General features: G+C 39.0%; 4 protein-coding genes across 6 annotated transcripts; 3 read left to right on the forward strand and 1 right to left on the reverse strand.

Annotated features, from left to right (window-relative positions):
- Nucleotides 1-4593: 4593 nt before the first annotated feature.
- Nucleotides 4594-25887, forward strand: LOC140321587 (interferon-induced GTP-binding protein Mx-like). Its single transcript, XM_072398319.1, has 16 exons — nt 4594-4644; nt 7632-7720; nt 8718-8778; nt 9472-9515; nt 11631-11826; nt 12581-12718; nt 14227-14381; nt 16501-16639; nt 17257-17455; nt 18182-18260; nt 18676-18798; nt 20371-20512; nt 21448-21606; nt 22379-22455; nt 23244-23561; nt 24530-25887. Exons 2-16 carry the CDS (start codon nt 7646-7648, stop codon nt 24758-24760), a joined length of 2136 nt encoding a protein of 711 aa, XP_072254420.1. The 5' UTR covers nt 4594-4644; nt 7632-7645; the 3' UTR covers nt 24761-25887.
- A 2396-nt stretch (nt 25888-28283) lies between these two features.
- Nucleotides 28284-42668, forward strand: COQ2 (coenzyme Q2, polyprenyltransferase). 2 transcript variants are annotated; one of them, XM_072398320.1, is made up of 9 exons: nt 28325-28418; nt 29029-29120; nt 31416-31763; nt 32733-32899; nt 34521-34642; nt 35683-35768; nt 38364-38497; nt 38899-39087; nt 39713-42668. In XM_072398320.1, the coding sequence occupies exons 1-9, from the start codon at nt 28411-28413 to the stop codon at nt 39860-39862; spliced, it is 1296 nt and encodes a 431-aa protein (XP_072254421.1). In that variant the 5' UTR covers nt 28325-28410; the 3' UTR covers nt 39863-42668. The 2 variants fall into 2 exon arrangements, with proteins under 2 accessions (XP_072254422.1, XP_072254421.1); XM_072398321.1 differs by lacking the exon at nt 29029-29120 and having other exon boundaries at nt 28284-28418.
- Nucleotides 42669-47049: 4381 nt separating this feature from the next.
- LOC140337306 (interferon-induced GTP-binding protein Mx2-like) lies at nt 47050-67318 on the forward strand. Its single transcript, XM_072421027.1, has 15 exons — nt 47050-47077; nt 49839-50008; nt 50345-50397; nt 51371-51566; nt 52561-52698; nt 53910-54064; nt 54973-55111; nt 56473-56671; nt 58412-58490; nt 59213-59335; nt 61057-61198; nt 62375-62427; nt 63820-63942; nt 64983-65216; nt 66032-67318. The coding sequence occupies exons 2-15, from the start codon at nt 49939-49941 to the stop codon at nt 66260-66262; spliced, it is 1935 nt and encodes a 644-aa protein (XP_072277128.1). The 5' UTR covers nt 47050-47077; nt 49839-49938; the 3' UTR covers nt 66263-67318.
- A 3188-nt stretch (nt 67319-70506) lies between these two features.
- Nucleotides 70507-111193, reverse strand: TMPRSS2 (transmembrane serine protease 2). 2 transcript variants are annotated; one of them, XM_072398323.1, is made up of 14 exons: nt 110895-111193; nt 90556-90626; nt 88978-89209; nt 85340-85423; nt 82145-82255; nt 81454-81583; nt 80630-80740; nt 79843-79886; nt 78634-78802; nt 77885-78051; nt 76456-76551; nt 75553-75695; nt 74996-75148; nt 70507-73842 (listed from the first exon to the last, which is right to left on the reverse strand). In XM_072398323.1, the coding sequence occupies exons 2-14, from the start codon at nt 90565-90567 to the stop codon at nt 73831-73833; spliced, it is 1464 nt and encodes a 487-aa protein (XP_072254424.1). In that variant the 5' UTR covers nt 90568-90626; nt 110895-111193; the 3' UTR covers nt 70507-73830. The 2 variants fall into 2 exon arrangements, with proteins under 2 accessions (XP_072254424.1, XP_072254423.1); XM_072398322.1 differs by lacking the exon at nt 110895-111193 and adding an exon at nt 107046-107195.
- Nucleotides 111194-128560: the final 17367 nt, after the last annotated feature.

Consider the following 128560-nt stretch of genomic DNA (forward strand, 5'->3'; position numbering starts at 1 on the left):
AATATCTTTAAATTTTTAATTCTTCAATGCAATTCAACTACAAGTGCACTTTGTCACTTGGTATGGAGGCAGGTATAAAGCCACCATACCAAGTGACAAAGTGCACTTGTAGTGGAATTGCCTTTTGGTATGTATATCTTTAAAGTATTTAGGATTTAAAAATGTTAAGATATAAAAATTTAGATACAGTTATATGTATTAATGACTTTTCTGTATTGTATTGTAGTGCTGATACATTGCTTTGCTTGTACTAATTTCATCCCTGAGGAAGCAGACGCAGTCTGTGTAACGTGTCGGATGATCCCTACATATGTAACGTGTACAATATATTCAGCCTATGTATGTTACAATGTTATCTAACTTCCCCTGAATTGGTTTATAGGAAGAGGCATGTATAAACTCCTTTTAAAATATTGTAAACAAAATTTATAAATTTAATAGTATGTAACTGCCCTGAAAGTCCCATATTTTTATATTTCTGAATACCATATTATAAATCCATGGCCTGACTCACACATTAATAGGAAAAACAACACCAGACTTGTCATATGTGTCATAAGTAAATAAGAATGCCCTAGGGAGGTTGAAATTATTAAGACCAAATCTATAACTCCCTTTTCTAAATACACATTTGTTGTACTTTTTTGACAAAATTTAATACATATATAGCGGGATGAAATATATAGCAGGATGAAATCTTCCCTGTCCCCAGCCTCTGACTTTAAAGTTAAAGAGAAGAAGAATAATTGGACAGTTCTTTACTTTACTGAACTACTAGACATGTGTGACAATGGCTGAGTTCCAATACTACTGGCCATGCACAAGTTTATATCCCAATCTAAATCTAGGACCAGTGTTTCCAGACCTTTCTAACAAGGAGTAAACCTTGAAATAACTTTCAGGTCTTTAGGGAATCCCTGCTATAATTACTATTCCCCCATAAACAGTACCCTTCAATGGGTTGCGGGCCTTCCAGGGCAGCAAACATGTGTGCCCTCCCCTATCCATAAAAGGTTCTGGAAAATGGATTGACTAAAACAGAGGGAGCAAAAAAGCAGCCTCCTTCCCTTTTGACAACAAAACAGAACCTCGCCTGTCCTGGGAGAAAGTGCATCATCCACACTATGTAACCCCTGCGGTATGTGAATATTAAGTAAGTGAAACCCTATTTCGAACCCGGAAGCCTCATTTTTAAGGAGGCCCCAGGCAGTAGCCGCATAACCCTGGGGAATGAATACAGGGGTGCATAGTACCCCATACTATTTCCATAAAAAAAATTAAAAAACCTAGAAAAAAAGACACAATACCATAGAGTAGAATCTTAATTGCTCTATTAACTAATACATTCCTGCAGGATCCAGCCATGTGTATAGGACTGCAGCCCACAATGGATGATCCATCCATCCAGCGCCAGCATCGCCTGCTCTCTGCACTCCACTGTGTTCACTCCCATCTTTTCTTTCGGGCAGCTGTCCTTGTCTGCCCTTTTGAGAGATTGGCTAAACAAATAAAAAAGATAATGTACCCGTCACACTGTTTTTCTGGTTTTTCCTGTCCAAAAACAAATAAACTAAAAATGCTGCAAGTACATTTGCAAACACTTGAAAATTTCTCCAATATGTTTTCTATGGACAGTGGGTGCCTGAGAATGGTAAAAATTTCTTTTTTTACCACTAATGTGAATTTAGCCTAACCTGGAGAAGCAGCAGAGAATACAAAAGTCCACATGAACAGCAGTCATCAGGGTTGTAGTTCTAAAGCTACGTATACACTTCCAATTATTATCGTTGGAAAACGAACGACGAACGATCCTGCACGATATCTACGAACGATCGTATAGCACCGATCCTGCACATAGAGATAACGACACGATCGTTCGTAGATATTGTACACACAATAGATACGATCGTTTGAGCGATAGAGGAACTATGTGCACGACAGGAAAGTGAAAGAACGTTCGTTCATTACGCATGCTCTGAACATGGACGATCAACGAACGACCGTACACACGAACGATGTTCAACGATCGTCGTCCAATCCGATCCGCCGGTCCGGTTGTTCGTTTCCAACGAGTTTCCTCGTTCGTCGGCGTCGTTGGTTACTTTTTTACGAACGATTTTTTGCCCAATCGATCGTTCGTCGTTCGATTGGAATGATAAAAATTGCAAGTGTGTACGCACCTTAAGACGATCATTGTTTAAACCATCATTGTTTAAACCTAAATTCAGAGAGAACATGGAAGTCTCTCAGGGCAAATGGCCTTAATGGATTGGTTGCATTATGTCAGCATAGGTTTGGGAGCCGCTCCACGTTGTAGAAGAATTTGGTTTCATTTCCACAGGTTTAATGTAGATTCTGCAGTGCTCAGTGGGTGTTCTCTTTTTGTTTGGTTTCTGTTTCAATTCCCCGGATAAATTCTCAAAATCTACATGAATTGGGCAAGAGGATGCTGACATATGACCAGGGTTCCAAGTGATTGTGTCTGCTGTTTAAATAGCAATGATAAATGTTTAAAGCAGTGATTCTAGGTTTAGGGTTCCACCAAAGGTTGCTGGGGGTTCCTTGAGCAATGAGCAATTTGTGCGCTTCAGGTCAGTTCAATTGACACCAAAAATAATTTCGGCTATTTTTCCCTGTAAGTTGTGGATATAGTAATTATAGCCATGTTAAAGCCATGGTTTCATGAAAGACCTGAGAATTATTTCAAGGGTTCCCCTATGGTAAAGGCTGAGAAACACTGGTTTAATGCCTGATACAGATATCTGAGTATTGTCACTATGAAATGATCTTTCAGCGATAGATGAATAAACGAACACACGGCGTTATTCTGTTCAATGTAGAGGGAATTGGGGAGAGCGAGTGAATGGCACCCTGTTGTGTTCTCATCCATAGAATGAAAATGAAGAGCGGTCCAGACTGATGTGGTAATGAAGGAGTTAGATTAAATCTACAAATATATTGCATGGAACATCTGGATCGGTGGTAATCAATTTGATCATTTATATGGGCCTCAAGTACAGCCCCCCAAATCTATCAGAACATTGCACAAATAGCAGCAAATTTAGTTTATTTAGATTGTAAGCTCTTTGGGACAGGGCCCTTCCCTCCTCCTGTGTCACTGTCTGTATCTGTCTGTCAGTTGCTACCCCTATCTAATGTACACCGCTGAGCAATATGTTGGGGCTATTTAAATAATGTTTATCATTTATATTAATAATAATAATAATTTGTATTGGGTACATTCAAAATATTAGGGGCTGTAACGCACCTCAAAGTTTTTTTTTCAATGTATACTGAAAAGAAAGCTGTGGTTGTCATTGATGTCAGTGACTGAAACGCATCAACATTGAAGTCTTTGGACAAAATAATATCCCCCAGCACTGGCATTAATGAAGACAATAATAATGACAGTAGACACAAAAATGACCCCCAGAATTGGTGATTGTAATAATACCCCCCAGAAATGATAACAGTATCTGCAGTAAAACCAGTTACATTAGTGTCAGTGACCAAAATATTGATCCACAGAATTGGTGTCAGTTGATAAACCAATAACTCCCAGGATAACAAAGAGTGAACACAATAATATCCCCCAGAAAAGAGGTCACCAACTGGTGGTCTGAGAAAAAAATTTTGGGGGTCCTCTGCTGTAGTCGGCGCACCCCCAAGCAGGGTCAGGAGGAGGATCCCGCTCGGGGGATGCACCGGTCAGAGCTATGGAACACGTCCCAAGACAAGTCCCAGGCTTAGGAAAATGGGGGCGCTGTGACCCTGGACATACCCCGCCCACTCGCCCATCGCAGGCTCAGATCTGTGATGGGGGAGTGGGTGGGGCTAATCATGATGACCGCACTATTGGGGAGGTTTCTCCCCCTTTGATTGACACCCGGCTTCCGGTCAGGAGCCAGTTATTTTAATGCTCCGCGGAACCAAAAAGTTGGCGACTGCAATAATATTGTCCACTTTTGGTGTCAGTATCTGCAATATTAACCCCCAGCAGGCATGTCGGTGATTACTATAAAACCTCTCAGCATAGAAAACTTGCATACAATCAAATGATCAAAAACAGTGGAATGCTAACATTACCAGACACCTACATAGTAAAGAATTGAAAAAAAAAAAAAAAAAAAAAAAGCCACAATGACCCTGATTTATTAAAGCTCTCCAAGGCTGGACAGAATACACTTTCATTGTGAAACTGGGTTTATGCAGCAAACCTGGAATAGATTTCCTAAAAGTAATTTGCTATTTGTTAAGAAATGTTTTCAATCATGGACCACATACTTTCCAGGTTTTCTGGATCACCCAGCTTCACTGGGTATCTGCAGCCTTGGAGAGTTTTATGAATCTAAAAACACTTGTGGCAGTGAAGGGGTTACCCAGAATATGTAAATACCATTGGCAGTGAAGGGGTAATTTAGAACCCACAGGTAATTGTGGCATTAAAGGGTTACAGGAAACATCCAGATGTTTATGCTAGTTAGGGGTTACAAAGAACCTTCAGGGCAGTGAATCCGTGATTTCAGTTTCGTTTCTTAGAAGGAAAATAGAAAAGTAGGAGGAGGAGGAAGAATAAGCAGTTTATAGGAAGAACAAATTAGAAACAAATCATTCTGCCCTAGGATTTGGGGACTTTTTTCACTGGTGAGTACCAGACCCACAGTACTTGTATTATTAATGCCTAACACTGTTCCCTCTGACTTTATTACAGCAAGAAGTAGGGTTTAGGTCAGTGCAAAGAGCAATGACAGCTTGAAAGTGCAGTAATCTCTTCTAACCAATCACCTTTCCCCCTCCAGCAGCTCAGAATATTTACTACAATAAAACTTATTTCTGATTGGCTGATAAAGGTTACTGCACCTGACATAGAATTCCATAAGGTAAATGTTATATTTTCTTTGTGATAGATTGAAACTTAGTCAATGTAGTCAATGAGTTTGAGAAATAACCTTATCTACTTTTCTGCTGATAAATGATAAGGAAGTAATAGGAAGCAAAGAAACCCAGGAGGAATTTTACCCTTTCTAGTTTTTAAAAAAAAGTCTTGTGGGTGTTCTGTATTCAGCTGATATGACCTCAGTATTTGTATAGCTCGACCTTCTTTTTATTGTTTTCATACACTTTAACACTGCTGGTTTGCTTTTTGCTGTCTTATTGAGGACATTTGTTTTCACTCCTTTAGTCTTAGGGATGCGACCGGATGTTGTGGTAATTTTCTGCACAACTGTTACAACTTTTGGATTTCCCATCACAAATATCTGGGTGACCCTGACCACCCAACTATCAGAGAATGTCTAACTTTGCCATTTTAGTTTTTTTCATTAGTTTTTTGTTTGTTTTTTACTTGTTCAATAGATAGGTAGTAATGAGAAATGTTTTGAGCAAGACAAAGACACAACTGGGCATTTGCTCAAGCAATTCAAGTCCGGCTACCCCTTACCAAATACAATCATGACATGGATTGCATGACATTGTAACCTTTAGTAACAAGTAATACATAAAACATCATAAAGATTTAAAGTAGTGGTGGATGTTAGTTCTTTAATGCCTTCTCCCTTATGTTACATACAGAAGATAATATTCTTACACAATATTACCCCCCAGCATGTGTATCAGCAACTGCAATAATATTCTCCACTATTGGTGTCAGTATCTGCAATAATAACCTCCAGCGGGCATGTCGGTGACAACCATAGTAATAATAGCATAAAATACTTGCATAGAATAAAAAACAGTGGAATGTTAACAATACCTGACTCCTACACAGTAAAGGATTGCTTTCAAATGCTTTCAGACAGTCGTTGCAAGTAAGGAGCTGCAATGGTCCTGACTCATTAAAACTCTCCAAGGCTGGAGAAGATACCCTTTCAACAGTGAAGCTGGGTGATTCCGCAAACCTGGAATGGATCTCCATCTACTACATGTCCACTTGACCCAATCCCCTCTGATCTACTCCGTGCCCATTCCTCCACCCTTGCCTGGACCAGATTCTTTCCAGGTTTTCTGGATCATCCAGATTCACTAGGTATGTTCTGCAGCCTTGGAGAGCTTTAATCAGGCCCAACGAATCTAAAGACATTTGCTGCAGTGAAGGGGTTACCCAGAATATTACCCAGAACGGGGATATTTAGAACCTACAGATACTTGCGGCAATGAACGTTCTCAATTTTTCAGAGATTAAGGAGCCAGGGGAGAAGGAAGAGTTACACTCTTGAGGTCCAATGGGAGAGGAAGGGAGTGTTTCAGGAGAATGGCATTAACAGGATCAAAGATCCGGGCTGGGTATCAGCAATGAAGCTGGCAAATTAACCTACCAATGTTAAAGAGTGAACCTATTAATTAGTTTGTTTATAGCTAGGTGTCTGTAAAGTTTGGAATCCACAACCCCATCGTGGTCTTTGGCTTTTGGTGGATGAACCATATACTGACATTATTATTATTATTATTATTATTAATATTATTTGGAAAAAGGATTTTTATAGTGCCAACAAATTATGCAGTGCTGTACATTAAATAGGGGTTGCAAATGACAGACAGATATAGACAGTGACAAAAGAGCAGGAGAGGACCGTGCCCCGAAGAGCTTACAATCTAGTAGGTGGAGAAATTAACACACAATAGGAGGGGAGATATGAAGTGGTGGGAAGTAGTGACAGTTTCAAAAGATAGAAGACGGGTAGGTGAGGGTGAAGCGTTGAGTTTTGAGTGTTCTTTTAAATGAGCAGAAAGTAGGAGCAAGCCGAATAGGATGAGGAAGACCATTCCAGAGAATTGGAGCAGCTCTAGAAAAGTCTTGGAGCCATGCGTGTGATGAGGTTATGAGTGAGGAAGCCATTAGTAGTCATTGAAGAAGCGGAGAGAGCGGCTGGGGGAGATTTTTTTTAACCAGGTCAGAAATGTAAGTGGGACAGGAACTGTGGAGGGATTTGAAGGCAAAGCACAGGAGATGAATTTGATTCTAAGGTGAAATGGAAGCCAAAGAAGAGGAGCGGTGGGAAGGATGGAGGAGTCTGGCTGCAGCATTCATATTAGATTGTTGATACTTCTACTTTATTTTTATGTTGAACTATATGTATACACTAATTGTAAATGATTTTTTGAATACACGGTTTGCCAAAAAAACACCCTGCTGTTCTCTTACTTCATAAATATGTTCATTCTTAAGCCGCATACACACGTCCAATAATAGTCGTTGGAAAGGATCTTTCATCCTCTAGCCTTTTGGCAAGAGGATGTTGTCCAGTTAAATGTAGGCTCTTACAGAGTTTGCAATAAAAAAAAAAAAAAAACATTATTGATGTATAACTCAATACAGAGCTGGAATAAATCAGAGTTCAACCCAGAAATCGTTTTGAGCCGAGTGGGAAGAAGCTGTAGGAGGGCAGCAGCCCCTGTATTGTGACCCAACAGTGTTCTCCCCAGGCTCTTTTTGCCGGGTGCACCACCCAGCATTTTTCAGTAACCACCTAGCTGTTTTTGGGTAGTTACTGGAAAGTGCTGGGCAAAAAAGGTCTGGGGAGAACACTGTAGGTAGAGGGCTTCAGTTAGAGGTAAAAAGGAAATACCTATATAAGTTTCACCAGCATTCTAAAATGTAACTGGTAGAATAACTTTGTGATCTTTGGAAGCAGGTGATCTGTCAACCATGAGTGCTCAGGGACGTCGCATCAAAGGGGCACGTCGACGTCCCAGTCGGCCTTCGCAGAGGATCCTCCAGCTGGTATGACTATATGAATAAAAGTCAATCTTTGCCTAAATCTTCTCTACAGTAAAAACGTTACATTATTTACTTACTGCACTTCAGACTGAGGAGCTAGGTGTTTTTTTTGTTAGGTGACAATCTGAATCTAAGAGTCAACCAAACCTAATCCAAAATTTACACCTTTTACACCAAAATGTGTTAATCAACTTTTACACATTCGTACATTGTCTAACTAAATCCAGTTGGAAAATTGGATGACTTTTGGGTAAAAGTTTGGTGAATCATGAAAACATTTAGAAATAGGCCATATGCTTGCAAACAAAACCATGGGTCTGGTCAGCCTTTCATTCCAGATTTTCTATAATGCTGTAAATTAGGAATTTGCAATAATCATGTTAACAAAAATTAAAAATGATAAAAATGATTTGTTGCCAAAATGTTTTCTAACCTGATAAAGGTAAAATCCTTGCCATCCTATATTTTTGTCACTATTTTGGGGATCTTTCCCCTAACTTCCCCAAATAAAAAGGAATCACCACACAAAACAGGTGTCTCTTTTGGAGTGTTCCCCTTTACCTCTTGCTCTTGTGACAACTCTACAATTTTGAACTTTAACAGGGTTTAGTTACAAATATTTCCATCTTTTACTCAAAATGCACACATTTTCGACAATAGATTCATTTTTTTTTTTAAAATTAACCATGAGGGAAAGTTGATTCAAACATTTTACAATGGAATCCCCCAAGTAAAAAAAATGTGTACAGTTTGGGTAAAAGTTGGGTAAATCTTGGCTGATAGACCCCCGTGTCTCAGTGACTGTGGCAACAAGACAAACATATATAATGCCTTAAAATGTCCCTGTTACCACCAGGCCACTTATAAATAAAACCCAGCCTGTACTCCTAAACTTCTTGAATTCTTTAACTTCTCCGTACTAGTTCCTGCTCTGTAACTAGCAATACAATGTTTCTGGTCTTATTCATACATTTTTTTTTTGTTTTATTTCTCCATTAAGCCTTCAGGCTCCACAATGCCACCGTGCGGATTTCACCTTGACCCGTCAATTTTTCCCAAAGGTAAAGAGACTAATTAGCAAGTATGTGTAACTAGTCCAGATCACTCACTTTACAGCTCCTATGAGGCCAAAAGCAGAGAAGCCAGCACTGTAATAATAATACGTCAGTTTACACCAAAATCTATGTGGCCATCAGATACTCCCCAGATAAAGAATCCAGAGCAATGGGCCTGATTTATTAAAGCTCTCCAAGGCTGGAGAGGATACACTTTCATCAGTAAAGCTGGGTGATTTAGAAAACCTGGGATAAATCTAGTCTAGGATTCAAAACATTTGCTAGCAAATGGCAAATTAATTTGAAGAAGTCAACTCCAGGATTTTTGGATCACCCAGCTTCACTGAGAAAAGTGTTTCCTCACCAGCCTTGGAGGGCTTTATTAAATCATGCCCAGTGTTTCTAGACCAGGGTTCATTGAGTATTTAGCAGTTTGTGCCTCCCTGGTCAGTTAGGTGACACCAATGACATTCTTCCCAATGGTCACCAATGTGAGAGGCATTCTTCCCACTGATATACTGTGAGCTGTGAATATAGTAATTAAAGGGGTTACCTGGAGACCTCAAAGTGTTTTCATGGCTTCCCCCATGTTACAAATGTTAAGAAGGACAGAGCTAGAGTTTTAATATTTATAAACATGAATGGCTAGTTTTTCATTTTGCATTCAGAAACACATCTATCTTCCAATTTTCATTTCAGATTTCCTCTTTGGAGTAGCATTACCACTGAATCAGGCCCCAATGGTAAGTAAGCATATAGCATACACAAGGGGGGACTGAGAAATTTCTGGCTTTGCCTAAGACTGATGCACTTGGTACAGCGTAGTTGCAGCTTTTCTAGACCCTTTAAATAAAAGTCCTTTGGTTGGGCCACAAACCAGCTCTCTTTCAAATTCTTCAATTCCAAGAACAGATAATAGACTGAAGGGGCCAAGTCAGGTGAGTTGGGGGGATGTTGGACCAATTGGAAACCCAGGGTGTTCAATTAGGCAGCCACAATGTTGGACATGTGCGCGGGTGCATTGTCCTGCAAAAAAAGGATCCCTTTGGTCAACTTTCCACGGCGTTTCGTCTTAATTGCCTCCTTTAGCTGGTCCAGGAGGTTAGCATAATACTGTCTGGGGATACTAGATCCCTGAGGTAGGTAGTCCACCAACAGAATACCATCTTTGTCCCAGAAAATGGACGCCATGAGTTTTATGGCCGAATTCTGGGTCCCTAACTTCTTAGGCTGCAGGGGCCATTCCTTTGACTGTTCCTTGGTTTCAGGATTGTAGATGTGGAGCCAGGTTTCATTTTCACCCACTAACCTAGCCAAAAAGTCCTGTGCAACTCGTTCTTCTTCTGATCTCTGTTCAAACATTTCGGCACCCACATCTCTGAAAGCTTGCACATGTCCGGGATAGTGGTGATAACAAACCCAACACACTCCGGTGAGATGTCAAGTATCTGGGCTATCTTTTTTGCGGATATTCGCCGGTCCTCAATAATCAGCTCATGAACAGCATCTCAGGTTGCTGGGTCAGTTGAGGTTGGGGGGCACCCACTGCGGGGCTCATCTTCAATGGTGAAATGCTCAATCTTGAAACAAAATATCCAGGTTTTGACAGTGCTGTAGGAAGGACACTTTTCCCCCAGTGTTTGTGACATCTCAGTGTGAATGTCTTTTGCTGACTTTCCCTGGAGAAACAAAAACTTAATGTCGGCCCGTAACTCCAACGGCATGAAACTTGCTTGTGCCTCTGCCATCACAGCTTCTCCCTAAAAGAAAAAACAGTTTTAGGAATCGCAAAGACCTGATATTTGCAGTTACATACTAAGATATTAGGCTGTCATATGCCCCCACACTCATTTTTCTATTCTATCTGGAAGGGAGCAAAGCTGGGAACTTCTCAGCACCCCCTCTTATGTAAGCATTTTCTAATTAACTCAAACTAAGTGTAAAAGTTTACATGAGAACGCAATGCAATTCACTGGTGTGAATAAGTATAAGTCAAGATTCTTTTTCTGATGGCAGTTTCCAGTTAATACTTGAGTATAAGTATAATCACTCCAGTAAGTAAAAAAAAAAAAGTAACTAAACTTAATTGCCAAAATTCTTACCTGAATACATGGCTTTCCTTCTGGACTGTAGAATGAGTTTTTGTTGGTGTCCACATTGCTTCCTGGTGATTTGGACAATTCTTGCATAAGGGGGTTATCAGTCTTCACCCCCAGAAGAGACACCATACAGGGTCATGTCCGTAATGATGGACTCCAATGGGCTAGAAATAGTTGTAGGGAGTCAATTATTTATATTGTATATGGGTGGTAGGTATGGTATGGAATCACAATTGGGCTTTAATTCAAAAGATGGATTTTAATAAATAAATAAAAATGTCTGTAAAGGTTTTCTTTATGATAGTTTAGCTAAGTGTTTCTCAACCAGAGTTCCATGAAGGTTGTTGATGATTCCTTGAGCAATTAGCAGTCTGTGCCTCTCTGGTCAGTTTAGCTGACACCAATGATCTTTTTGGCTATCTGAAAGGAGGGCATTCTTTCAAATGGCCATAAATGTAAGACATATTCTTCCTATTGACCACCATCCTAATGTACATTAGGATGGTGGTCAATAGGAAGAATATCTCTTACATTGTGATCTGTGGATGTAATAAATATAGCAGGGATTCCTTGAAGACCTGAAAGTTATTACAGAAGAAGTTTAAGAATTAGAATTAATTTAGGAATTTATTGAAGAAGAAAAACTGGTTTATCTGGTAGTAGTGGCTTGCTCAGTTACAGAAAAATTCTAGGTGAATGATAACTTTTACTAGTTTATATGAAAATCTTTATAATATTCTTGATTTTCTTCTCTGCAAGGTCCAACCAGATAATGTTTTGGATCAACAGTATGAAAATCAGATCCGCCCCTGTATTGATCTCATTGACTCGCTGCGAGAGCTGGGTGTGGAGAAGGACTTGGGACTAGCAGCCATTGCTGTCATCGGTGATCAGAGTTCTGGAAAAAGTTCTGTACTGGAGTCTTTATCTGGGGTGTGTCTCCCAAGAGGCACTGGTAAGGAAATCCTGTATATTGATTATAGAAATGTATATATAGTTTTCATCCAAAAAGTGAATACTCCATAAAGATGGAGAAAAACTTCATGCTAATCACATTGTTGTATTCACATTTTCATCTACACTGGTAAAAAATTAGGTAGCATCCAAAAAGAAATGCCATTTCGAGATGGGTAATGGGTTATGCATGGGGATTGCCAAAAATCCAATCCACCAACACTGATCTCTGTTAGTCACTAAGGATGGCTAAGGATGGCTAATGTATGAAAAGTAGGAATTCTTGGAGTCATATCAGGAGACCAGTTAAACTTTTCTTCTGAAATACCGGAGTACAGGTAGACCATGGGTTACATATGAGATAGGGACTGTAGATATGTTCTTAAGTTGAATTTGTATGTAGGTCGGACCAGGTCCATTATTTAAATAAATGCAATTAGGACAGATGTTTGTCTCAACATATTATTAGGCAGTGTGGTGTCAGTACTATATACTGTATACTCACTGTGGGCTAATCACAAACAAAGCTGTGCTTTGATTTAAAAAAAAGCAAGTCATGAAAACCACCCTCTTCCAAGACTCCGTCCTGCATACGAGGGAGCAGGGAAGCCCATTCGTATCCCGGAGTCATCCATATGTTGGATATCCTTAACCCCGGGACTACCTTTAACTGTTTACAGGGGGAACTACAGAGTTCACTTTATGACCTACTGGCAGTTATATGTTACTAAATAACTCCACAATTTTCTCCACAGGTATGATTACACGTTGTCCCTTGGAGCTCAAGTTAAAAAAGTCCCCAAAGGGTTCAGCATGGTGTGGAAAAATAAGCTATCAATTAAAAAACATAGAACTTTCCAATCCTGCTCAAGTGGAGAATGAAGTCAAGAGAGGTGAGCAACTTATACAGCTGTAGAGCAGAAGCAATACAGGTAAATGGTAACTCCTCACATACAATTAGGGGTTGATCCAAAAATCATTTTTCAGAAATGTATAAGCTGTCAAATATTTGTAAAATTTTAACAACAAAAAAGTTGTCATTGATTTCATATGTTAGACAAATAGACATTGAAACTATCAATGTAATTCAAGATATTTTACAACAAAAATGTTCATGCAATGTACATGTAATTATAACAGTAACAAGTTCCATGAGTTCAGCAGAAGCATAGGACGTTATCAGTTTCCAAGATTTCTGGCCGGATCAACGGTAATGTTTTGCGCCCATCAAACAGGGATAACAAGACATATTCAGTGACATACTTAACGGGCCAAAATGTACCAAATATGTGTGTTCCCTTTGTATGCATGGGATTACCTATGGCATGGAGTCTAAGTGACACCTGGCCTTTACCAGAACACCCTGCAAGGCAAGGTAAGCTGGTAACTCTAGTGGTCACCAGGCTAATTTGCTGCAGGGTCATCACCAGGTCTCCCCATCAGGGACGAGCAGGATCAGATGGTTTTGGCGAAGAGACAGCCAGCTAGCGAGTACAGGACAAGCTGGGTCTCAGTAGAAAGTGTAGAGGCAGACAGAATGGGGTCCATGATAGTGGCTGGTAGTAATCAAGGTCTAGATGGTCCAGGGTTAGGTTGCAGGTGATAATTAGGGTCAGGATTATCCAAAGTTGGGGAAGGCAGAAAAAAAGCGACAGAGTTGGAGTAGTAGGACAGGACCAGGGCATGCTCTCTAATCCTCTCCAGGTAAGCACAATGTGCAGGGGATGCAGAGGTCAACAGAGTTCACAAAGCTAAAGAGATGCTGAGGATTCTGAAATCCTCCAAACAGAGGAGCACGCTAAAAAAAAATAGTCTCCTTCATCTTTTATGCAGCACACTTTTGTGAGCAAAGGTTGAAAGACAACAAAACCTTTGTAAATGCTCATCGCAGCAGATTTCTTTCAGACACCTAAATGCTAAGGCTAACATTCTGTGTTTTTGAGGTCTAAAAACATCTATTCAGGGAGCTACTATAGCTATTGGAGGTTGTGTAGCAGTTTGCATGCTTTTACACGGCCAGAAACACCATGTAATCTCCAACAGATGAACTGAGCAGTGAAGGAATACTACAAAGGTACCGGAGTACGGGGAGGGACCTGCCATCCTGAGCAAAGTTACAGATTCTCTTTAAAAGATGTATGAGTTGCAAAACAGAGATATACATCAACAGTGAGCAGACATGTCTTCACATAACTGAAATGTACAGTAAATAATCCATGGGAAAGCAATAGTTATTAGTAGAAAATGGAAATTTAGTTGGCAGCTAGACACCTCGTATTTGTATATTAATTACACAGTACATTTTCGAGGGCCAGATCCATCCATTTTCTTATATAAGTTTAAATAACTGCAACTGAAGGTCTCTATTTTGATATAATTTTTTATTTCTTTTGGTTTGTAGCCCAGAAATGCATAGCTGGGTCAGGGAATGGTGTCAGTGATCAACTGATTAGCCTTGAAGTTGTGTCCCCAAATGTTCCAGATCTGACACTGATTGATCTGCCGGGACTTACCCGTGTTGCTTTGCCTAACCAGCCACCAAATATCGGGAATCAGGTTTGTCTTATGACTTCTTAAATGAATGGCCAGATATGTGTAGGAACTGTTGACGTAAACACAGCTTACAGCAGGAAAAGCCATAGCACAACTCATCTGTAAAACGTTGTTGAACATGATGATTACAGGCAGGAATACAATAAAGCCGGTTACATGTTGATACATTTTAGGCTAGAAAAAAAACCCACTGAACTCTCATCTCTTTCTGATTTAAAGTAGTCAGACTGGCTATAAAGTATTACGTGTAATAGTACACAAAATGATCAAAGTAACCAAATTTTCAGTTGTTTCAAAAATTTGTAAGCCGTGATAAATATTAGATAATAAAGTATCCAAAATCAAAATGAGAAATGCACATTTCTAGTAGTTACTGATATCCTGTACACTGAAAGTGATAAACAAGAGGTGAAATCACTTTGCTGTCTCCGCAGTATCCATGTCCCCAGTAAGATATGAACGCTACCACAAGGCACCAAAACATGCCATGCAAGAGTATCCATACCACCATAGTGATTTATTTTTAACCACACATGATAGTCCTAGTATCCATACCGCCATCTAAATTCTACCACACATGATTGTGTTAAGTATCCATACTACCTATGAGATCTGCCCTCCACCATACATGAATGTCCCAGAATCCAACGCCCTTGTGAAATCTGAACTTTACAACACACACAGGATAGTCTCAAGTATCCATACCACCAATGGGATTTGCACTCCACCACCAAAATAAATCTGAACTCTAAACTGATACTGAACTGATACTACACACATGACGGTCCTGAGTATCCCTAATAATAGGAAGATCTACCCTCTACCAAACATGACTGTTCTGAGAATCCATACCACTGGGGAGAGCTCTACTTTATCACATGCCCAGTCCCGTGTATCCATACCACTAATGGAATCTGCACTCCACCATACATGGTGGTCTTAGGAATCCTTGTCCCTAGTGAAATCTGAAATCTTTACCACCAGTGTGATCTGCACTTCACACACCTGATGGTCCCAAGAATAAGTACAACTAGTAAAATCTCCACTCCACTATACATGATGGTCTGAAAGATAAATATCACCAATGGGATCTCAATTATACATGATGGTCTGAGGTATTCCTACCACCAATGGGATCTGCACTCTTCACCACACATGATCATACCAATAATCCATGTCCCTAATAAGATTTGAACTCTACCACACACAATGGTTCTGAATATCCATAATAACAGGGAGGGATATCTATACTTCATCACATGCACAATCCCATGTATCCATACCACCAATGGGATCTGCACTCCACCATAAATGGTGATCCATGTCCCTAGTGAGATTTGAACCACACACACACACACACACACACACACACACAAACACACACACAATGTAGCCCTAGTGTATACCACCAGTGAGATCTGCACTTTACCACACACTTGATGGTCTCACAAATCTATACAACTAGTAAAATCTGCACTTAACCACACGTTGGTCCTATCAGTGAGATCAGCACTCCACCATATATATCAGTGATCCCCAACCTTTTGGAATTTGCGGACCATTAAATGCACAGACTCCGGACCGCGCATGCGTAGGAAACCGTGTGTCACTTAAATGGTAGAAAACTTCCGCCAGAGTGATGTCATGATGCCAGAATCCACCCACTCTCCCATAGCATGTCTGAGCCTGCGATGGAAGAGTAGTGTCCAGAGACACAACCCTCCAATCGCCCTGAGCCTGTAATACGTATCAGAGACATGGTCTGTGGCTCTGGCAAGTGCACCCCTGCTGGGGGGTGCACCGGCCAGAGGAGCGCACTACTTGTCAGACCACCGTAACTCACTAGTGGGTTGGGGACCCCTGATATATATAACAGTCCATAAACATGACATAAAAGAGATGGGACAACCAGACTGGCTAAAAGTGTTCCAATGTAAATTCTGCTCAGGTTTAGCAGAAAAATGATTGTTCAAAATTAAAAGTAGGACTAGAGAACAAACTAATTTAGAGGGAGACAATAAAATGATCTGTTTTGTAGTAAAGATGGCATGAACTCAAGACTTTAACTTCCAAACAAACATGTTTGGTTATGTTAACCTAAAAAATTGTTGCTTTTATGCAGATTAGGCAGATGATTATCAAGTACATTACCAAGCAGGAAACCATTAATCTGGTAGTGGTCCCCAGTAATGTGGACATTGCAACCACTGAAGCTCTGGAACTAGCAAAACAAGTGGACCCCAAAGGAAAACGAACACTAGGTATGTAGATAGCTATGCAATTTTTTCAGTTTAATTAGATTCAAAAAATTCTTCCAGACAATAGAATTGTACATACTGTATCTAAACTTAGTATAAAGGTTAGCTGTGCACAAAGGCTTACCCTGCTTAATAGTATAGATCTTCCTCTTGCATTTCGGTCATTCAAGAACTACAGAGGTGCTAAAGTAGTAATTAGTCTGTGATCAGTCAATGACAGGTACGACAATGGGGGTAATCTGCTGAGCTGGGTAAGTACAACTAGCTGAAGGCTCAGACTGGTTACTTGGAAATCTAATCCAATCCAACTTCATAATACTTATTTCTGCTGGATAGTACAACTCCTGTTGTACTTTTTGCCTGCTTCAGATATGAGATGTGTAGGTCCAATATGCATTTATGCCCCCTGGCCACTTGGCTATACAAAGCGATCTCTACGTGACCAAGGTGCCAACAGCCATAGAGCTCCTATTTGAAGTAGGAATTGTACTGTTCAACAGAAATAAAGAGAACTGGCTGCCGTACAGTGGCTATTTACCAGAAAAGTTAGACTCAGCTTTGCACAGGTAGACCAAATTAGGTTGGTAAGATAATATATCCTTTTGCATCTCCCTACACAGCTATTCTGACTAAGCCAGACCTGGTTGACAAAGGATCAGAGAAGGAGGTTGTTAGTGTGGTGAAAAACTTGGCCTACCCACTTAAGAAAGGCTATATGATTGTGAAGTGTCGTGGGCAAAGTGAAATCCAGAACAATCTTTCCTTGGAAGATGCCATAAATAATGAAAAGACTTTCTTTGAAAACCACGAACATTTCAGGTAGTGTTGTTAACATCCTAGCTGTCCATGGTTTGACTTGCCCTTATTTTTGATACTTTAAAAAAACAGTGTTTAATAAACTTAAACTAAACTTGTGATGCTCACCTACACCTATAGCGTCGCATGGAGCCACCATTTCCCCTCTTTTGGTCTTCCTGGAGATGGTCTTTGGGCATCTTAATTAGCCGGGCCAGGATGATGTAACTACTATGTAGGCGCATGGGAGTTCATTCCCAGAAAATACAAGGGAAGCCAGGATTGCTGGGTTTGCCTAGTATCCAACGCTGAGCTGCATATATGCAAAAATTGAAAACTGCACACCAATCCAGCAGATAAGATCAGGTATTGCAAAAGGGACATCGCCTCTCCCTTCCTGCAATACCCACTTGCCTGAATTGCTAATGTTCAAAGTGTGACTTTTACCAATTTTAAAGAACACTCTTAAAGTGTGTGTATAGATATCTATTTTTCCTGTGACCACTGGGAACTGAAAGTGAGGGGAAAATCAAGCATTTTGAGTTGTCATTGATATTTGTGGACGTTTCTAGTAACCACTGTCTTATTATGGAATTTCCCTTGCTTTCTAACAATTTCCTTTTTGTCTTGGACAATAAGTGAAGGAAATCAGTACAATGAGAAAACCAGACTACCTGAACTCTATGTAAAAAATAGTTTTGCTTTGAATTTAATGTACTTTTTAGTATTGGAATTCTTTTTCCCATATAGAGTTCTTTTACAAGATGATTGTGCTACAGTCCCTACACTGGCGAAAAAACTGACCAAGGAACTGGTGAAACATATTCACGTAAGTCATCTGTTTGCAATAATACATATTATGGGATGATGTACAGCCTAAGGTGCTCCTGAAATATATTTTTCCCTGCACAGAAAATCCTTTAGAATGAGATAATCTGTTCAGGGCACATTTATTTTGTGGCCCAATCAGTCCTGTGCAAATCTGCAATACTCATGTCAGTGGAGTGCATTTGCCTCCTGGACTAATAACAGGTTGGGCTGGTAGCCCTGAACAGACATACTTCACAGAATAAAAAAGCAGTTATACTCCATACCCCATTTCCAGTGCTGTCTCCTGCAGACTTACCTGCTTCTCAGTACAACTTAGGGGTTGAATGGTGCCCACCATTGGAGCTTTGCATGTGAGAATGCTGGGAGGAAGGTGCCGTATTATTTTGCTTTAGTTTTTTTTCTTTTTTCTGCAGAAAACATTGCCCACACTAGAGGAAAAGATTAAAACAAACTTAAAAGATGCAGAAGACAAGTTAAACCTGATTGGCACAAGTATCCCTGACACTAAAACAGAGAAACTTACATTTTTAATAGAGGTAAGAGACAAAACATCAAGTAAGTCATATAAAATGTGTTACTGCAAAGCATTTAGATATAGCAAAAAAAAAAGAGTATGTATTTGCCGATACCAAGATTTTTGAATCTATAGGTCTAATAATAAATAAATAATCTTTATTTCACATACAAATAAATACATGGACATAATGCCTAAAGAAACACTGCAGAGTGCTTGTTTTACATGCAACCCCTACTATATATATATATATATATATAATCAGACATATATATATTATATATAATCCCGTCTGAGCAACAATTTGTGTAATTGATGTTATCTTTCTTTTGATTGGTCAGTGGAAGGATAATGGTGAATACCCAAGGGATAAGGTTGGTGGGGTTGCCAAGCCTTAGGATTAAACACTAAAGAAAGAAAAGAAGAGAAGAGAGGAAACGGCTTTTTTGTGGCAACACTTCAATAAAACGTGCTTTACTAATTGATGGACTCCTAAGTTATACATGGTCCACCTGTGCTCAAAACATAGTGATACAGATATATTGCAACACCAATGTACAACACCAATCATGAAAACACCAACAAACTGGCAAGGAAGCAAGTAGGTGAAACGCGCCAGGCTATTGAGACAAAAAGCAAAAAGTTTCTATGATCCCAATGTGACATTGTAAAGTTGCAATGTATCTGTATCACTTTTTTTGAGCACAAGTGGACCATGTATAACTTAGGAGTCCATCATTCAGTAAAGCACGTTTGATTAAAGTGTTGCCACAAGAAAGCTGTTTCCTCTCTTCTTTTCTTTCTTGATTGGTCAGTGTCAAGCAGGAGAGTTTGGACCTCTCTTGATGCCTTTTCTAGACAACTAGTTTGCCTCTTCAGGAAAAAATGATGAAAACTATTCATATAGAATGTTAACCTCCAACAAAGGGCCAACATTCACATATATACCTCATTTACTTCACTAAGTAAATTATCCCTTGAAGCATGATATTTCATTCTGCACATTGAACAGCCTAAATCCTTTGGTATCACTGGGTTTTGGACTTTGATCATACAGCATTTGTCAAAAAAAAAAAAACCTTGACAAGTAAACAGGGGTCTCTATTTATAAAACAGAGAATCAGACATTTCCTCAATCATTCCACCATGAAAATCTTCCATGTCTGTGTATTTCAATAACAGTAATTGATTCCCACCAGGGAATGTATGAGGGAATGTCAGATTCCCTATTTTATTGATGGAGCTCAAGGTGTACTTCATATGCCCTGTTCTTCCTGGTGCTGCTGCACAAAACAAAAACTTGAAGCTGATTTCTGGAACACAGTTTAGAAGCATGAAGTCAGAAAATACAAAGTAACAACATTATTGTTGTATTGTATTATCTCTGTTTCATTTATATGCAAATTGAGCATCATTACAAAAATAAATAAAATTGACAAAAAAGGTTGGGGTTAGCCTTATCACAGAGTGAAGTTCTCCTTGAAAATTATTAGCACCATTACTACCATTACTGTGCCTCTCATGGATCATAAAATGTATGGAGACGATGAACTAATGTTTGTATGATGTGGGTTTTTCTTGTTGTCCCCAACAGAAAATTAGGCAGTTTAGTAAAGAAATCGTCCAAGCTACCCAAGCTGAAGAGGAGGTCACCAAAGGAAATCTAAAACTTTTTAGGGAAATCCGTAATTGCTTTAACCAGTGGGAGCTTACACTGAGCAGCTTGGTTCACCATTGTAAGTAATGCTGAAAATAATCACATTCATTTACACATTTTCTGCAGCAGAATGATGGGCAGTAAAATAGGGTATCCAATTTAAAAAAAAAAACATGTTCTACAAAGCAATAGGTAAAATTTATTGTCTCCCTGCTCAAATGTTCATTGACTTTAGGTTAGGTTTAGGTTTTTTTTTGGGTTGTCGTACTGGAGTGCAGGTAAAGCCAGTATGAAGCACTTCAGACCTGCACATGGAATGGTCGGATGGCGGTCATTGGATGCTTCCCTAACTAAAACTACTCCTTTGCTTACCCCAAGAATACGAAACACCTGCTTGTTTTGGTTGGCCTATATCCATAAGGAGTATTGTAGTAATGTAGTGGTGGAAGATGCAGATATTCAACACTTCCAGAAGTGTCAAACACAACCAGAAGAGATAAATATTCACACTTTGTGTTCTTGTTGGAAAGTTTAGTGTTCCCATTGGCGGTTGCCATAAGAATCCAGTAAACCCTATATATCTGTCAGCTTTATACTGCCCCCCTTTTACTTTGTACCAACTTTTTTTTGCCCACCCCCTTAGTATGTCCCATTTTTTCATGGTCTTGGTATTATGCCCCAACTGTTCAGTACCCCTGTAATCTGACCCAACTTTTCAGTAACTACCCAAAAACAGCCAGGTGATTAATCCAAAGTGCCAGGCAGTGCACCCGGATAAAAAGGAGCCGGGGAGAATACTGTAAGGGAGATGTTCTTTAAAATTTCCTTATATCACATGAATAAGCTCTAATTAAAAAATAAAAGGGCATTGTCAATGGGCATGGCATGAAGATTGCCTACAGAGAGTTGGCAACCAAAAATGTATTTATTGTTATGATATACTATACATAGAAGTCAACAATCTGACATCAGCCTTGTTCTGGAAAATTCTCTAATTGTTCCTTACTATTTCAGTCCCAGATGAAATAAAGAAGGACATTGACCTCTATCAGAATCAGTACCGAGGACGGGAGATGACCGGGTTTATCAGCTTCAGAACATTTCGAAATATTGCAAGGAAGCAAATACAGATGTATGAAGATCCAGCAATTGTGAAGCTAAAAAAAATAACGGGTGAGTATAAAATCACACCAATGATCGCAGACCATAACTTTGGGAGTAAGTTTAGTGGAGACTAATCTTGGAAAGTTACCCCTTTAAGACTTTTTATTTCGCCAACTCCAGAGAAATTAGAGGTTCTTCCTTCCCAAGGGATAGTCACCTTTAGTAACAGACCTCAAATGCAAACCCCAGTAATAAATGCTGAGTGGTGACCCCCAGTACAAACTTCAGTGAAAACCCCCAGTGACATTCCTCAGTACAGACTTCCAAACAGACCTCTGTACATACCCAAATGACAGACCTCAGTACAAATTCCAAGTGCAGACCCCCAGGCATACTGCAGTAACTACCCCCAGGCAGACCTCAGTGGAAACCCCCACGGACAAGACGCAGTGCATACCCCACTGACAGGCCCTAGTGCATATCCTAACTGCCTGGCTGCAGTGCATACCTACACAGACAAGCCTCGGTGCTGACCTCCCCAGTGTTTTCCACAGGATATCTCAGTGTCTGAGTTGTCTTGGAAATGTTAAGAAGTCTGCAGTGTTAGCTCCAAGAACCAATGCTACAAGGTGACTACGAGTAGTTGGTAAGTATTCTAGTCCATGAACAATAATTGCCATTTTGTGTAGCCTTGTTGAATAATAAGGGTTTTGACTCCGGGGATAAAATGCAGGTGATTGACCTGGAGTTGGCACCTGTGGCCCAAGTTTATATATTACTGCATAGAGCTGCTTACAAGGAATGCCTACAAACTCTAATTTTTGTATTTTACTTTTTCTAGAGATGGTCCAATCATCCTTTAGTAACATTGCTCTAAAGTGCTTTTTGCAATTTCCCAACCTCTGCAGAACTGCCAAGGTAGGTTCCACGTCTCAACTTTTCATTGAACTGCTATAGTTAAAACCCAGTTCTAGCTAAGTATGTAAACCCTAAAATGGGTCATGATGCCCAATGCACATTTTTCCTAAATCAGATCAAATTTATTTCAAAATGTCTTATTAGGAGATTTCACTAATACCAGCTACAGTTACAGGTTGAAAATGCTAAGCTGGAGCTTTATAATTGTTTTGTAATGTCAGCTCCCCAAGCAAGACTGGAGATGATGGAGCCATGTTTCTCAACCTTTATAACATGGGGGAACGCTTGAAATAATTTTCAGCTTTAATTACTATTGCCACAGCTCGCACTATATTAGTGTAGTGATCAGTAGGAAGAATACCTCCCACATTGTTGGCCAGTGGAAAGAATATCACAAATAGTCAAAAAGATCATTAATGTCAGTGTCAACTGACCTGAGGGGAGAATAATGGTATTCGCAATGGACTTCCATTATTAGATTGTTAGGTTCCAGAAAATTCATAATTACAATTCTTGTTGATGAATTTGTATACATGAAGTTGGGAATCTCTTGCCTGCAGAATGGTAGGCTCAGGGGTTCCTAGAATACTAGATTTCCAAATACTAGAAGGTTTTCCATAATCAGGCAGCAACACAAATTCAAGCATCAGGAAAATTACGAAGAGTCCAGTGTACCTAGCTTGTATCGTCTCTATATATTTCCATATTGGTTTTTCAAATTTGACTGCAGCCTGTCTAGAATATGGTAAAAGTTTTATAGGTTAATCATATTTTCTTGCTTTTTCAAGGGTAAAATTGACAATCTCTGTAGACTGCAGCAAAAAGAGGCTGAAAAACAAATCCAGACTCAGTTCAAATTAGAGAAAATTATCTATTGTCAGGATACTTTTTATGGTGCATCCCTGAAGGAGGCTCGAACAAAAGCCACAGAGAAAAGTTTGTCAGTAAAGCCGGCCCCCATTTATTCATTCAAATTTCCAAATACATTTCTATGTGAAAGGAAAAGTGAACTTGATGCATGGAAGCAACTGATACCTGTAGCACAGCCCAGCCAGGTCCAGTTATCAATTGATGAAATGTCCTTCCATATCCAGGCATATTTCAAGGTAAGTTTGTTTGGCATGGTAAAGGGACTTTTAAAACAACTTATATTTGGGCTTATGGAAAATTGTGCCTTAAATGATTACAATTCTGCAATTTTGCCTATGAAAAATTTACATTAGGTACATTAAAGGACAGATAGATATCCACCAGCTTTCCATTGCACTGCATTTCTGCACAGATCATGGCCTGTTGCATTTAAAAATAGTTGGGCCATGGTATGTATCCAGGGGAAGGAGTATTTATTGAATAGAAAAACCTCTGTCATTGGAAGAGAGAAGAGCACGTAGGGCAAATTTAAACCCTACATGGGGCTAATTGAAACCCTTCATAGCTTAGTCTGCACAACTATAACCAATTGAGACTGGATATTCATATTCTAACATGGAATAGTAAAAAAAACTGAATTGTTGTTCATCATCTAGAACAAGGTGCCACCGATTTTAAGCCTGCTAGGGTATCAAAAGACAGCTATAGAATAAAAAAAGCTATTAAAAAAGCTATACTTATATTATTCACATTCAAACCAGAGATTCCTTCTGCATTCTTCAGTCCACTTCTCCTATGCACAGGCTATGACTGAACAGGCTTTGTTTTATGGTCCCCAAAAGCAGAGAGGGGCAACTGTTTAATCAGGAACTGGTAAAAAGGTGCTCATATTGGCTGCCATATGGTACCTTGAAAGAAAGCGCCTATGTCATTTGTAAGACTTTTTACCTAATTGTGTTTATTTTTTCTCACTCTACCCATTGTAGGCCTTGTTTCACCCATTTTGTCCAATATCAGTTCTGTAAGTTGAACTAAAGTTAAAGTTTAAATAAAGTTCACCCTAAAGTTGTCGTCCAAGACAGGTAGTGTGGTAGGCCAGGATCAATGGGTCTTGCATTGTGATTAGTGGGTTTAGATATATGAGGGCTGTACCTTGCCTAAAAATACCAATTTGACATCCATGCTCCAATTTTTTTCCCCTCAGACTGCAACATCCCGTCTGGCGAATCAAATCCCCCTTATTATTCAGCACTATGTCCTATTCGAGGTCGCTGACCAGCTTCAGGCTCAAATGATGCAGCTGATCCAGGATAAGGAGAACTTAGATGTGCTTCTACAGGAGAATGAAGATATAAGAAAACAGAGGAAGAACTTGAAGGACAGCATCAACCGTCTTAATGCTGCCCAACAGCGGATAGCTGCATTCCCCAAGTAAACTTGCTGCATTATAGGGTATAGGGGTCCTTGTGTGACCACACAAACCTCTGTAACTATCATAAATGACTGATAACACCAGAATACGGAGCACTGAAAAAGAAAATAAGCAAGTTATGTCGTACAAACATTCTCAATTTACCACTAGGTTCTACAAAGCATCAATATAGACCTGAAGGTTGGAGCTTAGGAAAACCACATCCTGCGTCTCAAAATGATCAATCCAAAAGCTTGGTTATTGATACCTTAGGTGTCAGCAGGGTCATGTGCCAATGCTGCCACTTATCATTGTCTTGTTATAATATATTCCTGAAATATTTATTCCTACACTGTTTCAATGTTCAATGTTTTCTACTCTTACTGGATTTTATTAAATGTGTTCGGTAACTTGAGCTTGAGCTCCAATACAGCACTGTAAACTATGCAAATCACTAGAAGTGCTCAGAACCACGGAGCCTTTTGGGTTTTGGATTCAGGTATATGTCAAGCCTAAGCCAATTATTTTTTTAGAGTCAGGGAGGATTAAAGAAATAGAGTTCCATCTGAATTTTAATGCTGTTCAGTTTGAGAGATTTACACTAACTTCTTGTCCAGTTCATACCAGACAGGAAGTCATGGAAAATCCCCAACACAGACAGGGGTTTTAGCATTTCTCTACTCTTTGTATTCTTTTTCACTTCCTGTCCATTTCAACAAAACGGGAAGTAAAGGTACCGTATTTTTCGGCGTATAAGACGCACTTTTTCTTCCCCAAAACTGCAATGCAGTTGGCACTCTGTGCCAATTTATCAGAAGGGGTTGAATTGGCACAGGGTGATCAGAAGGGGATAAATTGGCACAGAGTGATCAGAAGGGGATAAATTGGCACAGGGTGATCAGAAGGGGATAAATTGGCACAGGGTGATCAGAAGGGGATAAATTGGCACAGGGTGATCAGAAGGGGATACATTGGCACAGAGTGATCAGAAGGGGATAAATTGACACAGAGTGATCAGAAGGGGATAAATTGGCACAGGGTGATCAGAAGGGGAATTTAAATTGGCACAGGGTGATCAGAAGGGGAATAATCTTTCAGAATCTTTTTTTCTAGATTTTCCTCCTTTAAAATTGGGTGCGTCTTATATGCCGGAGCGTCTTATACGCGGAAAAATACGGTACTATCCTTTAATAGTGTCCCGTATAACATAAAACAGTCAGGGGATTTAATTCTTTCCTATTTAGACATACACTTCAAAATGTATGCAAGTTTTGGATAAAGTGATGAGCAGTTAAATCTCTTTGCATTTTTTTTTTCACTGGGGAGATTTACCCTCCTAATGTATCCCAGTGCTAATAATTAGAAAGCTACTTTTTAGAGAAGTCACCAGAACAATAGATGAGGGAAAATCATTTAATTGGGGATGCCAAATGATACTTTGACAGACTTTTATCATGGGATTTCCATTTACTTTGGAAATATTTCTTCTCATTTCATATTGCCTTTCTGGGAGAGAAAGGAAATCAGGGATTCCCTATTCCTTTCTGTAATAATTACCTGCCTGATCGAGCATTTTTAAGTGAAACTTTAGTTCAAGAACATTACTCTGCTAGACTTAGTTCTTTCTAACAATGCAGAGCTTATACCAAATGTGCATATAGAAGAGAATCTTGGTAGCAGTATAAAATGACTTCATTTAAAGTAAGATAAGATAAAAACATTTAATTTTAAGAGAGCAAATTTTCCATTGTTAGGGGTGGCTCTCTGTGACTACACAAGCACCCAAAAATATATTCCAATGGGTAATAAGTTTAGGAGGCTAAAATTAAAATGTGGCTTACAGCTGATGTTAAAAAAAGCCATAAGGAACAAGACACGGACATTTCAAAATATAAAAATGAAGGATCACCTTTATTGTTTGAAAACTATAAAGAATATAATAAAACATGTAACTCTCTATCTATAAATCTATAAAGAAAGTCTCTGGGTTGGTATCTGGGGATAAAGAAAAGGATTTACTAAACACTTTTTTAGCTCAGTGTACACAAAGAAAAATGGCTCAAATCCAATGAGCTCAAATCCAAATTCATAATAGCAATGTCACTGCCTTAAATGAGTCACAATTGCTCAAAATTGATATGATTGGGAAACAGCTAGACAAAATTAGGGTTGACAAAGCACCAGTGCCTGATGGATTACATCCACGTGCCCTTAAAGAGCTGAGCTTGGTTATTTCAAAGCCAATTGTTTCTAATTTTAGAGACTCTTTAATGACTGGCATAGTACCAATGAACTGGCATAAAGCCAATGTGGTTCCTATCTTCAAAAAGGGAGCAAAGTCATTGCCAGGTAACTACAGACTGGTTAGTTTAACGTCCATAGCTGGAACGGTCCAAGGGAGTTTGATAAAGAACCACATAGAGGAGTTTCTGCTAGAAAATAATAATATAAGTGAAAGTCAGCATGGCTTTAAGAAAGACTGAAGTTGTCAAACAAGTTTACCCCCTTTTTTGAGAAAGTAAGTAAACAGGTAGACAGTGGAATATCATTGTATTCTATTGCAGGTCCTGTGCTCATGTGTTGGGCTTTTAATTGATTATACCAGCTGTGCAGCTTGAAAATGAATTAAAAAAAGAAGGTTGGTGTGAGGGAAAGGAGTGGAATGGATATTGTATACACTCTTCCTGGAGTTGAACACATAGACACAAATAGTGGCAATTGTGGTCAGGCAACATGGCTCAAACTTCATTTAATTAAAAAAAAAAAAAGCAAAAGTATTTAGTTAAATTTAAAGGGGTCATTTCTCCACAGGATGAAACTTTTATATAATGTCATTTATTTTTTATTAAATGGTTTAAAAAAACATTTTTTAGCGAAGACCCCTCCCACCATGGAAACTAAAGTTGAAATCCCACATATCACACATACCCAGGAGACTGCAGACTGCTCCTTGTGCGCATGCTTGAGATTGAGCATGTGTCATAAGGGATTTTACCGTAATGTAAAAAAATATATATGACGCACCAAATGATCTTGTGCCTGAGCAGTGTCAGATCAGATGATATGAGCAGAAGCCAGAAAAAGAAGAATGAGGAGGCCAGTGACTGCTGTTTATGTGGTGCCGGAAAGAAGGCAACCAGGAGGACGTTGGACCCAGTGGACTTAGTATGGGGAATGTATGAGGGCTTTTTTTACAGTGAAGGTGTTTTTATTAAAAAAAGATTATGAAAGTTACACTTTATTAGCTCTGTTGATCTGAGTGAAATATGTATTTTTAATAATAATCATATGTTTTAAATATAAATATTAAATAAATACAAAATATAATCATAAATAGATGAAATCACCATGGAAACGTCCCTTTGATTTTATTTATATTTTACTGTCACTACACTACAAGCGTTGAGGTTCCCATAACGAGGCTTGGTTTTGAGGCGATCATGTATTCTTGAGAACGATCCCAGAACGAGGCTATGTTGTGAGGAGGTCACGAAATATATCGCAATGTCCCAGAATGAAGCTGAATTTAAGGTCATGTGATCTGTGGAAAGGTACCCAGAACGAGGCTTGGCTCTCGGAAGCCGGAAGTGTGCATAGTAAAAGAGGGCACTAGAAGAGGACTGGTTGCTTATAATGCTATTGGAAATGTGTTTTCCTTGATTCATATTCTGAGGATGCTCAGGTACAGATATTGTCATCTATTACAGTAGCTCTATTGCTAAAAGTGCCTGCATTGCATACATTTTATCAAAAATAATTTGTCAAATAGCATTAGGCTCCCAACCTTTAACACCCAGGGTGCAAATATCAAAGTGCACCCCATATATTTTTCAATGTCAAATTTAAACAGAGGTGGGATGGCCAATTAAATGAAATAAAAAATGCAAAAATAATTAGGATTCACTAAAGAAAAAAACATATTTGTTGTATGACAATGATCCATTCATTTTCTCTGATTAATATTCACTGTAAATACCTTATGTCCTTTCAAAAGAACTGCCTAATTAATGTGGCTACAATTCATTCTCCATTCACTATGTCTACATTTGTAGCCACCCCATTGTGCTGTACAGAGCTGAGACTACAAATGTCACCACCCCCATCCATTATACACCATGCAAGGAATCATGGGACTTGTAGGCATGAGCTTATAGGCAGGAAGCTGACATTGCAGCCATTGTGCTGCCCTCTAGTGTTTAGCTATAAATAGTGAACATCCTAGCAGCTTTTTTTGTAAAGTAAAGACACATTTTGAAAATATATTTAAACATTTTTTTATATACCCTGTTTAGGATAAGAAAGCATGGACAGCTTTACTCTGACGTCAGACCACACATCAAGCCCAGCGAGTCCCACGCTGTCTTTGGCTTCTCTCCTCTTTTTGGTAGCTGTTGTTCCATCTAACGTGCCATCGTCTTTCCTTCGAGTTCTTCAAGCTTTTGAGTTTATGATATGACATACAGGGTTTCCTATAAAGTCCAGTAAAACAAAAGTCTTCAATCTTCTATGGTTTAGGATTTAGGATTGTGATACCCTGAAAGTTTCCAATATATATATATATATATATATATATATATATGCATTCCGTATACTATACGGGGTGGTAAGGATGGAAAGAAAAGGGGAACCCTTTAATATTTAAAGTGGACTGCTTTTCTTTTACATAATTTTAAAATTGTGGCATTGGATCTACTTTTGGGTGCCTTCTCCATTGTATTGCAAACACAATGCCTTGCCTAAAGTGCCAATATTAACCTCCCTGGGGGTATTCCAGAGTGTGTCTCAGGGTAAATTTTCAGTACCAAAAGTGGTAACCCCAAGCCACACTTGGAGTGGAATGCCAGGGAATTTTAAAGTCGTATCTGGTTCCAATGTTCCAGCGGTGCCTGCGGCGGCGTCCAGCGATGCCTGGCATCTGCGTCCCTGGCATGTGAATTTTGAGGATGTGAGGCCAGGGGAAGCAAATGCTGGCTGGCCATTTCTAAACCCTATAATTTTTCTGAATTGATCTCAAGCTGGTTGTTAAAGTAAGGCATCTTAAAAATATACAAGAACTGAAAAAGGTTTGTATACAGCAATAAATCAAAATTCCTGCTAACCTAGTTTTTTTTCAACCAGGGTTCCTCGAGAGGTTGCTCGGGGTTCTTTGAGCAATGAGCAATTTGTAAATTTCAGGTCAGATTAGGTGATAACCTTTTTGGCTATCTGCAATGGTGAATTATGTTATCAAGTAGAGGGATAGACAGGCTTTTATAGGCAGATTTTTTTTTTAAAAGTAAATCATTTTTTTTAAAGTTACACAGTATATTCCTATACCATACATAGATCAACTAGCTAATGATTTACAAACAATCAAAGTCTGTGATTACATACACTTATTTTCACATTTCAAGTAAAAATATCAACTTCAGTTTTTTTAAAAGGTCTCAAGTTGTCAACGCGTTTCACCCTTAGGCTTCTTCAGGAGAGGATTGAGATTGAAGTTTAACTTGAATAATAAATATTTATATAGTCACAGTGATACAGAGTTGATAAAAACTGCGAGACTTCCACGCCAAATGATCCCAATGAGGGAAAAAGGGGAGATTATGTATGGTAATATAATGTTATCAGCAACACAAAGCAGAAAGTGTAGATAAAATTGGATAAAGGATTTGAAATAGCTGGACTTGAAATTATTCTTAACTGAAATATGGTATCATTAAGTCATTGAGATCGTATTTGGGTGAACACATATTTAGCTCCAGGTATATTTTAGGGTGTTAGAGGAGTGAGGGAATAGGTTTGCACTGCACAGTATCACTGTCAGCCCAAGTGCTGATTACTGATTTACAGGATTACCATACCATATGGGGGTCTGGATCAGTTTCAGGTGAAGGTAGACAACAGACGAGGTGTCGGCAGCAAGCCGCAAGAGGGTGACACTCTTCCCAATGGCCAGCAATGTAAGAGGAATTCTTCCACTACTATAGTAGTAGGGGTTCCCTTAGACCTAAAAGTTATTTAAGGGGTTGAAAAGTTTGAGAAACACTTTGCTAACCCCGGAATAAACAGGCAACACAGTGGCTCCATAGCTAGCATGCTTTTCTTGTGGCCTAGTTTTATTTCCTGACCAGGGGAGTATCTGCGTGGGGTTTGTATCTTCTACCTGTGAGTTTCCTCCAGGCTAAATAAAAAATAAACAAGATAAAAAAAAATCCTAATTACAATGAAAAATTAAATACATAATTCATTAAGCACATAAACAATTTATGAGCCTGAAACCTCCTTTTCTTTACTACCTAATTTTTCATTGTATGTAATTTTGCTAGAGGTGGCTCTAATACTACAGTAATAAGAGCGAGAAAAGGAGTCATCTTACCCCAATAAAAATCCGCATTAGCAGAGACAGAACATATGTTGATTGACCTAACTTTATTTTTTCTCCAAGCAAAATTGCAATTTTAAACCAATTCTCCATAAAAAGTATAGCAATGGAAAATACTTTACATGCTGCTTGTTAATGGATGGGTCAGATTACAGTTTATTAAAAGCCATTCATGCAGAAACCCAGGGAAATTCATGTGAGTTCACCAAACCTTTTCTTTCCTTTTATTCACAATTGTAAGATTATCTCTGACCTTGAATTTTTTTTTATAACAATATGACGATGAAAAAACTCTGCTTTGTTAATTTTTAGGTAGGACATTGGAGATGACTACCTTACCTGTGACAATACTTCGAAGATGGATGGCCTTTCATAAATCAGTGTACAGACCCTGCACCTATAATGTGTACAGCACTTGGCCTGCCTGCTTTCTGTCAAACCAAACCAATCACAAAAAGACCTTACTGGATCACAGATGGCCTCACCCACACCACACATACCCCCCTCTCCTAAATAGCTGGTATCCTTCCAGGTCTCAGAGCTCAAATACAGACAAACATGCTGCAACAAGACGTCACTTTTCTGCTGCGGCTCTGGTCAAGTCAATGCCAGCGAATGTCCAGCCTTACCTGCGACTTATGAGACTGGATAAACCTATAGGTAACTTGCTGTAAACATTGTATTAATGTGTAATAAGTGGAAGTTGTACTGAGTTACCCTGTGTTCTCCCCAGCCCCCTTTAGCTGGGTGCACCATCTGGCATTTTTCAGTAGCTACCCCACTGTTTTTGGTGGTTACTGAAAAGTTGGGTCGCAATACAGGGGCTGCCATCTGCTTACAATTTCTTCCCAGCTTAAACAATTTCTGGGTTGACCACTGGTTACCTATGCATTACCATATCTTCTCTCTCCCTCATAAAATGCTGGTTGCCTGGCTGTTCTTTTAATTCAACTGCTTTAACAGTGGTTTAGAATTTGTTTGCAGGAGCTGTCCTGAAATCATTGGCTGCATGTTTGTTGCTGCATATACCTTTAAGGAAGAAACAGATATACTACTCATTATTTTTTATTGTGTATTTAGCTAAGGCATCGGATATATTTTTCTGTGGAAATGTGACAAACTTAATTCATGTTAAAGCCAAGCTGATCTTTCAGTTTGAATCAGCTAAATATTTTCTATGTGCATAAAAAGGCCTGCTCAGCCTTACTGTTGGTTTTCTTAGGAAGCAGCTACAGCTTGAATGAAAAGTCTGTCCCCTGTCAACATGCTGCCAAGGATGACCCTTGTTCTGTGTGTAGAAGCAGTTCTTTCACTGCGGAGGTCCTCCAAGCCTTCTGATTAGAAAGCCAAGCCTCTTTAATCAGCAGGACGTGAGTATTTTGCTGATTGAAAGTTCCATCATTCATTCAACAGGTGGATTACATTAAAAATTCTCACCACTGCTTCCACGCATTGAGCAAGAGTATAGCCAGCAAAATGATAATTAAGGAATTATTTTTAGGGATAGTGTTGAGGATGCCATGAAACATCAGATAAGTGCCTGCCTGCTGCAAATCAAGTCTGCTACAATATATATCACACAGGTCAATGTCCAATTCTAACTTGTCTAAATCTTTTATTATTTTGCAGGAACATGGTTGCTGTACCTGCCCTGCACCTGGAGCATTGCCCTAGCAGCAGAACCAGGAAGCCTGCCTGACCTCTCTATGCTGGCCTTGTTTGGCACAGGAGCGATATTGATGCGAGGTGCTGGGTGCACTATTAACGACATGTGGGACAAAGATTTTGACAGAAAGGTATACCATAAATAAACATAATGTTTCTTTGATTGAAATGTCCCTAACAAAAGTATACCAGAGTGATAGAAATGAGAAATAAAATGAAAAAAGAAAAGGTCTTTGTTGGGAGTTATTTTAGGTACCAGTTCCCCCACAACTGATATTTCAGATAGTTAAACTGTTTGACCGTCTTCTGTATCACTCAGGAACTCTTTTGTTGGGATTTCGGTGTTTCATTCTAACGCTACCAGTTGTATTTGTTATGTACGATTGCGGAGGATGTAATAGGAGGAGCTGGGAACGCACAAAGCTGAGCGGGAACACTCGGGATTCCTAGGAGGACAGGGGCAGTGTTTTCACAGGTGGTCATTCTTGCTCAACAGGTGATTGTTGGGGGACATTATTATTATTATTATCATTACAATGTATTTATAACTCAGCGCTGTACAAAGTCCATAGACAAGTCACTAGCTGTCTCTCAAAGGGGCTCACAATCTAATGTCCAGAGAACTTATCTCTGAGCCACTGTGCTGCCCCCATCCCCAAATATAAGTTTCCCTCTAGCTCATGGTCAATGTGTTTTTTTTTTTTTTCCCATATCTTTATTAGTTTTTTACAACAATAGTAAAATGAAGAATCACAGAATTACACGTTAAGCTACAGTTTCATAAAGTTAAAAAAAAAAAAAAACAAATAAAGCTCATGGAATGTTGAAACACTACCAGTAATTCACAATGTTGCTGAGCATAGCCGTCTTGGTATACAGAGGGGAAATACATTAAAGCATATATAATGGTGGGGGACCAGATCTGTGTGGAATTTCATATTAGTATACCCAATGTCACTTATAAAAGCACATTTAAGGGCCCCAGAGTAGCATTTACATTCAAATGTATTTTTGAATAAAGACATCAGATCTACCAATTGATGAAAACATGTTTTAATTCACTCCCTTTTCCTGATTTATTGACAGCCCTGCTACTCTTACTGCTCCAACCTGCTGCACAATATATGTGGCACTGTCATGTCCCAAAGGGCCAGGAAAAACAGAGATATTCTAACATGTATGGTACATTTTTGTATAATTGATGGAAAATTATATAGTAAACAAATGGTGGCTCAGTGGTTGGCACTCTGGCCCTTGCAGCGCTAGGTTCCAGTTTCAATCTTGTCCAGGACACTATTTGGTGTTTGCAGGTTCTCCCCGTGTTTGCATGAGTTTCCTCCGGGCACTCCGGTTTCCTCCCACATTCCAAAAAACATGCAGTTGGGTTAATTGGCTTCCCCTGAAATTGACCTTTGACTGTATTAATGACATATCACTATGGTAGGGACATTAAATTGTGAGCTCCTCTGAGGGACAGATAGTGACATGAAAATGGACTTTGTACAGTGGCGCATGATTTGTCGGCGCTATATAAATACTGTGTAATAATAATAATAATAATAATATTCTCTATAGGAAGGGATCACAGATATTTTTTTAAGCATGGGAATACAGACTTACCACTCTTCATAAAACTAAAGACACAAGTTTGACCAAACATACAATTTGTCTCCAGCTCTAAGATATTTCATCAGAAGAGCTTTATCCTTGGTTATAATGGCCTCCTAATAAGAATTCTTTTTTTTTTTCAAGGTGGAGAGAACGGCAAGTCGACCCATTGCTGCAGGTGACATCTCCCAGTTCCAGTCCTTGGTTTTTCTTGGGGGTCAGCTTAGTTTGGCTTTGTGTGTACTTTTGTGCCTAAACTATTATAGGTAAGTGTTTTTTGCTTTAAATTGTTTTTTTTTTGGAATGAGAGCTGCACATACTAAATGTTCAACTGTACTGCCTGTCAGAATTACTGGTAAACATTACAAGCATTGCTGACCAAGCTGGTGATGAAAGTAGGCAGGGTACCTAAGTAAATAACTTTGAATGAGCTGGGATAATGGAAGTATGTGTGGATGTTAAAAGAAAATAAAAAATGCACAATAGAATATAAAATATAATCGCCCTCTACTGGTCGGTGCAATAAATATCACATGGTATATGCTTGGAACATGGGCTCTGGTATACCAGTTTTGGGAATTCTGATCTCCAGTTACAATAAAACAACCCTGTGTTTAGAGAAAAGTGGCATGTTTGTTTTGTTACTTTTTTGGGGATCCAGTATTTTAAACATTTACTGTAGGAGTCAATGAAGAAACTGGAATTTGTTATAGCAAAGCATTGGGGCATGCATGTAGTTTACACTTTTTGTTGAAGCCTAAGTTTATTATGTCTTTTCTTCCATGGAATCTCTCTTGCTTCACTATGCTGTTGACATATTAAAAAAAAAAACCTCTCTGCAGCTTCTAAATCACATTGTATGTAGCTCACAGTGTTTAGTGAGATTGCAGTTAGCAATTTCCAGACGGGAGATACATTTGTACAACAGGGTGGGATGGAAGGGAAAGCTGTGAACCCCCTTAAAATTAAATGTATACGTTCAAGGGTATCACAACAAAACCTGCACAAAGTCTCAGGGTTCCTCTGAAAGACAGTTGGGTTGTGCTGTGGTCACCACCTAATGGGCACCCAGTTCTAACATCTGGCCACCCAGGGGCTCCTACAGTGGTTTGTCTGTTAAACACTTGAAAGTCACTTAAGTTAATGGTTTTGTTAGCAATGCTTTTGTCTTGCTCTGGAACTAAAGGGGTGTAGGTACCAGAAACATATAATTTGTCTGCACTTATTCCTTCTTTTTTACAAGTGCTTTATAAACAACCTTTTAAACCCTTAATCATCATTTTTTTTTCTTTTGTCTTGTTTTTAGCATTGCTTTAGGAGCTGCATCCCTGTCCCTGGTGGTTACGTATCCGCTAATGAAGAGGATCACGTACTGGCCACAGCTTGTATTAGGTAAACCTGCACATATTGCAGATATAGCGGTGCTAGAAATATGGTTCAGCTTTTCTTGATGACATGGAAAGGATTATATAGTAAATAAGCTGTTTATTATTTTCTACAAATCGCCATGACTCAGAGATCACTGATAGAGATTAGTGGGAATTAAGCAATTAGAAATTAGGCAATGATATACATTGCACACAAACACTTGTCAGGACTCTTACAACAAGTTCTAAAACATTGTGGCCTGAAAATAGTGATAAAGCAGCATAGTGATAAAGCAGATTAAAAATTATAAATAAAGTGTTATCGTCAACATCCCCCAATAGACAATGGAACACAATTTTGGCCAACAACTGGAACTTTTAAGGCATTTGATCATAGATAAACAATGCAGAATAAAAAAAAAAAAAATATTTATTTTACAAATCTTAAAACATTTTACAAAAATGTACATGTAGTTGTAGTCTCCATGTTACAAATAAAGGTTGTTCGATGTGTTTCGCAGAAAGATACTACTTCATCAGGAACATAACACGTGGGTCCCAGTGCTCAACGCACAAATCTTTTAAACCCGGATGGCAAGAAATTGTAGGCGGGTGGCAGCCCTGGTATTTGTGACCCAACTCATTGATAACCACCTAAAAACAGCCAGGTGGTGCGCCCAGCTAAAAGCTAAATTGCAGTTTATTTATCCAGAATTTGTTCATAGAAATATAGTTATACATACCTAAACAGTGCATTTACCAACAAAATGAGTGAACTAGCAGAGTTCTTTCAGTCTAGATGGTTTAGGGGTATAACAGAAAGCCCCTGCTGCTGTAAGTATGTATCACTATATTTAAATAAACTAATTTTGACTAAATAAATTGCAATTTATGGATTATATCATGTTATAGGTCCCATGTGTTCTGTTCTTAAAGAAACGGTATCTTTCCGCAAAACATGTCAAACAAACTACATTATTTGCAACATGGAGACTGCAAATACATGTACCTTTTTGTGAAAAGCTCTAAGATTTGTATAGTAATTAATGGTTTTGTATACTGCAATGTTTATCTATAAATGAATGCCTTAAAACTCCCAGTTGTTGGCCAAAATTGCGTTCTATAGCATAATTAACAAGTTATTTAACTTTAAAACCGATGGCCTGTAACTTTATAAACCTAAATAGGACTGCCATGGTTGAGGGAGAACAGCCATTTTTTCAGTTCTTGGCTGCCATCCTCTACCTGATCTGAAATATCCCCCTCTCCCAACCAGGATGACCTGCTGATCTTCTCAGTTACTACTTTTGTTGTGCATTTTTTTACATTTTGCACCCAAGAATCTCTATACAAGGGGTTGGTAACCCAAAGTACCAGATACTATTGTCACATTCTTCAGTAGAATCTTTTTAGTAGTGCATTGAAAATGTACCCCAGAGAGGGGAATCGAGATGAGAAAATCCCAGTCCCAGGACTAGGAGAGCAGAGATAAAACATACTAAGGCTAAGCACACAAGACCTAACCTGCAGGGTGTTTATTGGAAGGGGGTTTCTGTATATATAAGGGTAGACAGGGCTGGGGTGAAAGTTCCCCATACCTAACACTTGAATAAGCTCAAAGTATATTATGGTTCTTTTCCCTAAACACAGGGTTGTTTAATTGTATCTGGTGATCAGCAGTCCGAGGCTGGAGCCTCTATTCCAAGTGCATAGGTCTGCTTAGGTATTTCTAAGTGCTGTATACATGTGCTAATTCCCGAGCTCCCTGCAGATCGCTTCCATGACCACAGGAACCCCGTGATCAGCCGTGCAGAACCAACTCACCGATCTAAGGCTTATCTCCACAAGCATTTATAAAATCATGTTGATGCGCTGGAATTTCATATGCAGTTTTAAGTGTTAAGCATTTTTGGTGTGGCTAGATGCATTTAATGCATATAACCTCCCTTGTGGGATGAGAGCTGCAAGAAATGATAATTCCAACATGGCTGCAGGTCCTTTGACCACTGTGGAAAAATGTGGCAATACCCTGAAAAAAGTTTGACTATACAGATCTGTCTGTCCATATCACTGATTTTTGTTTGCTGCCTTGGAAGACAGAAGAAGCACAAAGGCATACTAGGTGATAACAGAGAAAAGATGAAATTACATTGTAATAATTTCCCAGTAGGTCTGTTTTTAAGCGGTTTTCTACAATGCCATGTTGCACTGTGCTTTTTATTTATTTTTTTAGGACGCAATGCAAGATTGGTAGTTTGGAAGCAGGTATTGGGTAGATTGGGGGTGAAAAAAAAATGATCGATGAGTATCTTTTGCATCGCAAACACACTGCCTTGTTTTTCACATCCAGTATTAGCCTACAGGCTGCTTCTATTTTGAAATCCTAAAATATTGTTTTTACACACCCAAAGCTAAAAATAAACCTGTGGGCGGAAATAATGTCAAATATTCCCTAAAGCCTAATGGCACGCATAGATGTTGTCAAGACTCCATTACCTTGTACCAGGTTTTACATAAACTGTCTTTTTTACAAAATGTTGTTTATTAATTGCATCTAGGTTAATGCATTTATCATTTATCTTTATATGTTAATACATTTATCTTTTATCTTTATGTCTAGGGCTAACATTCAACTGGGGAGCGTTGCTAGGCTGGTCTGCTATTAAAGGATCATGTGACTGGTCCGTGTGTCTTCCCCTGTATCTCTCTGGAGTCATGTGGACACTGGTTTATGATACCATCTACGCACACCAGGTAATTCCTCCTATTTGTCAGGGCAAAAAAGCCTTTAAAATTATTAGGACCCCTAGTGGAATATTAAAAAGAAAACAAAAACTTAGACTGCTATACCCACCTTCAATTCAGAGAAATCTATGCAGTTTTTCTTTTCCTCCAAAAGATATCCTCAATTGTTTAACACAAAATGTTGGGCGCCATTGCCTTGCCCTCTAGGGGGACGTCATGTGAAAGCAAAACCTTCCCCACTCTATCTAAACAGAATAGCCTCCCCTAATAGGAGGAGAGAATGTAGTAGAGAAGAGGGAGAGGTGTTTATTATTACTCCTGGGTGACAATGCTCCTGCAAAGAATTAACACAGTGAGCACATGTTGCCAATAAAAAAACAAAAAAAACAATCTCAACTCTGTTTTTTTAGGATAAAAAAGATGACGCAATTGTTGGGGTAAAGTCAACCGCACTGAGATTCAATGAGCAGACGAAGCCCTGGCTCAGCGGATTTAGTGCAGCAATGCTTGGTGGACTTACTGCGACGGGAATAAACTGTGACCAGACATTTCCCTATTATGTCGCTGTTGCACTTATTGGAGGACATCTTGCTCGTCAGGTAACTTTTTTCCCCTACAAGATTTTTCTAGCATATAGAAAGGAATAATGTTGAGTGAGACCCTTGCTGTCTATGTGGATGCAGTGGTCTCTTTGCAGAGACGACACACCGTCTGTTGGGCCAGGGCGAATAAAATTTGCTGATTGCAGAGCTATAGGCCTAAATCAGAAAAGGTGGGGGGGGGTATTAGTACACTCTACAAGGGGTTATTTCTATTTAACTTTTTTGCTGTTATAGAAAAAAAATAACTGTAAGACAATAAATGCCATTTGTTTTCCTGTCCTAAAATGTATTAAGTTGATTTAATTTGAGGGTCATTTCAGCCTAAAACAAATACAATAGTTAAAACCAGTGGTGATGTTATTGAATGGCATATACTACATGATCATTAGCAAGGTAACCACAAGATGTATATAGCATGACTGGTGCAATTCAAGGTGTCTTCTGTATGTTCTTTGATTTCATTGGGCCGCTCCCATGAACTTCAGAAGTTTTCTTCCTGGTTCAGATAGCAAGATGGTTTCTGTCTGACTTCAACAGTTATACATATTAGGACATTCATATATAAATTTCAGAAGTGTAAATTTGAAATGATTCCCATTTTTTTTTCTTCCTCCTGTAACAGATTTATACTTTAGACATAAACAATACAGAGGACTGCTGGAAAAAGTTCAGTGCTAACCGCAATGTAGGTTTTTTACTTTTCGTTGGCATTGTGCTTGGAAACCTCTGGAAAAGAAAAGACGCCAGTGAAATCAATAATGCATCTCCTTAGAGCTCGAGATAGAAGAATGTCTGGCTGGAGTATTAACCCCTAACCTGATCTTTTCCTGCTGGAAGTCAGAGGCATGGATCACCCATGTAGCATTACATGACATGTTTCTCTCCTTTGTATGATCAATTTCCTAAAAAGAACTTGATCATTCTTGATTAGGGTTTTCTTTCAATTGGATTAAAGAACAGGTCTTTCTACTTGGGCAGCAAGCATACATAGATGACCCAAAACTACATGTGATTCAAATCACTAAAATCATCGGTAAGCTAACCCATATATTTAAAAAATAGTTTTTAATTTTTTTTTTTTTAAATATGTGGTTTTCAGTAAAAATAATACCTGTTGATTGAAAGGCAATGGTCCAGCAACAATGCTCACCGGAAGCCATTTCCCCAATCTAACTCTTCACCTATAGCAAGCTCCGCTCAGCCTCAGGAGTTGCGCCGTCTCAGCACATGGTGCCTCCAGGACTTCTGTGAATCCACAAGGAGTGGCATCTGGAGAAGAACTGACAGAGGGCCAGGAGCCCACAGATATCACAGTACAGGAGAGTCCAGCACTGTCATGTCCAGAAAACAAAGCCACAGGTCAAACACAAGTAATCCCTCCGCCAAACACACTATATCCAGGAGTGAAGATAAAACAGAGCCAGCGTCACAGGCACAGGTCGGCTCAGGCACCATACAATCTCATGTTTATGAAAAGAGGCAGAATTGGCAAAAGCAAATACAATGAATAAACACAGCAGCAGCAGGTCAACAAGCCTAATGCTACAACAGGCTACAACAGGCAGAAAAACTTCCTGCTCATGTTCTAGCTTCTAATGGGAGGAAGCCAGGGACAAATCTGCTCCTAAACTCCTCTTCCACCTGTGCACAGCCTCAGTTAATGTGCTTGGGATGCAGAGATGGAGCATCTCAGCCTGCACAACTAAAGGGAAACAGGAGATGCTGCTATTCCTTTGTTCTCCTGCTGCACAGAATAAACAGTGTAATACTGCAGTGATGCACCTGCAGGATGCCTAGCCATATCAGTGTCCCCTAACATTAATTACATAATTATAGCTTTCAGGAGAGGAAGTAAAACTTTTTTATTTGCAGCAGATAAATATATAAAAGATATGACCGATAAAACAATGAAAAAGTTCCAGGCAACAACCATTTCTGCAAGAGATACAAAATAAAGGGCTACATAAAAAAACAAGAACTCCTTCCTCCTGCTGGACACTTCTCACAAATTATTTTTTATATATAGGGATTTAAGACCTTCCTCCTTCCTAAATACGACTTTTCTAGTGATAACCCCACAATTCTATCTATGTAGGGGAATCTGGACATCTTTCCTCTAGCTGGTGACCTCTGTAATAATACACATGACAATAGTATCTATATAGGGGAATCAAGACCTCTTTCTTTTTTCTGGTGATCTCTATTGATATCCCATAATTCTTTCTGTAAAGGATAATTGGGACCTCTTACCTTCTGCTGTTGATCCCTGTAGTGTTACACCCCACAATTCTATCTATGTAGGGGAATCAGGACTTCGTTCCTCTAGCTGGTGACTCCTCTAGTAATACTGGTAGTCCCCGAGTTACATACGACATAGGGACTGTGGATTTATTCTTAAGTTGAATTTGAATGTAAGTCGGAACAGGAACATTATTTTAATAAATGCAATTAGGACAGCTGTTTGTCTCAACATATTATTAGGCAGCATTGTGTCAGTTACTGTATAAAATCCTCACTGTGAGTTAGTCACAAACAAAGCAAACAAAAATAATTTTTGGAGCCTAGACATTCATTAACTTCTGGAGCAGGCTGTGCTTTGATATGCAAAAAGACACAACTGCAGAATTTGTCTTGGTCATTAAAGGGTTACAAGATGTTGCTCAGCCGTGTTTACCAAAAGATTTTTTTTTAAATAATTTTTATTAGTAGAAAGAAAACACTGTACAAACATTGATAAAGAAAACACACAAAAAAGGAGATACTCGATATTCAAGTATAAAGTATAAAATTCAAGTTAATAAAAAAATTATGACAGAATCACCTTTGACCAGAAATCCACCCTGCTAACATATTGTGACCATGGGTATGTTTGCTTTCTAACATTTTCCTTTTTTTTCAACATAATAAATATAAAGGGGAGGGAAACTAAACTAATAACATTCATAATGTCAAATGTCAAATTATGAATAATACATTAAAGAACACACTTTATGTATCGTTACCAAAAGATTTTAAGCCTCCCTCCTGCACACGAGTGAGCAGGGAAGCCCCATTCCTATCTAAGAGTCATCCGTATGTTGGATGTCCTTAACTCTGGGACTACCTGTACACCCAACAATAGTATCTATACAGGGGAATTAGGTGCTCCTGCTGGTGATTCTTCTATTGATATCCCATAATTCTTTCTGTAAAGGATAATCATGACCTCTTACCTTCTACTGTTGTTCCCTGTAGTTTTAAAGCCCACTATTCTATCTATATAGGGGAATCAGGACCTCCTTCCTTCATTCTAAAATTCTATTCTGTTTCCCCTCTGCTTGACCAGACTATTTGTTTGGTTTGCAATCATCTGAAATAAGCACATTATGTGAAGTAGAAATACCTGTTTCTCAGATCATTATCTAAACAATGTTAAGCTATATTTCAGGAAATAAAATTGCATTTGGATGTTGTAATGCTTCAGGCAGACTCTGGGTTAAATTACACCTGTTCTCCCTGTAAGGTGTTCTCAAGGTGACCATCTTTAATTCTGGCTGTAAAATGTTTATTTTAAAGATAATAAATTATTTTGAAATATATTGTCTGTGTTATCTGCAATACATTTCTTTTTGCAGTAGTTGCTTTGTTTTAGAAATTTTACTGCAGATATTTCTCAATTCAAGATAAGAAAAATATGAGAAAATGTGTGAATACCTCAATATGACATGAATATCCTTAGAGAAGCATGTTTATAGTATAGGAATCTACCTGTAGCACCTTGTTGACAGTGCCTAAGGGTTTCCAGCACTGTCATCACTCACATATACTGTGTATATCCAAACTTGCTTTTATTGCTCAGTATACTGTGGAGCATTTCACAAATAGCACAGCATACAGTATATAAAAGAAATCCATTTGAGATATATAGTGTACAGCTCAGCATATAAGGTACATCAGCAAACAGTATATAATAGAAATCCATTTGATATATATATATATATATATATATATATATATATATATATATATATATATAGAACAGCATATATGAATGACCATGCAGTAGTGGGATACATAGTTTACAGCTCAGTATATAATAGAAATCCATCTGTTATATATAATGCATATCATATGAGATACATGAGCATTCAGTATATACTATAAATCAATGTGGTATATATATATAATGTACAGCAAAACATATATTGGGGTACAATATGTACAGCAGAGTATATAATATACAGTACAGTATATATTGCAAAGTAGCATGTTATATTTATACAGCTGACTAATGTGTAGTATATAATGTACAGAATATTAGCTACTGTACAGTAAATTTACAATGTATACTGCAAATAATTTTAAGAACAGTGTATAATAAAAAGTGCCTCATATTTTCCAGAATTATGTGTAATATGTCCACAGGAACATAAGTCATAAGGTCCAATCAGAGATAATCTGGCAAGTGGTTCTGTGAAGCCTGTACTGAAGAGAAGAATAGAAACTGCAATTGCTGACTTCATCTTAGGAAATAGTTCCCTGGCAGCTGTTTATCTAATGACAGTACTTCAGCAATGCCATGGACCAGCTATGCAGATCTTAATAGAACTTCTGACTCTAACATCTAGGTAGCCAGGGTTTTCTGGCAGCCTTGCCATAAGCTTTCGGCCCATTTATACGGGACCATGCATTGTCCCTGGTGCTGCTTGCACAGTTTTTGGTCCATCTTGGTGTGTAAAGCAGCCCATTTATTAGGTAGCTATAGTGAGAAATTGTAAAAGCTGCCCTTTGCTGAACTCATTCTACAGAATCTTAATTCTCTGGATGTAAAGCTGATCATTTGATGTTAGTAGTTGTCACACACGTGAAAAAAGCATACAAATAGCTGCGTGACAATTAGCTGAACACCTGAACTGTATACTCGGTCAGAACACCAAAGCAGGGGAGCAGGATTTGTTTTGTGGAGAAAAAAATGAAAGAGAAGATTGGGTGTTATGTTTGGCAGTACAGTTTGTATTAATAGTTCACAGGTTACATATAAACAACAAAACATATGTATAAATCAAAAGGTTTTGGGTCATACCCTATTTAAAAAACTTGGGTGTTTTTTGATTAACTATACATATATTTTCTAATAATGCAATAATGATTAACGAGAGGAAAACAAAAAAATAAAAAAACACTAGGTGCCTCTTAGACTGACACGTTTCGCCTGTTGGCTTCTTCGGGGGAATTGTTGAGGAAGCTTAAGCTACAAGTGTAAATAATGTAAATAAAGTGTAAATAAAAAAAATACATATTTGACTAGAAAAAACGGGATGAAGTAAATATTTATTTTTAGCCATATGATGTTAATTTGGATTGGGTTTGAATGCATCTCTGAAGATTTCTAGTCAGGCCATGGTTAAAATATCCATCCCATCATTGGCAAGCTGTCAAATGCTTAGAGCAGACTGCAGCTTTATGTGACAGGAAATAGGGCAGAGTTTGCTGGGTGAATAGATTGACATGGTAGCAGCCTGGCAGTGAAAGGGTTAGAAGATCCGCTATACACACAGCAGTGAAAGGGGTAGGGCAAAGTACACATGGGCAGAATGTAATCTAATAGGCAATCATACGTTAAGAGGGAAGTCATCTGCTCACCAATCCTAAGAGATTGCTTTTTTTTTCTGGGTTCCCATTATGGGTTCAGTCATGGATAGATTGAAAATGTTGGTTACATAGTAGCATACTCAGGATAAAGAAAGAGTTGAAACCTGCAAACTCCAGACAGAAGCCGATATGCAAAGTAGATCCAGAGTAAAGCAACAAAACACCTTTTAAAACAGTTCAGTGTTACCCTACAGGGGGGAATAACAATTCCTTCCTGATTATATAAAGCAATTAGATCTTTCTTTGATCAACAGTCTCTGGTGTGATTTTTTTTAAACTGCAATACCCAGTTATATTCTGTGCTTTAAATATCCATTTTTTTCATAAGTCTTAAATATTTTAATCCTAAAGAAGAACTGAACTCAAAAATCCCCCGAAACAAAAAAATATACACTTACCTTATAATCCCGCAGCACAGTCCTGCGTTGTCCCAGCATGCGTCTTCGTGCCGGCACTCCGGGTGCAGCCATCCCCCCCTTCTTCCTGGTTTTTCTTCCTAAAGCTGCGTACACACGTGCAATTTTTGTCGTTGGAAAGGATCTTTCACGATCCTTTCCAAAGACAAAGGACTACACGATGCATGAACGGTGCTGTACATACAGCACCGTTCATGCTCTATGGAGAGGGGAGGGGGAGAGCAACAGAGAGGCACCCTGCTGCGCGCTCTCCCCCTTCCCTTGCATTAGGATCGGTCGTCGTTCATCGTCCGTGGATCCGCCAGGACGGTCGTTCGGACGATGGGCGCCGCCGATTGTACACAAGCCAGATTTTCGCCCGATATCTGGCCGATGCCGATTATCGGGCGATAAAAATCTGACGTGTGTACGCAGCTTAAGTCAACCAACCCTGGTGCGAGATCGGGTGACGTAGAATAGAAATAAATTTGCCGATCTCACTGCGCATGCGCGGGATCAGATATTTCTTTCCTTTTTTTTTTTTTTACAAAAAGGCTCCGCGTGCGCATGCAAGAGCATCCCGGAATGTTTGACGTTGGTATCCCGGGAGGCTTTGCGCTTCCATTCATTCTTGATCCCCTAGGAAGGCGTTACTGCACTCTTTTTTTTTTTTTTTTTAAAAAAGCTTTAAAGAGGACCTATCACCAAAAGTCTTACTTTACTTAATAGGGTAGATCTTTAATATAAAGTACAAATTGGCTTAATTTTTCCCTAAATGCTTTTTTTAAAAAAAAAAAAAAAATAGGGAGCCCCTCCCCTTCTGTCTTTACCACTACGCTGCAGAGCCTCCTGGGATACCTTCGTCACGTATCCCAGGAGGCTTCAGGCTGCTCCTTCTGCCTGATCTACGCATCTCGATCTCTGGCATGTGTAGAACAAGTTTTTCCCGCAATTAAAATAAAAGTGTGGATTTCAGGCGTGCGCTGTGAGATCGCCTTTTTGTTTTTTATAAAAAACAGAAGGACGCATCACCCAATCTGGTGCCTGCGCAGTGCAAGTTTAGGTTACGTAGGCAGAAGAAGGAAGAAGATGGCGGCACCTGGTGCCGGGATGAAGGAAAATCCAAGGCAATGCAGGAGATCAAATTGAGGCCAGGTGTGGAGGGATAAAGGATTCTGTGGAAGTATAGGTAAGTGTGAATTTTTTCATTTTAATGAAAGTTACGCTCTAAGAATACTTCTTGCAGGAGTCTAGTCAACATGTTCACAAACTTTACTGCAAAGAATTCTTCATGCGCAAGGAGGGCCCCTTTGTCGTTTGTCATAACCGTAAAAGTATTAACAAATTGTATTATGAACGGTCCAGTGCATCCAATTATTATTAATAATAATAATTGCCATAAATAGCACTAACATATTACGCAGCGCTGTACATTAAATAGGGGATGCTAATGACAGACAGTGACACAGGAGGAGTGAATCCTGCCCTGAAGAGGTTACAATCTAGAAGTCAGAATTCCCATCTTTTTCTATGTAGAATAAACAAATCAGAATTCTGTGCATGTTTGTTTAGCATATTTGCATTTATGATTTGCATTTAGACAAATCAGAATATCTATCCGAATGGTCATTGAAATGCAATATTGGCGGCCAATCTGCTTACCCACCCTTATACACTCCTGGCAGTGAAGGGGTTACATGGAAACTCCGATAATTTGGTTTGCCAGAAAGTGATATTGGATAACATATAATACAGATTAACTAGAAAAAAAAGGATGCACTTTTCACAAGAAATGTTTCAGTTTCCATTCTCCAGAAGAGAAAGGAAATAGGTTTTTGCTTTCTATTCTGCAGAACAGAAAGGAGATGAGGAGGAGGTGCTAAAGTTAAATCCCTGTAATAAAAGCAGAGGAGAATTCAGCTTGTCATTCCAGTCTGTTGGTGCTGAAGCTGTGCACACTGGTGAGTATTGACCTCTTCTATACACGGGGCAATTAGAAAGGGTAATAAATGAGGAGATGCCTTGGAATTTAGATATATCCAGCTTTATTCTACGAGAGTTTCTAATTCCTGCTGGATCCTAAATGCAGTGATTTAGAGTTTATATGGTACTTATCTGACTTTCAACTGCAAATAAAATAGCTTCATTGAATTCATTTGGGTACGCCATGTTGGCTCCCATTGGGCAAGAAGCAATGCAAAAAAAAAGCAATGGGAATTCTGTTATCACCAGAACAGGTGTGCCCACATGAAGATTTGCTTTACCCTCCTGTCCTAGTGACAAATGTTGGATTTCCTAATTCCTAATTTCCTGGAGATTGATTTTATTCTTCATGTGTATGTGACAGGTCCTCTTCTTTATGTTGCAGTGCCCATTCTACATAACTAGTTTAACGGTGGATTTAACGGTGATGTACCATGACCAGGGTTCCAGTGACTGCATGATATATATATCATGTTACTTGATACCACAAACAGATTACAATCTTGTTTTCTAATGTACTTCCTTGTCATCTGCCTATTTAGTGAAAAGGTTTGATCACTTTCTGAAAAAGGAAATGAGAAGGACAAGGTGACTTATATTTGCTGGGTCTGTACTGCAAAGTCAGAATGCATAAAGAGACCCTGTCATGTCATTTATTGTTTGTTTTTATTACTGTATGGGAAAAGATAAATATAATACCATAGGACCAACAGTTGAATTACATTTACAACAGGGTGTGGCTTAATTGTCTTTGTCAATAGGCTTTTGTTTGCTTCAAGTGAGTTTTGCACGCCCATATAAATCTACAAAGAGAAAGTCAACTTTGGGTCAAGTGCACCTGTCAAGGAATTCCTAATGATCTTGGAGTTGTTTCTACATAAGCAAACAGATCCCCCAAAATAATTGAATAAAAGAATAAATTAGCAACTCCCTTATGTCATGCTTTGGGAGTCAGAGCCTCTAGGGGGTGCTACGGCTTGCAAAAAAGTGTTATGAACCCTGAGAAGGACCAAGGCGCAGGGTTACCGCCAGGTTGCGGTCCTTGGGCACACCAGGGTAGGCAGGAAGATACATGGTACCAAATCAGTAAGCGGAAGATTTGTCAAGGAAGCTCGGGGTTGACAGGCAGCAAGCAAGAGAGGCCGGGTCACAGCCAGGGGTGAAATACCAATAATCCAGAAAATAGACACCAGTGACAAAGGGGCCACTGCAGACACAGAGAACACAGGGGACACAGAATCTCCATAGACAGAGAGGAACACTGGAACAAGTAAATAGGCTGGAAAACAACAGACTGGACAACAAGGGGGTAACACAGGAGCTGGACAGTGGAATCCCAGAATGAACCAACCGGTGTAAAGGAAGTACAAAGCAAGGCTAGTGGGCTCGGCACTAGTGGAGACACGTTGCACGATGGCTGAGTGCTGTGTCTGAGCTAGCTTAATAGCCAGGGATGGTTATTTCCTTATAGGCTGGCAGTAGGGGCATTACTGATTAAAGATTTGGAACTGTAGGCATGCACAGTAGAGAGGCTCCTGCACTTTAGTGAGGAAGAGGTAAGTGTGACACCTTAAGAGATACTGTAAGAGAAGTAGAAGTAACTGGCTATTGGGCCCATAACTTGGAGCCAAAAATCAGGGAACTTTATGTTCAATTTCATCGGATCTTCAAATAACAATGCAGAAAGTTCAGAGGTTGTAAGGGTATTCAATATGCCATGCCATGACAAGTCAATATTTCAAAAGAATACCCAACGCGTTTCGCCGGTAAGGATCCACTTTTTCAGGAAAAAATGCAAACAGGAGTTCAAACATCCTTAGTACTTTAAGTACCAGAAGTTGTAGTGAATACATTTTGGAAGTGTCTCAAACTGATCCCATGGACACTAGACCAAATTTCATTAACACAGGTCCTTAAAGCAGAATTAAATTTGTTGTTGGGGGTGAGTGGTTACTTTTATCTAGAGTGGCTTTCTGTAGCACTATGCAATGCAAGCTTTATGCTTGACAGCTGCCATTTTGTCCTCTTCTGCTACTCAACTTTGGCCCCTGTGTGGAGTTTGGCTTGGCTGGGGTGGGTGCAGGTTCCTTGTGCAGCTGCAGACTTGGCACCTTATTCTGCCCCTGCTGCCAGCTATAGTCCCAAGGCATTTTCTTTGGCTATTGGTTGACCTCTAATGATCCCCAGTCCATTCCTGAAGATCAGCTTTGTGTGTCTTGTGCTTTGTGGAATGTTTACAGGAAATAAAAAAACTGGTTGAGGAATAAGAAAGACAGGGAATTTGCATGTTTTTTTTTGCCCCAAATCTTGACCTCCTAGCATTTTTTTTATTTTTACTTGCATTGTGCGGCTAGACCCTGTTACCCCAGGAGCCATACAATTATTACAGTATAGTAGCCCTGGGAGGTAGTTCAGAGAATGGAAAAGGAGCAAACAGGTTACTGTTGGCATGCCCCCCACCTAAGGATATTTGTGCATACTTCCTGTCCCTGTGACCTTTGTCTTTTGGACAGGAAGTAAGGGAGAACCACAGATACCATTAAAGACTCCATAAGTCCACTAAAGATTTCCATAAGATTTGGCTGGGTGAGCTTTATTAATATACCTTGTATAATTATGCCTCATTTTTATTTCTTTTGTAAAATTTTACATTTCCATTAAGAAACACAACATCATTCGTTGTTTAGCCCTTTTCAAAAAACAGTAAAAGTTTTTTAACAATTTATTTCCTTCCTCAAGCTTCTTGCAAGTCATTGGCAAATTCCTTGAACACACCAGCCAATCAACAGCCACCATTCATCCCCACATCAACAAGCCAGCAAGCTAAAACGTATTATCAATGATGCAAAGTCTCAAAGAAGTGTCTTCCATAATAGATCAGATCTTGGACCAAGCTCCTGCAGGTGGAGGTAGGAAATACCATTCATGGATGAAATTATTTAGGATTAACATTACTTTGGCTAGACTTTAGGGGTGGGTGCTCATTTCTGCCAGTGTGATCACCTCTCATCATCGCAGGGAGCGATCTCTATACACAAGGAGCAATGGAGTTTAGCATGTTCTGCAATGAACCATTTATGGCAGCACATTTTGCATGACAGATGCATGCAACTTCCTGTGTAGCGATCACTATCAATTAATCTCAGGCAACTGCATACAGAAGTGTTTATTGATGGAAATAATATTAAAATACTACATTTATCAAAAAATTCTCACTCCTGTGTTTACTTTATATGATATTTCAGTGCTGTCTGATGGCTTACTGCAGGCATCAGCGATGGCCACAGCTCAGACCATTGTAAGTATGCCTTTCATTTCTAATTGTTCCTATTGATTGCTTGGCATGAGCAAAAATAAAATGTGATTTTTGAAATACCTTCTCAATCTTTCTAACAAGGAGAAACCCCCAAAATAATTGTTAGGTCTGAGGGACCCCCTGCCAATATATCTGGTATCCACATTTTATGGTAGATTAGTGGGGTGGCCACTGACGTTGGGAAGTGGAAAGGATGTATCCCTATTGATAACTAAAACAATAATATTAGTTTTGGTGATAACTCACCTTAGAGGCAGAAATTGAGTATTTCTAATTTAGCCCCTGACAAACTTTGGAGAAACCTTAGGGTTCCATGAAACTTTGGTTCTGATGCACTGCTGCAGAGTAATACTTACCACCTGCCCCAACATGTGACTGGACAATAAAGCTTCGGAGGCATACTAGTAAAATCATCCAATGATAAAGCTCCCAGATTTGTGCAGATGTGAAAGCAGAGAATCTGATTGGCTAATAGTCCTGCGTCCCTTTTTCTAGTTTTTGTCAGTGCTTCTATATGGGGGATAACGAGGGGGTGATTTCAACTGGAATTAGGGTAATTGTTTTTCTTAAGATAAGCACTGTATTATGAGGAAGGGCATCTGGATAAACCATCCAATGTACTTGGAAAGATCAAGCAATTCTTCTCATGACATCATCATCACACTGGGGATTAGGAATCATAGAGAGGTACGGTTTTAGACAAAATGGGACCCTGGGCAGTTATGAAGTAGGGGGCACAAATGCACAGCTTCCCAGCTCCAAGCACCTCCCTTATCATTCTGTAAATTGGGATCCTGGAGGAGGTAGAGGCCCTGGGCAATCGGCCAGTGTTTGTCCCCCTGAGCATTTTAACAGCAGCCCTAAGGATATCTTTATATTTAAACTTTCAAAAAACATATAAATACACTTGAAAAAATAAATAACCAAACCTCTCTCATTTCTTATAACTGTTAAGGTAAAACAAGAAAATGTGCTCAGTCAGCAGTATGAAAATCAGATCCGTCCTTGTATTGATCTCATTGATTCGCTGCGGGCTCTGGGCGTGGAAAAGTATTTAGGTCTACCAGCCATCGCCGTAATTGGTGACCAAAGCTCTGGGAAAAGTTCCGTGTTGGAGGCTTTGTCCGGAGTGTGTCTCCCCAGAGGCAGTGGTAAGTCATTCTTCCATAGACTAAAAGGAGTTGGTATGTCATCTAATATTGGTGTTAGTTTCCCTTTGGTGTGACACTTTCCCATCCAATTCCAAAAAATAATGGCATGTGCATTATCATTGGCCCAATCTCTATATTCCTCATGATGATGCTCCATGCATAGAATACCTTAAATAATATGCCTTGTTCTAAAATTAGCAGCCGATACTTTGTGCAGCTGGCGGCCCTCAAACCTGGCCAAAGAAAGAAATACCCAGTAACAATCAGGAACCCAACAAAGGGGTTCTAAATCGTGATTACTGTATCAACCATGAACCAATACTGGTGACTTTTCGCATTTTCGCATTTTTGCTACATCTGAAATACAGTGAGCTGGTTTATGATTAAAGTCACTGTATATCCTCAAATATAAACCAAGTAATCTACTTTTAGCTGAAAAAAACAGAAAAACTACATTGACTCAAGTATAAACCTAGGATACAAAATTTGATTGTCACTGTCATTTTAAACAAAAATTTCAAAAAATTAAGAAAAAATATATCCATATTGTATTATTTAAAAACAAAATATGTATTTAAAAAAGGAAAAAGTTTTAAATACATGGGATCAGTATGTTTAAATTTTTAACAGTTAAAATATTTTGTACTTAAGTTGACAATGATGGGTCATTTGCTCTGAAATGATTTTTTGTGGGTTATTGTTGGCTACCAGTAGATGGTGCTGTGTGTAAATTCTGTAACATACTCTAATTATGTCTCAGGTGGGAAGAGGTTGGTATACACTTTACACAGCGACACTTATTGGTATGACCCAAGTATAAACCAAGTATTATTTTCTAATAGCGACTTTGGATAAAAAAAAATGTTGGTTTTTACTTGAGGATATATATATCAAGTTAGGCTTTATATATATATATATATATATATATATATATATATATATATATGATCATGAAAATTTCTTTGTAATAGTAATTTGTTCTTACTTTCTGTAGGTATTGTCACTCGTTGTCCCTTGGAACTTAAATTGAAAAAGGCCCCGTTGGGTACAGAATGGTTTGGCAAAATAGGTTATCAAGACCATGTTGCAGAGCTGAAGAGCCCAGCCGAAGTGGAGGATGAAGTCAGGAGAGGTAGGCTCACTATGTGGCTGTATAAATTTATTGGCTGTGACTATTACTAAGTATAATGACATGTCATGAAGCATATAAAAGCATAAAAATATAACCATAGTACAACAGCTATAACACACGTGTTTATTTTAATTTAATTTTGATTGTGTATTAGTAAAGAAAAATACATAAAACACACAAAAAAAGAATGAAAAGTAACATTTTTACCTAATTTGTTTACCGGTGAATGGTTATAGAAGTAGCTTAGTTCCAGTCCAACACTCAGCAGAGTCTTCTAGCCCATTGTGCTGCAGGGCACTACCTTCAATGGTCAGTAACAATGACGATGATGACAACATACTGTATTACTACTATATATATATTTTGGATATTTGGGTTTACAGCTGAGGTCCCACCAATCCACCTTGGTGGTTTGATGAAGAACAGTGGGGGACCTCGTCCCTAGACGAGCACCACCATTCGTCTCTGATGTGTGCTCAGAGTTTTAGTAAGACGGAATAAAGTATATGATATGGTAGGGTTACTTTGAAGTAATGGCACTAATGGTCACTGTTTTCTTTTTCTTTTATTTCCATTAAAGTTTGTAAAAAAAACAAAAGGAGCTTCCACTTAAATGTCACGTCCCTTTACAAATAGTCTGGGGTGCACACTTTAAGACATTTTTAGAAGTCATGTTTTGGGTGTTTTTAGTGTTTTAGCAATTAAGGTGATTCTAGTGTTATTTTAAAGATGGATTCTGGTGCAACTGGGAAGCCATTCCAACCACCCATTGGTCATGTATACCTGTAAATGAGGCCCTGTTCAATTATTACACTGTGGAAGGTTGGGGTGGGTAAAAGAAACCAATTATGGGAAAATAAAATAAAATACTTGACCTAATCCGACTTCTTAACATTACTTTATGTAGTTGGTAATGGCTTTGTTTGCTGGATCACCCAGGTTCTCCTATGATATACAATCTGCACCAGTCTTAGAGAGCTTTCATAAATCAGACTTCATGTGTCAGGAAGCAGATTTGAAGTTTGGACAAACGTCAGGAGGCAGGGCTGAGGCTTGGACAGAGGTCATATGACCGTAGCGAATTTATTGAATTTATCTGTAAGGAAGCAGAAATTAAATTCCTTGAAAAAATATCTGTAAAAGTGTTAAAATAAAATGAATGTGGTGATATTCTGTTAAACATGACCCTGATTTTTTATTTTTATTTTTAGCACAAAACTTTATTGCTGGTGAAGGGAACGGTATCTGTGATAACCTGATAACCCTAGAAGTTGTGTCTCCGGATGTTCCAGACCTGACACTGATTGATCTGCCTGGAATCACACGAGTCGCTTTACCTAATCAGCCACCACATATCGGACATCAGGTTTATTTCAAATCCTTTAATACAGGGTTCACCAAACCCCAGCAGTCTGATAGGTGGGCCATGAGAGCACGGAGACCAGTGGTGGTCTGCGGCTCTGGCTGGTGCACCCCCCAGCAGGTTCAGGAGAAGCACCCTGCTTAGGGGGTGCGCACCGGCCAGAGCCGCGGACAACGTCCCCCGTATGAATCTCAGGCTCAGGGTGATGGGCCGGTTGTGTCTCTAGAGACGTCATGATGCCAAAACCTGCCCACTCACCCATCACAGACTCGGACCTGCGCTGGGAGAGTGGGCAGGTTTTGGCATCATGACATCACCGGGGGAAGGTCCGGAGTCCAGTGTTCCGCGAGCTCCAACAGGTTATGGCTCTTGTCTTAACAAGTACCAAACTAAGTTATTATATGATAAACCTCAAAAAGTAGACAAAAAACCTCCCTCGACCTAGTAAAATATTCTGTTGTGTCTCACATGCTCCCCCTCCCAGACACTAAAGCACACATTGGAAGGGTTTCTGCAGCAGGGGCACAGCTGTGAATCTGGAAAACCAAGGGTGTGGCCAAGTGGTGAAAGGCAAGCTACATGCAATCACAATGCTGATAGCTATTCCATTTGTAACATTCCATTGTTTTTTCCATCCTATTCATCGGACACATGAGAATGGCAACTTTGCCCTAAACTTAGGAGCAGTGCAGCATTGTCCCAGCTTATAACAAGTAGACTTTAGGGGCAGAATTCACAGGTATTGGTGATTTTTGAACCATATGTGAAGATGCACTTTTAATTGGACACATATTTTGTTTGTATAGAGAGCCTTTAGTTCTAGCCAAAACTTGCTTAACATACATGGCTTATATTAGCAAGTGTTATGTTTCATCACATTTTGACCAAAAAAAAATGTTATGTTTCCACAGATCAAGATGATGATCAGGAAGTACATCCAGAGGCAGGAGACCATTAATTTAGTAGTGGTCCCCAGTAACGTGGATATTGCAACCACTGAAGCTTTGGAAATGGCAAAACAAGTTGACCCCAGTGGAGAGCGGACAATAGGTATGTCGGGACCTATGTGAGATTATCACAAGTAATCTATTGAATTTCTATCCAACCTGGCATGCTCTTGTGAAACAATATTGTTAGTAGATATTAATGCTAAACTCTAGCCTTTCATTCAGTCATGCACAGTTTTGCAGATTCTAAGCCATCCTGCACACGTTAAATGGAAAGCCTGATACAGGTAAACACCATGTAAAATCCCCTTATCCCCATTTACATACAGGATCACTCATTCAGACATCCACCTCTGACATGGTACTAATACCGCTCACTGCCGCCAGCTATTAAGTGTGCATATGTTGGTTCGTTAAGAACCAGTGCTGTGGTCATGTGACCGAGTGGCTGGCAAGGGGCTGTTTAGGTTTACTATAAGCAAAGCAAGTTAAACCACAATGTTTGAAAAAAACATCCATTGACATTAGCCCTTAATTTTATTTCTTTACTTTCAATATTTCTCATAACATTTATAACACCAGGCATTGATGGTCAGCCTGACACGGGCAGACAAGAGCAGGACCATCCACAAGGCAGCCTAAGGTAGGGGCATAAGGCTCAGAAAATATCCAAGAGCCCTGCTACAACTTTCATACTCCTGGATAGTGCATTTGATCAAACCTGTGTACCTACCTACCTGGGAGGATTTATTTGTGCAGAGTTGGTGAATAATGAAGCAATGCACACAGAACAAATGATGCCACTTCTTTGTGCCTTTTGCAGTCCTTATCATTGTCAATTGAAGAAATTAGGAGCCCATAGTTGCTACTTTGCCGAGAACCTCATTCTGCCTAACCGCTATCTAAAATTAGAATTTATTATTAAACTATTTTGTATTAGCACATCTGTTTCAATTTAGCCGATGCCACATTCCATCTTAGAATTAGATAAACAGCAATACAGCACAACATGACTTTTAGGGCGATAACATCCAAATGTTGTATCAATAATTTAAATAAATCATTTATTTATACATATAAGTATGACATTACAATAAAAACATGAAGGAGAAATATACAAAAAGTCTCAATTATTATTTTTCGTTTTGTGGACTATGTCCATTTCCTCAGGAACCAAATTGACTTTTACAAGTTATATATAAAAGAAATATCAATGTGACAATATTCCATTTTTGGGTACATAACTAGAAACACAATTACAGTAAATGTTGTATATTGATTATCCTCTCTTAAAACCGAGCTTCTCTTCTAAATTATTGTTTTTTTTAGATTATTGATATGATATGTGGATATCATTGCGTTATAAGTCTTGTGCTATTTTTGCCGATTTTTTAAAATGTATTTGGTATCTAAAAAGACTCCATGCGGGTGAAATAATAATATACATTTGTTCTTTTTTTTCAGGGATCTTGACTAAGCCAGACCTAGTTGACAAAGGAGCCGAAGCAGATATTGTTGACGTGGTGAGAAACCTGTCCTATCCGCTGAAGAAAGGCTACATGATTGTAAAGTGTCGCGGGCAGAGTGAAATCCAAGGCAAACTTTCCCTGAAAAATGCTATAGATAATGAGAAGACTTTCTTTGAAAATCATGAACATTTCAGGTAATGCTGCTGACTCCCCAGCTGCCCATGTTTTGTTAGAGCCTGCTAGAGATGCGGTTGTTAACTTTTGTCAATCTTGGTCATGGTAATGGTCAGAGAAGTCCCTCTTGGAGAATGGGGCTGGAGGCATGTGAAATGAAATGTTAGAGATAACTGCTTTTAAAGCCCCTTTTGCAAACAGAGCTCCCACTACTACTAATGAGCCAAGGGCCAAACAGCAAACACCAAATGGCCCCCATGTGGCCCTTGATTGGACACAATACAATGGCAAGGTACAAAGTTCTTAGAACTAGAAACATTTTTCAGTATTCTCTTTCATTTTGTTTTATGTGTTTTAGGGGTATTTTTTCTTGGATATATTTTTTAGTTCCATAAGTAAATTTGAAATGTGTTTTTAGCCATTTGTCTGGAATTGTTTGTAACAGAACTAAGGCTATGTACACACGTGCAGTCATGAATGTTGGAAAGGATCTTTCACGATCCTTCCCAACAACTAACGACTGCACAATTCACAAACAGGTGCTGTACATACGGCACAGTTCCCCTCTATGGAGAGGGATGGGGGAGAACGACAGGGCGACACCCTGCTGCGCTCTCTCCCCCTTTACTTCCATTAAGGTCGTTCATCGTCCATCATCCATTGATCTGCCAGGAGGGTCATTCGGACGATGAATGACGAGCACTGTAAACAGGCAAGATTCTCTTCCCGATATCAGCCCTGTGCACGTGTGTACCTAGCCTAATGTGTTCTTTAGCCAGGTATTGAAGGAAGAGGAATTGGTGTCATGTAGGCAAACTGCCTAACATATTTATCTCCCTCCTTTGTGCCTGGAACATCTGATCTTGGGGATCTAAGGCTGGCCAGTCAACTGGAACAGAAACAGTTTAGGCCAATTTTAACTAGATTGCCAATACAGTAAAAAAGAACAAAAGCAATTCACCATAACCAATTCAAATGACAGGCAAACAAATGGATTGAAATGGGTTCAAAATAGATGTATGGCCTCTTATCCAAAGCAATAGATGATGCAAATCCTAATTATAGGGGCATCTGCTCCGCAGTTTGTTATTGCCCCTGGAAACTCCCACAAATACCTATTGAACCCAGGTCTTTGTGACTAATAAAGGCTACCGAATGCAACTTTGCACTGCTCATGGATTCAGAGCAGTTTCCACTCTTATGTAGGCTCTGCATGTTTGTATAATTAGATAAAAACATTTTCCTGGAATTGTGACTATCGGCTGATTCTCAAACCTGTAGCTTGTCAGTCCACACCTGGCCATACCTTAACCTGCTCAATGCTTCCTTGATTGGCAGAACTGCCGTTGTTTCTGAAACCCTGCCACTGGGAACTACAATGTCTTGCATGGAGAGAGTGTGAGACACAAGATCTGGAGTAGACCTTACTGAGTGACATTATTTAGCTAACAATGTACAGCAAGGATCACCAAGAATTTGCATTCTTGGAAATGGGCACAGCTAGGCAAGACTGATGAGGTATAAACTGAAATCAGGTGTATATTCTGGGCCAGTCTGGTATAGGGTGTGTACATCAATTAGTAAATGGAGTAGGAATTTGTTTAGATTGACACATAGGGGCCCCTAGAAGTTCTTTGATACAATGAAAAAATAATCATGTGTGTGCCCAGAGATTATATAATTTGGTGTTATGACACTTTCAGATCCTTTCTTGAATTTTGCTTGTCTTCAAAAAAAAAGGATTTAATTTTTCTTTCTAGGGTTCTCCTGGAGGAAGGTCATGCTACAATCCCTACACTGGCAGAGAGACTTACATTGGAACTGGTTGAGCATATTGGAGTAAGTAACTTACCCATGTAAGCTAATGTTTGTGACGGTGTCTATCAAAGCTGATCACATTCACATCTAAACATCTTTAAAGAAGACCCATACTGAGAGAATTAAGGATGTTTTCATTACTGACCGGGGGAAAAAACTTTTGGTCTCACTAACCAAATGTGAGGTTATTATAATCAATGGTGTTACCTGCTTGACAAACTTGCAGTGAATATATTATTGTCTTTTTGACAGCATGATAACCCAGTGACTAGCATTTTTGGAATGGATTTCTGCATTGTAAGTCCTATGTGTCCTTTCGTTGCAGATTTCCAATAATGGAGAAAGGAATATATTTTGTGTGTATCTGTACACTATGTAATGCATGTAATGTTTGCAACTCACTAGTGCTTGCTGCTTACAAATAGAGAGTAAAAAAATCTCAATGATTTTAGCCTTCTCTGTTATTTCCTGAGAACAACAAATACCACTATGCCATAGGTAATGAAAAGAAGAATTGTTTGATGTTTAATTAAAGAAAGTAACAATCTAGGGTAATCACAGGGACAGGAATGTTACTTGCAGGAGCAGCAGGTAACAAAAATGAAAAGAAAAGTGCTGTAGTCATGGCATCAAGACCTGCAAAGGTTTATATAGACTTTAAAGTTGAAGTTATTGTGCATGAAATGATGCTGGGAGATGGGTATATTATGATTATGTTTAATGTTACTTTTCCCTTATTTTAGAAAACCTTGCCCAATCTTGAGGATCAAATTCTTAACAAGCTAAAGGAAGCAGAAAACAAGCTACAAATGATTGGCACAGGAGTCCCTGAGACGGAAACAGATAAACTGACCTTTCTCATAGACGTAAGAGCAGCACCACTTCCTAAAGCCTTAGTCATACCTTCATGTTATTGCAGCACTTTGCAGGGGTTTGTCATTCACATATAAGGCTACATGGGCTCTAAATCTATCAATTTAATCTTCTTGAAATTCTGACCTAAACTAACAAGAAATCTTCAGAAGCTCGGTACACATTTTCTTTCTTGGCCGTGCATGGCCAGTAAATGTCTGTAAACTTGTGGTTATCTTCTACACTGTTCTAGAGGCAGTCCCATACAAGTCTCTGGGGTTTTACGGCACAGGCACAGCCAGGGGTGAAGTTTGGGTGAATCAGCTAAAGCTACCTGGGGGTTACTGTCATTCAGTTCAGGTAAATATGGCAGATTAATGATAATGGCAACAAATCAGCAATGATCTCTGCTCTCCATAACAGGTTGATGATCTCTCCATATCTCCATATGTTGATGGCATATAGTACATAAAAAGTAGTTCATCCTTCCAATGTTTTTAGACTTTCCTCACAATATTATTGTAAGGCTATAATGCTAACACTATGCTAACACTATGCCAGTCAAATGCTAACACTATGCCAGACATATTACCCCAATTGGTCAATGTAGTATTTGACTATAGACAAGCCCCAGCTCAGCCTTGGGAGGCTAGTTGTGCTATACAGCCCTCGGCTTGGCTTTAGACTTCAGTGTACAAAGATTTGCTACTGGGGTACAAAGTTTGGCAAATAACACTTAGCTCATTTGGTCCACAGTGACAACAAAGGCTATAATGTCCTAATCATAAAGCGAGGGCAGGTCAGAGAAAAGAGGTCATACACAGAAAAGCAACAAGCTAGGCAAGGTGTCCGAAGGGTAAGGAAATCAGAGGGGAAGTCCGAGAGTCCGGCAAAGCAAGGGTCGGCATGAAGGATCAAGCATTATTACACCCACAGCAAGTAAGCATCTGGGCTGAGCCATACTAAATACTGAGAAGTGATCGACGGGCTGGGTGGGATTGTAGTCAGTGTAATATCAGTCAGAAAGTGAGGACAGTTGATGCCTAAATTTTCCAGCTCCCAGTGCTCAGATATAGCAGAAGCAAGGAGAAGACAGCTATTTGCTGGAGAACTTACAGCAAGACTGCAAAAATCAGGAGGGCACAGATACCCTTCGCTGGCACATGCCTCGCTGGAACCATATTGTATTTCTCATTCAGGGTTCTTCCAGAGCTTTCTACTGGTTGCTTAAGCAATGAGCAGTTTGTGACTCTCAGGTCAGTTACCATTGACACCAATGCTTTTTTGTTTTTTATAATCTGTAAGAATGGCAGCCTTCCCACTGACCAGCAATGTAGAAGGAATTGTTCCCAGTGATCATTAAGTCAATGTACTGTGAGCGGTGGATATAGTAAATATAGGAGGGGTTCCCTGGAGACATGAAAGTTATTTCAAAGGTTAACCCATGTTAAAAACGTTGAGAAACACTGCTATAGAGGGTACACAAATGTGCTCTGGGACGGGAGAAACCAGAAGGCTGAATTGCTCCAGGGGATCCATTGACTGCCCATGCCTATCGTCAGATGTCACCATGATATTGTTCATTTGTACAACAACAGTTGTCATAGTTGGGTCTTTATAAAAATCAGCCTTACTGTACTGTATTTCCCATAAAAGAAATTTGTGTTTTGCATTCAGTTGATTATCTAATTTATGGTGTTCCTAGAATCCATCTTGGTATTATTTTTCTTTGTAGAAAATCAAGTATTTTTGTGATGGAATTGGCCAAGTAACTGAAGGCGAGGAGGAGCTCATCAATGGTCATTTGAAACTTTTTACTGAGATCCGAAAACGATTTAATTCCTGGGAACAAACTCTGAATAAATCAATAAACAAATGTAAGTATTGGTCAAAAATACCTGAAAATAATAATTTTTATAACATTCACTGTGGCTTCAAAAGTAAACCTATATGGTTTATTATTGCCGCCACTGATACCAATGGTAGGAGTTATCGCAGCCACTGACAATAATGCAGGGCTTTATTGTTGTCACTGACACCCATGTAGGGTTTAATACTACTGAGGACAGCGTGGGATTATTGAGACCTCTGACACGAATGAGAGATTTAATATTATTATAATTACTACCACCAATGTGCGATTTGCTTTTCTCCGATTACTAACATCAATCCTGTATGTTCTTATTGTGTCCAATGACACTAATGCTCAGGTTCAATATTACAATATAAAGTGACATGTGTGGTTTATGTTTTTGTTCACTGACACCAATGTGCGGTTAATTTTCGTTTTAATATTGTATCCTCTTACACTAATACTGGAAGTTGTTATTACAGTCATTGACATTACCATTGGGGCTCATAATTATAGCCCCAATACCAAAAAGTAGGACCATTTTTGGCATTTGTGCACGTTACAGCCCATTTATTTTGATTGAACTGCTTAGTTTGATACAAAGCAAATGTGCTGCCATTGCACAGGTCCCTGGAAGTGTTAGGTAGCATACCTGAGGTACTCCATAATTTTTTTAATTGACCACCACTGATACAAAGGCATAGTTTATCTGTGTGGTTGCCCAATACACATTTAAAGGGTTCCTACTGACGTTCTCTATTTGAGGTTATATTAGACTGCTGAGCCGAGCAGTTGGGGAAACCCTAATTCAGTAAAGCATTTTGCCCTGCATTGGTATAGGTTTGGGTTGCTGATTTTTTTTTCTTTTGGGTAAGTTGCGCTTTAGATTAACCTTGCATGCTGCCATCGTTGTGTCCAGTTGTTTAGTTGCTTATCTTGTGTACAAAGTCTTTACGTCCACCTACTCCTAGACCAACAACCTATTTCAGAGGCATGTACTCTGTGGGCTTGATTTATTAAAAGCTCTACAAGACTGGAGAGGATAGACTTTCGTGGGTGAACCTGGGTAATCCACAAAACCTAGAATAGATTTCTAAGAAATTATTTGTTCTTAGTTGGCAAATGCTTTAAATCCTTGACCAAATCCATTCCAGGTTTGCTGAATCACTCCGTTTCTCCCATAATAGACTATCTTCTCCAGTCTTGGAGAGCTTTAATGAATCTGATATTGTGTGTTTCGACTTTAGAAAAGAAGTATAAAATCCTGATAAGCAAATGTACTCAGGGAAAAGTTATTTGGTAGCTGTAAAGAAGATTTTGAAATCAGGTTGGAACATATGTCGGCTCATATGATTCCATTCAGATTTGTTTACCCACAAGGGGCCGACTTTTCTTTAACTACCTGGCCGTTAAACCCAACCTTGGTTAGGGGTAAAAACACTTGCAAAAAGTGTTAAACCCGAACTTTTCTCAGGTGGATAAACAAACATTATACTGCAATCCGATTGTCATACATTGTATGAGAATGCTCCCAGCATGACTTTGTCAGCCAATCATGCTGAGAGTGGGAGGATGCCGGGAGCAAGATACAGGAGACACAGTCACTCCAGCTGCGCTGAACAGGAGACAGAAGAAAAGGCAGAGGGGGGGCTATACAGGGGAGACGGGACAGCAGCTGGGGAGGATACATTTTGATACATTTGGACCATAAGACGCAGGGACTTTTCCCCCCCACTTCTGGGGGGAAAAAAAGTGCGTCTTATGGTCCGAAAAATACGGTACTTACCCTGTCCCCGCAGCTCCTCCGGACACGTCTGTCCTCTTCTGTCTTCTCCCGGCGTGTACAGTGACATGTGCGGGGTTTCCCGGTGACGTCGCTGCAAGCGTCGGTGCGGGAGGTGGGGCTGGAAATTCAAATAACGTTGTATTGAGCTCAATACAAAAAAGCTGTATTGAGTTCAATACAAAGAAATTTTTATATAATATATATATAATTGTATTATAAATATATTATATAAGCTACTGTACATATACATTATACACAATTTTTTTTTAAAGTTTTTTTTTTTAAAGATTTTTTTTTATGTTTTATAAAAAAAATTTTATTATTAAATTTATAAAATTTTGGACATATTTTATAAAAAATTTATAAAATTTTGGACATATTTCGGTGAGTTATGCGGTAATTAGGTGAATTATAAGTAACTATTGAGTAATTCGGTGAATTATAGCCTACAATCTAAAATAAATTTCCATGCCAAAAATTTAACACACTTTTTGCATGGAAGTACAGAAGTTCAGAAAGAATTAGAATACCCGGCATTCGCATACGCGTCCCTCAGCGATTACAAAGTCCTGTATCCAATCCAATACAAAATAATAGAAAATATATTTATGTGATTTTGTCTATAGGTGTGTGACGGACACCTCAGGGAAGTGTTTTAGAAAAATATATTACTATACAGTATACCGAATTATTGCATTTTCAGTTTTTTTTATTTATTTATGTATTCTTGTTTAAGCTGATTTTTGTGTTTTTTATTTAATTTTACTAAAAGTATTTTTTTTTTTTTTTTTACATGATTGTGTGTTCCAAACACATACAGTTTATACATTTTATCTATGTGTTTGGCTGTTACCCTGAAGGTCAGCTTTGAAAGAATGCTAATTTTGTATGTATTGATTGCCCTAGAGCTCGTCCGATCATCTTTCAACAGGACCGCTTTAAAAAACTTCTTGCAATATCAGAATCTCTACAGAAGTGTCAAGGTAAGACCCATCTCCTTGTATAGCATTTCATGGCCTAATACAATTATGTGAATGATCACCTGTCACCTTTTCATTTTTTCAATTTAAAATCCATGCTTTTTTAAATTTATGGTCTGTCAGGATGACACTTGAGCATTGGTTGTTTGAGTCCAAATAGATTTGCTAACATCTATAGACAGCCTAAAGATGAGAGGAGGAGTGGTGGTTGCTTGAGATGAGAGTCAGCGTACATCTCAGAATGTAACTGTCAGTGTCGGCATGGGTCCGCTGGATTTCAGGATGTCTGTGAGTGGAATAAGTGCTGGTTGTCTGGGACAGCGAGGGTTCACTGGCATCTTAGGATGTCTGAGTGAGGAGAAGAGTGCTGCCAGGTTGGGACATCTCAGGATATCTGACAGTGGAAAGAGTGCTGGCTGTCTGGGACAGTGAAGGCCTACTTATAGTGAGAAAAGTGAGAAAATACTTATGAGTGAGAAAAGTGCTGGCTGGTGGGACCAGCAAAGGTAACAAGAAGGACGTTGGCTGGTTGGGACGGAATGGGAACACTCATCTATGGATGTCTGATAGAAGAATAGAGCACTGGCTGGTTGGGACAGAGGGAGGGAGGGAGGACGCTTTCGTCTTTGGATAACTGAGCGAAGAATAGGGCACTGGGTGGTAGAGTTGGAGGGGGAACTCTCTCATCTCTGGATGTCTAAGGGAAGAATAGAGCCCTTACTGGTTAGGACAGAGGGGGGATCACTTTCATCTTTGGATGTCTGAGGGAAGAATAGAGTATTGGCTGGTTAGGACGGAGGGGGAACGCTCTCATCCCTGGATGTCTGGGGGAAGAAAAGAGCACTGACTGGTTGGGATAGAAGGGGAACGCTCTCATCCATAAATGTCTGAGGGAAGAATAGAGCACTGGCTGGTTGGGACAGAGGGAGAACGCTCTCATCTCTGGATGTCTGAGGGAAGAATAGAGCACTGGTTGGCTTTGAGCTTACTAGTTAAAATAATAAAAACTTTATCCCTTTATTTCCTTTTTTCACTTTCTAAAGGGTAAACTTGAAAATATCTGTAACATGCAGCAGAAAAAAGCAGAAGAGGCAATCCAGATTCAGTTCAAAATGGAGAAAATCATTTATTGTCAAGACACGTTTTATGGTGGATCACTGAAGGAGGCCAGAGAGCTGGTCGAAGAAGAAAAGAAGAAAAATAATTTTTTGCAACCACCCAGCCAATTGCAGTTGTCAGTTGAAGAAATGTCCTACCACATTCAGGCATACTTCAAGGTGACCTTCCTTGTCCAACTACTTTAAATAGATGTAAATCCAACCATGTAATCCTATGGAATCTTTATGTAATAATACAAAATAATTTTTAGTAGCTTAAAATGTGCAGCACCTGAACTTCTCTTCAGCAGCATTGAGACTGACAAAGCTAGCAAAAGGCAGAAAAATGAGGAACTCTGCAGTGCACAAGTGCTGACCAATGCTAACAGGAGGACAGGGCAGTGAGCAGCGGTCTAGTGGGGCGGGCACAGGTGGGAATGCCATGCTCTCTTTTTTCAGGAATGGGCACGCATGCCCACTTTTATTTTATATTTAATATTTCTATATTTTAGGAATTCTTTGGTGGTCCCTGGCTCTGGCCACAGACCATGTCTCCTGTATGGAATTGCAGGCTCAGGGCAGTGGGCCGGTCGTCTCTCATAACGTCACTCTGGGGGAAGTTCCTTTGTGTGGCAGGGGTGTAGTGGGGCAGGCAAGTTTACATACAACAATCACCATGGATAGTTCTGTGCCCCCTTTTCTTTTTATTACAACCACACCCCTGGCAATGAGAGAAGAGAAATCACATAATTATTTAGGAGACCTAGCTATTACTTAAAGCCCATGCTGATGCAAATTCTGGGTATTATGACCAATATTGGACCTCTGAGGAAGTGCATAGTATAGGCAGAGCTAAAATTCTTTAAACCTTTCAAAGAAAAGAAGTAGCTTTGAAATAAAATGACCCTGTATTTGGGATTTACATTTTTTAACTTTCTTCCGAGTACCAATTTTTTTATCCCTTCGACTTTTAACTTTTTTATTCTCTCTTTTAGATTGCAGTGGCTCGCCTGGCCAATCAAATCCCCCTGATTATTCAGCATTTTGTCCTGTATGAAACCGCACAACAGCTTCAGGCCCAGATCATGGAACTGATCCAGGATAGAGAGAACTTGCACGTGTTGTTACAGGAGAAGCAGGATATGAGCAGAGAGAGGAAGAACTTAAAGGACCGCATTAAACGACTGACCTCTGCCCAGCTGAAACTGGCCACATTCCCCAACTAAAAGGTTTATGGTTATATAGAGGACTTAACAGCAGTTGCATTAGGAACTATCTGATATTAATGTTTTGCTAGTGAACGTATGGCCCGCATTCTGGCCAGGTTGTGTTCTAGAACCACCATGTGAATTATCCTCAGACCAATACCTAGCTTTTGTTAGAATCTAAATCAGCCCCCTTTAATCTGGTACAAAATCGTATCAATGGGGGTAAGCTGTCTGTGTGTTATTTTTTATTTGGATTTTCTATTTACCACAGCAGCAATGGTTAGGTCCCCGCACAGGCTGACCTGTCTTTGGCCCACGCTCAGGGCCAATATCTGACTCGAGGATAAGGAGTCATTGTCACATTGTACAAGTGTTATTTTATTTATTTTTTTTAATATGTGTTAGTCGTGCTAAGCTCAGGCAGGTGATAAGACGCCATCTATATGAGGCACTGATATTTCTGGTAAGCCAGTGAGAAAATATAATTAATTTTTAAAAAACTTTAAAAAAATAATAAAAAAAAAATCCCTTGAAGGAAAGCCATAGACTTGGTTCTCTTTGAGGTGCAACCACTTACTCTTGGATGGCCTTAGAGTGCATGTTTATGCCTTTTTAACAGAGAGGGATCAAGTGCAGAATTATAAGAGTCATGTAGTGTATGTGCATAACAACTTCTGTCCTACAATTAAAAGAAACTGTTCAAAAATGAGCTGCTACTAAAATTCCTAGGCCCATGCATGTAAAGATAGTCTGTTATGATAGGAATATGAGAATTAACACAACACCATTTTCAATAACACAGAAAAGTTTTGGAAGCAAGTGTAGGGGACTGCCCTTTTCTATGTGCTTGCTGAGTTGTAACTTTGTAAATTGCAAATACGTTGTTGAAGTGTTTCCTGGCCCTGATCTGTCCTTAGAAACCCCATCAGAGATCACTTAGGAAATGCAGGAAGTACGGGGCAGAGATGAGAACATGAGAACAGGACTCTGCTATGTGCTTGATATGTGTATTCATTGATATTTATGGATTGTAAATATTATTACTGTTTTGAGATATAAAGCTTACAAATACTCCAGCCTGTGTGTTCATTTAGCTGCAATGGGTAATGTTGCATGCTGGGTGTAGTGGTTCCTCAGATGTTGTTTTATATTACTGTTATTATTTCTGGTTAATGTCCCAGGAAGGGAGCCCCTCCGCTAACCCTGTCCTGGGTGGAGGCACTGCCAACTTTATTATTATCCCCACTCTTCCACATAGCAAAGGCTCAGGATCTTCTCCGTTATCTACAGGTTAGCTCCAACACCTGGTTTGTGAGCGCCATTTACATGACCCCCCCATAACAGGGGTACACCAGCTATTATTGTTTTGTCTTCCTTTTCCATGTCAATCGGTCACCAATATAGGAAGCGAGGTCAAAAACACGATAACTTGTGTATGTACGCTTCCCAGGTCTAGCTAATGGTATGTACATGTGTAAGATTTCTGTCGCTATCTTTAATAATTTATTTCAGTGACATTAGAAGGGACACATGCACAGAACGCTGTTCAGTTCTATAGGACGGGGTGGAGGGAGGATGAGCAGAAAGCAAACAATTGTGTGTGTTCTTCATAATTGGAAATCAAAGTCGTCCCTGGTCAGTCATTTAGTGATTTTACTAAAAGATCGATAACCGACGTTGGGGGTCCACTGTGCACAAAATCGATTATTATCTAACATCTGTGCATAGCTTAAAACTAAAAAAAAAAAAAGTTTAGTATTGGGTAAACATTCTTATATCAGTTCATAAATAAATGATATCATAGTGAAGGTTTCTATTGCAAGGTGCCATTTCTGTAGGTTTGTTTTACAAACACAATCAATTTTTTTTCAACACCTTGATGTGTTTTTTATTTGTTTCAATCACTTTCTTCTTTTAGTAGAAGGTTTGGATCATTTTGTGTTTTTTTACACTAACTTAGTTTTATTATTTTTTAGAAATGTTGATTTGGTTAAGTATTTAATATATGACATAACAATTTTAGAATATATGCATATTGCTAGTATAAAACTGTGCATACAATGATGGACTTCCAAAAACAAGAAGGGGTTCAGAATGTTCTAATTTGGCAGAGGTGTAGCTGTGATGTATGGGTCTGTCTGGTGCCTCCTTTACTCTGCATATGGCATTTATGTGACTAGCAGGAATACGGCAGATTGGTACAGATCTCTACTTGTATATATATTCTGGTCTGTGAGCTTACTTATGATGTAACATTCCTTAATATTCCCTGTAAATGGCAGACCAATGCACAGTAGAGGACAATGCACTGCACCATAATACACCTGTGCCTTGTGGTGTGCTGGGTTTAGGGAAAAAAAATCGTCACGTGCCCATTCATGGTAAAAATGTTGATTTAACACAACACAGTTACTCAAAGGTTAAATGATCCAACAGAAAAGGACTTTTGTTCAGTATGTTGTTGGTGTCTCCACGTGAAGAAGTCCTTCTTAGAAGAGCAACAGGGCTCCGATTCCTCAAGTGAGAGCTGCCCTCCGATGCATAGTGGTGTAATGATCAGCTAACATCAGGAGATGTCGAGGAAAACCAGATCCAACTAATTAATTAAGCAGGGAGATCCTTGCACTGCATGTCTGCAGGTACAGTTTTCTCTTCAGCAATGCACAGCACAGTATGGACATCACTAAATCTCCAGTCAAACCGGAGACAAAAGCATCAGTGCCAAAGTTATTCTCATGACTAGGGTAGAGTAGAGTGATCCATGAACTGCTAACCCCGACCAATTCAACACCCACCCACCTTTTTATTTCCCAATCAAACACACCAGCCTTCTGTTGGATTAAATTGGCCATAGCAGCCTGTTTAACAACTGATATATAACACACAGTAAACTTATCTTCAGAAATTTCAAACAACCCCTCCAGCGCAGCATACTAAACTTATTTCTTTCTTACAGGTTCATGAAAAAAATTATTTTACAATTACCAAAAAATTAGCTCCGCTCATTAACCAGGCCCCCAGCCGCTATCACACCGCCTCGGGGACAATCAGCGGATGACCCCCTCTAACACCTAGGCCCCACGACAAGTGTCGTGCAAGGCCACCCTCAACCAAGAGACCCATATACTGCCGTGTCTCACCCCATTATTTTCTTCCTTTCCCAACAAACTTTAACCCTTTCATGGACCTTCTGAAAGAACCCCAACCTGCTGCCATGACAATGAAACTTCACATAGATAACTTTTTTTTGGAAAGGGAGGGTGGGAGATGCTTGCCGTTTCAGGTAAGAACTCACCCCTCGCCACCCAACATCTTTATTTATACATTAATTTTTTCCCTCCCATAACAAAAATTAGCCAATCAATAATTCTCCTTTTCCCGCATTTTATTTGAATTTCCCGCACTTTTACCTTCCCACATTTTTTTTTTTAACCCTTCTTCTCATGTCTTTCCTCCTCACCCTGTCATGTGTCCCTTCACTTTTTTGTTAGCTACAGGCCAACTCACAATGGATATACAACTATGAGCCTACAGAACAGGGATGCCTTGGCTCAGGAAATGCATGACTGTCTTTCTGGAGGAAATCAGGATTAGAGGTACATTTTTTATGGTTACCATTTTGGAATGATTGCCATTTATGTTTATGTTTCCTTTAACATAATTTTTAGTACTATACCTATTTTTAGAAAATGTTCATTAATATCTAGGACTGTCAATAATTAGGGCTTATTTATGCATAACCACACAGTATTCCAGTTTTCTGTTATTGCTTTCTATTACATGCTATTTGCTTACAGCATAGAGATCCATTTGTCCCATTTAATTAAGGATCAATTTTGCCAGCTTAACTCTTCACCTTATAGACCCCAAGGTGAATACCCAACCCAGTATGTGGGTCTCTCTACCACTGTGTTTCTTAACCAGGGTTCCATTGAGCGATTTGTACCCTTTAAGTCATTTTAAGTGACAACAATGATCTTTTTGGCAGAAGGTAAGGGTGACACTCTTCCCAATATCCAGAAATGTAGGATGTACTATTAGCTGTGGGTATATTATTATAGCAAGAATTCCTGAAAGCTTAAAAGCTATTTTAAGGCTTCCTGAAGACCTGAAAGCTATTTTAGGGTTTTCCTCATTATAAAAAGGTTTATAAACACTGCTCTACCCCTAACTAAATTACTGAATATTCCCCAAAACACAACTGGCACACAGCAGCACCCAGGGCCCACACATTCAGCCTTATATGAAATGATACACATGCCCATTGTAAAAATGTATGTTTATTGTAACAATCAATTTATATTCATAGGTCAATAATTTTACAATAAGAAAACAAGATTTGGCACCAGTAAAGGAATATTGTGCTTTATGATAGCAGGGCAACATCCATATAATAAACAAAACTCTGCATACAGCTCAAAGCCATACAAATATTGTCAAAGGCTTTGTATTTGTCAGTCCGTTACATAGATTTACACAGAGCCGCCACAGTTTAGGGTTCTGTCTATGAGTTGACCACATGATTTTTCTCTGCTTAAGTTAACAAATACAACTAGGTTGTATCCCATCAGCGGTATAGACAATGAAAGGAGAAGGGTCAGACAAATGGGCTCATCTGTCTCTCACTCCGCTCTCGTTCCTATCGGCCAAGACCCCGGTGAGAAGCTTTCGCTGCTTTTCCCTCCCTAATCTGAACTTGGCTGTACTTTTGATTGCAGAAGTTGATACCATGTCAAACTTAGTTTCTTACAATCCTTGCATTTAAAAAACAAAAATGTGATGATCCATTATTGAATACAGTGCTGCATTCATTGGTCTATTTCATCTCTGCCTGGACATTGGCTTTAAAGTCTGATTTTAGCAAAATTGTTTTATATCTATTCAATGTACACAGGAAACTAAGTTCATAGTGTCCGAACATGTTTTTGTGAACCCATGGAGCGGGGAAAAAAAAAAACTATGTTGCAGAGTATTTCTCTTTTTTTCTCCTTTTGGAAGCCATAGTCTCTGTAAGGGTCTGACACTCCCTGCAGAGTCACAGCTACAGCCCTAAAGCTTTGCCGATTTGCTGGGTTCCAGGTGTGACCCAGCAGGAGGCATGTCAGGCCACATTGCAGGGCCCAGGATTTTTTTATTCTGCACCATTGTTGACTTTGCATTTTACAAATTTTAGACACATTGCTGTAGTGCTCAACTTTACTAGTCAGCAGTCTAGTAATGGACCTGGAACAAATATGCTTATCCAGAGCTTTCACTTTGTTCTGACTCCCAAGTTTGTAGTTTAAACTTTTGAACCCAGAGGATTAACATATTTAATAGGGGGTCCACAATGGCTGCCCCTGTATTTCTGTAGATATAAGCTTGTATGAGCTTTCAATATAGACTACAAGCCATTAATGGAGTGCATGCAAAGTAGAATAAGGTGCAAATAGAAGGCATAGAAGAATTGGATTTAGTGGAGACCAAACTAGGCCAAGTTGCCCAGGGCCCCCACCTTCCCAAGGACCCCAGCTGATTGAATGGCTGAAGGTTCAGGAAGCTGAAATGTTATGAAGTGGAACCCCAAATCCACCTTTGCCCAGGGCCTTAATCGAGTATACAAATCTAGATCTGCTGCCTAACTGCAGCCATGAAAAAAAATCATATTGCCAGGCTCGCAGTGCTATAGGGAAGTACCTTCTAAATCTGGAGAGAGAGAAATCCAAATCCTTTGCAGATATGGGATTATATATATCCTGAATTTTTGTTCGATAAACCCAGACAACAACTATAGTGAGTTATCTTTGCACAAAAGCATTAAAGATGACCTATCACTGAGAAATGATGTAAACTGACATTGCTTGCCTGGTTGGTAATCTGGTCCTCGAGGTTTAATACCTTCTAATTAACTGACCCAAAATGAGGATGTGGCTCAGGTGCTTACCCAACCGTGGCACCACTTGTCACACTTATCTGCATGCTTAAGTGACTTCCACTACTGAAGCTAAAAGATCCTCTTTGCTTCCAGGCAAATAACATCTTTTAGTGGTGGGATTTCTAACTCAAATTTTATGGACAAGAAATTGCCAGTGCAAAATGTAAACATATAGTGCGGTTTCCCCCAACACAGTACCATAAAACACACATTTCATTTTAAACATATATCCTTCGAAGAAGCACCCGTAAGATTTTGTGTTAGAAGTTGAATTTTTTATTCTTCAAAGAAGACCTCCATTTCCTCCATAGGTATTGCTGGAGAAGCATGAGCATCGTGAAGAACTTCATTTATCCTGATCTGATTCTGGTTCTGATCCCCTAATCTGATGGCAACACTCAATTTCCAGCAAGTGTGGCCAACATTTGCATCTCTGAAAATGATGGCTCCGAGTTCTGGAATTGGTCATCAGAAACAGATAGGTGTACAAAAGTTTCACTCACCTCCTCTGAGTCAAATAGCTTAGGTAGTGGGGAAGTAGTAAATCAATTTTTGTGATGGAGCACAACAAAGTGATATTTCTGTTGGAGAGAAACCCCTGACCGCTCCGTCTGGGCCCATGGGAAATCTACCAATATCATTCCTAAGCCTTCACCGCTGGATTTGTCATTTTACATTATCGTGATTGACCTCGTAAAGTGGACAAGAACGCCAAAAACTTCAATGTGGCCAGGAGCAGAGCCAAGAACTACGGCAGGGACCTCCCATGGTTGCATCATCAAAAACATATTACAAGCCATCGACTGGCTCATTCAACCAAGCTTCACCTATGCCCTAAAATCAGTTTTGGGAAGCCAACTCATTAATCAAGCATTAGATCCAGTTCTGGGTCAGCTGCACAGATTCTTTTTGCCCCGAACCTAAGATTTTAGGAGAAATGGTACAATAAAGGATCCTTTACATATCAGTTTGGAATTACACAATATTATAATACAATATTTTGAACACACATATTATACTTTACAATACATTTACACAATAAATTAACATTTAAATGAATGTTTTAAGTTTGGACCTTTTTTCTCCCTTCTACCCAAATGTGGGTGTTTTTTATTTGGCCCAATTGTAGGCATGGTCAGTGATTTCTGGTATTTCATTTATGGTTCAAGGCATGAAGTAAGCTCTCCACCACATTAATCATACAATCACATATTTTACAGACCTCAATCATTTTTTCCTCAATTGCACAACCCTAGTATATTTTGAAAATATTACATTATTTAGATTTAAAATCACAGATAACAGAAAAGTAATGGCACTGGGAATAAAAGTACTGAATATCACAGTAGTATACAGATATTTACAATAAGTGAAAACAAAATAGTATAAAATACTTGCAGACTGACCGCTAGCAGCAGTACAGCGCCCCCGTTCTTCTACAAGCAATAATAGTGGCTTTATCCCTATGAAATATACAGTACAATCCTGAGAGAATATCAGGCATACAGTTGCTTTAAACAACTGTAAAAAAAATGAATTATGAAATCGAGGCGAGGGACATCCTGAGAAAATTATAAAGTGCGTAGCGCTTTCTTCTTTTTTGGAATGTTCCCATCACTGTGAAATATACAGTTAACTGAAAAGTAGGTGCAGCCAGTATGTATCTTAATCGTTATCTGTAGGTCTGGAAATAAAAAAAGACACATTAATTTTACTTGTAAAACTTTCCTTGAAACATAAATATTTGTTTCCAATCCTGGGAAATTGGGTGGTATTTTTAGTATTTATTATAATTATTATTGCATTTATCAGAACTGGTTAGTTTATTTATTTCAGTATTGTTGTTTGTTTTATATGTGTATGTGCGGTGTACAAATCATTATAAACAGGTTTATAAACTTCAAGAGCTATTTGAAGTCAATTGCATACAGATCCACACTTGTTAATTGTACTAAAATCTTTTTTGATTTTTACTTTTTGGGAAAGGGAATAAAAAGATAAGAGATTTACCACCAATATCATTTAAAAATACTAGTTTGTGATTTCAAAAATACTTTTTATAAGAGAATTAAAAATGGAAGGTCAGGATGACAGCCCAGATACTAGAACATGAGGAATAATTTACAATAGTGCCAAGTACTTAAAGGGCCAATAGGGCACTATAAAGTACAATAGGGCCAAGAAAAACCTTGTTGTAATGTGTATTTGTATTATTCTTTACATCTGCCCATTGCTTTTACTTTAAAACATTATGGTAGGTGGCAAGTGAACATGACACATGGCATGGCCCTGGAGCTTTATATGAGAGATATGCAAAATTAGGGAAGATATGGCTAAATCTGGACTCTTAGACTGAACTGATGCCAACACCTGGACCCTAATGTACAGAGAACCAAATTCTGGACGGTTTTGATGGACAAGAAAAGAAAAGTTGTGTATGACAATAGACTATTATGGTGGACAAGACCAAAACTAGATCATTTTAGTTCATAGGACCAAAACCTATACCATTATAGTTGATAAGACCAAAACCTAGACCTTTATAGTTGATAGGATTAAAACCTGAAGCATTATAAAAAGCAGGTCTAGAAGGTGAAACAATTGGATAGCAACCACTAGAACATTGGGGCAGAAGAAACAGAACCTACATTTCTACAGGAAAGCCAAAGCAAGAAAAATGTGGTACCTACAACTGTACAATGGTAAGAAGAGCCTATAAATTGGGTGCTTAGTACCAGCATGCAAAACACTGTTTTAGGCAGATCTAAAACTACTTTAGTTTGTCTAGTGGTTCTAGAACAATATAGCTGCTGAAAGAAACCTAAATTTGACTGTACCTGCATCTGGTTATAGATCCAGTCTAGAAACAATGTTACATTGCCATAGACTCCAGGTTTGTTACGATTGGCACATCCTGTTCCCCAGCTCGTGTCGCCAACAAGCCACCACAATGAGTTTGTTTTAGTGACCAAGGGGCCACCACTGTCTCCCTGTGAAAATAAATTAAAAATATATAAAAAAGTATTACATATATATTATTGGCCAAAGTGTAAAATCTACAGTTGTGTAAAAAGTAGGACTGAAATGCACAATGGGAAGTCCGTACTCTGGCCTGAACCTACATTTTACCTATACAGAGCAAGCAGCAGGTGCACCTAAATGTATACCCCAACAATAAACCCTTGTTTGCTTCTCTTTGGTCTTTTAAATATACTATTGAAAGCATTTTGGTATATCTGTTTCCCTAAAATAACCCAATTACTCCATGTGCTCTTCACGTGCACCAATTTATCAATTGGAGCTGTACCAGCTATCTCTATGGGCTACATATAACCGATTACATATTCATAATCCCAATAACCTGAACACCAAAGTCAAACAAACCCTCCTTTACCTGGCATGTATCAATTCCTCCGGAAAGGTATCCAGCACATATCATGGTGGAAGTAATGGCTCCATTATAAACAGATGCCTTATTGCAGGTATTTGAGTCAATCAAGGGAACATTGGCTGCCTGTAGGGTATTAGAAGTGCTGCCTGTAAGAAGATAAAAAATACCAGATTAAAAAAAAGTAATGTGTGAACACTTGTCCTGTGTTTCTCCTCTTGTCAACATTCATCATTTGGACAGGAAGTATATGGAAATCTCGTTTTTGGGCACAAGACTGCAATGCAATCCTGGCAGAGGTTTTAGCCGTTATTGCTAGAAATTTTTGTTTTTGCATTTTATGTTCTCATTTCTGGTTTTCTCTCTCACTTCATCCTGTGATAATGTGGCAACAACGCTGCAGTGCTCTTAAATTCATTATGTTTTTGGGATATGGGAGGAAACCAGAGTGCCCGTGGAAACCCATGCAAATATGGGTATGACATTCAAACATGCATATTATGTCCTGGGCTAGCTATGGCTCCTTAGGTAATGGTCCTTGCTTGCTTAGAGTAATATTATCTTTGGAACAATTGCTTTTTAAGGGGGCTACAGGGAGGCGCAGATATGTAAAGGGATTATAAAGTGATCTTACATGTGTCTCCATTCTCTAAATATCTCCTGGAGCATGTTCCCAACAACTTCTATTGCATATTTACCAACTTATCTTGAAGCATTTCCATAGTCTTTGACTTTCTTCTGTTGCATGTCTGCAGTCCCTGACCGCTTTCTGTTTTTACATTCACGGTATTATGTGCAGCCCTACAGTGAGGCCACACTTGAAACCCGTGCATTAAAAAAATTTGACCACCACTTCTCTAAACAAAACAATGAAATTACCAATGCCAAATAACATAAGGTGGCTCTTACCTCCTTGGGTAGTATATCCCCAGCCAGTGATCCAACAGGACTGGGTGTCACTCCATGGCATTTCTGCATTGGGCAAACAAACTGGCTTCATAGTCGCTGGATAAAAAAAAAATATGTACATGGTCAGTAAATAAAGGTTATATTGCATGAAATCTACATTCAAATGACAAGTCATACAAAAATGCTATACCAATTTGGCATACAATTGTGTTATTGCCATTTGTTTTTACGTAAAACATTTTAACTGCAAAGTTTTAATTTAAAAGGCAGAAATATTAGGAAAGCATTTTCTTTGGCAAGCAGGTTCACGTATATGCCCCGCATCCCAGCAGCACTGCTTCCTTCTCTCCTTGAAAGCTCCATTCAACTAAAAGATAACGTTCTATACCCTGTATTGGCCCAGTAAGTCACAATGCTGAGCCAGATCCCAAGCATCAGAATTGTCACACACCCCTCCATACTCAAAAGTTCCAGGTGTTCTTTATATCCTTGCTTATGCTGGTTAAAATGAGAAAGGGGAAAGGACTGAAATTAATAGGGATTGCCATAATGGTCATGAGCCAAGATTTGGGACCTAAGCTTTACCTCCCATCCTTAAGCTCAGTGAACAACAAGCCTGAAGGTAACTGCATGAGAAGCTGCAACAAGTCAGATGAAACCCATTTCCTGGTTGGAGGACACCCAGCATCATCTAATCTAGCATCCTGGCTGCCCCTAACATGTTCTTTTTAATTTTTCTTTACGACTCAGCATTACATATGGGCATTACCTAGAGAAGTCTGCATGCAAATGCAACCTACCTAGTAATGGTCATTCCTCTAGACCAGTGATTCTCAACCAGGGTTCTGTGGAGCTCTAGGGTTCCTCTAGAGATTTCTAGGAGTTCCTAGAGCAATTTGTGACTCTCAGGTCAGTTTAAGTGATACCAATGATGTACTAATGTTAATGTACTGTGAGCTGTGGATATTGTTTTTTATAGAAGGGGTTCCCTGAAGACATGAAAGTTATTTCAAAGGTTCCCTCCTGTTAAAAGGTCATGAAAGATGACCTTAACAAATCAAGGCATTTTGATATTTAGCTATCAATTGAGATCCAAGAGCCTGCTTACATCTGGGATGAGGGCTATTGAGAGAAATACCAAGGCAGGGTACATAAAACACCCTGCTGCTACACCCTTCTACCAGCAATGGTCTACTTGTATTGTATAGAGATGTACATAGACTTAGCAATAATGCCTCTGAGTCTAAAATGTGGTATGGAATATAAAATGGTTTTATGAAAACATTTCTTTAGAATGGTAACAGAGAAAGTAAAAGTATGTAAAACTTTAGCTTTAACCCTGACCTTTTACAGTAGCATGCATTTAATCAAGGCTCAAAATGATCTGATAATACTTTGACCGGAGCACCACAAAGAAGTGTGTACGTACAGGTAAATGATATGCTGGTTTTTAGCTTCATTAGTGCTATATCACTGTCCTTGGTTTCTGTATTGTACTTGGGATGAGAGATGATTCTATCCACACTGTAGAATGACCCTCCTGATCTAATGATCGACCCGGCAGAGACTCTCCATTGGCTGGGGTAAGAATAACTTCTAGAAAGAAAGAAATTAGGTGCTTAAAACAAAATTACTTTTTACAACAGATAAGTATGTTTTTCATAGAATCTCTCTGACTCTGGATCTAAAGAAGCCCCCTCACCACATTTTCAGCAATGCAATACCAATTGCATAATAGATAAGGCATCTGTACAGAACTTAAAGATGGTGGAGGGTGTATTAGATCTTATAGAAAACAAGGCAGAATTTCATAAACCACTCTGCTATCCTGCCCACTATCATTTTTAGATTATGGCATAAAGATGTAAATGGCAACCTTAGGCCTTTTATGGCCCCTAAACTCTAATTTTCTTGTGGGGCAATTGGCTCATTCCTTTACCAGTTTTGTGGACAGAGATGGAAAAGCAAATATTAGGCATCTCTACAATAGTGTCTCTTCTGGTTTGTCCACATGATTTTATTTTTAAAAAATGGCAAGATTAAAAGCAGTTTCCGCAAAACAGAAAATTCTTGTCACCCCAAGAGAAAAAAAAATACTACTATGCTAATAAATATTTCACAGTTTTTATATGCCATAATATCCAATATGACCTTATAACTGATTTGATGAGAGCTTACCCCTCTACGCAATGTGCAGCAGTAAGAATCCAGTCCTGGGTAATGATAGACCCTCCACACACATGCTTTGTGGAAGCCTGTAGGCTCACTTGCCAGGGCCATTCCCCATTCTGAGCTGCTGTTCCACCAACTATTCTGCTGGATACAGTCTTGCTAGATATTCCACAATCTGCAGTATAAAATACAAAAATTTATAAGTTTACCAAATTTCATTCCAAAACAAAGGCAAAAAACAGGGCTGTCTAGGGTGGATATGGAAAGCTACAAATCTGGTGCAGGAGAATTTGCTTTTTACACGACAGGTTAATTGAAGTGAATCTTGTATGAACAGTTTCATATCCGTAAGTAAATCAAACAGTGTCTATCTTACCTACAGCAAATCATGAACTCCAAGAAATATTGCCAATGATATGTTGCTCCTATGTCTATGGCAGTGACATTAGCTGGTGGTTTTATTCCGACCAGTAATGTTACAATGCAAATAGCATTTTCAGCAGATGTCTTTGTATATTACATAAGTGACAGCTGTAGAGGGAGTAGAGTTGCCAAATCTCTCTAACTATAATAAAATCACAATTAGCCCTATTTTATAATAATTTTTCCATATAAACCCCCAAATAATGAAAACTGTAGAGAGTGTATTTTGGATCCTACACAAACTAGCTAATATATATTCTGTTTCCATCCATAAAAAGCTATTGATCCCCAACTGGGCCTGGACTGGAAGTACTGGCATCTCTATGTGGACACCTAGTGGGACTTCCCAATTGTACATGGATGTCTTTCACTCATTCTGCATGAATGTGGTCCTACACACTAAGCTAATGATTCTTCTACCCTTGGGAAGTTTCTATCTCTGCTATTGTCACCTTAGAGAATATGGGGATTGCCAATCTTCTCAGGAGGTAGAAGCCTATTCTCCCTTTCCACCAGGAAATATCGTCATTTCGGAACCTCTGCTTTCTAAGGCCACATTAAACAGCTTCTCTTTTCATGAGGCCTATTTTTTGTTTCTTGTAAATGGTTAAAAGAGGTATTGATCTTCTCTGCCACTGGGTATTATGTGTAAACATTGCAAGTAGTTATAGTTTATAGACCATGTACGCGCACATTCTTATTTTCCAAAGCACACAATGGAACACAATAGAACAGTTGTTGATTCTTCTGGTTCACCCAAGACCTAGCACCTTACAAGAAATGAAGGCTTACCTATGCACTTTAGGGAGATAACTTTTCCAGATGGGCAATAATCCCTGCAAAAATAAAGCATGGACATGTAATAAAACTGATTTTGTAGCCTCCATTTATTATTGTAAAAAAAAAAGGAGTTCAATAAATATAGATAAAGTGAATCTGATTTGACCTACAACATGCTCAAGGTAGCCATGAAATTCTTGTGCTTGTCTTTGCAAGGACTCATGGCCTAATATGGAGCACCTCCAATCCTAGCCAAAGACTTGATTTGTTAAGTCTTGGGCTAAGATTGGAGGTGCTCCATATTAGCAGTTGGGTCCCAATTTCCTCAAGTAAACTCTTTAGTGCTTTCAAGCACCTGTCTTATGTTTCAGTTCAATGCCTACCTTCCCCAAAAGCTTTGAAGGATAGATTGATTAGTAAGTAATAATTAGGAAATAATGACAACGCTTTCAGTTTAGCTCACAGTGAGTGATGACGATGACGCTGTGAAAAATGTTGTTATCCACAAAACTAATACAAACACCACATCTATGGTGTGGGAAACTGCAAAATATTACATTTTTCTTTGCTTCAGATATATTTTGTGTTTTTAAGATATATTTGAAGTGGATAATAAAATCTCCCAAGGGTCCATAAGGAAAATTAATTTTTGGGCCCTCCATGTAACTAAAAAGGCACACCTATCAAATTTATATAGATAGACCGAGAAGAGTCATTCCATGGTTTATGATATACTAGGGGGGTCAGACGGCAAACATTTTCACCAACAGCCCAAATTTGCTATGATGGGGTAGCATACCTGCTTCTGACACTAGTGTGCAGCTTGTTAAATGTGACGCTGGTATTTATGCTGACAAAACCTTTCAGGTTTGATGTGACAGATTGAAGATAAGTGCCATCATAGGTGGACCTGAAGGAAAAACAAAAAAAAGGAGAAATGTTTTAGTACACTTTATATATTATAGGAGCAATAATAGTGGCATGAAAGAAATCTGTATAGGTATTTTTATATAAATAGGGGGCCTGGAACTGGCCAAGGAAGAGTTGGGAGGGATCTTTAGCCAACCAGTCCATGTCTAGGTCTCCGCTGGGACTTACCATATAGGTAATCACAAGCAGACCAGTGGGAACTAACTGACGTCCCAAAGTAAGAAGGGAAGGTAGCTCAAGAGACCACCATGAGAGTGTAAGTTACAAAGTTTTGTGCAAATAATGACTTACTGCTATAGTAAGAGAGAGAATTACGCGATAGGTACTTGGTTGCCCAGTTGGCCAAAGGTGTGTTGGCATCTGCCCTCCAACTCCATTTGAGCTTGTTGAACAGCCTATTCCAAAAAGATGGAATTATTATGAAATTAGCCCTCCCTTTACACTACTATATGTGTTTTCCATTCTCACACACTGATTAGTGAAGTCACATAATGGCGTTAGGTGAGAAGACCCACAATCACCATTCCAATTCATCTCAAAAGGTGTTCAGTAGGGTTGAGGTCAGGGATCTGTGCTGAATACCCAAATTCTTTTACATCATAAATCCACATCTTTATGAGACCGACTTTACTTCGAAGGGATGTCCACATATCTTTCTTACATAGTGTATGACCACCGAAATGCAATACTTACATTTTGTAGCCTATAGCTTGGCACGTCTGAACTCCGTAATTGAGGTTCCAGTCATCAAAGCACATATTCATCCAGGCTGACTTTGTTGGAGAATAAACTTGCAGTATAAACTTATCTCCATATAACCGTACTGGAAAAAAAAAAAAAAAAAGATAGGAAAAAAAATTTATAATGACATGCAATACAAATTAAAGTTGGCTAGGCTTCCTCCCTAAATTATTGGCTCTATGTAGGTGTAAAATATACCTGTAAAGAAAGGATTTAAAATTATTCATACTGTACCCCTTGTTTTTGGCCTGCAGCACCTAGGTGGGTGGGATTTCGAGCAGAGCTGTATGGTGAAACCTCTCAAAAAGGCACTATTCCAATGGTCTGGAGTGTCTTCTCTTGTGATATCACCTGCCCCATAGTCCATCAGACTTAACCAGGAACAAAGGTGTTAATTATAATCCTAACATTTTTCCTTTTCACCTGCATACAGTGGTACCAAAAAATTACTTCCCAATTTGCCCACACTGTGCAAACTCCCTCTAGATGAGCCAATTTAAATGGACACATTCAGGATCCATTGGTTTCTCAGTAAAATGGCTCTGGAGTTTATGTGTGATACTAAGATGGGAAAGGAATCATTGTGATTGGTTCTGTATAGATTTTATACAAGCGGAAATAACACGTTCACACAAACACTTACTACAGTAGCTCTCATCCTCTCCATTGGGGCAGTCCTCTGTGCCGTCACACCACTTGGATGCCTTTACACATTGCCCAGATGTTCCACATTTCCGTTCACAGCTGTTTGTAACTTGGAAGAAAAGTAAAAAAAAAAGCATATGTTAGTGCTTCTATGCTTTGTTATCATCAAGCTTTGTTTTGTCCATTTCCCATCTCTAGGGATTACTCAGACTGTTATAACATTATAATTATTAGTATTTTTATAAACTTTATAAATAGGCAGGGAGATCTGTATGGATTTTGGTTAATAGCTCAAAACATAAAGACTGCAGTCCAGGCACTGGGATATACACGACTGCATTATATGGGCCCATGATGGGCAAAAAGGGTGAACAAAAAGGCCAGTCACATATATATGCATTTTAAGGATTCCTTCCAAGCTTGACTGGACGGATCTGCTTTTTTAAATTACTATCCAAACAATATAAAAAAAAAAAAAAAACAAGCCTTTAAGGAAGTTATAAAGACGAAGTGTGTCACATGGAATACAGACAGGAGTTTTATTTCCTGCATTTTATAGTGTTTTGTGCTCATGCATCCTAATATGCTACACACTTTTGTATAAACAGCAATACTTGCTATAAAGATAGGTATTGCCATTTATCTGTAGAACATATTGGTTCATAAGGCTTTAAGACGAAGAGAAATAACCCTCAAGCATCACCTCTCTATGGAGGGAAGGGGGGATAGGAGATACAGTCCTGTCCAAGTCCAGTACTTGTCCTGTGGTGGTGAACACTGGTTAGATAAGGAAATAATTCAGAATTTTGTGTTTGATTAGTATTGTATACAGATTTGTGGACATTATATATTGGACTATAATAGGGATTTGTTTGAAATAGCAATTTGTTGATGTGTGGTTATGGGAGTACTACATTATTTTGATACTCCAACATCTGACCAATGTTCTGGACAGTAATGGCTGTTGGGTGTTCTGGAAATACTTTCCTTGTATATCATCTTTAGTATATCAATGGCTTATATGGGAGAGTTTTTACTTCCAGTCTGATTTCCAATCCAATGAAATCATGGGGTCTGAAGGCAAACCAGCAGCTGACTAACTTGTAAACTTGGGTAAATGGATTGGACATATTAGTAAATGTTGCTTAAAATCAATAAATAAGTCACTTCCTTTGTATGAAAAGCCAATCAAATCTGCATGGAATTCTGATCACTTATTATTCTATTCTTATTCTTATCGGAGACAAAACATTGTATACACGCGTGCAATGTTTACGGACCTCCAACCAATTGATTACGGATTAGAAAATTGGTCATTTGGGCTAACACAGACTGGCAGCAGGTTGCCATAAAAAGAAATCCAATGTGTGGAAAAAAATTGCAAGGATTTTTAACAAACTTTGTTCCTTGCTAAACAGATTTCTGAATAAGATTGTTAGGTTCACTATCGGTCAGGTTTATTGTCTTGGTCAGATTCATTATTATATATTAGATTAGAGCACAGAAGTGCACAATGTGGAAAGCTGCAGTATCTGCATCACTTTTAAAATAACTACCTCTTTCCCACCAAACTAAAATACCAAACTGAAAGAGAATTTCCCACCAAAACTAAAATGCTAATTGCAAAGAATAAAATATCCTAGTACGACAATTCAGCCAGTCAATCACTGTAACACAGGATTCAGGGGGGCATCAGTACGCCTCCAATTTCCCAAATTGCACTGAATTTGACAATTTTTAAAAAAATGAAATCAGCTGCAAATTGAAAAGCCATATTTAATAATAAATTATAAAATGACTTTTGAAGCCACTGTTTAGGATAAAAACATTTTTAAAATGAGATTAGGTATTTCATATTTAGTATTAACAAAGTCAATCTGTCTGTAGCTCCCAATGTAATAGCCCCAAGCCCTAAGAGGTGCTTTTTGGATAAATATTATCAATCTGTTGCTGGGAGCATTTCCTCCATCCTTCCTCTCCCAGTGTTTAATCCCACAGATTGCACATTTGCTACAATGGAAAATATGAAGCAGTAGAACAACATGTAGGGTATAACACAAAACACCAGATGATTGAGTTAGCTCCCCATATTTGCATGGGTTTCCTCCCAAATTCCAAAAACATACTAGTAGGTGAATTGGCTTTCCCAAAAATAATCTATGCAAGAACATTAAATGACAATGGCTATGACTATGGTAGGGATATTAGATTGTGAACTCTTGAATACGGACTCTGTAAGATGCTGTGTCATATATCAGCACTATAAATACATGATAATAAAATAATAGCACAGAAAGTCCAAGAGGCAAAAGCTACAACTGGCCTTCTGAGGAAAAGCATTGTCATTGTCATGATCTCTGTGAAAGGCAATAAATACATAATTATTTCTATTTTTGGACAGCGTGCACAAGGGCTAGAGCCAAGTTTTTATAACCTTTTATATCACCACTACAAACAATTTCCTTGTATACTGTAGAGCAGCATGAAGTTTATATTGTATACCACAATACATTATGCAGCGCCAACCTGTGGTACTGGTCTGCAAGGAAATTTTGGTGGTCCGTGGCTCTGGCCAGTGCACCCTCCAGCAGGGTCAGGAGAAGGACCTTGGCTCCCGTATGCATCGCAGGCTCAGGTCTCTGGACACAACCCACCCACTTTCCCATCGCAGGCTCACCCTGGGTGGTTCTGGCATCATGCCTTTATTATGGGGTAAGTTTCTTCCCCTTCAGGTGACACACAGCACCCCACGCATGCGCGGTCCGGAGACCATAAATTTATTGGTCCATGACGTCCAAAAGGTTGGAGGCCACTGGTTCAGTGAATATATTGTGTAGCACAGTGTACATTGTGTGAAGCAGAATGCAGTATATACATTGTACTGCTTAGATAGATTCAGTGTATTTCAGTAGCTCAGTGTATATAGTGTGGATTGTGCAGAGTAGAATACAATAGTGTTGGTTATACAACATATTCATTATCATGCATGAGCTAAACATAAAAATATATGTATATATATTATACATAATATATATAATCAATACACCTTTAGCAATCTCAGGGAAGGATTTTATTTTACCTGGCTTACAAAACCCACTTACAACAAGGATAAGAGTTTCCTAAACATTGAACTTTTATATTTTTAATATTATTAATATGAAAACTAGGATTTAAGAAAAAGAAATGCTCTTACCGAAATACCAGCACAGTACTGCAGCGATGATTGCTATTGCCAGAAAACAGATGATGGTGCAGATACAAATTAACTTTTTTCTACCTAGAAAAAGAAAATAGAGCAAAACTTCAAATATGTTCCATTTCTTCCGGTAGGCACAATCAAACTCTTTAGAATACAGTTTGATTTGATAAAACAGATGCATTAGGTCACTTGAATAACCAGGAATAAAACAGGTAAAAAATTCTGCTTAGTAATATCTATATCCAAAATGTTTTCATAGCCTAACACCATATATTCATATTCAAACTAAATCTGATTAAATGATTAAAAGAAGTCTAAGATGAACAAATACCCATGTGTAATAAAGTTAGCGCTGTTCTTTCAATTGTGCAGGGTGGCTGTTTTGCATCCACCCCCGCTATAATTTTCTGCATTATAAAACAGAATTTATATAGCGCCAACATATTAAACAGCGCTGTACATTAAATAGGGGTTGCAAATGACAGACAATGACACAGGAGAAGTGGACCCTGTCCTGAAGGGCTTACAATCTAGGAGGTAATATCTGGGTCCGCAACTTCATTTGGCTCACACAAAGTAGATTAACTTCCCATGTGTCCATTAGATACTAAAAATATAGTTTTTGTCCCTGAAATGCATCTTTTATTTTTTTTTTATGTGGTATGTTTGGTATCATGCCTTAGTTTTCTCAGGCATGGTAATTTTGTGAGTCTTTTGCAAAGTTTCCCTTTGTGAACAAACTCAGCACACATAATGGGTTTGTCATCTATTTTCTCTTTAATAATTTACAACTTTTGTACTGTAAATTATTAAATTTTAACTGCACCCAAATCGAAGCCAAAAGGTCAAAAGCAATTTAAAACTTGGATGCTAATATATAGATGCTATTTTTTGGGTCACATACAGTGGGGGATTAAAAAAAGGGTTAAATAGGTGGCTGACTAGTAGCCCCGATTCCCTGAGGATGCTAAAGACGTTCTTCTCTGCCATTTACAGTCAACTCAGATTTGCAAGGATTTGGATTTTACTTTCAGAAGAAGGTAATTAATGGCAGCCTTTAATTCCCCTCACCAAAGATCCTGTTAGCATAATCTTTTTTGTATGCATATAACCCTTAATATGTAAGAACACTAATCCTACCTAATTAGGGATAATTCTTCTATCACATATAAAGATTTCTAATAATTTAACACTGCATGAGATCCAATTCAAACACAGCTTTTAATACCATAAATTCTACAAACATGCATCAAATTTATCAAGCTGGAAGCAATTTTTTGTGATCATTTCCAGCAACACCAGAATGAACAAGCTGACATGCTATGCTGTACAGTTCTATGGACAGAGGAGGGAAGAGGACAAGAGGGAGGCACCCTGCTGCATCCCCCCAAAGGAACTGACAGTGGTCGTGCCTAGTTGGTTATTTAGTAACGATATTGAGAAACCATTGTGCATGCACCATATCACATGCAAGATTTTTACCCAGCAGAATTGTGATTGTCCGTGCATATAAATCAGATGCCAATGCACACTGACTGATTATGAAACAAAAAAAAAAAAAAAATATATATAGAGGGACCATGTAATGGAGGCAACCTGAGTTCCAAAGTAAAATTAACTTACTGCAGGTCATAGGTCTCCCTTTTAAATCTGCACCCAACCTAGATGTCTAGATGTTCCACTACAATCCAAAAGCTCAAAGGGTATTGAGGGTTATATGCCATATCTTTTTGTTCTCATTGGTCTATGCAAGATTCAAACTACAAATAATAATTGAAAAAAGGGATGGAATGATATATTTAAAAGCCAGGTGAAGTGCCTGTAAAATAAAATAAACCCTACAAATGCTTTCTTTTCTTACTAATGCTGTGGGTACAAAAAAAAAAACCTTCTGACCCGCCAGACATCCAACTAAGTCCTAACCTCCTGTTTGGGCTGACAACAGAATTCTTTGTGACATTCCAAATAATCTGATCAGTCAACAGGAAAAAGCAAATAAAAGGTGAGACTAGCTCTAGAGAGGGAATGCTTGGACATATACTTAAATAGATTTGTCAACTTGTTGAAAACATGGGGAGGACATAAAACTCCATGAAGATAATTATTGGTGCTTTGAGTGTGAACTCTAACAGCTGAGCTACAGCTAAAAAGAAACAACTATGTTGGTTCCCCTGAACCCTCATACACCATGGGGTGGTATTGCTCACTGTAAAACCCAGGCCTATTAAATGGCATTTGAAGAACTTTTGGGTCTTGAAAGTACACCAGCTCATACACATGACAATCAATTTTATTGGTGTCATTTTAGGTGTGTCCTCCAAACTTAGGTTTGATATTAAAAGCAGAAAACCCGCGTTTTGTTTGTGCACAACCAATATTTATAAGAATGCTTTTCATCAACTGGCCAAGAACTTTGCTCCCTTGTTATCAGAGTTTCTTTGTAGATACATTGTTTGGACTGGCAGTAATAATGAATCATATTACCGGTAAATAAAAGGTTTCCTTTGTGTATTGGCAACAGGAAAACCTTTATGTCTCAAAAAAACAGCCAAGACACAGTTCGGAATTCTGGTAATTACAAACAGCTAAAGTGGCTTTTCTAGAGGTAAAACTGATTATGACCCCTATGTGCCTTTTAAGAGGAAGCTATGATTGAAGGTGTCATTTGATTTTTTTTACATACAAATTCAAGAAAAATATAAACATCTATATTATTTGTATTTAATTCTTGTTTTATTATATACACATCCATTATATGAATTAGATTCTTATATTACAAGCTTTTATATATATATTTTAGGGGGCTCTGTTTTCTTCTATGAGTGAGGAAGGGACTGTAGTGGGGTCTGGGACTGAAGGGGTCCAAGCTGTGCTGGGAGTAGAAGGGGCCACAATTGCAGGTCCAAATTTGTATTGGGACCCCAAGTTCTCTAGCTATGCCACAGATTGTGTCCCTCACCCCCGAATCTTTTAGAAAAGCACAAAGAAAGCTCTGGATGTGCTAATTTCAGTAGTTACCAATCATTCCACATAGATTTGACTCCATTGCCAAATCTTGTGAGTTGAGATAATATCCACATATGCTCATTGGCCCAACTGTACTTTCAATTAATTACTCATCATAACCTTAGCAAACTACAAGCCCAATACCACTTGCTGGCCCTATTTACAGGGTTTAAGTGGTAAAACCCTTCTGGTTATTAAGGACACATTCATAACCCTCCCCAGACCTCCAAAATGAATTGCTTAAAGTGGCCCTGTAAAGGCCAGTTGACAAAAGGTCCCTGGAATAGAAGAAGTATACTCACTTCTCTGGTAGCCCTCTGCTTTGTTACATTCAGGGCTCTACAATTCCTTTTGGCAAACTCAAACGGGCAGTAGTTACCTATGATAGCTTGTATTAATGCATGCATTTTGCTAAGTACCAGAATGTTTTTGTAGCTGCCATTGGATCATTTTTTTATTACTCACCGGTTGTATCATTAACATTTTACAAGGCTATATAAATGATTAATAATGGATTATTATTAATAGATAACAAATTCAAACTACATTGCAGAGGGAAATATCACATTTTTGATCAGTACAAACAGTTCAGAACATTGTGCAGGTAGATTGTAGGGTACACTTACGTGAGGAGCACCACCCTGAGGATTTCTCGTGTTGGTTTGCTGGCACGGAGTGGTGAGGAGATACATTGGGAAGGTAATGTGGCACTGGAGAGACATGGTGAATGGGTGGAGGAGCAGATTCATAAACATTGTATGGTGCTTGATTCACATTGTACGGTACCTGGTTCACATAGATATGGTTATGATCTCCATGAAAACCCCTATTGTCATAATATGGGGGTGGAGGTGCACTCTGTTAAAGAAAATAAAAAGGTCTTAGATTACTGCTGTAAATAGCAAAATTTAGCCAACATTTTTGTAGCCTAGTTTTGCATAAAGATAGATATGAATATAGGATTTCTGGAGCATTTATTCCCATCTATATCGACTGGCGAGATTTTCCCCTCACTTCCTATCCCAATGATGCCATGTTGGTCAGAGAGACCAAAAGTTATAGGATATCTCTTCCTTGTGAGACAAAGACGTCACAAAGGGCACACTGGCCTTGAAGTCGAACACTAGATACCAAGTCCCACTGACACTGGGAGATGTCAAACACTGGATGCCAAAGCAAAAAAGATGATGTTAGGCTATGGGTGTGAAGGCAAGCCGGCACTGTAAAAAGTCAAAAACTGGACACCAGGGCATGTCAGCACACTGATATGTCAAACACTGAATGCCAAAACATACCAGCACTTGAAGATATCAAACACTGGATGCCAAGGCATGCTAACAATCTTAATCAGTGTATGCCAATGATTGCTAACATTTTGAAAGGCCAGGCACACTGGCACACAGAGATGCCAGTCAAGAATCTGGAGTAATGCTGGCAGCCCAGAGCCATTTAATGCTCTGCTTAAAATATTATTCAAAGTCTTTTATCTCTGAGAACTTTGTTTCACCTTGTCTGCCAGTTTCCTTTATTGGAAGCTGGCATTCACTCTTCAGATTACTCATTAATCCTAAAATAAACAGGTCGAAAAGTAATTGCCATATAAATGGACAAATGGAGAATACTTGCCGGGGTTACTACCAAAGCAGGTATAAAGATAAACCTTTAAACATAACGTCCTTTAAGTGACCCCAAAGTACAGCAATATCTTCCACAAGAAATCAGTGTTGGGAATTTTGGAGGTTTTCTGCTTCCAATTTACGAAAACTCTATCAAAAATTATGGTGTTGCACACAACAGCCAATCTGATTTCATTCTTCATCCCCTGGGATGATTAAAATAAAGGGGGGAAAAAAAACTGCAGGAAAAGGTAGAAATGTAATTATTTTTCCCAAACAAGATCCATGAAATGCCAAGCAGCAAAAAAGTCACAAGTTGAAACCCCAGAAAAGTGCCAGAGCCTCTTCTTGAAAGATTTAGGGTATTAAACATTTTTAGACTTGATAAGAGGAGGGAGAGGTTTTGTAATCCAGTGGAGAACATGAGCAGGGCTGACAACACTGCCTTGGATTTTATTACAGCATAGATAGTGGTCAATTCAAATAGGAAGTTAGGAGCATACTGAAAAGGTTCAAATATTTTGCGGTTTCTGCAAATACCAGAAGTTACTTATTAAACACAGATTAGCAAAACATTTAGTAACTTACCGGTGTATACATTTTTGGAGTATTGAGAATAATGGATAAATATGACACCTTGAGTGGTTTTACTTCATGATCTAAAAAAAAAAAAAGAAAGAAAAGGATTTTAAGCAAAATCACTGGAATATCACACATACAGATTTTATAATGATTGGAATAGGCTTCTAACAAACAAGTCTAACAATGATTTTTTGTCAATTTCCTTCTATGCCATTAAATACCTTTAATACTATTCCTTGTATGAATGTCACAAATACATGGAATAAGGGAAGATTTTCTAAAGAAAAAAAAACATAAAATGGCTGGAAATAGGTATATAAGCTAAACAAAAAGTCGATATCGAATAGAACCTCAGTCAAGTACAGGAAGTTAGGTGAAATCTCCCTAATTGGGACCTAAGCATTATACACACGTTAGATGATTCTTGCCCAAAAGAAATAGTCCCGATTGTCTGGGGCAAACTTGACGAGTGTGAAGTAGTCCCCCCACGATATTCACGTGTCCACCATGGAAGATTGGTGAATAACGGGGCTGGCACCTTTGATATCTTAATGACCCCATATTACCGTTTCAGATTGATGAACAACTGATCAGGAAAGGCCATTGTGCCCTCCTATAGAGAAAAGCACAGAGGGGTGCTGCTTGGTCATCTCTCTCCTTTCCATTGAACAGAAGAGTGCTGTGTATATAACACTCACTCATTTCCAGCAACAATCATTTGGCATCCATTGGATCAAGACAGAAAAAAAAAAATAGAGGGGTTTACTCTTTAAGGTTTAGCGCACAGAAGCAGATTTGGAAAATTAATCAGATGGACAGAAAACAGTAATCAAATGGGTGAGCGACCCAAATACAGTGGTTGATCAAATGATTGCACACATGATCCATAATTATCCACATAAAGCCATGTACAATTGAGGACCCAAAACAACAAGGTGATCATTTCCGTCAATCGTAGGAATGAATGAGCACAGTACAGACAGTGCTGTGAATACTTTGGAGATGGTCACTTGGGAAGAACCAGTGAGGACGTGTGACATCTCGCTACATTATTCCAAAAGGAAACAACAACGGTCATGAGTTTTTGGTCATTCATTGATCCGGCAGGAAAGAGGTTAGGTATAGGAATTCTAGATTTTCACCCAAGACAATCACAAATGATCATCTCAGAGACCAAAAAATCCAACGTCTGTATGTATTTTGTCAATTCAAAACTATAAAAACAAATATAAGGTTTTTGTTTGTTTTGTGCTTTTGGCTGCTGAGTCACACAGCACTAGTCAGAGAAATCCTACATAACAGCTCTCGACTCTCATGAGCGAGCTCCATGACTTCATGACGATGACACTGTGACCTTTACATTGTGCAACATCAGTGTTGACGACAGTCGGTTAGCCTTCTGCTCTGAGCAATAGCACAAAACCAACCTTAAGAAAGACATTCAGTTCTCGGTCATGCAAAACAGACACATTCCTAAGAAATGGCCTGTTTACAACCTGGAAACCTTTCATTAGAGAAACATGGGGACTGTTGCAGACTGAGGCTGGATGTATTTCATAAAAGGTCCTTTATCATAAGAGTTCTTTATCAGTGCAAAAAATTTGGACTTGTTTTCATTTTGCAGCCAACATCTCCCCACAGCGCCAATGTAAGGATGACCCCACCGCCTTCACAGCAAGATTACCGGGTAATACAAAGCAGTAAGATCTCATCTCACTTGCTCTTGCAATGGACTGGGGTGATTTCACCTGCTCAGCGTTCCCCAGGAACCCTTATGGAAGGATGAGGAGATGCCCAGTGCTTCAGGAGATAAGGGTTGGCATCAGTGGAATGTTCACTTAATGCCAAGATCAGTGTACCAGCTTGACAACCAGTATTTAAATATTATATATTAAAAAGTGTACCTAAACCAAGGACCAAAAATGGTGTACGGCACAGCACTGCTTACCAGCACCAATGGCCTTACAAACCTAAATCAATTTGATTTTTTTTTTTTTACATGGTATCATATATCTATAACTTTTCTTCAAGCTTTTTGACATATACTTGGATTTGAGTAGTTGATTATGCCAGCTGGGTTGGTAAATATACATTTAGTACTTCCTTTGCCCTTAAAGGAGTATTACAGTCTTTGAGATATGTATCCCTTGACATTTTACAGGTGTCACGTCATTGTAAATTGGAGCAGTTAAAGTATATACAGTATACAAAAACTTTTTATTCTTAAATAGAGGAAGGAAAGTTTAAAACCCTGGTCAGGTTTTTATTCACAGACATGCCCCAGCTGGATTGCCTCATCCTCATCAAGACAGAAACTGATAGGGAATCCAAAATGTCACCAGAAAACGCAAGAGTAAACCTTCCCAATTGGGATACCTTTTCTAGTCCAATTCTACTTTCTTTGAAAGAAACTATGCAATATTACCTATACATACAGAGCTCCAATAATAGAACATCAATCGCAACAATTTTTTTCCATTCAATTTTTTCTTTGTAATATTCTTTGGTTTTTATTTCCTGCAAAACCTTTCCTTGTGTGAACATAGAAAAGCGCAGAGACTGTTGGTGGGTGCCTCATCATTATTTTAACGTCAATTGACCCAGCAGACGTACTCAACTGATATTTTATAGTATTGTCCTTCACTTGTCTCCTTGAAACCACATATATAGGAGGTAAAGGGAGGGACAGAGAAGCTGGGACAGCACAGAGTAATTCAACACACCCAGAAGAGGAAATAGTTATGGTGTGCAAAGGAGGGGCTGCTCTAGGGAACTCTTCCTACAGTATAAACATTTCAAAGCAGTTTAGAGACACACTGCAAATTAATAAAATGAACCTATAAAAAGAAAAAAAACTGCAAGTATTTATTTAAAACAAATTTTTCAGGTAAAAATGTAAGGGTAAGAATATCTAGGGATAGAGGTGTGGCTCGAAATTACACCTTTTGGATCCATCAATGGGCTTTGCTTCAAACATGTATTGGTTGCCTATACAAGTCTATTGAAATGCAAAACCCACTTTTAGCCACTCAAAAGTAGGTCATAAGGAAGCCACCTGCAGGTTAGATGCACCTGCCAAGGATTTTCAAATAAGCTCAGAAATCTCTCAAACTGATGCCATCAACACAAATTCAAAGCCAATGGGCACCTGCCCAAACAGTCAGAAAAACACCATATGTAGGTGTCCCGAAGGGTTAAACCTTTGCCTGAAATTCTCATACATTTACTGCACATTTTATTGCAGGATGTCAAATCCAAAGTGCTTTATTAACCGGCAATAAACTACTTAGAATAAATTAACTATACTTAGACACATGAAAGGTCAACTAAATGGTAACCAATGTTTTTCCTGTGATTTTTCCTTGAGTGCTTCTGCTGATCTTTTTCCCATGGTCACCATTTAGAGGACAGTTAGTGCAACATGTTACAGTTAGTGCTGGGTGACTACTTAGCAGAGTGTGTTCATTTTTAGGTGGGTAGCTAATGTTCAAGTTTCAAGGAACTTTTTTGTTTCAGGATAGAAAGGGAATGGAGGTTACTCCCTCATTGTAAATTGCAAGGCTTAGTGCACATGGGCTTATTTTCCTTACTGATTCATTAAAAGTGAGTTTGAATGGTAATTGGATAAGAAACCAATTTTTAGGTTTCCATTTGGTAAGAGAGATCAGACCCGTTGGTGGATGTCTATTGGAATTCCCAATCGGTTTCAAGAAAGATGACAGAATGGGCATAATATCAAACACCTATGTGTTGTTTTAGGACCTTCAGCTGGACTACCGATTGGCTGGTTGGGTGCAAGGTTAGCAGCAAATTTGCTGGTAATCAGCAGCAGATTAGACCTAAGAGGGATGAGGGTGGGAATTCCCTTTCCCTGTGACGTCACGTGTGTATTGTTGCTGCAGACCATCTCACATTGCTCATAAGATGTGTCATGTGTTTGAACTGCATGCAATATATTTTTACAGTCTCATTATGCCTTTGTATCAGTATTTACAAAACCATATATTCTTATCTAATAAATACGGAGGTGACACTTGTGCAATAGAACAAATCTTACATTCTGTACCAGAGATAAGAATATTGCTATAGCATACGTCAAGACTTTACTAGTATCTGATATGATGTCCAATACTTGGCTGCTTTACCTTACCTGATATCTTTATAGCTTAAGAACAAAAAATAATGCTTGTGAGTAATAAGATAATGACATTGTTTGTCAATTTTTGGAACTGCCACCGTGAAGTCCTAGAGAAAGAATGGCTTTAGGTAGGGGATGCTTGTTAGAAGATCTGAATTCTGCAGGTCATTTCATATAAAATATCTCCTTATATTTCTTTGATCATTTCCCCAGCATATGTCAGCTGTTTGGCTCCAGCCTTATGTAATCAATAGCACTTATTTTACAATAATCTATTTCAATCTTCTTTTTTCCTTCTCGATCTTGGCCTAGAGGAGCTGGAGGGATCACTATATGTCCATTTCCATAGCTTGGGACAGGTGCCTATAGGAAGCCATATTCATATTGTTGTCATGTAATGTTAATATTACCATATTGTTTATTTGTTCCATGATAAAAATATCCACCAACTATATCCATGAGCACAACTACATGAACAAGGATACACAAGCAGATTACCAGAATTCGGCTGGCGAAAAAGAATAAATTCTCCTCGCCCTCACCATCTGTAAGGACTTCTCTTTAGTAAGTGAGGTAAAAAAAAATATGTTTTGACTAAAGCAAACTGAAATCTGATTGTTTGTGGTTTCTGTAAATTGCACGTATTTTTGCTGTCAGTGATCTCTTTGCAGCTTAAGCTGAAGGTGTGTAAACCAGCATGACGAGTTGTATGTATGATTGAGCTACGTGCATTGAGTGTACTTAGATAACCAGAGGGCTTCCATGAAAAGCTAGATAATCAGTTGTAAATTGTTAATTAAATGGAATTTAAGGTGTGATTTTTAAGATTTAAAGTTGGTACCAACTATATTCATGCTGATAATTATTCTACTTGTGAGCCATTGGATTTTGGGTTGTGTGAATGATCAATTACATAAAGCAGTTTGAAGACGAGGTGAGCCTTGTGAAGGGTCTTTACTTGCTTTGAAATGCCACTCCCTTAACTTTATCAAGGTGTTATTGCTTCTGTGAAAGAGATGCCTGTCATTCATCAAATGCAATGGTTTACATACTGGCCAAACTGGCTTTTTGGAAGTAGACCATCCATTGAGACCATTTTTTTTCCATAGCTCCAAAAGGTATTTACTTTAAACACATTCCTCCTGCAATCTTATAGTGCCGTCTCTTTCCTTGCAATCCCATCACCACACTTATCCCTTCCAGAAATGTATCCCTCACATTACAATGGAGAAAAACTTTAGTTATACAAACATTAAAGATGGAGGATAAGGCTGAGTATTTCTCTCACTCACTGGTTCTCAAGCACCCTATCTCAGCAAATCCTTCTCTTCCTACGTAATATAAATATTTGAAAATGTTGCCATGTTTCTCCCCAAAAACAAACAAAAATTTAAACCACAATAGCAAGCAAAGCCCCAAACACCTAAAATGTTGGCACTATAAACATGGTGCAAGAGATGAAGCCCATTATGCCCTGTCTGGTTGTCCTTGAAAAGTGAGGAAGTTCAGGAAAGCAGTAACACTGCATACGGTTCCAAACCTTTCCCATTTTTCAATAAAAAAAATAAAACCCTCTAAAAAACAAATAGGTTATTACATCTAAAGTGCAAGTAAATTAACTGAATTTACCCGAATGGCAGTCCCAACTCTCTTCACAGGCAACATGCCCAAAGGACCAATCGTTGTCATGCGAGATGCCCGTTTAGCTCAATGGCTTTGAGAAAGTCAGTATTTGCATGGAAGGTGTATCGGTGGATTGGAGACTAGAGATATTATGATTTTTTTTCAGTTTACTTGCCCTGTTAGTTGGCTTTTTTTTGAAAATATCAGTAAAGGAGCACCTTGAGCCCAGATTGGCTTTATGCTCTCTTGATTATGTTCTTGTCTCTCAGTAATTAGATTAATTATCATGTAATCTGGAACATGTGTCAGAAAAGAAGTGCTTTGGGGACAGGGGTGCGTGGTACCTCTTACCAGTTTCAGAAAGTAAATAAGGATGCTTTTCTCTGTGTATAAATGCTACAGAGAGACCAGTACCAGGAGAGCAATGGTCCCTTTTTCCATAATTTAGTTTATAAAGTATTTTATCCATAAGATATGCATGTTGAATTTTCAATGTTTAGGCATACTTGATTAAAACTATAAAAGGGCTTTAAAATGAGCCGCTAATTCTAATAGTATAATGCCAAAAAATGTGATGATGCTGAGAATATAACCCTGGAGGTATAACAACTTGTATCAAGTAAAATAATCTTTGACACCCAGCTTCTGCAACAAAAGTCCAATCCAGTCTAAAGTTTCCCCGTGCACACTAGATCCTGCTGAAGTCAGTGAACTCAGGTGACAATTTTGACACATCTCTATCTTTGGGAAGCACCTGTGCCAGGTGAAAATCTCACCTTTCCTCAAAGCTTTACATTCCTGATGATGTTTATGATTACACCAAATTTTAGCAGCAGTATCAGAGGTGTGCCAATGATTACTCAGGCATACGTGTTGACATTTTCATAATACAATTGACAAGGTAAATAGAAAGTCACAACATGTTACATTATGCTTCTATGAGCAGTTGGCATTGCACATTCATGACACAGCATAGAAGGAAGAATACAGCTCTGCTGCCATGATGGCTTTCACTGTGATATGGTGCACAAAGACAAACAAACAATGCTAATTATGACTTAGTAAACTCTGTGTCGTGCTTTTATTAAATAACTATTCCCGGCAGTGAGAGCATTTATTGAGCTGGTAATGCTACCCATTAAACACAGAACAAGGCAGCCCTCGGAAATTTGGCTGTGGCCAGTATTATTGCCTTTGCAGTGCTGGGTCCTAGGATCAAATCTCAGCCAGCTCACTTTCTGCAAGAAATTTGTACATTACCCCCGTGGGGTTTTTATCTGAGCATTTCAGTTTCCTCCCACATCCCCGTGCAGTTAAATTAACTCAAAATTAGCCTTAGACTGGTAATGACATATGACTATGGTAGGGACATCAGATTGTGAGCCCCTTTGAGGAACAGTTAGTGACATGACTATGTAATATGTTTACTTTGTAAAGAGCTGTGTAAAATGTTGGTGCTATATAAAAACAAGATATTATTAATTTCATTTAATTTATTCTGAGTTATGTGCAATGCCCTGAACAGTAATCACACACAACCCGAATATACAGAATATGCAGGACAAGTGTGCTTCCCTAGGACTGTGCAGTGATTTTGTCACTCTCCGATTCCTCTATCAATAATCATGTTTTAGTATATATATGGCAGCGTTAAGTTTATGTTTTTTTGGCTTATATTTCACCATCCCTGGTTCCTCTTGTCTAAGAATATGAAAATGACTACATGGATTGATATTGGTTGGGCATTCCTAGACAGGTTGCATTTGCATGCATACTACCCTAAAATTCCCACTTTGGATGATGAACCTACAAGACTGAAAAACAAATGTATTAAATAAATAAAGGCAGGCCAGGTACAGTTAGGCTATGGAGGAAAGGTATAGATAATGCTGGAAGTCCTCCAGCCAGAAAATAATGCTTGGTTTGTGGCAGTTTCTAATGCACACAGTGAGACAGGTGCAGGACAGCACTTTTTGAATGAAAAATCAGATCACCTTGGTAGGCTAAGCACCATGTATGAATCTCAATATTTAAAGCCCAACTCCCAACTGTGGGACTTGCAGGTTTAACAAGTTATTATTTGGGTATTCATTCTTCATATTCTGCATAAATGTTCACATTCCTCTATTCTCAATTTTGAAAGTTGGGCGGTATGGGCTACCCAGATTTGGATATTTATTTGGGAACTGCAGGATTGCAGAGTGGTGCCGTGTGTAGCCGAGTGCAAATACATTTTTACTGTACAATTCAGTCATATGCTTATGAACATCTTTTGATCACAAAGTACACAGGCTTATTTGGCAAGGGTTAGTAAATCTCCCTGGAACGGTGAGACCAATTGCGATTATCTGAGGTCTGTGCACAAGAAAATACAATACTTTGGGGGATTATACTAAGATATAGATGGTTCCTGACATATGTGATCTTCTAATGAGGCTTCATGTTTCCTGGCTTCAGAAAGACAAACACCGCTCCAAACTGCCCACAGGGAAAAGGAGGGGACAGCGGCTCTGCTGCTGTCATCATATACAGGTCCAAACCTGCCATTGTCACTACTAATTTGGTCAGCAAATGTAAAGCCTAATTCAAGGCATTCTTTTCAGCCTGTGAACCCACTAGGTAGATTTAAATTTCCTTCCTGCCCCTTCTTGGTTTTCATTCTTTTTCTACATTTGCATGGCAATGCTCAGTACAACACCAAGCATTCTGGTACACAACAGCTCAGTTGGCATGGCGCATTGGGGTGGCATTCACAAAGATTTGAACTCTTGCCTCCTGTACTGCTATAAATACATTCATTAAGCCAGCCCATCTCTTCCTTTTACTCACTTTCTCCACGCTGCTACCAGATGCACAACCTGCAGCCTATAGCAAGCTACCCAACAACCCTCTCCTATGCATACGCACTCCCTAATATGGAAAGCCCATCTGCCCCAGCTATAGATGGCCTCCGTAGTAATGATAGTGCTTTTGTATGCCAATGTGCAGAAGATTTGACAAATTAATCCTGATTTAATAAAGCTCTTCAAGGCTGGAGAAGATACAACTTCATCGGTGAACCTGGGTGATCCAGCAAACTTGCAATGGATCTAGTCCAGGACTGAAAACATTTGCTAACAAATAGCAAATGTCTTTTAGGGAAGCCATTCCAGGTTTGCTGGATCACCCGGAATGCTCTCCAACCTTAAAGATCTTTAATAAGTCAAGCCCATCGGTTGGGAAAGTTGTAGCTTGTCGGCACAGCTGGATCTGACACAAAAGTATGAAAGTGAATGTAAGAGTTTCAGGTGGGTGCAGGGGTAGTAGGGCAAATAAAATGATACCTATACAAGAAGTTTTTCCTTTACCTTTTTCTTATAATTCTACAGTCACAGCCATATTTATGCATTTTATACACACTGCTTCACAATGATAATGATTTATGAATCCTTCTTACAAGGTTTAGCAAAGCGATTGTTCTGTAAACTTGGAAAAAAGGTGAAATGGTGTTCCCTGCAGTCCTCCAATCACATGGCAGCTTTTTAAGGATCTGTTTCCTGAATGGTCGAAGTAAGCACGTCATCACCCTATTGAATGAGCTGAGTAAGTGACAATATTCTATATTTTACTTTATAGTGTTTGTATAGGATAGTGTTTGTTCAGATCATTCCCAAATCTATGTAATAGGCAGTAAACATTCTTCAATAAAAATTATAAAAAGGAAGATATACAAATTACTAGTGGGCAATAAACTACAAGTGGTTATAAAATGTTTGATTTACCTACCTGGTATGTTCGCAGATATGCTAAGAATCTTCCTGCTTGTACAACAAAAGGCCTCCACCCCTTAAGCTATTTACACATGCTGGATGATTGTCCTACAAGAATACCTATCATGATTGTCTTTGGTGAAACCCAAGCATGTGTACAGTGGTCACGAGGCGGATCACTAAACAACCAAGCAGGGACAACCATCATTGTCTATGGGGGAAGATGCAGCGGGGTCCCTCCTGCTCGTCCTCCCCTCTCCATAGTGCTGTACATACAGTCCTCTTTTTGTACTGTTACTAGAAACTTGTCTATGTGCAGCTTTACACATCACATCTTTAAATCAATCACCCCCAGTGGCTATTTCTGGGAATTGGCTGCACCCAAAATATTTGTTATTTGCCCTGCCTCAACTTGTAGAAAAACAACCCAGGCAGTGGTGGGCAACTATCAGGTGGGTAACTATCAGGTGGGTGGTCAGTTGACATTTTATCCCTAAAAATCACCATTAGTAATTGTAGGTTTGTTACAGTCCTTTGCTGACCATACACATGCCATCATTTGCATTTTCAAACTTTTACCTTTAACCTACATTACCTAATGTGTGCATTTGAATAGGAAGGCAAACAACCAATGGCAATGAATGAAACTCTGTTGCTATACTATGCGGAAAGAAAACAATCATAGAAAGAAAAACTTAGCAAACAATGGGGAACATAAATGTAGAACACGATAAATCACCTCCCATGCCTTAGGATATGAGACAGGCCATTTTGGTTCCTGGTACACCACTCAAGCTTTACAAAAAGCGAGCGGTATGTGGAGATTCATTTTATTGGTATGTAAGAATAGGACTCTCGGGCAATGGAAAAATCTGTGCACCATTTTTACCCATTGGCTAGGGCTACATACACGCGTTAGATGTTTTTGTCTGATTCTGGCTTCTGGACCAGTATCGGATGAGAATCCAACATGTGTACAGCAGTTGTCTGACGTTGTTCATAGATCCGTCTGGGTGGATCCATGAACAATGAAAGACCAGAGAGTGCCTATAGAGCAGAAAGGCATGGTATGTATAGCGCTTGTTCATGCAAGTCCTTTCCAACAACAAAAATCTAATGTGAACCTAGCCTAAGTCAGAGAGAAGATCCCAAGCAACCTGTAAATTGATCAATGGCTATAAATTGTCTTGTAGGACATTTCACCCAAACTGGCCAATTATAGCCTTGCCATCTATTTACGGTCCATTTATATGACTGTTTGCACTTTTTGAGTGTTCAATCTATATGGAAAAAGAAAATCTTCCTAATTGCATTTTTTCTTGGAAAATGGCTTGTTCCCAGAAAAACTCTGGCACCAATAGTGCTCAATGAATCTGCTCAGAGAGGGTGGCAAGCCTCTGAAGACAATTGCAAGACCAAGTGTGTCTTCTGAGACCATGGAAAAGCATTGTGCACCAATAATATGGCTGCTCATGTCATATCTTCTATATTATGTAGATAGGATTTATTCTGTAGTCCTGCAGGGGATGGCTTGTTCACGACAAAAAGAGTAGAAACTCCCTGGATTTGTAATCGGATCAACAGACATTTTAAAGACTAAATGTGGAGAAATGTTCACATATCGTAGGAGTTTACACATTGTTTCTTTTAATGTTACCCAGCCATAAACCGATTTTATCTCCCTGCATGCTGATTGGACCACAAAAGTAGCAGCAAGACTTTCAAGTCTTCATCTCTTCTCCAGTTAGCATTGACCTTATTGGCATATGGGCATGCAGCAAAGACTGATTGGCTCCTGGTTTTATTCTGCTCTCTATTAATGCTGTGCAGGAGATATTAGACTCAGGTACTAGCTGTATGTAAAAAAAAAAAACGTTACATTTGTTTTTTTTTTAAAGACTATATAATGCATAATTTATGATTCATTACCACTGCATGAAGTTCAGCTTTAATACCGAGCTCAGGTTAGATAACAATCTTACAGTGTAAAGCTCTTGTAAATGTAATCCTCCTGGTACAATAAAACAGGGAAAAGCAAACATCAATTTAACAGCCAGACAGGTATTAACACCACCATTGTTCCTAAAACAGGCTGGCAGAGAGAGGAAACCACTAAGCACAGAACATTGTATGCAAGGAATAGGTGCTGCTTACATATCCAATGCATACAATCCATTCTGCCATAGAGTTTCCAAGGAAAGATTTGGTATTTAGAAGGAAGTGATGTGTAAATGAATCGTTTTCACAAGATGAAACTTATCAGGCAGAGGGGTAATTACAAATACCAGGGCCCTATGGATGAATTTTAACGGGGTCCCCATCAGTATCTATTGACTTGTACTGCAAACAAAGACCAGAGGAGTGTCAGAATATAGAGCACAGCTGCTTTTCTTACCTGCCATTAAAAAGTGTGTCAAGATGACAGAATGGAACTGCAACACCCAAACTGATCAACCTAGCTACTCATCCCTATCTACAATGCTTTTACATTTAGCTAGAAGTAAGCAACCTGTACTGTTCCTTATATATAACTTTAACATTGGTGGTCAGAATTGGGCCACCTATAATTCACCCCCTTTAGGGTTTCCATTTATATCCCTTGGCAGAAATTGCAAATGAACAATTACAAATTGTAGCTAGATAATCTGAATGCTGTTCAACCAATTATATAGAGACTGCTGCCTGGAAGCGGCTGCGGCGTTGAGTAGGAAGGTAGTAGTAGTCTACCAGAACTAAATTGGTTTGGGAGATAGAGTTATAAAATCGTGCAACAATTGCAGTGATCTTTTCTCACCATCATAAGCAAAGTAATCCATTTATAAAACTTTATTTGAGGAATCCTTTTCACACATGATCTAGGCTCACCCCCTATTCCTACCATGATCTTACAAAATCTGCATAGAAAGCTACGGATGTAGTAACACCCTGTATCTCAGAATTGGACTATCAACATCTACAAGGATGAATGGATATGATTATATGAAGTTTAAACTGAAAGTTAGGAATGTAAATATCCATTTCTACCTTCATCCTACCTATGCCTTCTAGGACACCAGATGTAGTAGTGGCTGGGGTGGATTATCAGATTGGGGTTTATTCATCAAGCAACTCGGAGTGAAGAGAAGTTACCCTTGCTGCTTTCTTTGAAGACCTACCTTAAAAGTTAAGTACTTGTTCTATACCCTAAACTACTAAAATAATATCTAAGTTGGGTATTACAGGAAGTCATAGGAAACTTTTAATTTATTCAATAATTCTTTTACAGGGAACTGCTTAGCAGTTTCCTAGGAAGGGTTCCACCCTTTCACTCTCTACCCAAACCCCCTTCCAAAAAAAAAGGTTTTGGCTAGACATAAAACTTAAGACCATCAGTTATTGTAATAAATATGTTTTTAAAGTTAATTCCCCCACCAAAAAAAATTTAATTCACACTCGAGCAGCTATATTAAGAACATTTTCCTTAATTTTTGCACCTCTTTATTCAGGCAATTCATAATCCTGGATAGCTCCTTTCAAATCCTTCATCACAAGCAGCAATATGTGTTCATTTTCTGCAATGTAATCGGAACACTTACGATGCTTTCAAATTTCTTTACAATGTATGCACAGGCAACTATCCACCCATATAATATTGAATAGAGCGAGACAATGTCAAGTTTCTATTGCTATCCTTTCTATCCCTGAAAAATAGATTTACCCTATTTTGACCAGAATCATAAAGGTAGTAAGTGAGGGAAAAGCCCACATTTGGGTTGTCTCCAGAAAAGATTGGAGATCTTCCATTGGCTGCACTTGTACCTGAAATCTAAACAATTTCTTCTCTTTGAGGAGGTTTCCTTTAATTATTGTTGGCAGAAAATATAAATCATCTTGGGTTATAACCCTCTCCTACTCTATGCAAACTTAAAAAAAAAGGTTTTGGCTTTACATACACTAAAACATTTCCAAAGATATTACTATATAGAAAACTTTTGAATACCAGAGCTTGGTAGAGATGACGAACATTCCTCTTCTTTTAATATATAACATACTAGTATATGGTAGTATATAGATATGATCAAAAGGTCAGCTCTAGAGTGACAAGCCTATCTAGATGCCATGTTTCATCCAGATTATATGTTATTTGCATGAAGCAAACATGGGCAGAGAATAGTTTACACAAGGAAAACCAAGTCCAGCAAAAAAATCATTGACCATATCACAAATGGTCGCAAACATCATAAGCCTCAGGAATTAAAAAATAAAACATACATAAATAACAGTCAAGGAAAGGGAGGGTGGGTAACTCCTCCGCCCTTTTTAGCTGAGCTTTAGATATTGGGCTCTGTAAAGAAAAGACTTGGTTTAGCATAGCGGTTAGGATCAGGCTGGTATACTTAGGTTATGTCCAGATTGGCAGTGAGGTTGCAGTGTGATTACCGCTTCCTCATGCCAGTGAATTGTTGCCTCTGGGTAGGTGCTACAAGTATCTTCACCCTGTGGCAGCCCCATAGAGACTGAATAGGGTGGCACTGCTCAGTACCACACTGTAGTTGCTTTAGAAACCAGTGCCGCAGTGTGAGTGACCGAGTGGCTAGCAAGGTGTGATCCGCCAGGGGCCATGCGGGATTGCCTAATCCTGCTGCAGGTGGGAATCTGCCCTTTTCACCTAATCACTAAAAACCATAAAATGGTTTCACACTGAAATTATTGGAGCTTTCCCACCACCTCCTATCACATTCATATCACAATTCTATTGCCCAGTGAGCAGCCCCTCATTGTAACAGGCCAATAGAAATGGGGGCAGCCTGATGGGAATTATAAAGCTATAACATACCAGAATTATGACCATACCAGGGAAATTCCATATCCAACTGGTGTACAGTCACATAGTTTAAATGATAGCATTGGTTATATGGTCCCTAACAGAGGAATATTTTTTCAAGTAGAACAGGTCTCTGGACAAGCCTGAAATATCACCTAAAACTTTACTTGAATAAAGACCAAGACAAGACTTTGAAATATCTTTGTACAGCAGGTAGAACAACATCTCTCAGCCACCATCCGGCTTACTCCAATGAAGAAACTTTTGAAACTTGTTCACAAACTAAGAATATCATTTAAAAGCTAAATGTTCTACTTGACTTCCCCAGATCATCATTAAAAATTTGTGTATAAAAGATAGAGATGTTGCAATAAAATAAAGAAGGTATCTTAGATATGAAGAATCAAACAGAGGGGTAACATACAATTGATATTATAAAACCAAGGTGCAGCAATGGAACATACAAGATGCGTCTGTATGCACACAAGGAACATTTAAAATAATTATTCCAAGAATACTTTTGTATATGTTGACCCACATTAACAAATTAATTATTAAAGAAGTGATTATAGTTATAAACCCCAATTTTTTTATATCCAAAAATAATAATTTTTCAATGATTAATATTCATTAATATTTTTGACACAAAAAAGAACAAATGTTTTGAGTTAAAAGCAAATCATTATAATTGTAAGGTAATGTAAGGATATTAGACTTGTTAATAAGAGGTAAAAAATAAAGATATTGTAAGGAAATATTGGCTTTATTTATTGAAGGGTTCATACTCCTTAAGGGCAGTTAGAACACGTTTTTATTTGTTGTGTGCAGATGAGAATTATTATGTTTTATTGAATAAAGCCAAACATCCTAGAATATCAATACTGTACACATAAGCGGTCAAACTATTATATAAATATATCTAAAAAATTATACCCACACACTTATATACACACCCTCACTGTATACTTTCCCAACGGGCCCAATAGGACTAAAATCTCAGCTTGCTACCTGTTCACATACTCGACTCGGAAAATAGAGAACTGCGCTTACACAAAATTCTACATTTAAAACACCTTAAGGGACAATTTACAACCTGCCTGTCTTAATGAGTTTTAGTAACAGAGAACATAAATTGCTTTAAGAAAAGCTCACTCAAGGCACCAGAACAAGCAAAAAAATCCCCCCCAAAAAACTATAAATAAATATTTTGTTCTTGAAAGCATTGGTGCACCGCAGTGCATTTGTGTTGGTTAATGAACCAGGGGGTGCCTTTGGCAATGTACACATATAAAAGGGGCCCTGAACCTAACATACACATAAATAAAAAAGCCAAAATAATTTGAGCTGAAAATAAGTAGGGTTCATCATATTCTCAAACAAGAGCTTTATTGCAAAACTGATCAACATTCAAAAAGTAAGGACAATTTTTGGAGAGAAAAAAATCTCTCAAACAAAGCAATTCTATGAAATTGCACATGATTTGATATAAAAAATATATACACACACACATTCCAGATGTCTTTCTTTTTCTATATTTGCCAGTCCATAGTCATGTCCCTAGCTGTCCCTCAAAGGGGCTCACAATGTACCTATCTCAGCCATATGTTTTTTTTGCACTCCATGGTCAATTTTTTTGGGGGCCAATTAATCTAACTGAGTACCCAGTGGAAACCCACACAGACATGGGGAGAGCCTGCAAACTCCATGCAGATAGTGTCCTGGAGGAGAAACGAACGACAAAGGCCAGAGTGCTAACCACTGAACCACTGTGCTGCCTGTGCCCCTTTACAGATAGCCAAAAAGATCATTAATGTCACCTAAACTGGCTACATTTTTTACTGTTTCTCTTCTTTGTCAAAGATATATATTAAATTTATAATATATATTTATATTTATAAATATTTCCAATTTATTTTAACTCCGCATAAATACATATACATTTATACAAGTATAATAATTGTAAAGCTGAATATGTATATACACACAGCATCAACATTCTGCCTCATTCTTTAAATACATATTAAAGTTCAGTATATAAATGATCAGTCATTATTTATGGATATGCACATGTGTAATTAGATTGGGGTATATATATATTTATATATAATATACATTGTGCAGGCCATGTATAGGACTCACAGCAATCAAATCACAGCAAGGTACATTCGGAGCTATGTCTTACCTGGGTCTTTGTGACAGTGTGTTGCTCAGTCCCCAGCTTCCTGCACATTACTAATCAGTGCAGAGAATGAGTTACCTATTGACACAGGTGAAGTTTCTCCTCCCCCAGGCTCTGAGCTCACACCTCCTAGTAAGGTAAGAGAGGCAGATTCCTAGCCTTAACCCTTTCAGGGCAGGGCCTCCTTACAAGGAATCTGAGAATCAGGCAGCTCCATGGCTCTGTCTTGTAGCCCTGGGGATCTTGCAAAACATTTCTAATTATGTTGTTCAGGGGAAGAAGAAGACTGGAGAAAACAAATGCCTAAGGCTCGTTCCATCAGGTGCGCTCATCACCATGGCATGCAGAATGACACAGTACATACACTTATCATATACACCTCTACTGACTGTGTTAACGTGGGGAAACCAGAATTGCAGAAGGTAGCAAATTTGATAATAAATAGAAACTAGGCTATATTCCATGCTATAGATCAGTGTTTCTCAACCAGGCTTCCTCCAGAAATTGCTGAGGCTTCTTTGAACAATAAGCAGTTTGTGCATTTTAGGCCAGTTTAAGTGACAATAATGATCTTTTTGGCTATCTGTAATGGGGCACGGGCAGCAGGCTGGCTCAGTGGTTAGCACTCTGGTCTTTGCAGTGCTGTCCCAGGTTCGTTTCTCCCCCAGGACACTATCTGCATGGAATTTCCAGGTTCTCCCTATGTCTGCATGGGGGTCCACTGGGTACTCTCGCTTCCTCCCACATTCCAAAAACATACAGATAGAATAATTGGCCCCCAAAAAATTGACCATTGACTGCAAAAAAAAAAAACATGTGGCTGAGATAGGGACATTAGATTGTGAGCCCTGTTTGAGGGACAGCTAGTGACATGACTATGGACTTTGTAAAACGCTGCGTAACATGTTGGCGCTATATAAATACTGTGTAATAATAAAGGGTGACAATCTTCTCAATGTAAGAGGCATTCTTCCCACAGATGACCACTCTAATTTACTGGGAATTTATTCATTATAGACGGGGTTCCATGAAGACCTGAAAGTTATTTCAAAGGTTCCCCCATATTGAGAATCACTGCTCTAGATGAAGTAGTGCAAAGCAAAGAACTATGGGTGCAGCTGCCATAGCTCATACATTTTTCTGTCCCTGTTTACATTACCGCTCTCCCTGCTTCAGGTTTGCATTACAGGTCTGTAAAAACAAGTCTGCTACTTAATTTTCTGGGGATTTCTAAGGGCTCATTAGACTTCTGTGTTGTGGTAACACATGCAACATGCAACGCTGCATTGTTATTAATTGCAAATGACGCCCCCAATGCCCTAAGGCATTGCAGAGCACCACAAGTGCAAGGTTGGTTAAAACATTTTTGTTTTCCTTTGAACAGTAGGGTTTATTGAAAGCACATTTATTTTTAACAGGCTGCCTTAACACAATGCACATTAACATGAGACATAAATCACTGCAAATGGGTCCTAGAGGACTGCTTTGTTGGAACTATCATGGAAATATATGTAAAAATAACAGTGATAAAAATATAGATATCAATGAACAACTAAGCTAGAGCTATTTCATAAGAAACAGAGTTAAAGGAACAATAACATTATAATAATATCAGAGATTGGAAATCCAACTGAATGGTAGCGTAAAGGGGACCCTTTGCTCCCCTCTGCAAAATGCATATACTTAGCTTTCCTTTGCCATAATATTGCTCTATTCAGTTGCTGAGACAGAAAAAAAAAAACATTCCATTGACTTCCAGATATGGGTGAGCATGTAATTAACTTTTCCTATATATCCAATAAAAGGATAAAAGTCCATAGCTCTCTGTGAACTCCAATAAGTTGAATAAAAGACCATGCATTTTTTTCTCTCTTATTGACAGTTAAATGGAGCAGTGCAAGATCATTGAAAACATGGATTTATTCTCATTGGAAGGGAAGAAGTAAAATTACAATTTGTTTTCCCCATAAGGTCAAAGGAAAAGGGTCACTCAAATGGTACGTGTGCACAAAGACAATGCGGAATGGAGCGATGACCTTGGACATGGACAGACTGATCACAGAACTTTTGAATATAAAGTGGATTTTACAAAGTGATTTTGGAGAAATGTTTACCTTTTTGTTTTGCCATATAGTGCAGCTTTAGGTGTGTGATCTGTGAACCAATGTTTACCTTGAATACAGATCTTTGCAGTATCTAAAGAGGATTTCCTAATATGAATAAACTGACACCTCAGCTGAACAATCTGGGGTATTTGTGGTATCAGAAAAAGGAAACAATGTAACACCTTTTTGAAAGTTTTTCATTTAAATCCATTGTTTAAAGCTTTTGTTACTTAGTTCTTAATGTGTCTTGGTGTAAATATACAACAATTGGAGGGTAATGGATTGTATGCATTACTCTACCACTATACAGTTCTTAAAGTTTTACTCTGAGCTGCTGTTAAATTCAGATCAAACCCAAAATGCTTGGGTTAAATGCTGGAAATATAGGGGTTAAGGGACAAAAACATACCTTATTCCCTGCTCTCCCTGACCCATTTCTCACAGGTTTTGCCTTCTGTTTCTGACTGGCCAGTGGCCAAATAAAGTTCCACCTGCTCAGCACATCCTAACTGTGTTAGTGTTACCTTTTAGCCACTAAGGGTTTGTTAGTCTACTGCCCAAAGAGGAGGGGAGTCTCTATTGGACAGGGGGGAGTAGCAGGTTACAGAAATGCTTACATTTGCAGTTCTGAATAGGCTTGAGCGAGAATGCCTCTGGCATGCTCGTGACAATTTCTGCAAACCTCTGATGGGTCCACGAAATTTCGGCAAACCGATTTTGTGAAACCATGGGAAGATCAAGGAAATTATTACGATCCCCGGCACTAGAGAGTAATTAATCCCTAGTGCCTGGGGATCGCAGTGGAACTTCCTGGTGACCATACAGCCTGGTGACCGTAGGAACTCAACTGCAGATGAAATCTTAATGGAGAAACTCTATTTAGAGTTCATCTGCAGTTCCACTGCAATCCCCGGCCACTAGAGGTTAATTAGCTTCTAGTGCCCCGGTATCACAATGGATTCTCAGGGCTGCATTCGTTCATGCAGCCCTGGGAATCCTGTGTGCATTCCCTGATACTAGAGGTTAAATGGGGACAAGTCTCCCCATTCAAACTTCAAAGCATGATGATCCACAATGTCTCCCTTTCTAATTGCTTTCCTAATACACCCACTTGCCACTTTATTAGGTACGCCTTGTTAGTACCCCATTGGGCTCCCTTTTGTGTTCAGATTTGCTGTAATTCTCTGTGGTATCATTTCAACAAGGTGTTGGAATTTCACAGGGATTTTGTTCCATATTGATAGGATAGCATCACACAGTTGCTGCCGATTTGTCAGCTGCATATCCTTGATGCAAATTTCTTGCTCCACCACATCCCAAAGGTGCTCTATTGCAATGGTTGCCAACATTTTCAGAGCTACAGACCACTAAACTCACGGGCCCCGGACCGCACATGTACGGGGAGCTATGTGTCATTCAGAGTGACGTCATGATGCCAGAACCCGTCCACTGCGGTCATAGAGGGATAAACATAGTCAGCAACAATAATATGGCATTGCTAAGTTAGTACTAAGGAGCCTTACCACCACTATCATCCTGAATTACAAATATAAATCAAGATGGATCCATTACTTTATCCTAAAAGTTACAACAAAGTCCATAAAGAATACAGAACTTCTGTAAAGTTACCTAAACCTTTTTTTTCAGTAACACAATCTATAATGCAAACTATTAAATGATAAACTGGGGAAAATCTACAATGTAAGGCGTATATAAGTATAAATGACTCAAACCAGGAAATCCATACCTGATGATCCGATACATGTAATAATTGAATGTACACCTTGTTAATGTAAGTTATTGATGTTCCTTGTAATAAATTATATCCTGGTTTATTGAACCTCCGAACAATAGCAAAGAAAATACTTCAAGTTGTAAATTCCTTTATAGGACATGATCCGAGTTCTGCAAAAAACATTATCAGTATTCAAATGTATTACATTTTGTTAGTTTATTTTAATGAATAAATAAATACAACTTTTTTTTTTAACTTAGAAATGTATTTAGTTAAAAAGTAATGAAATTCATGCAGCCATTACATCGAAGGACTAGCAAGGCTGCAATATATTACATTTTTGTACTTGTTTGGATACAATTAAAACTCAATGCTTAGTTGCCTTGTTTTTTTGCACTGTTTGAACAGATATGACTAAATGCTTTTATTTACTTTAGTTTCATCTAGTCTATAGAAGAGGTTTCTTGTTAGGTTTTACATCAATTTATATACAATATAGCTCAAGGCATTGGCTCTTTTAATAAAAATATTCCTGTAGTTTGGGGAACTCCCTTGAAAGACATTTCTGAGAAGTGTTTCACAATGTTTAGTCTGCACTGCTGGATTCATTTTACTATAATTGAGTAAAACAGATTATTTGAAACAATTATTTTCTTAAATTTTCACTGTCATACTGCCATTTGATGGATATCTGATCGCATGAGCTGTATTGCCTGCGGAAAAAAGATAAATCTTTAAATTGGTATTCTAATGTGAAAGGATTAGTAGTTAATTGAAGAAGAGTTTGTGATAATTGGAGTTGTGCAAGATAGATAATGATATCAGATAAGACAAAGCAGAAACAAGTGGAACTTTATGGATTTGGAAATTTGCTGCTTGGGTTTACTTACGTTGCTGCTTGGGCTGACATACATGACCAAATCAGTTGTAGTTAAAGCTATAGCTCTGCTTTGAGAATGGGAAATCAGGCAGGTCTGTATTGCAGAAAAGGGTAGGAGATATCCCATCTTGAATAAGATATACTTACCTGCTTGAGTGCTGTCTTCTTTTGCATGCACAACTCAGTGTACTCTCGGGTAGTCCAGCATTCCCCCAAGCTGCTCGGACAGAATGAACTCCATGCATGCTTGAAAGTTACATCACCCTGGCCCGGCCAATCAAGATGGGACACATGAAAGAATAGAAGAATATTAATTATTAATTAATAATATTAAGTTTAATAATAAACTTTAAATAAATAAAACACAAAAATCTGGTAAAACAAGAGTGCATAAAAATACTGAAACCTGTAAAAAAACTGTACAGTAGCATATATAACATACATATAATATAATTTATATATTATATTATAAAAATACGCAGGGACACATGAACCAACGTCACCGAATGTTAGTGCACTCGCCGGCTGATGATCGGAAGAAGAGGACGCAGCCCGAGGATCTGACGGGCAGGGTGCCGGAGAACGCCAATGGGACCAGGTAAGTCTTATTTGTAATGTTTTTAGCTACCCCGGGTTGTGGCTCGGGGTTACCCCTTTCAGCTTTTTTTTTTACCCCGAGCCACACTTGGGTATACGGCTAATGGGGTTAAGAAACATTTCGCACACACTGATAGGTAGGAGATGTGCCCAAATTCAGGTATTCAAAACTGTAGTGTTCCAGTGTCTTGTTTGAGAAATACAAGTCCTTGCTTAATTACAGAAGAGCTCTGCAGAAAAGTGAAAAGACATCTCTGATACTTCAAAATATTGATGATTGAATTATTATGAAGTTGTGGTTACCCCTAGGGATGTGTTTTTTACAAGATAAACAAGTATCTACAGTGCCAAGTCTGTAGTCATATAATACAAATGGAAAGAGGAAAGAAAAGACAGACTTTTTGGCAATCTAGTGCAAAAACATTTTATGCATTTTTTACATTTTAATTTTATGACACACAGATTGCCTCTAGGATTAACATAGACCGTCTATGCAAAATACTTGGGCTATACATAACAATCCTATATTCAGTTCTCAAGTTCAAATACTCATAAAAAGGATGTTAATTATAGACAGAAAGGCAACTAGCAATCATGGATCTCAAATCCTGACTCATCTGATTGAATTTTTACAATATTATCTCAGAATTATCACTGTTTATTTTAACTTGGTCAAAGTATAAAATCTTGATTGTGTTGCCCCTATGATGTTGTATTTATAAATAATTAGATTCCAATTTCCACACTGTGCTTCTATTTTTACATTGCATTCTCTATGCGTGAATGTTTATATTGACTTGTTCTCTTGAGATAGGTCTGAAGTCTGTTTGCTCTCTACCTGGCTAATGTTTACTTGTTTCATTAAACATTATTCTACACTGATAAGAACATGTACATAACAAACACTGAAACAGGAGAAGAGATCATTTTTTTTTTTTATTCTACTCTCTGAATCCATAGAGGACCACCAATGCTGGACAGCCATTAGAAATGTCTATGTTCCTCAGTCACTGGCATGGACACCTGAAGAAAGATCCATGGTGGCCTAGGACCAGAGCATCACATGATGGCGGCTTTAGGTTTTGCCAAGTGTTGGCTCTTCTTCTGTTATCTATATCCCCAATGTGGAAAGTGCAATAAAATTGAACAAAAGGGGCTGACTCCTAAGCTGAATACACACGCTTGATTTTTGGTCACTGGAAATACATAGCTACATAGTTACATAGTAGGTTAGGTTGAAAAAAGACATAGGTCCATCAAGTTCTACTCTAGGGAAATAAACATATTCAAGATATAAAACCCTCTGGACATAGTTGATCCAGAGGAAGGCAAAAAAAAACAAAACAATACCAATACAATTTGCTTTAACAGGGGTAAAAAAATTCCTTTCTGATTCCTTGAGGCAATCGGTTGTTCCCTGGATCAACAGTCACTGTTTTTTTTACTTGAAAGCCTTAATACCCAGTTATATTCTGTGCTTTTAGAAATCATCCAGCTTAAACTTCTTTTCCTCCAGACGCAAAGAGTGCCCTCTTGTTTTTTGTACTGATCTCAAAGTGAATAATGGGGAAGAGAGTTCTCTATATGGGCCATTTATATATTGATACAGGGTGATCATATCCCCCCTTATACATCTCTTCTCAAGGGAGAATAGATTCAGTTCAGCTAATCTCTCCTCAGAGCTGAGCTCCTCCATTCCTTTTATTAGTTTAGTTGCCCTTCTCTGCATTCTCTTCAATTACACAATCTCCTTTTTGTGAACTGGTGGCCAAAACTGGACTGCATATTCCAGATGTGGTCTGACTAATGCTTTGTACAGGGGCAGGATTATGTCTCCAAGAAAGTACTATACTAGCTTTAGATATTGCAGCCTGGCATTGCATGCTGTTATTAAATCTATGATCTACCAGAACCCCCAGATCCTTTTCCATTTCTGACTCCCCCAAATGTATTCCCCCTAGACAGTATGAAGCATGCATGTTGTTAGCGCCCAAGTGCATAACTTTACATTTATCAATAATAATGTCATTTGCCACTTGGCTGCCCAATCAAACAGTACATCCAGGTCTGCTTGTAGATTATAGACATCCTGTAATGGACCTAATTCCATTTTATAGTTTGGTATCATCTGCAAACACAGAAATGGTACTTTTAATCCCAAACTCTTTATCATTTATAAGGATGTTAAACAGTAAAGGTCACAACTTTGAACTCTGGGGTACACCACTAATAACCTTAGACCATTCAGAGTATGAATCATTAATCACCATTCTCTGGGTGCGGTCTTAAAGCCAGTTCTCTATCCATTTACAGTTTGGTGATCATTTCCAGCAACAAAAGAGTAGCATGAAGGAACAGGCACTTTACACACAATGCCGTTCTGTTTTATGGAAAGGGAGGGGGAAAATGAGTCTCCATTGACTTGTGGAGTGGTTGTTCCCCATCAGTCATTCATGGATCCATCCGGACAAATCCATAAACTACATCAGGTGACCTCTGTATACATGTTAGATTCTCACCCAAAACGAGTCAACCACATGTATCGGGCAATTATCATCTGATGTGTGTACATAGCCCTACTTTGTAAATTTGTGATTACGTACTTTCCAATAGTGGACGATTTTTGGATGGCCTTGCCATACTAGATTATGGCCATAGAAATATGTTGGACAGGCCTAGTCTAACCTTCCCCTGCTCTGTCAGAATCTGTACTATGGACAGAAAACTAAAATTTCTCTGATGTGTGGGAACCCTTTATTGACTTCCAAATTTAACAAAACAAAATAATATTAGATGTTTCATATTATGCCCATGGTTTATTACAAGACTTCCAGTGATCCCCTCCAGTTCAGCTGCCTTGATCTATCTTCCTTTGACCAAATGACTCTTCCATGGACCTCTGGATTTGTAGATCTCTTTGAGGACTGAACTCCCAGCAAAGTTCCTTGAAATTAACATGGGTTGGCCACCATTTCTTCAACTTTACCTCTTTGCCATACTGTGCTGTGGACTGTTTTCCTCTTCCATTATAGCTAATATAAAGTTTAGCTTTGTTGTTATGATTATTGCAATAGCAACTGCAAAATTTTCCTCATCCTCAATAAAAAAATAACGGAGAAAAACAAGTGCCTACACATACACTATAATTACTGGTTTTGCCTATGGCAATGCTAACCAAGTGAACACCAGTTACTCAGTTACAACTGGTTTACCATCAAACACACTATTTCCTCAAATTTGTTGTCCATGCTTTCATCCCCCCTTTGTCAATGTGTTCAAATAGTTTACATCTAAAGCTACATACACACATAATAATAGCTGCTCGAGATGAATGATTGTGCTCATCTTGGTCGAAAATCAAACATGTACAACAGTCCCCTGACATTGTTCATCATTCCACCATGGTAAATATAGCAGGGGTTCCATGAAAACCTAAAAGTTATTTTAAGGGTTTCCCCATGTTAAAAAGGTTGAAAAACACCAATCTAACTCTCCCCTGTTCTGTCAAAAAAAAGAAAGATCATTCTAAATCATATGGATTTACCCTAATCATCTAACATTGCAGCTATCTCTAGATGAATGGATATTTATTTTTCACAAATGGAAAAAATCAAAAAAACTTTGTTGTGTGTGAACCCTTTATTGACAAAAATTATATTAGAAATTTCACAATAACTCCATGGTGTATTACAAGAATGATTTCCAATGATCCACCATAGTGGATTAAAGAACGACCCCTTGGGAACTGTTCACTCTTATACAGGAGAGCACAAAATGCTGCTCGCTTGACCTCCCCTTCCTCTCTCCATAGAACAGAACAGCGCTGTTTGTACAGCAATCATTTCTTCATCTGGCACTGGAAATTATCACAAAAGATCATTTCCGGCAATAATCCTCAGACATCCATTGGATCTCTGTACAAGGCTTAAAGTGGTACTAAACCAAAGGAAAAAACTCACACTCACATTTATTTCCAAAGAGCCTCTGTCGCTGTCCTCATTTGGGTGCTGCGCCATCCTGTTCTTCAACTTGGTCCCATCGCAGAAGAAGTGTTAGGCGCTGCCATCTCCTTTAGTCTTCTTACTTCTTCTGGCTACGTCACCCGTTCTCACACTCAGCAGGCGCAAGAAAGGGTAACATAGCCTGCTGTATTTGGGAAAAAAAGTGTGCCGATACCACTGCGCATGTGTGAGATTGGCAATTGTTCCCCGTTACAGGAAAAAGCCCCTCCTACGCATGCTTGAAAATCCAGAAGCCTCCTGGGTATCCTAGGAAGTTCTGCACTCCTATTCAGTTTTAATTGCCGCAGTGGTAAAGTTTGCGGGAGGCTTCATCCTTTTTGTTTTGTTTAAAAAAAATTTTTACTTGGGTTGTTGGGTTAGTGATATCTCCGCTTTAACTCTTAGGCAGGAAAGTACAACAGCTGTTCACTCGACCTCCCCCTTTCCCCTCTCGATAGGATAGAACAGTGCTGTGTGTACAGTGTTCGTTCATTCATATGTCATTGGAAACAATCACAAAATATTGTTTCCAGCAACAATGCTCTGACGTCCATTGGACCACTGTACGAGGATTAAGACAACTTAGTCCCTACCGAAGTTTCAGACTTTGTCTGCACTTTGCAGGCTTTAGTTGCAAACTCTTATCTGCTCACATAATCGTGACTCTGCTGTTAAGTCTTTACAAACTGATTGGCATGACTCACCCTTCTGAAAAGCAGGCTGGTCTAGTCTTCAGGTTTACCTCACCTGCCTTGTCAATACTCTGGATTTCCTAATAGGAACAATTTATGTATTCACCCAGAAAATATTCACGCTCTTCCTGTTTGGGGAACAGATCAATGACCTGCTTCCTTCTCCCTTTTGTTTACAGTTCTCAGAATATTTACAGGAATAAATAAAGAATATGCAAACATCTTACAATAAACGTACTTGGTGACAGGATGCAGGAGGAAACGATACATAAATGATGCTCTTATGTGATCTGTATCAGCTGATGACCAGTCTCAGTTTTCCATCAGTATTTTGTTATTACTGTAAATTGTACAATGTAACCACCAAGAATTTCATCTGTGAGTTGGTAAAATAAATGTATCTGATAGGAGCAACACCAGCATCTGCGTCGTGTTAGATTAGTATTTTCCCTTAAAGCTAAACTCACAGGTAACCAAATATTATGAAGCTAAAGCAGCTCTACTCACCTATCCATGTTCCACTGCAGGGTGCCGCCATCTTTCTTTTTTCTTCATCCTAGGGACAATCTTTGGCCAGCTTGATTGGCCATGCTGGGATGACGTATTTCCTGCCAAGACACGCACTCCGGAACATGAAAGGGAAACTGGGTTTGCTTGGTTTCCCTGGCAAGCAGAGCTGGCACTGCACATGCTTAGTTCAGCTTTTTCACATTTCACTGGTGGTCTTGTATACGTCTCTCTGTAGTTTTCTGCAGGTCGCCTGTATTGACTAGAGCTGGTGGGCCCCACTCACGTCTCTGCTTTTTGCACAGGCTATGTGCAACACAGTGATGAGGTCATTGGTAATTTTACAAGGCCATATCTGGGTTTGCAAAAGCATTTTGTACACACCAAGTGCATTTACATCCTGTGTGCCTAATGAGGAATAAAATTAAATGAGACAATGTCTAGAGCAGTGGTTATGTTATGTGAGAAGAATGAAAACTTTCATGGCTGGCATCCTTTTGATTAATACTCGGCATCTACCTGTGTGTTTGGAGTCACTGACCTGGAATGTCAGATTCCCTTGTTTAAATGTTAGTTTAACAAGACATTGAAGTCAATCAATATGCATGATTGTTATGCAGTACACGAAAATCACCACTAGATGATGCTAACTTACATATTGACCTTATAGAGCAGGAGTGTCAAACTCAAATACACAGAGGGCCGAAATTAAAAACTAGGACCAAGTCGCGGGCCTAACTTGAAATTTATTGAAAAAACTATCTCAATAAGAAGAAAGAAGAACACATGAAAAGAGCATGCAGCAATATGCAGTAGATTGATGTAAATTATTTAGATCAATCCACTGCATATTTATTTATGCTTTTCTCATGTTTTCTTGTTTTTTCTTATTGAGATTATTTGTTTTACTTTGCCAGAGAATGCTGTGATGTGAATTGCTGCATTCATTTGGTTCACATTGCATTCTCTGGCACAGTAAAACAATATAGCAACAGTTCTATGATAATACCTGATCATAATAATCCTGATTATTGATATAACCTGTCAGTATAAATTCTGCAGGGTCCACGCATAGGCTGCTGTTTAATAGACACGAGTGATGCCGCTACCACAATTCCCGTCATCACTTGCATCTATAAAATGCGGGGCCACGCAATAAGCAGAGACCTAGGTCTAGAAACACGAGTGATGCCGGGAATTGTAGTAGTGGCATTGTACTCTATAGAACAGCAGTTTATATGAATTGCAGCTGGCACGTTGTTACTACTTTCTTTCTCTCTTTTCCTCAACTACATTTACATGATACAGAGAGGTGGCTCACTAACCTTGCATCACCTTTTCTTGATATCAAAGGTCGATGAGTTCATTTTCCACATGAATTGCACCTGGCCCTCAGCACAGCAGCGTGTCTGTAAGCAAACTATCCGGCTGTCTCGCAGTTTGCTTACTGACACTCAGCTGTTCTGCTCTCTGCATTGGGTCCTGCCATACTCCATTTCAAGATTTTGGGAAGGCATCATTCTTCCCCTCCAACTTACCTTACAATCTTCTGATGGATGATTATTATTATTATACAGTATTTATATAGCACCATCATATTATGCAGCGCTGTACATAGTCATGTCACTAGCTGTCCCTCAAAGGAGCTCACAATCTAATGTCCCTATCATAGTCATATGTCATTAATGTGCTCTAGGGTCAATTTTTAGGGAGAAGCCAATTACCCTAACTGCATGTTTTTGGGATGTGGGAGGAAACCAGAGGAAACCCACGCAGACACGGGGAGAACCTGCAAACTCCATGCAGATAATGTCCTGGCTGGGGATCAAACCTGGGACCTAGCGCTGCAAAGACCGGAGTGCTAACCCCTGGGCCACCGTTCAGTGTTCAACGCAGAGAATCATATCTGTGCTAAGGTAATACTACTACCTCCCTCATTTTTGGTGTGCAGTGATTATTGCTAGGTGTTGTAGTTTATGATTATACCTGTTAATAGACCCAGCCAGCTCAGGAATATATACTTCTATATTAAGCTTTACTCGCAATTTCCACAGCTGTGAATCCTACTCTTATACACCATTTTCTTCATCTTAACCATTCTGATCACTACTCTAATAATGGATACATGTATACCCAGACTGTTTAGTACGCTAAAATACCTATCCCTGAGAAAGCCCACTGTGGCGAAACGCGTCGGATTAGCATGCAATACGATACGGTCACAAAAAACTTTTCGTGTGACGTTAATCACTTTTTTTGTCTACATGTATAGTATGCTGAACCCCTGTCCTGTAAATGTCTAACAGGACAGTGGGAAATACTGTATCTGCATGTACTACAATTTGCTATTAATGTAAAAAAAGTTTGAATACACGAATTTATTTTCAAAGAACTACCCAGGGCCTCAAACCTCTTTCTTTCTCTCTTTTCCTCAACTACAGCTGACATTCATATTAGGAATTCTTTTGGGGGCCAAAAAAGGACGTGCCGGGCCAGAGTTTGACACACCTGTTATAGAGAATCTTTATGTATCTTTTATATGGTATATAGTGGATCAGAATGAAAGAAAAGGAAAAAAAATGTTTCAACAAAAAATAAAAAATAGGGATAATAGGTATATATATATATATAAGTATTCATAAATATATATATATATATATATATATATATATATATATATATATATTTGTGTGAGTTTTAGGGCTTTAGGAGATGTTTCTGTTGTGTGTCTTTTCACTGAGTTTTGTAAAATATTGGATTGTTAGGGTCCTGGAGCCTGAGAGACACATTTGGGTCAAACACATCAGTGCCATAACAAATATACCATAAATACACAAATTACACAAAATAACAATTATAAAAACCAAAAGGTAACTACATACAGGATACAGATGTATAAATCACTCATCATCAAAAATTTCAAGACCCACAGTATCTTGGTGTATTTTTTGTCTCCTAAACGAACTAGAAAAATAGAATAATTGTAAATAAGAAAATGATGAAAAAATAAGGAAGGGGGAGGGGTCAAGGGGTGGGAGTAGAGCCCAAGCAATTGAGAATGTTGTAATAGCGAACTATATTCAGAAGTGGTGTTAAACTGGATCCAACAGAACCATGTCTGCCTAAATCTTTCAACGTCATCAGTACCTGAGGTCATCATATCTTCCATATAATAAACATCCCCCACTCTCCGCAGCCATTGGCTAATGGTTGCAGGGTTGTCAAATTTCCAACCAACTGGTATGCACACCTTAGTGGAGTTTAACGAATGTTTGCAGCAAGAGCACTTGTATTTCTTTTGTGACATGTTGGAAATATGAAGAAGCGCCAATTCAGGTCTATTTCTAATGTCGACTTCTGTGAGTTTATCTTTATCTGCTACGCCGTTCCAAAAGAAAGTTAACTTTGGACAGTCCCAAAAAACATGCAATAAAGTACCCAGAGCTGAGTTACATCTCCAGCAGGTGGCATCGACATTGGGAAAAATTAGAAGGTGTCCTGTACCAACGAGTACCCAGCTTATAATTAGTCTCCTGGTATTTGTTGCTAATGGGGGCCTTGTAACTGAAGTAAAGCATCGACTCTTGCTGGGTAGCAGCGAATCATGTGTCACACGTACCTCTTCTTCGCTAAAGAGAAGGCATCTCTGCTGAGCATGAGGGCAGTTCTGAGCCCGGGGGCGCCAGGTTTTCCAAGATTTATCAGTTTCGCCCATCCCGCTGGCCAGTCAGGAAATAGCCTCCCAATCATCCCTGGCTATTTAGCTGGTTCAGACACAGCACTCTGTGTTCGAGCAAAGTGTCTCCATTGGTGCAGAGCCCCCTAGCTCTGCTGAGCATTTCCTCTTCACCTGCTTTTTTATTCGGTGCTCTCCTTGTCCAGATCCTGTGTTAACCCCTTATTGCCCAGTCGGTTGTTTCCCTGCCTGTTTCCTTGTGCTGTTCCAGTGTTCCTTCGAGTCTGCAGCAATCCCTGTCTCTCCCGTGTCACTTGTGCCTCCTGTGGCTTCCAGTGTCTCCTGTGTTCCCTATGTCTGCAGTGGCCCCTGTGTCACTGGTGACTATTTCCTGGATTTCTGGTTCTGGATTCCCTGGGTTTTCCCTGACCTTTCTAGCTTACTGCCTGCCCAAACTCCGGCCTTCTTAACATATCTTTTGCCTAGTGATTTAGTACTGTGCATTATCCTGCCCACCCTGGTGTGCCCAAGGACCGAAACCTGGCCGTAACCAGCAGTGCATCATCCTCACCCCTAGAGGCTCTGGAGAAGACCTGGTTACTGCTTAGACCCTGCGCCTTGGCCCTTCCCAGGTAATGTGTGTCTGTATTGTGTTAAGAGGACATTGTGTTCCATATTACCTTTACTATAAATCTCCTATGTACGCCAAATCAACTCTTAAGGGGATGAATGGTACATCCTATGTATTACATGTTGACAGGTAAACCCAGACACAACTTAAACATTTAAACAATTCAAACAATGTGATGGGATCAGTCCTTCCTTTACTGTCAGTAAAACATTTAAATGATGTAACGTCAAGTCACAGTTTCCTTTCAGGCTTTCAAGGAAAGATTACAAAACTGTTTTCTTTTTTTTTTCCATCTTACTGGCAGCAATCCTACTTTTTAATTTTTGCTCCACAGCTATTGCTCTGTAACTGTCGCTACATTGTAACATATATATTAAATAATAGTTTGCTAAAATAGTTTTCTTTATAGTAAAAGAAGGCATTAAATACTTCTGTAAGCTTCATTAGTTGTTGGGGAAGAGGGAGGGGGGGCAAAACTTTTCTATATTTTTCTTTAATATCTTACACTGTACCATATAGTTTTTCATTTTTCCACATTTTTTCCATATCCTGATATATTGTCTGATATATTGGATGCGTTCTCTAGCCATTTTCGGTGATGACAACTTTCTTACATGTACATAAAAATTACATACTGTTGGTTTTAAAGGATTACTGGAAAATAATGTTCCTGCTTTATTAGATAAATTGGGAATAATAATTATCAAGGTGGGGCTAGCAATATGGAAAAAGAATAAACCAAAATCATGCATATTACAATATAAAATAAATGTAGCCATTAAATAATTGGGGTCATCACAAATGAGTAGAATGTCATCTATATACCATCCATATAAACTACATGGGTATGGAGTAATTTTCCTAATAGTTAAATCCTCCTAATAAACAATCCTTTGATTTGAATGGCTAGGTGTGTATTTTGCCCCCATTGCAATACCACTGAACTGTTTGTAAAATTAAAAAAAAGAACAAAAAATAATAACCTTACAAACTAAAGGTGTTCTTTCTAATAAAAATTGAGCTATTTTAAAATCAATTTAGATCTCTAAAGGTGACTCTGTTTTTGCATTGCATAGACACTCTCAACTACCAGCTCTGTTTGAATTTCTGCAGCAGCCACCGATTGATCTCCCAGACTGGCTGGCCATGCCTGTTGAGGTCCTTTCTACCTCCTCAAGGATCACGAGACCGCGGAACACCCCGGGCAGGCGGCAGACCGGCCATACAGGCCCGCTGTTCCGCCCACAAGTTGGCTCTAACGAAACTTAAGTATTGAGACAATATATGTGAGCTTATTGTTCTGCTGGTGATGGGCGATATAATTATTATGGCGGGCCTTATTTAGGTCGCCGTTGTTCTATGTTTGAATGCTAATATTGCACTAGAGGGTCTATTCTTGCTGCTGTATACTATTTGATACCTGAGTTTTACTGCTAGCTGTACATACATGTGTATGCGGTTATTACCGGCTCAGGTACTTTGGTGGTGACGGGTACTTTCGGGGCCATTCCATGTGTATAGGTGGGGGCTCCCGGGAGATCAGGATCCATATCTTAGAGGTAGCCTGGAAATGAGCCATTATATGCACTCACCGTTTAGAAAATAGGCCGCTGCAACTGTACTTGAGTGTGCCTGCTGGCTGATATTGTTACTATGCGGGTATAGAGTTGAATAATGTTTATATGGGTTGGGTATTGGCGGGTTTTTGGTGCTCAGTGGTTGTTATAGCCGCTGGCGAGCACGTGCTCGTCGCTGTGGTGTACCTCCTCCCCACTTAGGTCGGCTCCTCCTTCTTGGAAGGGGAATTTTTATAATTTTGGAGCCAATAAGATTTAATACTTGTTTTTTTTATTGGTTTTATTTTTTTTTGTCTTTTGTCTTGTGGTCTTTTTTTGCTTTTCTTTTCCTTTTTTATTTTTGTTTCTAATCCAATCCCCTCCTCTCCTACCATCCATGGCATTGCAAATTACCTCACTCAATGTAAAAGGGCTAAATTCCCCACTTAAACGTTCCATAGTTCTCAGGGAACTGTACAGATGTAAGTGTCAAGTGGCGTTCTTACAAGAAACTCACTTTAAATATGGGCATGTACAGAAAATGACTGATCCCTATTTTGATAAGTCATATCATAGTACCTCCTCTGAGTCCAAAACCAAGGGAGTATGTATCCTGTTACATAAATCGGTTCGTTGGTCGCTCCTAGCCTGTTACACTGATCCTGAGGGCAGGTATGTTGTGATTAAGGGGTCAATTGATTCACATATTTATACCTTTGTTAATGTTTACTTCCCCAACAATGGCCAGGTATTATTTTTGGAGTCTCTACTCAAAGTTATTGAAGATTTTAGTGAAGGCACACTGATTGTGGGTGGTGACTTTTATTTTGCCCCCAATCCTTTGGTGGATGTAACCAGGGGTGCTTCGGCTATGTCTGAAGCAGCCCTAAGGAAGATCAAACGCCTCCTACACATGCATCAACTAGTGGATATATGGCGTATTCTACACCCCACTGAGAAAGACTTCACCTTCTATTCGCATATGCACAAAACTTATTCCAGAATTGACCTCTTTCTCATCAAACACTCCTTAATAGCGACAGTGATATCTGCAGACATGGGTGTGATTTCTATTTCAGATCATGCCCCGATTGCCTTGACCGTGCGGGCTTCGCCTACTGAGCCNAAATCTTCCTCCTGGAGACTAAATGACTCGTTGTTGGATGCACCGGAGATACGTGATAAAATGGAGACTGAGCTCAGGTTCTATTTTTTAATTAATGCTAGCTCTGTGAATAATCCACTTTCTCTGTGGGAAGCGCACAAATGTTACATACGAGGCTTGCTTATTCAGGCCGGTCATAGGTGCAAAAAGGAAAGGGAAGCGAATCTGAATCAGCTTCTGACAGAATTACATAATTTAGAGACCACTCATAAACGGCAGCACACGGTGGAAGTAGAACAACAGATTGTGGGAGTTAGAGAGCGTATTAGAGAAATTCTGCGTTACAAGACTAAATTTATGTTAACCAAATGCAGGGGTTACTACTATGAATACTCCAACAAATGTGGCAAGGCTCTTGCCCAGGCACTTCGGGAAAAGAGGGCTAAAACTTTTATTTCCAGTGTGGATTCCCCATCGGGCGGGCGGGTGCACACCTCCTCAGATATAGCGGAGACCTTCAGGTCCTTTTTTGATAAGTTATACAATTTAGACAGGGATACAGTTCTTGCAGCGGGTTCCACAAGGGTGGAGCTGATTAAGGCATATCTGGATTCCTCGGGACTTCCCTCCTTGTCTTCTGAGGCAGTGGAGTCCCTGGGGGCTCCGATCACGGAAGAGGAATTAGCCTCGGCGCTTGCTAGAGCGCCTTCTGGGAAGGCACCAGGCCCGGATGGCCTAACCCTGCCATATTATAAAAAATTCCTTTTGATACTTTCCCCATACTTTCTATCGGCATTTAATGCCTTGACTGAGGGTTTGACTCTACCCAGGGACACGTTGGCAGCACACATTTCTTTAATTCTGAAACCTGATAAGGACCCTAACTCATGTGCTAATTATAGGCCAATCTCTCTATTGAACTGTGACATTAAGTTATTTAGCAGCATTCTGGCAAAACGCCTGACACCCCTGATCCAATCCATTGTACACTCAGATCAGAGAGGTTTTTTACCAGGCCGTGAGGCTAGAGACAATACAGTTAGAACGCTGAATTTAATTAATTATATTTATTCTCGTAAACTTCAGGCACTACTACTAGCAGCGGATGCTGAAAAAGCCTTTGACCGTGTTGACTGGGAATTTTTGAAAGGTACCCTGGCACATATTGGTCTACCCTCTGACTTGGTGACCTGGATTGGATCTCTATATTCTACCCCTACGGCACAGTTTAAAGTGAATGTTTTACTGTCCAGACCTTTCTCTATTACCAATGGCACGCGGCAGGGGTGCCCCCTGTCTCCGCTCTTGTTTATACTGGTCCTGGAACCTTTTCTGAGGCAAGTTAGAGCAAACCCAAGTATTCATGGGATTGCGGTACATGATCAGGTGCATTAAGTGGTCTCCTTTTGTTTGTTTCCTCTCCTAGGATCTCTTTGCCTAATTTATTACATGAGGTCCATAGATATTCAGTGTTATCTAAATATAAAATCAATTTGCAGAAGTCAGAGGCATTATCCATTAAATTACCTGCTATGTTAGTGGACTCCCTGACACAGTGCTTTCCTTTTAAGTGGGCAAAATCAGATATCTCGTATTTGGGCACCAGGATCCCTATGGATTTGTCCTCTGTGGTTAACCTGAAATTTGTGCCTCTACTAAACAGGGTGAGACAGGACCTGCAGAGGTGGAAGCAACATGCATTCTCCTGGTTCGGTAGATGCAATATTCTGAAAATGAATATTATGCCGAGATTGCTATATTTGCTTCATACCCTCCCGGTTTATATCCCACAACAGGTACTATGCAGGTTTAGGCGGAAGTTTCTCCGCTTTGTCTGGGGGGGTGACAGCCCGCGTATCGGGCGCCGGGTTTTAAGGTTGCCTAAAGTGCGTGGGGGTATTGCCTTTCCTGACCCTCTATTGTACCACCAGGCTACACATTGGACGGTTGATAGACTGGTGCAGAAACGGAGACCTTAAGCCATGGGTAAGGCTTGAGGGAGCCATTGCCAATCTATCGTTAGCAGGGGCCATGTGGTCCCCTCCAGACACACTATCTCCCATTCTCAAGCTGCCGCTGATAGGAACGACCCTCCGTGTTGTGCAGAATTATTTCAGGGTCTCTGGTGTGTGTACTTACCCTTCCCCACTGTCTCCTATTCTGGGACACCCGGGGTTTCCCCCGGGCGCATCAGGTCCTAGGTTTCGTTCATGGAGGGAGCAGGGAATCTTCAGAGCATCTCATTTTTTGAGGGGCACAGAGTGGGTACCTGTCTCGGATTTGACAACTGCTCATGAACTTCCAGAGCTGGGACCATGGCCCAGCTTACAGCTGTGTCATTTTCTTCACTCTCTCCCACCGCCATCCAGGTTTGTGCGCTCCCTATCACAGGTGGAGGGGGTGTGTGTGGCTCAAGCACCATTAGGGGGACTCTGTCTAATGCCTACCAGATGCTATTGATGGACACTGCCCCCTCGACCTCAACTTTACCATTTCTGCGTAAATGGGAAAGTGATCTTGACACCGCATTCTCCCCAGAACAACAGGATCGTCTCCTGTACACGGGTCATAAAGCCGCTCTCAGCAACTCTTACCAGGAGCTGAACTATAAATTGCTCACGCGGTGGTACAGAGTGCCGACTGTGTTAGCCAAAATGTATCCGGGAGTAGATTATAGATGCTGGCGTTGTGAAGCGGCTGCTGACAGCCTGTTTCATATATTCTGGGAGTGCTCTAAGTTGCAGTCTTTCTGGTCAGGGGTGGCGGCGGTTATTGAAGAATTGACAGAAGTAGATATACGTAACAGCCCGGAGCTAGCCCTTTTACATTTGAATGATTGGTCTAAAAAGAAATACCATGCTTCTTTACTCAAACATCTTTTAAATGCTGCTAAGGCCTGTATTCCGGCCCTGTGGAAACAATCCTCACCTCCCACCTTGTTACAATGGTTTAGAAGACTAAATGACATTATGGCAATGGAAGACCTTATTACTAGCCGGGACGGTAGAAAGGAGAAATTCCGAAATACTTGGTTCTATTGGGTACAGTATAGCACTACTCAAGCGTACCTTTCAGTATACAGTGTGGCTGATAATGCCGAAGATCTGTTTTGAATGCAGAGGATATCATTGAATTATTGCTCTGTGTTCCCTACTGTGTTATTTCTGGCCTTTATTCAATGTGGCCTGCAATGCTGTGCCCCTCCCCCTTCTCACCCTCCCCCTCTTCCTTTATTTTGCTTTCTATTTCTTTATTTCTTTCTTTGGTTATTTTTGTTAATATTTTGAAAATTGCCTGTGCTCAGTCATTCTGCCAGTCATTCTGCCTAATATGTTTGTGATGCGGAAGATGATAACACAGTTGGTGATTTGTATGTTTTAATGTTTTATGCCAGTATCTATGACTGTTCACTGAATAAAAAATAAAATTATAAAAAAAGATTATGCACGATTATACTTGAACAATCATATTGTGCACAATTCTGTACATGCTGTAACAATATGATCGTTCATATATAATCCACCAACTGTGTCCACACACTAGATACAATCATTTGAAAGAAATCAAAGATCGTCGGCTAATCAGATCAACCGTGGCGGTTGTTCATTTCCAACGACAATCCTCGTTCGTCGGCGTCCTTAATCACTTTTTTTTGGCCAATCAGTTGTTCATCGGTCGTTCGTTGGTCGTTTTTAACGATAATTATTGGACGTGTGTATGCAGCTCTAGTCTACAGACTGTTTCCCCAGCGTTTATCCTGAGGCTTTTTAAAGCCCATGTTTGAAGTCCCCATGTCTAATCTACACCAGGACAATTCCTTCAGGCACTTTTTTGAGCGTTATCTTAAACGTTGCTTGCAACATTTAAAAAATTAAAACGCTGGATAAACGCGGGAAAACGCTTCTATTGAACTCAATGGAGGGTTTTTCAAGCTTTTTGAGCTTTTATGAAAGCTTCCATTGAAAACAATGGGGGCTTTTATAAACATTTTTAGCAGGACTTTGGAATCTGGAAGCCCCCTTTAATAAGGAGA

Source organism: Pyxicephalus adspersus, chromosome 1 (genome assembly GCF_032062135.1).
Source record: "Pyxicephalus adspersus chromosome 1, UCB_Pads_2.0, whole genome shotgun sequence".
In the NCBI taxonomy this organism is placed as follows: Eukaryota; Metazoa; Chordata; class Amphibia; order Anura; family Pyxicephalidae; genus Pyxicephalus; species Pyxicephalus adspersus.

Excerpts from the sequence above, each read along its gene's own strand:
- TMPRSS2 (XM_072398323.1), bottom strand. Across the intron at positions 81,584-82,144 it reads AGAGGATGAGAGCTACTGTA|TACGGTTATATGGAGATAAG; the intron begins GTAAGTGTTTGT and ends TTTTTTTTCCAG. Across the intron at positions 78,803-79,842 it reads TATCTCCCTAAAGTGCATAG|ATTGTGGAATATCTAGCAAG; the intron begins GTAAGCCTTCAT and ends TTTATACTGCAG.
- LOC140321587 (XM_072398319.1), top strand. The coding sequence starts at position 7,646 with ATGAGTGCTCAGGGACGTCGCATCAAAGGGGCACGTCGACGTCCCAGT. Across the intron at positions 20,513-21,447 it reads GAGCAGCTTGGTTCACCATT|TCCCAGATGAAATAAAGAAG; the intron begins GTAAGTAATGCT and ends TTACTATTTCAG. Across the intron at positions 23,562-24,529 it reads ATATCCAGGCATATTTCAAG|ACTGCAACATCCCGTCTGGC; the intron begins GTAAGTTTGTTT and ends TTTTCCCCTCAG.
- LOC140337306 (XM_072421027.1), top strand. The coding sequence starts at position 49,939 with ATGATGCAAAGTCTCAAAGAAGTGTCTTCCATAATAGATCAGATCTTG. Across the intron at positions 52,699-53,909 it reads GGAGGATGAAGTCAGGAGAG|CACAAAACTTTATTGCTGGT; the intron begins GTAGGCTCACTA and ends TTTTATTTTTAG. Across the intron at positions 63,943-64,982 it reads ATCTCTACAGAAGTGTCAAG|GGTAAACTTGAAAATATCTG; the intron begins GTAAGACCCATC and ends CACTTTCTAAAG.
- COQ2 (XM_072398320.1), top strand. Across the intron at positions 31,764-32,732 it reads GAGACTGGATAAACCTATAG|GAACATGGTTGCTGTACCTG; the intron begins GTAACTTGCTGT and ends ATTATTTTGCAG. Across the intron at positions 32,900-34,520 it reads ACAAAGATTTTGACAGAAAG|GTGGAGAGAACGGCAAGTCG; the intron begins GTATACCATAAA and ends TTTTTTTTCAAG.